At 44.1% G+C, this 120,691-nt stretch overlaps 2 protein-coding genes across 5 annotated transcripts; one reads left to right on the plus strand and one right to left on the minus strand.

Moving 5' to 3' along the window:
* Nucleotides 1–31,862: 31,862 nt before the first annotated feature.
* Nucleotides 31,863–87,566, plus strand: NRDE2 (NRDE-2, necessary for RNA interference, domain containing). Of its 3 annotated transcripts, XM_032287657.1 has the most exons (14): nt 31,863–32,156; nt 48,693–48,801; nt 50,306–50,539; nt 54,577–54,726; nt 63,176–63,623; nt 64,443–64,848; nt 66,189–66,322; nt 69,460–69,580; nt 75,521–75,696; nt 77,744–78,130; nt 78,875–79,815; nt 81,517–81,655; nt 86,502–86,573; nt 87,161–87,566. In XM_032287657.1, exons 1-14 carry the CDS (start codon nt 32,093–32,095, stop codon nt 87,284–87,286), a joined length of 3,507 nt encoding a protein of 1,168 aa, XP_032143548.1. In that variant the 5' UTR covers nt 31,863–32,092; the 3' UTR covers nt 87,287–87,566. The 3 variants fall into 3 exon arrangements, 2 of the variants coding, with proteins under 2 accessions (XP_032143548.1, XP_032143549.1); XR_004271746.1 differs by lacking the exon at nt 87,161–87,566 and having other exon boundaries at nt 78,875–79,444; nt 86,502–86,518; XM_032287658.1 differs by lacking the exon at nt 48,693–48,801 and having other exon boundaries at nt 32,031–32,156.
* Nucleotides 87,567–91,464: 3,898 nt separating this feature from the next.
* Nucleotides 91,465–105,880, minus strand: PSMC1 (proteasome 26S subunit, ATPase 1). 2 transcript variants are annotated; one of them, XM_032287659.1, is made up of 11 exons: nt 105,780–105,880; nt 103,106–103,159; nt 102,434–102,530; nt 100,578–100,702; nt 100,120–100,305; nt 99,805–99,933; nt 98,810–98,906; nt 96,394–96,583; nt 95,268–95,419; nt 94,461–94,615; nt 91,465–91,811 (listed from the first exon to the last, which is right to left on the minus strand). In XM_032287659.1, exons 1-11 carry the CDS (start codon nt 105,780–105,782, stop codon nt 91,677–91,679), a joined length of 1,323 nt encoding a protein of 440 aa, XP_032143550.1. In that variant the 5' UTR covers nt 105,783–105,880; the 3' UTR covers nt 91,465–91,676. The 2 variants fall into 2 exon arrangements, with proteins under 2 accessions (XP_032143550.1, XP_032143551.1); XM_032287660.1 differs by lacking the exon at nt 105,780–105,880 and adding an exon at nt 104,405–104,423.
* Between the last annotated feature and the right edge of the window lie 14,811 nt (nt 105,881–120,691).

Below are 120,691 nucleotides of genomic sequence, written 5' to 3' on the forward strand. Positions count from 1 at the left end.
TTTCTTTTTCTTTCTTTCTTTCTTTCTTTCTTTGTTTCTTTCTTTCTTTTTCTTTCTTTCTTTCTTTCTTTCTTTCTTTCTTTCTTTCTTTCTTTCTTTCTTTCTTTCTTTCTCTTTCCTTCTTTCCTTCCTTCCTTCCTTTCTCTCTCTCTTTCTTTCTTTCTTTCCTTTCTCTCTCTCTCTCTTTCTTTTTCTTTCTTTCTCTCTTTCTTTCCTTCCTTTCCTTTTTTTTTTTAGACAGGATCTGACTCTGTCACCCAGGCTAAAGTGCAGTGGTGCAATCACAGCTTGCTGCAGCCTCGACCTCCCAGGTTCAGGCCCATCCTCTTACCTCAGCCTCCTGAGTAGCTGGGACTACAGATGCAAACCACCATGTCTGGCTAATTTTCCTACTTTTGTAGAGATAGAGTTTCACCATGTTGCCCAGGCTGGTCTCAAACTCCTGGGCTCAAGTGCTCCTCCCACTTTAGCCTCCCAAAGTGCTAGGATTACAGGTGTGAGCCACCACATTAAGCCTAGATTTTTTTTTTTTAACTTCCCCTCAGAAATGGGTGGTACAGAGGGAGGAGTAACCATGAGATACCATAACTGGGAAAGTGATTTTCTCTGCTATTGCCAAAAAGATTGGTTGGTTGATATAATCTAATGCCAACTCCTGGAACAGTTGAAAATTTTAGAATAATCATATGCAAGCCCATGAAATATCACCAGACACAGTTTGCTCAGGTCCCATTTACAATCAAAGGAGCATGGAACAAAAATGGCCCTGCAGTGCCAAAGTGCCTCCATCCAGGAATCCACACCTTGCCTGTCATAAGTCGCCACAGAGGAAGGCATTTGCCCTGCGTGGAAAGTTCACTGAACACGCTGTGCTGACTATTTGAAAATGGCTTGTTCCAAAAGCCCTTCAAAAACCAGTAATCCTATTAGCTTGGAACAGTTGCCTACCTGCAGTAAAAAGTAATTACAAGTGTCAGCCCACAAATAATTGCTTCAGTGTCTAAATGAATGGGGACTCTTCTCTGGGAGGAATTACTGTTCGTAAATGAGTCAGCTCAGCCCATTGTCTCTGCCTTGGTTGCTGATGAATTGTGCCATCTGTCTACACCAATGGGGAAGGGTGAAAAAGGTGAGGGAGCAGGGAAGGACAGGGCCTGGCCATCAGCGGAAGGGCTCATCAGTGGAAGGGCTCATCAGCAGAAGGGCTCTCCTGGGCCATGCCAGCGTTGAGGCGAGTGCGCTGCCCAGCCACCTTCAAGCCTTTCCTGAAAACATGGGCACCCCTGGCAAGTTTCCCATCCCAGACCTTGACCACTGGTTGCATCATAAAACCTCTGAAGGTCTGGTCCTTTCCTTCCATTCTTTGCCAGTACTCACTGAGCTTGACAAAGAGGTCTAGTAGACTGGCATCTCTGAGTACACAACTGGGTAACAGTGCAGGGGCATTAAGGTAGACTGTTTCCAAAGGAAATGAATGGGAAGGGTTTGGCAAGGGTAGAGGATCAGTTTGTATAAGGAAAAAAATCCAGCATATTGGGGTCATATATTTCCAGGAATACTAAAAAACTCAGGTGTTCAGACCTCCTAAAGCAGGGGTTCCCAACCCCCTGGGCTGTAGACCCATACCTGTCCATGGCCTGACAGGAACGGAGCCACAGAGCCGGCCAGTGAGCGGCAGGCAGGCGAGCACTACCGCCTGAGCTCCCCTCCTGTCAAATCGATAGCAGCATTCGATTCTCAAAGGAGAGCAAACCCTTTGGGGAACTGTGTATACTGGGGATCTAGGTTGCACGCTCCTTATGAGACTCCATCGCCTGATAAAAAGTGCAACAGTTTCATTCCCAAACTATCCCTTCCCCTCAATCCCCCCACATCCCCTCTTCCTCTCCTCCCCAAACCCCCCTCCCCTCTTCCCCTCCCCAGCCCCTGCTCCTCCCTTCCCCTCCCCAGCCCCCGCTCCCCTCTTCCCCTCCCCGTCCATGGAAAAATTGTCTTCTCTTGTTTGAGCCAGCTCTCTTGTTTGGTGTTTCCACCATTACCAGTAGCTGGAAGGACTGGGATCCCGTGGAGCCCACTCCGGACTAGGCTACGAGCCAGCTGCCTGGTCTGTGGCTCAGATCTCAGGTTTTCCAGCCTCCTTGTCACCTCCTATAACATTTTACACAGGAGAGTGGTTGTTGTGAGCTCTCCTGTTTTGAAATTCTCCTCTGTGTTTGGGGCGCAGCTGGGCTGTGCCATCTGAGCACTGGTGGAATGCAGTGGCCAGCCAGCTTTGAGGATGAGGGTTTTTGGTAGAGGGCTACAGTGATTTTATTAATTAATTAATTAATTAATTAATTTATTTATTGAGACAGAGTCTCACTCTGTTGCCCAGGCTGGACTGCAGTGACACTGCCTCAGCTCACTGCAACCTCTGCCTTCCAGCTTCAAGTGATTCTCCTGCCTCAGCCTCCTGAGTAGCTGGGATTACAGGCATGTGCCACTATGCCCAGCTAATTTTTGTATTATTAGTAGTGACGGGGTTTCGCTATGTTGGCCAGGCTGGTCTTGAACCCCTGACCTCAAGTGATCTGCCCGCCTCAGCCTCCCAAAGTGCTGGGATTACAGGCGTGAGCTACCACGTCCAGCCTCCCGTGCTTTCTTTCTGGAGCTCTCAGGAGCTTAGTGGAAAGGTTTTTAGCAGGCCCTCTATGTGTAGAGGCCAAGGGGCCTGCTTAAGTCCAGAAGAAAACTCTTTAGAGATACAGAACTGCTGCAGATTGGGGAAGGCATAGATGGTCAGGTAGAGGCCTGGTCTAGCATAGCTATGTGCCTGGAGTCTGGGACCTATGCAAGTGACTGCACTTTCCTGGCCTTGATATTAGCCATTATCTTCTTCAAATGAAGATAAGCACTTGCCCGAACCTTCTACTGGTAAGCACGTGGACGTGAAGAACGAGCCCATCTGCTGAGCCACCAGCTTCCTGCTTGGTCTTCCATTTCAGTAACACCTAATATAGCTGGGTGCAGTGGCTCACATCTGTAATCCCAGCAATTTGGTAGGCCAAGGCGGGTGGATCACTTGAAGTTAGGAGTGCAAGACCAGCCTGGCCAACATGGTGAAACCCCGTCCCTAATTAAAAAACAAAAATTAGCCAGGCGTGGAGGTGCGCACCTGTAATCCCAGCTACTCAGGAGGCTGAGGCAGGAGAATCTCTTGAACCCAGGAGGCAGAGGTTCCAGTGAGCCGAGATCATGCCACTGCACTCCAGCCTGGGCGACAGAGTGAGACTCTGAAAAAAAAAAATAGGCAACTTGGAGTTGCCTGCTTAAGTAACAGACGAGAGAATGGTTATGTGGCTGTACACTAGCCTCTGTTTTTTTGTTCTCTCTCCAACTCAAGTTTAAAATTAATATTGATTCATAATATTGAACACCTAATTTAACTGTGAACACATTTACTCCTTAGAGACCAACAATATCAGTTTAGAATGTGTTCTAATGTGTTCTAAGAAGACCTGAGTTCTCTTCTAAATAATTATGCCTGGGGTTAGTTACATTTGTAACAGTAATTAAGCAAATGCCTGAAGTGATTATTTATTAATTATTAATTCAAAGTATATTTTCTTTCTCTCCACTCTAAATTGCCATTATATCTATGACAAATGTTACTAGAAAGGTGTGTATTTGCTATGTACCTATTAAGGATGTCATTTGACATGTAGTGCGCTGCTTTAAGTTGCTTAGCAACTACCATGCTTTTGCAAATAACCATTTTCGATGCAAGGACTAGGGCAACAATTCATCTATTTTTTACAGAGTACTTTGTTTGGCATATTTTGCTGGCAAATTTTGACCATGTGAAACTTCCAACCCCCTTTAGTTAGCAAGGGGTTTTATTTTATTTTTTTAGAGATGAGGTCTTGCTATCTTTTTGAAGGGGGGTTGTACGTCCTTATGAGTGGAATTTGTGGGTCATAGATGCACATATGTTTAGCTTTATTAAGGGCCGCCATACAGTTTCTACAGTAGTTATACCAATTTACATCCCCATCTTACAGTGCATGAGTGTAGGTTACTCCTTATCTTTATCACTCTGGGCATTTTCTTTCTTTCTTTTTTTTTTGTGACGGAGTTTTTCTCTGTTGCCAGGCTGGAGTGCAATGGTGTGATCTTGGCTCACTGCAACCTCCACCACCCAGGTTTAAGTGATTCTCCCACCTCAGTCTCCCCGGTAGCTGGGACTATGGGCATGTGCCACCTTGCCCAGCTGGTTTTTGTGTTTTGTGGTGGAGGCAGGGTTTCACCATGTTGGTCAGGCTGGTTTTGAACTCCTGACCTCAGGTAATCTACTCATCTCAGCCTCCCAAAGTGCTGGGATTCCAGGCGTGAGGCACCGCGCCAAGCCTGGCATTTTCTTTTCTTTTCTTTTTAGCTATTCTGATGGTTAGGTTATGGTATTGTATTAATTAAATTTGAATTTTCAGGATAGCTAATGAAGTTGAGCACCTCTCAAAAGTTTATTAGGCATTTTTTAGATTCATGGTTTTTTAGGTTCAAGGTCTATGTTGCTATGTTGCCCAGGCTGAACTTGAACTCCTGGGCTCAAGCCATTTTCTCACCTTGGCCTCCTGAGTAGCTGGGACTATAGGCGTGCCCAGCTCCATATATATATATATAATTATTTTTAAGACGAAGTTTCGCTCTTGTCGCCCAGACTGGAGTGCAATGGCACAATCTTGGCTCACTGCAAACTCTGCCTCCTGGGTTCAAGTGACCTGCCTCAGCCTCCTAAGTAGCTGGGATTACAGGCCTGTGCCACCAAGCCTTACTAATTTTTGTATTGTTAGTAGAGATGGGGTTTCACCATATTGGCCAGGCTGGTCTCAAACTCCTGACCTCAGGTGATCCACCTGCCTCAGACTCCCAAAGCGCTGGGATTACAGGCAGGAGCCACCATATCTGGCCTCCATATATTTTATTTTCAATGTAACATTCCACATTTATTCTGTAAATGTCAAGTGCTACTCTCTCCTGAGCACTGGGCTAGGTGCCTAAGTGAGGTAGAAATTGAGAATAAGCACTTGACTGCTTTCTGCTTTTATTTACCTTGGAGAGCTCATCTTTTTACAAAGCTTTAAGTTCTGTGTAGATATTTCTGAATGTTTATTATATATTAACATTTATTCTAATAATATTATTATATATATTATGATATATATCATATTGACATTTCCAAATGTTTATACTCCAGAGCCACATGCCCACATGCCCACTCAGTTATTCTGTCATCTGAAACCAAACTGTCTCTGCCCTGGTCTTGGTCTATGAGGCATGTTTTGGGCCTTGAAGTGTGGATAGGAGTGGGGAAATGGGTATGCAAGGGCTTCTCGGGAAGAAAACAGCAAATGAATTAGGAATAGAGGTGAAGTGGTGGCGCCAGGTGAGTAGACTGGCCTGACTCCTGCAGACCTTTCACACGAGGTGGGCGTGTTCAGGGTGGTATGGCCGTAGACTCCTGCAGACCTTTCACACGAGGTGGGCGTGTTCAGGGTGGTATGGACGTAGACTCCTGCAGACCTTTCACACGAGGTGGGCATGTTCAGGGTGGTATGGCCGTAGACTCCTGCAGAACTTTCAGGCAGACAGGAGTGGGAGCGGTTAGCCCCTGTATTCTACTGATTGAAGCAGTGGTGCGGCATCCTCGTGAGGAATGGGGCTGGAAGGAGGAGACGGGAGGGACCTAGTCTGGATGTTTTTTTTTTCTTTTGAGATGGAGTTTCGCTCTGTCACCCAGGCTGGAGTACAGTGACGTCATCTAGACTCACTGCAACCTCTGCCTAGAGTGATTCTTGTGCCTCAGTCTCCCACATAGTTGGGATTACAATTGCACACCACCATGCCTGGCAAATTTCTTTTGTATTTTTAGTAGAGACAGGGTTTCTCCATGTTGGCTAGGCTGGTCTCTAACTCCTGACCTCAAGGGATCCGCCTGCCTTGGCCTCCCAAAATGCTGAGATTACAGGCGTGAGCCACTGCACCCCGCCAGTTTTAATAGCACTAGTATCATGTGATGATGGCATGGATTAAAATGGCAGATCATTATGATCCTTTCAGAGGAGGAGAGACCCATGGTCTCCTTGAGAATAGAATGAAAGCGATGGGTCTTCTCCCCAGAAAAAGATGCACACATGTACTAAGTATTATGTATAATTTGGGGAGGTTCGTGAGTCCCAGCAGGTGAGAAAATAAAAGAATTTGGGAAAGAGGTATATTTGTATGGGGCAACTGATGGAAATCAATAGGGAAACTTGGAAGAGGAAGTAGTTTGGGAAATAATTTAACAAGTTTATTTTCATGCAACAGGACATGTGATTTCCACTGCATGGAGGTGGGGGACAGAGATCTGAGTCATTTGGTTAAATCGCAAGAGTTTCCATTTTGAGAATGAATGAGCTCCCTGAATTAACACAAAAGCAGAAAGCAATCAAGTATTTCCCAAAATGAATATTGGGGGCAATATTAGTGCAGGTAATATTCATAGAAGAGTTTGGAATCACTGTGATTAAAACCATACAAAAAAATAGGCATCAGGTGAATTCCTAAGTAAATTATTCCACTAATATTCATTATAAAGCTTACAAGTTAAGTTGTAAGAGTCAAGATCAGAATAGAGGCAGATAATTTAAAATTATAGTTATAATAAGCTTGGCTGGGCACAGTGGCTCATATCTGTAATCCTAGCACTTTGAGAGGCTGAGGCAGGTGGATCACTTGAGGCTAGGAGTTCAAGATCAGTCTGGCCAACATGGCGAAAACTTGTCTCCACAAAAAATAGCCGGACATGATGGCACACACCCATAATCCCAGCTACTCAGAAGGCTGAGGCATGAGAATTGTTTGAGCCCAGGAACTGGGGGCTCAGTGAGCTGAGATCACACCACTGCACTCCAGCCCAGACGACAGAGTGAGACCCTGTCTCAAAAATAAAAATCAAAATTAAATTATAGGTATAATAAGCTTAAGATGGCTGGGCGTGGTGGCTCACATCTGTAATCCCAGCACTTTGGGAGACCAAGGCAGGCGGATCACGAGGTCAGGAGTTTGAGACCAGCCTGGCCAACATAGTGAAACTCCATCTCTACTAAAAATACAAAAAATTAGTCAAGCATGGTGGCTGGCACCTGTAATCCCAGCTACTCCAGAGGCTGAGGCAGGAGAATTGCTTGAACCCGGGAGGCGGAGGTTGCAGTGAGCCAAGATCAAGCATTGCACTCCAGCCTGGGTAACAGTGTGAGACTCCATCTCAAAATGATAATAATAATAATAAGCTTAAGATGAACAGACATGTCCAGATCGCTGAACTATTCCAAACCACTTTCCCAGCACCCTCTTTGCTTCATGGAAGCAATGTGAGTTGAAATAGCACGCCTATTTACTGTTCTAGGTTCTCTGCCTACATCACTCCCTTGGTATCTGGGGCATCAGTGTCTTTTGACCCTATAACCTGCACTCAGATGGGAATTCTTTGGTTACTACTCTCCTAAGAGAGGTAAAGGAAAACAATATGGTTAGTTCCTAAAATATATGGGGCTGTCATCCACCCTGTACAAGACCTCATTACCGTGACATCTGGATTTGGGGAATTCATCAGTCTGACTAGAAGAAAAGTGACACACCTATTCCAGACACTGAGGTGGGAGGTCTCTCTGAATCTTCCCTCAGTCTCCCTCCCAGGCCGATGCCACCTTCCCAAAGGGTCTGGTGGTCCTTGAACAGGCCACACAGAGCACCGCGTGGGGCTAGGCTGGGACTGACCATGCCATCTCCACCCCAGATATGAACGCCAGTCATTACTCTCGGAACCTACAGCCTCTGTTCACTATAACCTGCACTTGATCTCTTCATTCAGGTTCTTCAGATAACCCGCAAGCAGACACGTTAGAATGCATTATTTGGGTATTTCTGGGCAGAGAGGTTTATTTGCTAAAATAATTTTCTGTATCAGTTTCAGAGGCCAAAAGTAATCTTTACTTCCCAGGGGCTACATAGCCTTTGGGTCCTATTAGGATGGTTATGGCATAATCAGCCTAAAAGTCGGTCATTCTCCAGAACTTGCAAAAACTGGAATTATTTTATTTACTTATCTCGTAGATGGGGTCTCACTTTGATGCCGAGCCTAGAGTATAGCGGCACAGTCATATGCTGCAGCCTTGAACTCCTGGCATCAAGGAATCCCCCCTCTTTGGCCTCCCAAAGTCATTCATTCATTCATTCATTTATCTGAGAACAGTCTCCCTCTGTCTGGAGTGCAGTGGCCTATAGCTCACTGCAATCTCCGCCTCCTGGTTCAAGTGATTCTCCTGCCTCAGCCTCTTAAGTAGCTGGGATTACAGGCATGCACCACCATGTCCAGCTAATTTTTGTATATTTTAGTAGAGACAGGGTTTCACCATGTTGGCCAGGCTGATCTTGAACTCCTGACTTCAAGGGATCTGCGCACCTCAGCCTCCCAAAGTGCTGGGATTATAGTCATGAGCCACCATGCCTGACCGGATCCATATCTGATTACCTCCTTTGTAAAGGCTAATCAGAATCTCAGAAGAATGCAGCCATTTGTGTCTCACCTATCTGTGACCTGGAAGCCCCCTCCCTGCTTCCTGCCTTTGCTTTAAGTTGTCCTGCCTTTCCAGATTTAGCCAATATACTTCTTACGTATATTGATTGATGTCTCATGTCTCCCTAAAACGTATAAAGCCAAGCTGTGCCCTGACCCCCTTGGGCACGTGTCATCAGGGCTTCCTGAGGCTGTGTCATGGGCACATCCTCAACTTTTGCAAAATAAACTTTCAAAATTAACTGAGACCTGTCTGTTTTCCTGGGTCCACAACAATAAGACTTAAAGCAAAAGATTTTTCTCCTTGGCCCAAAAAAGCAAATGATCCAGACCTGCCTGTTTCTGCTCAGCTGGAGGAACCAGGGTCAGCTTGGTGGGCACCTGTCCTGAGTGAGGAGTTCTTGGAGGATCTTACACAGGCCTCATCAAAGGGAAAGGTTTAAGTCGAGGAGGAAGCATCGAAGGAGTTCAAGCCTCAAATTCCCAGATTCAAGCCATTCTCCCACCTCAGCCTCCTGAGTAGTTGGGAATTTTAAACTTTTTGTAGAGAAGGGGGTTTCCACCCCTATTTCTGAGCATGCTGTTATTTTCTTTTCTTCTTTTTTTTTTGAGACAAAGTCTTACTCTGTCACCAGGCTGGTGTGCAGCGGCATGATCTCGGCTCACTGCAACCTCCACCTCTCCGGTTCAAGCGATTTTCCTGTCACAGCCTCCTAAGTAGCTGGGATTATAGGCACCTGCCACCACGCCCCCCTAATTTTTGTATTTTTAATACAGACAGGGTTTCACCATGTTGGCCAGGATGGTCGATCTCCTGACCTCGTGATCTGCCCGCCTCAGCGTCCCAAAGTGCAGGGATTACAGGCGTGAGCCTGGCAGAGCATGCTGTTTTCAGTGTGGACTTCATGAGCAAGAAAATTCATCTGACTGAGAATGGGATAAGGGCGGATATCCACGATCCAATAATCTATCTGGTTAATTAAACTCATGCACATCGGAGATTTATCCTGTTTTCTAGGAATACTACTACTATCGTTGTGTCTACTGATTGGCTATCAGAAGCTTAGGATGGACCTAAATAGATTGATTTCATTTCTAACCATTCAATTCTGCATGTAATCATAATTCTACCCCAAGTCATCTTTGATTCCTGGACCTAATAAATTTTTTTCCCTTTAAAAAAAACAGTCGGCAGGAGGCTGAGGAAGAATTGCCTGAACCCAGGAGGCGGAGGTTGCGGTGAGCCGAGATTGCGCCATTGCACTCCAGCCTGGGTAACAAGAGCGAAACTCCGTCTCAAAAAAAAAAAAAAAAACCAAAACAGTCGGGCATGGTGGCTCATGCATGTAATCCCAGCACTTTGGGAGGCTGAGGCAGGTGAATCACCTGAAGTCAGGTGTTCAAGACCAGCCTGGCCAACATGGTTAAATCCCATCTTTACTAAAAATACAAAATTTAGCTGAGCGTTGTGGCAGGTCCCTGTAATCCCAGCTACTCAGGATGCTGAAGCAGGAGAACCACTTGAACCCGGGAGGCAGAGGTTGCAGTGAGCTGAGATAGCACCACTGCACTCCAGCCTGGGCAACAAGAGTGAAACTCTGTCTCAAAAGAAAAAAAAAAAAGAGAGAGAGAAGGGGGTTTCACTATGTTGCCCAGGCCGGTCTTGAACCCCTGGGCTCAAGCTCTTTTTCCACCTTTTCTTCCCCAAATGCTGTGATTATAGGCATGAGCCGCCACACTCCTCCTGAAATGCTTCCCTTTCAATTGGCACATTTTTTTCTTTTGTTTTTTATTGGCACATTTTAAATACCTGCAGATCTAGGAGCACCAGGCAGAGTGGGCTGAACAGGCTGGAAGAAACCTTCGCTCCAGGAGCGACTTGGAATCCCTGTGGCTGTGTGTTTACCACAGTCAGGCCAGCCAGGCCTGCAGGTGCTGAATTTGGACTTCCACTGAGTCCATTTGCGACTTCTGTCGCCTTGCCAGCGGCTCCTTCTCACTCCCCACTGCTCTAGAAGTGATTATGGAAGCAGCCCAGCGAGGCCTCCTCTAACCTTGCCTTGCCTCAGCCTCACCTCCCTGTGAGTTTTACAGCAGGCGCCATGTTCCAGTGGCGCGCCCCTCCTGGCAATGACACTGGGTTTCCAGGAGATTAAAACCTCCCTGTGGGCGTGTCATCTCGGTGTTATATGATCTCGATCTCTATAGTCCAGGACAGTGCTAGGAATCTTGTCAGGGCTTTATAATGTAAATAGGAAAAGAAATCAAATGTGTGGACTCATTGGGGTCTTAGTGCATAGCATAGCAATATAGCTGGCATGTCTAAAGGTTTGTCGGATGATATGACACCATGTCAGTTCTTTCAAAATCTCAGCTTCCTCTTGCTAATACACTGGATCCTAGAGATTCTTGCTCTTGAGCTCTGTGGATAACGATGGCTTGCTATGACTCGTACATCGACTGAAAGGCAGAAGACCAGGATTTCCCATGCATTCTGATTGCGAAAGATTCACTTCTGGAAGGTTATTCACAAGCTCACAAATATGGAAACCAATGTCGCTTTCTGGCACATAGGAGACACTAATTTAGTCTTTTGTCTTTATTATGTGATCCCATTTAAAAGAAAATCTTTCCAGCACTGCTTTTTTTCTGGTTTCTGAGAGTCTCATGCTGTGATGTATAAAGTTTTACAGTAATTGAAAAAGTAATGACTAACACCCAAGGCAGTAAATAAATCACCAAGTTCATTCATTCAAAGCACTGAACGTCCATTTGTAGAACACTACAGCATGACGTAAAATGATATTACTTGACAGTATAAAAATGGGAAAGTGGAAATTAATTTTATTTTAATTTTTAACACACTTTGGCTTATCAAAAAAGATATTCAACATGAACAGAATTTAATGTTTATGCTGGCATTTATTAAACCACTGATATGCAAGCAAAATAAGCGACATGCATTTTTAAAGCATTAAAAATTCCCTGGTGATAATTAGCCTGACGGTCAAGGAGGAAATCATTATCAGCATATTCTGCAGATAAAAGCGGATTTGTCTGCAGAATTCCATTTGACTGGTATTGAAACTGCACATAGATATACAGGTTGCATATATAATCCCTGTAGATTATATAACCCATATGCTTAAGGAACGTGAAAAGTTGCAATCAGCTGCTTGATACTCTAGAGAGATGTTGAAAGACATGCTTTCACTAGTTTTGATGAATCCGTTAGCTAAATATTTGAGGATAGTGAAAAGTAAGGAGGTGAATTTCCATCCTCGATGCTACCTTTCAGTCTAACACGGAAAGATCTGTGTCTTCTGCTTAAGCCAATCAAGCTGCATTGCGGAGGTTCTGTCCATGACATAAGCATATCTAATGAGGCGAGGTGGGGAGCTGCACTAGGAATGTTGCTTCACCTAAATGACTGTCACCACCATGCGACATTTCATTGCTGAGATCTTTGAATTTAAGGGCCCTGACTTGAATTTTGATTCTTTAAATACAAAAACTCCTTCAAAACAAAAAGCAAATAGGGATGGTTTCTCACTAGGGAAAGAGATGTCATGCCTGGGACTGAATTAGTTGATAAACCAATCAGGTCCACTATCGATATGTGCTGATGTGTTGATTTCTTGTCCCTAGTTGTAAAAGTGGATTTATCTACAGAATTCCATTTGACTGGTATTGAAACTGCACATAGAATTCCAAGCTGTTGATAAAAGAACATGCTATCTTTGTTTTTTTGTTGTTGGTTGCTTGTTTTTTTTCAGATGGAGCCTTGCTCTGTTGCCCAAGCTGGAGTTCAGTGGCTCGATCTCAGCTCACTGCAACTTCTGCCTCCCCGGTTCAAGCGATTCTCCTGCCTCAGCCTCCATGTAGCTGGGATTACAGGTACCCACCACTATGCTCAGCTAATTTGTGTAGTTTAATAGAGGCAGGGTTCACCATGTTGGCCAGGCTGGTCTTGAACTCCTGACCTCAAGAGATCCACCTGCTTCAGCCTCCCAGAGTTCTGGAATTACAGGCGTGAACCACCTCACCCGGCCAGACATCCTGTCTTTGAAGTGTGGTCGATGCATTTGTCTACTCTAACAGGGCCTTTTGGCTCAATTTATCTAGCTTCGCAGGCTACAATGATCAAATTAACTAAATGATTGCCAAGTATCCACCAAGTACACCACAGATTGTATTAAAATTAATTAGAGTACTAATTTTAATTAATATTTATTGAGGTCCATGATTTTTCTGCAAATAAATCACTTCCACTCTAGATTATAATCTGCTTCACATGTGTGGCCACATTGCCAATGCATTTTGTAGAGCCACCTTGGCTCACAGTTTGCAATTATTTATGCAAAACACTAGCAATCAGAAATGGACATTTATTTAAATAATCTTGGAGGAAATAAATTTAAGACTAAACTGTCCTTTGGAAAATAACTTGTATCTCCTGTATTATAAAGGCAAAAATATTCATTATATATTATTCATAAAAGCAGCAACCTGAATATGCACAGTACCAGGACTCTACTATCTAGATGTTCCTTTGTTTACTCTGGGGTGCATAAACTATATTTTTCAAATCTACAAGTATATTTTTCCCCAAAGTGTGATCACACTATTTTGCTTGTTGTTTTAAAACCTTTTAAGAAACACGTCCTATATCATGTCAGTTTTCCACATTTTTACATATAAACTGACTTCATCACTTTTAAGGCTGCATAATATTTTACTGTATGGACCCTTAGGTTGTTAACAATTTTTCACTGTGATAAACACAATTGATGCATATTTAAGATAAACTCAGGCCAGGCGCAGTGGCTCATGCCTGTCATCCCAGCACTTTGAGAGGCCTAGGTGGGAAGATGGCTTGAGCCCAGGAGTTTGAGACCAGCCTGGGTAACATTGCAAAACCCTATCTGTATACAAAAAAAAAAAGGAAAAATAAAATATAAACATCTAAAAAAGGACTTGCTAGTTCAAAAATATTGCCTTTACCTTATTCTCTTCCCTTCAGCCTAGCTTTTTTTTTTTTAATTGCTTTTGTGATTTTTAAAATATATATTACCACATTTGTCCAGGCATGGTGGCTCACACCTGTAATTCCAGTACTTTGGGAGGCCGAGGAGGGTGGACCACCTGAGGTCAGGAGTTTGAGACCAGCCTGGCCAACATGGTGAAACACTGTCTCTACTAAAAATACAAATACAAATACATGCATGGTGGTGTATGCCTGTAGTCCCAGCTACTCAGGAGGCTGAGGCAGGAGAGTTGCTTGAACCCGGGAGGTGGAGGTTGCAGTGAGCTAAGATTGCGCCACTGCACTTCAGCTTGGCAACAGAGCAAGACTCCATCTCAACAAAAACCAAAACAAAACAAAACAAAAACAAAAAACCAAATTCCCGTGCAGAAGATTTCTATCTAGTTATCTCCTCACCATCAGTCCATAATCATGCCTGCTTTCCCCAGTATTTTCAGTTTTTTAATCTTTGCTATCATTTATTTGTGATGAAATTTGCACATCTTTGATTATTAATAAGAACAATATCTTTTGACATGATTATTTTCATATCTTCTTTTGTGAAGTGCATTTTTTTTTAAGACAGAGTCCCGCTCTGTCACCAGGCTGGAGTGCAGTGGTACAATCATCTCAGCTCACTGTGACCACCACTTCCAGGGCTCAAGTGATTCTCATGTCTCAGCCTCCAGAGTAGGAGGGATTAGAGATGCGCCACCATGTCCGGCTAATTTTTGTATTTTTAGTGGAGACAGGGTTTTGCCATATTGGCCAGGCTGGTCTAGAACACCTGGCCTCAAGCAATCCACTGCCTTGACCTCCTAAAGTGCTGGGATTACAGGAGTAAGCCATCACACGCAGCCTGTGAATTGCATTTTTATTTCATTTAACAATTTTATGGGAGAGACTCACATTTTTCTTGTGTTTTATAAGAACTCTATGTATCTTTAAAATATTAGTCCTAGTTAGTGTAAATAGTGTTTTTAAAAATTTTGTTGCTTAGCTGTTTATATTTGTTTTTGACACTTTTCTGTAGTTCAGAAGTTTTAAATTTTAATTGAGTAAGATCTATCAACATGTGCTTGTTAAAATGTCTAGCTTTGGTGTCATATTTGGAAGATCTTATTTGCCCCAAGATTTTAAAAATACGTGTATTTTCTTCTAGTTTTTGCATATTTTGAAAAATACTTGATCCAACTAGAATTTATTTGGTATTAGAGAGAATAGGAATACAATATAGCTTTCCTCAATAATTAAAATTTATTTGAAGATCATCAATTGAATAATTTATACTGTGTTCACTGATTTGAAGTACCATACTTATGATAAACGAAATTCTGTTTCTGTATTCTCTATTCTGTTGTGTTGTGTTTTGTTTTGTTTTGTTTTTGTTTTTGTTTTTGAGACAGGATCTTGCTCTGTCACCCAGGCTGGAGTGTGGTGGCACCATCTTGGCTCACTATAACCTCTGTTCCTGGATTCAAGTGATTCTCGTGCCTCAGCCCCGAATAGCTGGGACTACAGGCATGAGTCACCACACCCAGCTAATTATTGTATTTTCAGCAGAGACAGGTTTTGCCATGTTGGCTAGGGTGGTCCGAAACTTCTGAGCTCCAGCAATCCATCCACCTCCGACTCCCAAAGTGCTGACATTACAGGAGTGAGCCATTACGCCAGGTCTTTATTCTGTTTTATGTCTACCTAGTGTAACACTGGTGCCATGCCATTTAAATTACTATAGAATACTAAACAATGCATTTAAAACCTGGTTGGGCAGGTTGACATGACTATTTTAATTTAAAAGATGTTCTCAGCTCTTATTACAAGGTTATAAACAGTAGTTTGGGCATGATGAAGAAGGATGTTACTATTAAATTGTTTTTAATTTGTTTTTTTTTATTTGTGATGAAATGAATAATCAAAGATGTGCAAATTTCATCACAAAAAAATTGAGTTTTTAATTTTTCTTTTCTTTTGTTTTGAGACACAGTCTCACCCTGTCACCCAGGCTAGAGTGCAGTGGCACAATCTAGGCTTACTGCAATCTCCACCTCCAGGGTTCAAGTGATTCTCATGCCTCAGCCTCCCAAGTAGCTGGGATTACAGGCGTGTGCCACCACGCCCAGCTAATTTTTGTATTTTTAGTAGAGATGCGGTTTCATCATGTTGGCAAGGCTGGTCTCGAATTCTTGACCTCAGATGATTCGCCTGCCTCAGCCTCACAAAGTGCTGGGCCAAGTCGTTGATTTCATCTCTGCTGCAGTTATAATGAAAAAGCATCCCTTTCGTTGTCCATTCAAATAATGTTCATAAGATGATAGGATGTCAATCACATCATCCATCACATCATCTTATGAACATTATTTGCTAATGAATGTGTCTCTTTTTGTAGACGATGATAGCCTTAGAGGCATCCCTCACCTGGAGATGATATTTGATCACCAGCGTAGAGTACAGTACTTAACATACAGTTGGAAGATATTTATGCTTTTTTTAAAAAATAAAAATATAGGAAGCTATGTTTTGTGATTTTTTTCATTTTAATTATTATGATTTTTTGGCACTGAAGTATCATTTCAATATTAACCCTAAATTCTTGTTTTTGGTCTTTCAGATCACAAACATCTGTTTATAAGTTGTTTGTAAAACTGTGATTTGCATTAGATCATCTTTGCTTAATAAGCCTACCTTTGGTGACCCTGTTCCAGTTGATGTTAGTAAACTCACAGTCTGTTCTGTAGAAGAGTCAACCACATGATGTTGTAGGATGGACTCCTGGCAGCAGCGTCCATGAAGGAGGCTTGATGAAGGCGGGAATACTTGTTACCTTTTGGTCAGGGCCGAAAGATATCTGGCCCTGTGTCTAATCTCATTCCTGGTGATTATACCATAGTAAATAAAGGAGAGATCTATCTTTCTTTCCTTTCTTCCTGCCCTCCTTCCTTCCTTCCTTCCCTCCTTCCTTCCTTCCTTCCTTCCTTTCTTTCTTTCTTTCTCTTTCTTTCTTTTTCTTCTTTCTCTTTCCTCTTTCTTTCTCTTTCTTTCTTTCTTTCTCTCTTTCTCTCTTTCGTCTTTCTTTCTTTTTCTTTCCTTCCGTCTCTCTCTCTTTCTCTCTCTCTCTTTCTTTCTTTTTCACACAGAGTCTCACTCTGTCACCAGGCTGGAGTGCAGTGGTGCGATCTCAGCTCACTGCAATCTCTGTCTCCCGGATTCAAGTGATTCTCCCGCCTCAGCCTCCTGAGTAGCTGGGATTATAGGCATGCGCCACCACACCCAGCTAATTTTTGTATTTTGTTAGTACAGACAGGGTTTCACCACGTTGGCCAGGATGGTCTCAGTCTGTTGACCTCGTGATCCACCGTCTCGGCCTCCCAAAGTGCTGGAATTATAGGCGTGAGCTGGAATTACAGGCATGGGCCACAGAGTCTGGCTCGCTCTTTCTTTTTTTTTTTTTTGAGACAGAGTTTGCTCTGCCGCCCAGGCTGAGTGAAATTGTGCAAACTTAGCTCAAGCAATCCTCTCATCTCTGCCTCCCTCCTGAGTAGCTGGGACTACAGGTAGGTGTCACTATGCCTGGCTAATTTTTGTGTTTTGTAGAGATAGTGCTTCACCGTGTTGCTCAGGCTGATCTTGAACTCCTGGACTCAAGCGATCCATCCGCTTCAGCCTCCTGAAGTGCTGAGATTACAGGCCTGAGCCACTGTGCCCGGCCTTCTCCTCTCCCATTCTTGGGAGCACAACCCAGTCTGGCTTGAGAAAGCAGTCAGTGGAGGCTAACAGTGGTTACCGGATGGCTCTGCCTGTGTGTGTATGTTTGGGGTGTGTGTATGTTTGGGGTGTGTGTGTGTTTGGGGTGTTGTGTGTGTTTGGGGTATGTGTGTGTGTGTGTGTGTAGAAAGGCAGCACCTTTATAATTATACTTTTGTGACGATGACAGTGACATCTTTGTTGCTGTAGGGGAGAAAAAGTAATCTTTTCCTCATCCATCATGAGGTTCATGGCTGGCACTGCTATACCAGGAGACTAATTGACAAGAGCAAAGCATGACAAATTTATTTAGCCAATGTTTTCTGTGACACAGGAGCCTTCAGAAATGAGGACTCAAAGACCCAGGGAAAACCCTGCATTTTTATGGACAGCTGTGCCAAGGTGTGATTAGAGAAAAGTAGGGGATGACCTCAAGGTGATAAACTGGGGGAGCTTAGCAAGGTCTGTTTGTTCAGGCTCTTCATCTTCTTCTTCTTTTTTTTTTGAGACAGAGTTTCGCTCTTGTTGCCCAGGCTGGAGTGCAGTAGTGCTATCTCAGCTCACTGCAACCTCTACCTCCTGGGTTCAAGTGATCCTCATGCTTCAGCCTCCCGAGTAGCTGGGATTACAAGTGTGCACCACCACGCCCAGCTAAAAATACAAAAGTATTCTTAGGAGAGACAGGTTTCACCATGTTTACCAGGCTGGTCTTGAACTCCTGACCTCAGATAATCTGCCTGCCTCAGCCTCCCAAAGTGCTGGGATTACAGGCATGAGCCACTGCACCAGGAAGATTCTTCTTGACATCTCTGTGACTTCATTCCTTTCCACTGGGAACAGGACAGGACACTGATCACACGAGGGTCTTATGACCTGCTTTGTGGGAGGTAGGTCAGAACATTTTCCTATGGCCATGTTTCAGGCGAGAAGGTCAGAGAGTGACCTTTCTGTTCTTTGAATTTTCTTGACTTCCTTCAGCTTAAAATTCTTAGGATGCTAAGGCATCCTATTTTGGGGTGTCATGTTCTGAGAGATGACTTTGGGTACTTCCAGTCCTGTAGAAGAAACGGAGTTAACTAAGCATTTCAAAAGGTTGAACCCAAGGAATTCAGCAGAAAAATAAATTTCAGAAAAACCCAAAAACTAATACACAAAACCCCTCCGTCCTTAGACCTAACTCATGATAATGGTTGTCTTGGGGGAGACGGTGGATGGACAGTGCATTTGGGTTTGGGTTGGAGTTTTTCAGTCTCAGCACTATTGACATTTGGGTCAGATTATTCTTTTCTTTTCTTTCTTTTTTTTTTTCACAGACTTTCACTCTTGTTGCCCAGGCTGGAGTGCAGTGCCACGATCTCAGCTCACTGCAACCTCCACCTCCCAGGTTCAAGTGATTCTCCGACCTCAGCCTCCCAAGTAGTTGGGATTACAGGCATGCACCACCACGCCCAGCTAATTTTGTATTTTTAGTAGAGACAGGGTTTCTCCATGTTGGTCAGGCTGGTCTCAAGCTCCCGAACTCAGGTGATCTGCCTTCCTTGGCCTCCCAAAGTGCTGGGATTACAGGCATGAGACACCGTGCCCGGCTGAGACCAGATAATTTTTTGTGGTGGGGACTGTCCTGGGCTGCATCCCTGGCCTTTCCCCTCTAGATGCTAATAGCACCCCAAATTGTGACAACCAGTAGTATCTCTGGCCTTTGTCAAATGTCCCCTGGGAAATAAAATTGCTTCCCCTACACTGCCCCCACTCCCCACATCACCATGTTGAGAGCCATTGATTTAAATAAAAAGCCAATAAGCACAAATAGAACAAGTGAAGAAAATGTTAGCATGTGCTAAACTGGGGGTGGGAGAGAGCACATGATCATTTGTGGTATTATTATTATTTATTAATTTATTTTTTGAGAGAGGGTCTCACTCTGTTGCCCAGGCTGGAGTGCGGTGGTGTGATCTTGGCTCACTGCAACCTCAAACCTCTAGGGCTCAATCCTCCCAAATAGCTGGGACCACAGGGGTGCATCGCTACGCCTGGCTAACTTTTGTATTTTTTGTAGAGACAGAGTTTCTCCATGTTGCTCAGGCTGGTCTTGAACTCCTGTGCTCAAGCGATCTGCCCACCTTGGCCTCCCAAAGTGCTGGGATTATGGGCCTGAGCCACTGCACAGGGCCTGTTTTATTATTTTGTATCTTTAAATTCTTCCCAAACACTCAAAAGGAAAATATATCTTTAAAAGACCCAAATCCTTTAGATCGCCAATAATTGAAAGTGATACAATCAAAAGTGCCAATAAACTGCTATCTTCCTCCTGTCCCGGGCCAGGCTGGTCACATGCAGAACTAACCCCTGGGGGTGCTTGCTCTTTCATCTGCCTGTTCGCACACATATTTCACAGAGATATTTGTAATTCATTCTTTTAAACATACTGTTGTCCTAAAAGTTAACTCAAAAAACAGTCTCACTCCTGATCACTGTATGTTGGCCTGGTTTGTTGATCATCCTGATTCCTGGCCATCTGCCACACACCCTCCTTCATATTCTACTGTCTAATCCATTCTTTATGCTGCTGCAGACTGGTTTTTCTAAGACACAAGTATTTGATATTTCTGTACTTAAAATGCTTCGAAATAAGATCTATGAATGATGCAATACTGCAATGCAATTCTTTTTTTTTTTTTTTTTTTTTGAGATGGAGTCTAATTTGTTGCCCAGGCTGGAGTACCTGATCTTGGCTCACTGCCACCTCTGCCTCCTGGACTCAAGTGATTCTCCTGTCTCAGCCTCCCTAGTAGCTGGGATTACAGGAGTGCGCTACCACACCTGGCTAATTTTTGTATTTTTAGTAGAGACAGGGTTTTGACATGTTTGCCAGGCTGGTCTCAAACTCCTGACTTCAAGTGATCCACCCACTTCAGCCTCCCAAAGTGCTGAGATTACCAGTGTGAGCTACTGCACCCGGCCAGCAATGCAATTCTTATGTGAGGCACCCAGAATAAGCACAGAGTCCACAGGCTCAAGGGCACAGTTCCCGACTAGACTGTCCTGACTTCAGATGCAAGCTGCAAGCTCCAGAGGTCCCCAGGCCATGCATTCTTTCTTTTTTTCTTTCTCTCTTCCTCCCTCCCTCCTTCCCTTCCCCTTCCCTCCTCCCTCCCTTCCTCCCTTCCTCCCTCCCTTCCCTCCTTCCTTCCTTTTTCTTTTTTTTGAGGCATGGTCTTGCTCTGTCACCCAGACTGGAATGCAGTGGGACAATCTCAGCTCACTGCAGTCTCCACCTCCTGGGCTCATCCTGATTATCACCTCACTCTCCCAAGTAGTTGGGACTACAGGCATGTGCCATGACACGTGGGTAATTTTTTGGTATTTTTTGTGGAGATGAGGATTCACCATATTTCTCAGGCTGGTCTTGAATTCCTGAACTCAAGAGATCCTCCTGCCTCAGCCTCCCAAAGTGCTGAGATTACAGGTGTGAGCCATCGCACCCAGTGGCTCAAGTGGCAACAAATTTGGAGTTTCCATGACACCCTCAGGCTCAATAATTCCCTAGAATGACTCACAGAACTCAGGAGAATGCTGTATTTACTACTACAGTTTTATTATAAAGGACACAAATCAGGGCCAGGCGCAGTGGCTCATGTCTGTAATCCCAACACTTTGGGAGGCCAAGGCAGGTCAATCACTTGAGGCTAGGAGTTCGAGACCAGCCTGGCCAACATGGCAAAACCCATCTCTACTAAAAATACAAACAATAGCTAGGCATAGTGGCACACACTTGTAATCCCGGCTACTTGGGAGGCTGAGGCACAAGAATCCCTTGAGCCTGGGAGGCAGAGGTTGCAGTGAGCAGAGATTGGGCCACATCCTGGGTAACAGAGACTCTGTTCAAAAAAAAAAGAACAACAAAAAAAAGGATATCCATCAAGACTAGCCAAACGACAGTTCTGGGAGAGTCTTGAAGGTAGAATTTTTGTGCCCTCTGAGAATCAGGATGTATGCTGATGTGTTTACTGACCAGGAACCTTGCTCAGCCTGTGTCTAGAGTTTTATTGGGGTTTCATGACATAGGAATGCTGGACTGAATTATTACCTCGTTATTCAGTATGATCAAATTCAGTCTCTAGCCACCTTTACCCCCTGGAGGTCACTCCCTGGGAGCACCTACTCTCTAATCACAGAGTTGCTCTTTCCAGGCATCTGCCATGGGAGTCATCTTGTTAGCATAAACTCAGGTGTGGTCAGGGGCCCACCATGAATAACAAAGACACTCCTATTCTATCACCTGGAAATTCCAAAGATTTAGAGTTTAACGCAGGGAAGAACCAGGGACAAAGACTAGACAAATGATGAAACAACCCATGACATCAGGATTCTTCATGACCTGATCCTAGTCGTCAGAGGCTCCCAGCCTCTCCCATTACACTGCAGCCGGAGAACCCATGAGGATCCTTGAACACACCTTACTGTTTTGTAACCTGGGACTTCTGCGTGTGCTGCTTTCTCTGCCTATGCTTGTTTTCTCCTTTGACTACTTCTCATTTGTAAGACTCAGGTAAGGAGCTCCGCCTCCTTGGAGCCTTCCAAAGGGACAGAGTTAATCTCCACCTCTGCGGTGCTGCTAGTATCTTTGCACTTAACTCTTCAGGCAGACTTATTTGTTGAGATGTCCGTAGGCACTGCTGGAATGTAGTGGATGGCCTTTGCTGAATAGGCATTGAGTAGAACCATGCCTTTATTACCTGAAGTATATTTGTCTTTTTTTTAAGACAGGGTTTCACCATGTTGGTCAGGCTGGTCTTGAACTCCCGACCTCAGGTGATCCACCCACCTTGGCCTCCAAAGTGCTTGGATTACAGGCGTGAGCCACCATGCCCGGCCTTCATCTTTTTTTTTTTTGAGATGGAGTTTCGTTTATGTTGCCCAGGCTGGAGTGTGATGGCGCTATCTTGGCTCACCGCAACCTCTACCTCTCGGGTTCAAGCAATTCTCCTGCCTCAGCCTCCGAGTAGCTGGGATTACAAGTATGTGCCAGCACACCAGACTAATTTTGTATTTTTAGGAGAGAAAGGATTGCTCCATGTTGGTCAGATTGGTCTTGAACTCCTCACTTCTGGTGACCCGCCCGCTTTGGCCTCCCAAAGTGCTGGGATTACAGGTGTGAGCACTTGGCTGTACTTGTTTTAGAAAGTGTCATTGTGGGCTGGGCGCGGTGGCTCAAGCCTGTAATCCCAGTGCTTTGGGAGGCTGAGGCAGGTGGATAACGAGGTCAGGAGATCAAGACCATCCTGGCTAACACAATGAAACCCTGTCTCTCCAAAAAAAAAAGAAAAAAAATTAGCCAGGCGTGTTGGCATGTGCCTGTAGTCCCAGCTACTTGGGAGGCTGAGGTGGGAGAATCACTTGAACCCGGGAGGCAGAGGCTGCAGTGAGCCAAGATCTCAGCAGTGCACTCCAGCCTGGGTGGCAGAGTGTGACTCTCTGTCTCAAAAAAAAAAAAAAAAAAGTGTCATTGTGCCCCTCCTGGTTGCACTTTTCCTATCTCTATCTCATTCCCCATTCTCCAGTGAAGTGGCTGTCCATTATCACCAGTGTCTCTCTTGGCTGCTGGTGGACAAGCTACAACTTAAGATGCTATGGTTGGCAGGGCACAGTGGGTCCCGCCTGTAATCCCAGCACTTTGGGAGGCAGGGGTGGGGTGGGTGGATCACTTGAGGTCAGGAGTTCAAGACCAGCCTGATCAACATGATGAAACCTCGTCTTTACTAAAAATACAAAAATTGGTCTGGCATGGTGGTAGGCGTCTGTAATCCCAGCTACTCGGGAGGCTGAGGCAGGAGAATCACTTAAACCCGGGAAGCAGAGGTTGCAGTTAGCTGAAATCACGCTACTGCACTCCAGCCTGAGTGACAGAGCGAGATTCCGACTCAAAAAATAATAAAATAAAATACGATGGTTGATAATCCTGACCAGCCAGTTCACAGTTTGGAGAACTCAAAGATAACATTGATGAAGTGACATAAGAGGTGAGGTTTGCTAAATATCTGACTACAGGGAGTGGTTAAGTATGTTGTAATTCCATCCATCGAATGAAATATTACTTTCATTGCCATTTCTCATTGAAAGGAATGGCAAAAAGCTTACCAAGGAATGCCAAAAACTGCATTTACTTTTGCACCAACCTAATAATACATGTTTATGAGGTTTGTAGTAAAACAGAAATGCTATGTATAACATTAAGAGGAAGAGCACTCACAACTATGATGAAAAAATGTATCCATAATCTAAGACACTGGGAAACCCTAAAAGAAAGAAAGACCTGTAATCCCAGCTACTCAGGAGGCTGAAGCAGGAGGATTGCTTGAGCCCAGGGGTTTGAGGCTGCAATGGCCTATGATTGTACCATTGCACTCCAGATTGGGCAACAGAGCAAGACTCCATCTCTAAACAAACAAAACAAAGCCTGGGCAACAAAATGAGACCCCATCTCTACAAAAATTTAAAAATTAGCTGGTGTGATGATGTGCACCTGTGGTCCCAGCTACACAGGAGGCTGAGGCAGGAAGATCCCTTGAGCCTAGGAGGTTGAGGCTGCAGTGAGCTGTGATCTCACCATTGCTCTCCAGCCTGGGTGACAGATGGAGACTGTCTGAATAATAAAAAATAATAATAAAATAAAATATAAAACAAAAGAAAGTCCAAAATAATATTTGTCTTTGGGTAATGGAAACATGGGTGATCATTTCCCATCTTTTTTATACTTTTCTGTATTGAAAACTTTTCTTTTATATGCAAAATGGTAGGAGAGAATAGTTCCTCTCTGCATTCCTAAATAAGGTGAAAACAAGTTTACTTTGGATACTTTCCCCGTAACTGGCAATTTACAGGTGAAAAAATTCACACTTTCCCTCTTTTTGGCAATGAGAGGAGGCAAGGAAGAAAGGTACAGAGGGGAATACGAGGGGGAAGACAGAAACCAGCCCATTCTCTGGCCAGGAGAATTGCCAGAGAGACAAAAGTCAACAAAATAAAGGAGGTTTTAAATGGAGACTGGAGGCCGGGCGCGGTGGCTCAAGCCTGTAATCCCAGCACTTTGGGAGGCCAAGGCGGGTGGATCACGAGGTCAAGAGATCGAGACCATCCTGGTCAACATGGTGAAACCCCGTCTCTACTAAAAATACAAAACATTAGCTGGGCATGGTGGCGCGTGCCTGTAATCCCAGCTACTCAGGAGGCTGAGGCAGGAGAATTGCCTGAACCCAGGAGGCGGAGGTTGCGGTGAGCCGAGATCGCGCCATTGCACTCCAGCCTGGGTAACAAGAGCGAAACTCCGTCTCAAAAAAAATAAATAAATAAATAAAAATAAATGGAGACTGGGACTAAACCAGCTCTTAAAATGTCGTTTTTCTAGTCCAAGAAAAGCAGCCTGAACAGGAGGGATTTAACTATTTGCCGATTTTTTAATTATTTTTTAAAAAGAGGTTTGTGTTGTTTCATTGCTCTCTTTCACTATCAATGTAACATGTTTTACTTATCACCTTCTGGAAGAGCTATAATCACAAAAGCTGAAAATTGCTTCAGAGCATTTTGGGAAGAAGTGCTAGTTTAAGAGTAAGCTACCCGAGAAGATTTACCTAACCTTTTAAAACTGGTTAAAATCACTCTTATCGAAGGCTCTTAAAAATGTCCTCATCCAGAATACACCAGCCTCCATATAGGACAGCAAACCTAAGCAGGGTTCTCTTAATGATTATTCTAGATGGCAGTACACTTATTAAGTTATCGATGTCATTCTTCTCTAATTTCTGCATAACTTTTCAAAACCTTACATATTTTAGCAGGTTCTAGAGTGTGCGAATTGTGAGTTAGGCATAAATAGGTGGGTTCAGCTATGACTGAAGATCTGTTCCTTGGGGGGATTGTGTCCACATCTTAAGACATTTCCAGCCTGAGACCTCCATCACCCCTAAACAAAACAAAATAAAATAAAACAGAAAAAAGATCACACCAATGAAGCGGCTCAGGCTCTTTTATTTCCTTGCTGATATTTCTGATTTCCAAAGGGTACATTTTCTTTCATTTGACTTCATGGGAACTATCAGAAAATTCCTTAAGATGGTTGGAGCTGATAGACCCGTTTCTCCAGTTTTCTTGATTAGTCAGTGAGGATTCTTTCCCTCTCAAAATGAATGGAGTTTGTTTATACATGTTCTGAGTAGATCCTTTTAAAAATGTCATTTGTCATTCAAACTATTAATAATTGGAGTACCCTCAGGTTCTGGGATTGTGACTTTGAGTGATGAAACAGTATCATTTATTTATTCATTCACTTGTTCATTCTGTAGCATTTAGGACTCTTGGTTGCAAGTGACAGAAATCAACTTGAATTTGTTTACTGAAATCTGAGATGTAATATAAGGATGCTGGGCTGTTTCCTAGAACCCAAGCACAGGAATGAGGCTGAGCTCCAGGCTGAATTAGAATTAGAGTTCCAAAACCCCGGGGACCCTCCTGTCCAGCTCACTTCTGGTTTTATCCTTCTCTTTCCACAGGCAGTTTACTCTGGATCTCCCCCAGCTCCTGGACTATTATATCTTGCAGTCTAGATATACAAAGAGAGGCAACTTTTCCCTTTCAGCTCTAGTTCCAAAATTCATGGAAAAGAACTTTGCTTGGTCTGGCTTGGGTTAGAGCTGGGTTGAACACTTATCAACTTAGGACATGACGGAGCTGGGTCTCGCACTTACCCTGACCTGTCAGATGGGGCTGGGACAGCCAGACCACATTGTACTGATAAGACTTCTTGTGGATTCAGAAAGGAGCCTGCCAATTAAACAAAACAAAACATGTTCACTACCTATTTCTTTTTCTTTCTTTAGTTTTATTTTAAAAATGATAGAGACGGGGTTTCACTATGTTTCCCAGGCTGGTCTCGAACTCCTTGGCTCAAGCAATCCACCCACCTCAGCCTCCCGAAGTGCTAGGATTGTAGGCATAAGCCACCATGCCCAGCCCCTTATTCCTTTTTCTATAATATCCTTCTCCAAAACTGAGTGGGAAGGCTGGGCGTAGTGGTTCACGCCTATAATCCCAGCACTTTGGGAGGCCGAGGCAGGTGGATCACAAGGTCAAGAGATGGAGACCATCCTGGTCAACATGGTGAAACCTCATCTCTACTAAAAATACAAAAGTTAGCTGGGCATGGTGGTGCACACCTGTAGTCCCAGCTACTCGGGAGGCTGAGGCAGGAGAATTGCCTGAACCCAGGAGGCAGAGGTTTTGGTGAGCCAAGATCGTGCCATTGCACTCCAGCCTGGGTAACAAGAGCGAAACTCTGTCTCAAAAAAAAAAAAAAAAAAAAATACTGAGTGGGAATTATGTATGCGGAATTTTGCCAACAATCAAGTACTGAGTACCTGGCTAGTTTGTATCTAAGTGCCTCTTGCCTTCCTTTTGTTCATATCATGTCTCCTGGAAAGACCTAACAGCTGTTTTCTATAGTCTTTAGCTCTCACTCATACTCACCATTTTTCCATTCTTTTTTTTTTTTTTTTGAGACAGGGTCTCGCTTTGTTGCCCAGGCTGGAGTGGTGCCACCATGGCTCACTGCAGCCTTGATCTCCTGTGCTCAAGCAATCCTCCTGCCTCAGCCTCCCAGGTAGCTGGGACCAAAGGATTGTGCCATTATGCCTGGGTGTGGGAAGTAGAAAAGTTCATCTTCGAAGTTTTTCTTGTTAAAGAATAAATCCTTACAAATCACAGTGCTTCCATTATGTTGTGGGAAAAAAAATAATAAATCCTTCTTGCTTTTTACTAATAACTCTTTGTTAAGCCCCATCCTAGGTAGCTGTTAGACAGGCTGACAGGCACATAGTATACTCTATGTCCTTGTGCTTTAACCAAGATATCTATGCTGGACGTGCTCACAGGCATGTCCCAGTTCACAGCCTATGCCCCTTCCTTATTTGGACTTCCTTTTTGTTCTCCACTGCTTGTAAACTGTTTAGAAGAGTTTTTTTTTTTTTTAAGACAGAGTCTTGCTCTGTCACCCAGGCTGGAGTGTAGTGGTGTGATCTCGGCTCACTGCAACCTCCGCCTCCCAGGTTCAAGCGATTCTCCTGCCTCAGCCTTCTGAGCAGCTGGGACTACAGGTGCTCACCATGCCCGGGTAATTTTTTGTATTTTTAGTAGAGACGGGGTTTCACCATGTTAGCCAGGATGGTCTCAATCTTCTGACCTCGTGATCCGCCGACTTGGCCTCCCAAAGTGCTGGTATTTCAGGCGTGAGCCACCATGCCCAGCTGGAAAACTTTTAAGTTGTTAGCCAATCAAGTTTTAATTAGATTGTGAGGTCTGACCGCAACCAATGGAGATCAGATGCAGTAGTAAAGACAATCCCAAACGCATAAAGGATAAATATGTTTGCTTTTTCTTTGTTTGTTGTACTCTCGTGGCAAGATGGGTGGTAGAAGTATCCTTCCTGCAGGAAGTAAAAAATTGCCTTGCGGCCGGGCGTGGTGGCTCACGCCTGTAATCCAAACACTTTGGAGGCCAAGGCGGGCAGATCACCTGTTTGAATCAGAATCCAAATTAGATCTGTATAATACTATGTAGGGTCAATATGTCTCTCAAGCCTCTGAACTTATAAGTCCCTTAGTCTGTAGGTGCTGCTATAACAAAATATCTGATACTGGGAAATTTATACATAACATAAATTTATTTCTCACAGTTGTGGAGGCTGGGAAGTCCAAGATGAAGGTGCAGGCAGGTTTGGCATCTGGGGATGGCCTCTCTGAGTTTTTAAGATGTCACCAATGTTGTCATGTCCTCACGTGGAAGAAGGTGGAAGGGCAAAAAGGGAACAACACTAGTCACCTCCAGCTCTTTGAGAGCTCTGTCCTCATGACTTAATCACTTCCTAAAGGCTCCACTTCTATTTATTTATTTATTTGGAGACAGAGTCTCACTCTGTTGCCCAGGCTGGAGTGCAGTGGCACGATCTTGGCTCACCACATCCTCCACCTCCCTGGTTCAAAGGATTCTCCTGCCTCAGCCTCCCAGGTCCCATTTCTTAATAGTATTATACTGGTGATTAGGTTTCACCGTGAATTTTGGAGGGGACAAATCTTGAAACCATAACCTCCCACTTTGGCTCTCTCGCATTATTTTTTTCCCTTGTACTTCATTTATTGAAGAAACCCGGTAGTTTGATTAACACAGTTTCCCACAATCAGGGTTTTGTTGATTGCATCCCCTGGTGGTATTCAACCTGTTCCTCTGCCCTGTTCATTTCCTGAGCAGTTGTTGGATATAAAGAAATAAATGTTTTAGGCTGAGTGCGGTGGCTCATGTCTGTAATCCCAGTACTTTGGGAGGCCCAGGAAGGTGGATCACCTGAGGTCAGGAGTTCGAGACCAGCCTGGCCAATATGGTGAAACCCCATTTCTACTAAAAATACAAAAATTAGTCAGGCGTGGTGGTGCATGCCTGTAATTCCAGCTACTTAGGAGGCTGAGGCAGGAGAATTGCTTGGGAGGTGGAGGTTGCAGTGACCTGAGATTGTGCCATTGCACTCCAGCCTGGGCAACAAAAGCAGAAAAAAAAAAAAAAAAGGAATAAATGTTTTAATTGAATAGTAATACTCTTAAATATTCAAGTTCAGCTTACAAATGTTATTTCATTTATAAGTCTAATAAGTTTTAGCAATAATTTTTAAGGGGTCTTGAGTTTCATAGTGTGTTTCAGTTTATAAAGGTGGTTAAACACTGTCCAATATATTATATGACTCTTTGGGGTTGGCCTGTGGCCACTGCCTTTTTCTATAAATAAAGTTAATTGGAACACAGCCATGCCCATTCACTTATGTAGTTCTTGTCTGTGACTGCTTTCCAATATAATGACCTGGCTGCGTGCAGTGGCTCACGCCTGTAATCCCCGCACTTTGGGAGGCCAAGGCAGGCGGATCCTTGAGGTCAGGAGTTCAAGACCAGCCTGGCCAATGGTGAAACCCAGTCTCTACTAAAAACACAAAAATTAGCCGGGAGTAGTGGCAGGTGCCTGTAATCCCAGCTACTGGGGAGGCTTAAGCACAAGAATCACTTGAGCCTGGGAGGTGGAGGTTGCAGTGAGCCAAGGTCGTACCACTGCACTCCAGCCTGGGCAACGGAGTGAGACTCCATCTCGCACACACACACACACGCACACAAAAAAAAAAACAGAAAGAAAGTACATGACCTGATTTTTATATCATAGTAAAAACAGGCCCTCTGGAGAGGGGACACGGACTTCTCTGTTGAACAGCCATTATTTATACTCATTCCAAGGCTTCTAACTTCTTGTCCATAGTTTTTTTCAACTAGGGAAGGTGAGCTTTGCTCATGGTGTCTATTCTGCGAGCTCAGAGCTGCCTTGAAATGGAATCTGCAGCCTCCCTCATGCTCCTGCGATAGGACCCTATTATTCTTATAAAACTAATCAATTACACTTACAAAGATGGTGAGCTTTAGATTCTCTTGGATATCTTGAAACTGCTTAAACCTCATTAAGATTTCAATTTACTGCTGGTCACAGTGGCTCACACCTGTAATCCCAGCACTTTGGGATGCTGAGGCAGATGGTCAAGACTGGAGTGAGCCATGATCACACCATTGCACTCCAGCCTGGGTGAGAAAGTGAGACCTTGTCTCAAAACCAAAACAAACACAAAAAGATTTTAACTTAAAATCAGGAATCTATATCAGTTACTTGATTATCCTCTTTCAGTTGTTCTTATGAGGAGGGTCTCTCGAGCCACATTCTCTTATACATTTGTAAGTACACAATATACCTAATATACCCAGATTTATTCATATTACAGAAACATTATTATGGTTTTAATTTCTTAAAACTTCCATATTAATTCTTACTTTTCTGGGGTGGAAGGATAGGAGTCATTGGGATAGACTATTTCCATCCCAGTTACCTGAAGTGATCTGCTAAGAAAGACAAATGCTGCCCCAATTAATTGATGTAACTTAGAGTCAAAGATTTTGGCAGAGCCTGAGATTTAAAGTTGCAGACATACAGGAATTACTGCCCCTATTGTCATACTAAGCTCATTTTTGTAAGTACTCTGCCAGGGACTTCAAAGCTTTAAGGGCATCTATTTTGGACTCAGAAACTAATTCTCATGCAGGTCTGCAGCCTTCATCAGAGTCCATCCAACCCTTGATTAGATGATTACATTTGCACCTCTGGTTTCTAATGGATTTCCTATCTAACTAAAAGATCTTTAACTCCCTGGGATCCCAATAAATATATCTTCATTTATCTATCTATTTTCACTTGCAAAAACTTCAGTATATATCTCTAATATATAAGAACTTTAAAAAGTCATCTCAGGCTGGGGGTGGTGGCTCATGCTTGTAATCCCAGCACTTTGGGAGGCCGAGGGGGGTGGATTGCTTGAGCTCAGGAATTCAAGACCAGCCTGGGCAACATGGTGAAACCCTGTCCCTATTAAAAAAAAAAATTAGCCAGACATGGTGGTGTATGCCTGTGGTCTCAGCTACTTGGGAGGCTGAGGTGAGAGGATTGCTTGAATCAAGGAGTTTGAGGGTGAGCAGAAATCACACCGCTGCTCTCCAGCCTGGGCGACAGAGGGAGACCTTGTCTCAAAATAAATAAATAAATAAATAAATAAAGGTCACCTGGGTGACGTTAGTACCTTAGTACATCTAACAGAATTCACAAGGATTACTTGTGAATTGCTTGTACTCTGCCCACCTTCTTATTTCTCCATCTATCTTAAAAAGGTCTTTTTACAATTTGTCCAATCAGAATCATCATGAGGCCACATATTGCATTTGCTTGATGTATCTGTAAGATCTTCGAATCTATTAGTCTCCTGCCCTCTTAAAGCCATCGATGTGTTAAGGAAACACGGTTGTTTTCTGTAATTTCCCACATTCTAGATTTGGCTAATTGTTTCTTGATGGTACAGAGTCTTCTAAGTTGTTCCTTTATTCTCTATTTCTGGTAGCAGGTGTAATTAGATTTTTTTTTGGGGGGTTGGGGACAGGAGTCAAGAATACTTCATAGATATTTTCTAACTATCAAAAGACTCTTGAACTTGATGGGACTTTCCATTTTTCCGTGTTCTGGGGCATTTAATATGGCAACCTGATTGAAGTTTGGATATCTTACATGATTTTGAACCGAACTAGCAATCATAACTCACATAACAGCTAACATATATTAAGTGCTTTTCATGGGCCGGACTCAATGCTAGGCCCTTTATAAATATGTTCGTTTAATCTTCTCAACATTTTGTAGATAAGGAAACTAATGCTTAGAGCATTTAAGTTGACCCGGTTAGCAAAGGATGGTCTAAATTTACGGGTCGAATTAGAATCCCAATTTCCTCAATCCCTTTCCGCGGTGAACAATTCCCTTCCCGGGTTTTCGCAGCTCGGGTTCTCGCAGTGCCCCAGGCACTAGGAAGCCTTCCTTCCTTGCCACGCCCCCCTTGGCCCCGCCCTGTCCTGCTTTGCCCTGCCTCCCTGCCCCGCCTTGTCCCCGTGCCATGACGCCCCTCCCCTCTGGGCCCCGCCCCTCCCGCTTCGGGGTCAGGCCCTAGAAATCGCCGGGAAAACCACACTTCCCAGAGTGCACCGCGATGGCGGGGTCCTCGGACCGGCGCTTGCTCGTCGGCGCCATTTCTGTAGAGAGGAACGGCGGTGCGGCCTGTGGTCATGGCGCTGTTCCCGGCCTTTGCGGGGGTTAGTGAGGCCCCCGATAGTGGGAGCTCCAGGAAAGGTAAGCACACAAATGAGCCGAAGAAGGTATTTGGCGGGCATAAGAGGTTGTTTCTCGGGCCCAGGTCTAGACTTTTACCTTGGATTTGTGTATCCATTTATATCCCAGGGTTCTCCGCGGCACTGCAAAGCCTTCTGGGAAGGGCTCAGGACCTCTTCGAGGTCTGGGGCCCAAAGGACTCTTCTGGGCCGAGGTTCTAGTTATGGAGGGGTGGAGAAAGACGGGTACATGTACATGCCCTGGAACTGGGACTTCTGTATTAGGATGTTGTTAGGTCCTGTTCTTTTTTCGAGCTTCAGTTACTTCATCTTTAAAATGGCAATAATGATACTTAACATCTCAAAGAATCCCTTGATACAAATGCAGAATGCTTTTATTACATATTCCTTCCTTTCCTGTTACACTTATTTCTGAAATGCTTATTAGGTTGGTATTACGTAGCAGGCCTAGAGCTAGGGGACTCGTATCCAAATCCTAATCAGTTTCTCTCTGGATGGGCACATCACCCAGTGATGTGGGCCTACTGTGTTATCAAGGGATAGCTTTACACATTTTTCTTAAGCCCCAGACCTTTCCGACAGAGCTGCATTGTTAAAAATTGGGGTACATAGTGAGTTCATTTAAAAAGTAATTAATCCTGGCCAGGAGCAGTGGCTCACGCCTGTAGGTGGAAGGATGGTTTGAGCCCAGGAGTTCATGACCATCATGGGCAACAAAGGGAGACTCCCATCTCTTAAAAAAAACAATTAGCCGAGCTTGGTGGTGCACACCTGTAGTACCAGCTGCTCAGGAGGGTGAGGTGGGAGGATCGCTTCCCAGAAGTTTGAGACTGCAGTGAGCCATGATCGTGCCACTGCATCCTACCCTGGGGGGGGGGACGTCCCCTTGTCTCTAAACAACAAAAAAAAGTAATTTTAAATTATGTGCCACATGTGACATAATTCTAAATTATGTGCCCAATTGAGTGTTACACCTCTGTTATATCCTCTCATGTAGTTTCTACACTTTTTGTAACGTGTCTCATAATTTTTTTGATTTTTTTGAAACAGGATCTCACTCTGTTGCTCAGGCTGGATTGCAGTGGCACTGTCATAACTCACTGCAGTCTCAAACTCCTGGGCTCGACTTCCTGCCTCAGCCTCCCAAGTAGCTGGAACTACAGGTGTGCACCATCAGGCCCAGCTAATTTTTAAAAATTTTTATTAGAGAACAGGTCTCACTGTGTTGACCAGGCTTGTCTCAAACTCTTGAGCTCAAGCAATCCTCTGCCTCGGCGTCTCAAAGTGCTAGGATTGCAGGCATGGGCCACCGCACTCATCCTATTTCTCATAATTGAGAGTAATTTCTTGTGTAATATTGTGGTCTTCCTTTACTAGACTGTAATATCCATCAGGTTGGGCAGTGTTTGTCTATTCATTGTAGCATAGTGAGCCCCTAGCACAGGTCCAAAATGTGATAGGTATTCAATAAATATTTGTTGGATGTACAGATCAGTAGTAGGTACTTAATAATTATGTGTTGTATGAATGCATGAGTGCACCTAAAAAAAGTGTATATGACAAGGTAGGATGTTATAGATATCATAGGTGAACTACAGGAATAATTACTTCTTCTTTTCCTTTTTTTTTTTTTTTTTTTTTTTTTGTGACCAAGTCTTTCTCTGTTGCCCATCTGGAAACCAGTGGTGCGATCTTGGCTCATTACAACCTCTGCCTCCTGGGTTCAAGTGATTCTCTGCCTCAGCCTTTCAAGTAGCTGGGACTACAGGCACTCGCCACCATGCTTGGCTAATTTTTGTATTTTTAGTAGAGACGGGTTTCACCATTTTGGCCAGGCTGGCCTTGAACTACTGATCTTGTGATCTGCCTGCCTCAGCCTCCCAAAGTGCAGGGATTACACTGGTGAGCCACTGTACCCGGCCCAGGAATAGTTACTTCTGATAGAAGGTTCAAAGAAGGCTTTATCTAGGAGCTAATATTGTTTTCTTTTGCTTTTTTAAAAAAATTTTGAGTCAGAGTCTCACCCTGTCACCCAGGCTGGAGTGCAGTGGTGCAATCTCAGCTCACTGCAACCTCTGCCTCCCAGGTTCAAGTGATTCTTGTGCCTCAGTCTCCTGAGTAGCTTGGATTACAGGCATGCACCACCATACTTGGCTAATTTTTTGTATTTTTAGTAGATAGGGGTTTCACCATCATGGCCAGGCTGATCTCGAACTGCTGACCTTAGATGATCCACCCACCTCAGCCTCCCAGAGTGCTGAGATTACAGGTGTGAGCCACTGTGCCTGGTCTACTTTTTTTTTTTCTTAAATAGAGACAGGTTTTTGCTATGTTGCCCAGGCTGGTCTCAAACTGCTGGGCTCAAGTGATCCTCCGGGCTCAACCTCCTAAAGTGCTGGGATTACAGGCATGAGCCACTGTGCCTGGTGGGGAGCTAAGTTTTGGATGGATCTTCAAGAGGGTAGAATTTGGACAAATAAAGATGGTGGAAGGGTATACCAGGGCCTTTAAGGCCTGCAGAAGGCAAGTATGAGAACTGCAAATCGTCTAGTTTGTCTGGAGATACAGTGGTGTAAAGAGGAGCCTTGGGAAATACGGTTGGGCTGATGATGATGGAGGATAATGATCTTTAATAACACGTCAAAGCTTTATCTTTTTATTTTGAGAGGGGGAAATCGAAATTTTGCAGAGGAGTCTTACACTTAATTAGTATTTGACATTCTCTGAATATCCACCATCAGGAAAATGTGTGTAAAAGTATGTTTTATAAAGTATTGTCTTTTAAAAAAATTTAAACAACATTATCTCTGGTAATGAAAAAAGCATAATTCTTTTCTGGTCATTTTCACTTAGCAGTGTTCAAATTTCACAAGATGTCTCAAAAATGGAATTTTTTTTTTTTTTTGAAAGAGAGAAAGGGGGAGAGAGAACAGGAGTCTTGCTCTATTGCCCAGGCTGGAATGCAGTCTGAAAATAGGTATTAACCTCTTTTATGCCGATAATTATGCTTAAATAGGTATTAAAAACCTCTTTTATGCCGATAATTGTGTCGATAATTGAGACAGGAAGGAATAGAAGAAAATAACAAACAGCCAACCAATATTTCATTTAAGTCTGTGAAATGCTATGCAAATGCTGAAGAGTGATTTACTTCCAATTATGTGGTCACTTTCAAAATAGGTGTAATATGATACTGAGAAAAATGTATGTTCTGTGGACCTGGGGTGAAGAATTCTATAAATATTCACTGAGTTTACTTGTTCCAGGTCTGAGTTCAAATCTTAGATGTCCCTGTTAATTTTCTGTCTCGTTGATCCGTCGAATATTAACAATGTGGTATCAAAGTCTCCCACTATTATTGTGCGGGAGTCCAAGTCTCTTCATAAGTCATTAAGAACTTATGTATCTGGGTATTCCTATATTGGGTGCATATACATTTATGATCATTGACTCCTGTTGTTGTACTGATCCTTTTACCATTATGTAATGTCCTTCTTTGTTTCTTTTAGTCTTTGTTACTATTTTGTCAGAGACAAAAGTTACAACTCCTGTTTTCTTTTTTTTGCTCTCCTTTTGATTGGTAAGTCTTCCACCAACCCTTTGTTTTGAGTTTTTGTGTGTCCTTGCTTATGAGATGGATCTGGATACAGCGAACCGATGGGTTTTGACTTTTTATTCAATTTGCCTGTCTGTGTCTTTGATTGGGGCATTTAATCCATTTAAATTTAGGATTAATATTGATATTTGTGAGTTTAATATTGTTGTTTAATGCTAGCTGGCTATTTTGCCCATTAGTTGTTATAGATTCTTCATTATGGAGGTACTCTTTACCTTTTGGTAAGTTTTGGGATGACTGATACTGGTTGTTCCTTTCTGTGTATAGTGCTTCTTTCAGAAGCTCTTGTAAAGCAGGCCTGGTGGTGATGAAATCTCTGAGTGCTTGCTTGTTCGCGAAAAATTTTATTTTTCCTTCATTTATGAAGCTTAATTTGGCTGGATATGAGATTCTGGGTTGAAAATTATTTTCTTTCAGGATATTGAATGTTGACCCCTACGCTCTTCTAGTTTGTAGGGTTTCAGCTGAGAGATCTGCTGTGAGTCTGATAGGCTTCCCTTTATGGGTAACCTGACCTTTCTCTCTGGCTGCCCTTAGAATTTTCTCCTTTATTTCAACCCTGGTGACTCTAACGATTATGTGTCTTGGGGTTGCTCTACTTGAGGAATATCTTTGTGGTGTTCTCTGTATTACCTTAAATTGAGTATTTTCCTGCCTTACTAGGTTAGGAAAGTTTTCCTGAATAATATCCTGAAGAATATTTTCCAGCGTGGATTCATTTTCTTCATGACATTCAGGTACACCTATCAAACGTAAATTAGGTCTTTTCACATAGTCCCATATTTCTTGTAGACTTTGCTCATTGCTTTTTACTCTTTCTTCTCTAATCTTGTCTTCTTGTTTCATTTCATTAAGTTGTTCTTCGACCTCTGATATTCTTTCTTCTGCTTGCTCAATTCGACTGTTAAAACCTGTGCCTACGGCCGGGCACGGTGGCTCACGCCTGTAATCCCAGCACTTTGGGAGGCCGAGGCTAGTGGATCATGAGGTCAAGAGATCAAGACCATCTTGGTCAACACGGTGAAACTCCGTCTCTACTAAAAATACAAAAAATTAGCTGGGCATGGTGGCGCATGCCTGTAATCCCAGCTACTCAGGAGGCTGAGGCAGGAGAATTGCCTGAACCCAGGAGGCGGAGGTTGCGGTAAGCCAAGATCGCGCCATTGCACTCCAGCCTGGGTAACAAGAGCAAAACTCCGTCTCAAAAAAAAAAAAACCTGTGCATACTTCGTGGAGTTCTCGTATTGTATTCTTCAGTTCCATTAATTCACTTATATTCCTCTCTAGATTGTTCTCATTAGGATTTTGTCAAACCTTTTTTCAAGGTTCTTAGTTTCTTTACATTGGGCTAGAACATGTTCTTTTAATTCACAGAAGTTTCTTATTATCCACCTTCTGAAGCCTAAATCTGTTAATGGAATGCACTCGTTCTCCATCAGGCCTTGTTCCCTTGTTGATGAGGAACTGTGATTCCCTGTAGAGGGAGAGGCATTCTGATTTTGGGTATTCTCGGCCTTTTTACGCTGGTTTCTTCCCATCATTGTAAATTTATCCACTTGTCTTTGTAATTACCGACTTTCAAATTAGGTCTCTGAGTGGACGTCCAACTTGTTGATTCCCAGCGCCGGAATCTGAGCAACCCACTGCTCCGGCCAAAACAGCTGCGTTAAGGTTCATGGTGCTTTTCTGCCCGGGAATCTCCGGTCTGGCTTCCTTCTTGAGTCCCTTTTTCAATTAGCTGAATAGGCAATTCTGCCTTCCCAGAGCTGCAAACTTCGACCAAAAGGGGACCCAGTCCTGTTTACTCTGCACCAAGAACCGCTGTGCCAGGGCGCCGGCAAAACCGCCGCACCGGCCACAAGAGTCGCGCTGGCGACCAGTCGGGCTCCTCCGCTGGGAATCTCCTGGTCTGTGAGCAACAAAAATTGGTCTGAAAGTGTGGTGTCCTGTCGTTCTCTGTGCTTTCAGTGGGAGCTACAATCCTGAGCTGCTAGTAATCAGCCATCTTGGATCTCTCTCCACAAATGGAATTTTACAGTTGGATTATTCAAGTCAATTTCCAAAATAAAGCCAACATTGCATTTTGTGGCTATATGCCTTAGGTCTCTTTCAATATAAAACAGTTTCTCTTCATTTTCCTATGTCATGGATTTGTTGAGGAAACTGTGTCATTTGTCCTGTAGACGTTTCCCACCAAATCCTCATAGTGTCACTTAACATGCTTCTGTATCCCAGTATTTCCTGTAAACTGGTATTTAGATCTAATCAATTCGTTAGATTCAGGTTTAATCTTTTCATTGAAAGTACCTTGCTGGGCTCGGCTTACATCTGTAATCCAAGCACTTTGGGAAGGCAGAGGTGGGCATATTGCTTGAGGTCAGGAGTTTGAGACCAGCCTGACCAACATGGTGAAACCCTGTCTCAAAAAAATAAATAAAAAGGAGGGATCAGTGCACTTGCTGTCGAGTCAAATCAGGAGGATGCCCTGTCTAATGTTCCCTCTTTCAATGATGTTAAGATTGACCAGTGGATTCATGTGTTTGCAACCAGATTCATCCGACGTGAAGCAGCCCATCAACCTTACACCTAATGATTTTTGCAGCCATTTAGATTATTGCTTAGGTCCATTATTATTTCATTGAGGTTGCAAAATGGTTATTTTCTAATTGTATTATTCCTCCTATACACACACACACGTATATTTATTTATTAATATTATTTTTTTGATATGGAGTTGTGATCTTGTTGCCCAGGCTGGAGTGCAATGGCATGGTCTCAGCTCACCGCAGCCTCCGCCCCTCCCCGCCCCAGGTTCAGGCAATTCTCCTACCTCAGCCTCCTGAGTCGCTAGGATTACAGGCCTGTGCTGTCACGCCCAGCTAATTTTTTGTATTTTTAGTATTTTAGTTTCTCCCTGTTGGTCAGGCTTGTCTCGAACTCCCGACATCCAGGTAATCTGCCTACCTCAGCCTCCCAAAGTGCTGGGATTATAGGCGTGAGCCACTGCACCTGGCCTCTCAGATATTTATTAATATCAGTTATTCTGTGAAGAACTATTAGAATACCCTGAATATAGTTTAGGCAGGAAAGACAGGATACATACTTTTTTTGTTTTGGTTTTTTTTGAGACGGTCTAGCTGTCGCCCAGGCTGGAGTGCAGTGGTGAGATCTGGCTCACTGCAACCTTCGCCTCTCGGGTTCAAGTGATTTTCCTGCCTCAGCCTCCCGATTAGCTGGGACTATAGGGGTGCGCCACCATGCCGGGCTAATTTTTGTATTTTTAGTAGAGAGAGCGTTTCAGCATGTTGGTAAGGCTGGTCTTGAATTCCTGACGTCAAGCAATTCACCTGCCTTGGCCTCTCAAAGTGCATGAGCCACCTCACTCAGCCTAGGATAAATATTTGATTTATTTCTTTTGTTAGTCTCAGAATAATGAGTTGGGGTCCCAGTAGCTTCTAGAGGTGAACAATGAGGTGTGAGGTTTTTTTGTTTTCATGAATTTTTAACATTTATATTTCAGTCCATTGCAGGTAGGTTGATTTTTTTAAGAGATGGGGTTCACTCTGTTGCCCAGGTTGGAGTGTAGTGGGGTGATCATAGCTCACTATAATATATGTATATTATATATATATATTATAACATATATATTATATATATATATATTATATATTATATACATATTATAATATATATAGTTCCTGGGCTCAAGCAGTCCTCCTGGCTCAGCCTCCTGAGTAGCTAGGACTCCTAGTGTACACCACCACACTCGGCTGACTTATTTATTTATTCATTTATTTATTTGATTTTCTGTTACCCAGGCTAGAATGCAGTGGCACGATCTTGGCTCACTGCAACCTCTGCCTCCCGGGTTCAAGTGATTCTCCTGCCTCAGCCTCCCAAGTAGCTGGCACTACATGCATGTGCCGCCACCACGCCCAGCTAATTTTTATCTTTTTAGTAGAGATGGAGTTTTACCACGTTGGCCAGGCTGGTCTCAAACTCCTGACCCTATGATCTACCCGCCTTGGCTTCCCAAAGTGCTGGGATTACAGGCGTGAGCCACTGCACCTGATGACTTAACTATTTTTTTTACAGATAGGGTCTCGCTACGTTGTTCAGGTTGATCTTGAATCCTGGCCTTAGGCAGTGCTCCCGCCACGGCCTCTGAGACTGCTGGGATTACAGGCATGAGCCATCATGCTGGGCCTGACCTAGTCGTCTTTATTTAATAGCTTTCTTGCTTTCTGTCCTAAGAGATGTCCAGGGATCATCACTTACATTTTCTGCTGTGGCCTGGAGTTGGCCATTTCTCCAGGAAATCCTGGTTTCTTTTAGTGGAAAATGGTGTGGATATATAAAAACCACATGCTGGGTTCTTAGGGGTATCATCACCACGGTGTGGTCATTACTTCTAGACTTTTTCAGTGGATGGAACCAGGAAGAGAAAAATACATCAGGAATTCATATTAGTGTTTTCAGTCCAAATTTAAGATTATGAAGTTTTTACTACTTTGATTTAATTTTTAAACTTCTTTATATGTTCAAAATGACAGTGTTAATGTTTTAGATTTCTTTATGGGTGTGTTTGTTTTAAGGACATATCCCACAGTGGATATGTGGTCAAATTACTGAGTTTGAAAATCACTTGAAACAATTCCCTGTGTGATTTTACCACCAGTTTGATATTTAGATATATTTGTTCCATTTGTTTTCCATTTTTAGGGATTGTTTTCTTCTTTTGAATTTGATTTTGTTTTATAATGACGTAAAATACCGAGTCTAACGTTGAGAGTGTAAACCAGGTATATTCAGAGAAGAGAAAGCTTCCATTTCTGTTCCTCCAGCCTTCCCCTGCAGGTTACCATCGTCATTAGCCAATGGTATCCTCCCATTTTTTTCCTCCTTTCTATAAGCAACTATATTTCCCCTCTCTTTCTTCAATGTATACTGTTCTGCATTTCACCTTGGATCCTGGAGATCGCTCTACACTCTATGGAGATATTCCTCATTTCTTTTTTTTTTTTTTTTTTTTTTGAGACAGAGTTTCGCTCTTGTTACCCAGGCTGGAGTGCAATGGCACGGTCTCGGCTCACCGCAACCTCCGCCTCCTGGGTTCAGGCAATTCTCCTGCCTCAGCCTCCTGAGTAGCTGGGATTACAGGCACGCACCACCATGCCCAGCTAATTTTTTGTATTTTTAGTAGAGACGGGGTTTCACCGTGTTGACCAGGATGGTCTTGATCTCTTGACCTCGTGATCCACCCGCCTCGGCCTCCCAAAGTGCTGGGATTACAGGCTTGAGCCACCGCGCCCGGCTGCTTATTTCTTTTTACTAGTGCACAGAACTCCATCGTGTGGCTGTCACATGCTTTATTCAACCAGTCCCCTATTAAGGACATTTGGACTGTTTCCAGTCTTTTGCTGTTATAAATAGAAGCAGTGTACTTTTTGCCTTACACTATAAAAAATGTTATAAAAATGTAAAGTAGTGTTAGCAAGTGAGTGCAGTGTTTCAATTAAAAAAAACATTAAACTCCTGGATAGGAAAGACACCCAATACTGAAATGAGTGAAAGAGGCACTACTTTCCTCTTTCTGGCTACCATTAAAAGTTAGGCCAAGGTCCGGGCACAGTGATTTACACCTGAAATCCCAGCACTTTGGGAGGCCAAGGTGGGCAGATCACTTGAGCTTAGGAGTGTGAGACCAGCCTGGGCAACATGACAAAACCCCATCTCTAACAACAACAAAAACTAGCCGGGTGTGGCGGCATGTGCCTGTGGTTCCAGCTACTCGGAAGGCTGAGGTGGGAGGATTGCTTGAGCCTGGGAGGTGGAGGTTGCAGTGAACTGAGGTCTCACCACTGCACTCTAGCCTGGGTGACAGTGAGATTCCATCTAAGAAAAAAAACAAAGAGGCTAGGAATTAACTAGGTATCACATTCAGGAAGGAGTCTGTTGGGGCTGTGTTTAGCAAAGTTCATTCTTTCAACAAACAGGAATAGGAGCATCCGTTGTGTCAGGAGCGGCAGAGAGCCCCCATCATCTGACCCCTTTAATTCTGGAGCTTTTCTTCCTACCCTCAGATTGTTGACAAGGATTGTGTACCCTAAAACATTGTTGCTTGGGAATCACATATTTGACAGATTTGGAATGGAAGATGGTGTATTAGTTTATTTAATCTTCATATTATATGAAGCAGACATAATATCCATATTTGGGGAGGAAACCAACCACATTATCTTTTTCCGCACAAATGTTTTTCTTCCTGTATCCACAAATCAGAAAATGACACTACCATTCACCCAAAACAAAACTTAGACACATACCTTGATTCCCCGCTTCTACCCATTCAGTTCATTAGTGCTTCCAAACAACTCTGAAAGTCCTTAGTTTCTCTGTAATCTCACCACCACTACCTAACTTTTGCCATCATCGTACCCTGGATTACTACAGCAGCCTCCTAAAGTAGCGTCCCCACCGTTAGTCCTACCTTTGCTCTCTGAACCACTCTCCACAATGTTGCAAGAATTTTAAAATGTCTTTATTTAGAAATATTATGGCTGGTCATGGTGGCTCACACCTGTAATCCCAGCACTTTGGGAGGCTGAGGGGGGCAGATCACGAGGTCAGGAGATTGAGACCATCCTGGCTAACACGATGAAACCCCATCTCTACTAAAAATATAAAAAATTAGCCGGGTGTGGTGGCACGTGCCTGTAGTCCCAGCTACTTGGGAGGCTGAGGCAGGAGAATTGCTTGAACCCGGGAAGCGGAGGTTGCAGTGAGCCAAGATCATGTCACTGCACTCCAGCCTAGGTGACAGAGTGAGACTCCATCTCCCCCCTCAAAAAATTATGTGCCATTCACTGGTTTAAATGCCTTACAAATACCAACTTAGTGAATTCTCATAACAGCCCTGTGAAGTTAGTACTGTTCAATTGTATGTGCAGAGGGAGCCAGTAAGTAACTTTTGAAGGTCGTGTGATTAGTAAGTCACAGAGTCAGGATTGGAACTCAGCAATTAAGCTTCAAAGTGTGTGCTCTTATTTTTTTGGAGACAGAGTCTCACTGTCGCCCAGGCTAGAGTGCAGTGGCATCTCCGCTCACTACAACCTCCACTTCCAGGGCTCAAACGATTCTCCTCCCTCAGCCTCCTGAGTAGCTGAGATTACAGGTGTGCACCACCATGCCTGGCTTAATTTTTGTATTTCTAGTAGAGGTGGGGTTTCACCATGTTGGGCAGACTGGTCTCGAACTCCTGACCTGAAATGATCCGACCGCCTCGGCCTCCCAAAGTGCTAGGATTATGGGCGTGAGCCACTGCGCCCAGCCTAAAACATGTGCTTTTAAACAGTATCTTTCATATGGTGTATCTGATTTTGTCACTCTCATTCAAAATGTGACTATCTACCCATTGCTCTTAGGGTAATGCCAAGCTCTCAAACATGTTTTTTAAGGTCCTACCTCTCCTGCTTCATTTTGCCCCTATTTCCCCTCAGTCCCAATGGCCAAGCCACAATCCCTTATGCTGTTTCTCAGTGTCTGTTTCCCAGGCACGTTCTAGGAGCCTATTTCCTTCACTCCTCCTCCTCCTTTAGATCTTAGCTGAGATATTTTCTCAGGCAGCTTTCTCTGATCCAGACCTTGTTTGAATTAGGGGACGTGCTGTCATTATTCCCTGTATATTTTCTCTCTCTCTGAATTTGTCACATTGTGTATAAGTGACGGTTAGTAGGACAGCACCATGAGGGTAGTGTTGGGTTTGTCTTATTCATCTTGCATTCCTAGCACCTAGAGCAGTACCTGGCTGTTAGTTAAAAAATTACCCAATAAAAAAAAGAGACTCAGAGAAATTATTTCATTCAGAGTTGCACAGCTAAGAAACAACCAGTTTGAGCACAGATCCTTCCAACTACAGAGCTTGTGTTACAAACCGTGCTGTGATATTAGAACATTGGGGTTTTGGTCCTTTATATAATACCTTTGGAATTACTGGGCCTCTTCAAATGGTAGGTTAACTGCCTTGGGAGAGCTGGCTTTGCTCAGGTTCTCTGGAACAATCATCTTAAATGCAGTTCTCAGCCATGTTTGCTGGTGCTTTTGTATAAATAAGTTTGTGCTCCCAGATCCTTTGTCAGAAAATGAGAGTTCCAATCAAAACTAAGAGCTTGGCTTATTCATTTTAAAGGAACAAATCTCTTCCATAATATATACAGTACTTTATTCATACAGTTGGCCCTAAAAATGCTTTTGAATTGCCATCTCTGGAGGAGCACTTACCTCTGAGTTCACCTAAACAAACTAGTAATCAGTGCTATTTTGTTATAATAAAAGGGAAATGGATGTAGAACTTGGGTATTCTGTCCAATTATAATTTAAAATCTATTTTAAAGTTCAAATCTTTTCATGGCAATTTTTTCCTCCCTTTGTGTAATATAATTGAATTAAAGCGTTTTCACTAGTGATGGAGAAATAGGGTTACATAATAAATGTTCATAAAAAGTATTTCAGCTTAAATTATTCAGTGATGATTCATTATGTTATTTTCTGTTAAATTACCCTGAAAATTTATACATGCTACATTTCTACCAGATACCGGCAGTAGTTCTAAAGTGGTTTTTCTGCCTGATGTTTCCACATTTCTTGGTGTGTATGCATAATAAAATGTATGGCAGAGTGTTAATTTCTAGGCGCATTCCAACTTGTAATTTACTAACCTGAGAAGACAAAAGATTTGTCAGCCAGTGGGATTCTCTTTCTTAAACCATAGGCATTTGGTGTGCTGCTGGTCTTCTTTATAAATGTTACATCTTGCTTAGTATTGGCATAATTACCTATGTACATATTTTATATCCATCAAGGATGTAAATTGTGTGAAGATGTAATTATTGAAAAGGACTTTGCAATCTGATTAATAAAGCATCTTTTCATCTCAGATAACTTTCTCCAGAATTCTGTCGAATTAACTTTGAATTTAACAATCCAAGTGTATTTGTTTTTTTGTTTGTTTGTTTGTTTGTTTGATGGAGTCTTTCTCTGTTGCCCAGGCTGAAATGCAGTGGTACGATCTCAGCTCACTGCAACCTCTGCCTCCCAGGTTTAGGTGATTATCCTGCCTCAGTCTCCCAAGTAGGTGGGACTACAGGCGGCCCCCCCCCCCACCATGCTTGGCTAATTTTTGTATTTTAAGTAGAGAAGGGGTTTTACCATGTTGGCCAAGCTGGTCGACCTTGTCATCCTCCTGCCTTGGCCTCCCAAAGTGCTGGGATTACAGGCGTGATCCACCATGCCTGGCTCCAAGTGTATTATTTGACAGTGACGCTTATGATTGTAAGCACCATGTGAGCAGAACCTTTCTTGTTCCCCACTGTACCCCCAATACCTAGACCTGTGCCTGGGCGTGTAGTTGGTATTCAGTATCTTACGTAATATTTAAATATATATTTACAATGAAGAAAGAATTATACTAGTTGTACTTTATGCCCAGATAATGGATTTTTTTTTGAAGATTTCAAATTTCTTCAGTTTGTTCATTTGATTAGGTGTTGGGGATATAAACATGCAAAGATGTGGTCCATATCCTCATTCATTTTATTTATGCAACAGGTATTTATCGAGTCCAGTTGCTTTGTACCAAGGCACTGTGCTAGGAGTTGGGAGTACAGTAGTGAATAGTCATGGCCCCGGCCCTCATGGGGCCTATAGTTTGGGAAGTGACAGGTGGGAGGAGGGGAGGGAGCTGGAAACTTGGATGTAAGAGTTATAAGCCGGTTGGTTATTTGTTTGGCAGAATATTTTTGTTTTTTTTCCTTTTTCTTTTGCCGCTTCTGTAGTATCTCAGTAGTCATTACTAATCTGGTCTCTATAAGGATTTGCGTTGTTGACCCTTGGCTTAGAGTATAGTGGGAAGATAATGAGATTACAATGTGAAGATTTCCATAAAAGCCCCGTATACCAATTGCAGGGAGACTTTAGGAGAACCAGCCTCCCTAGCTGAGGAAGTGAAGAGAAGCTCCATGGTGTGGGGTGGTGGGAACTGGATGAAGAGTCACAGATTCAGGTCCAGATGTGTGCCCTTAGCCACAGCTGGGCCTCCAGCTGTTGGTCTAAAAGTGAGGGGGAGGTGTCCAGGCTTTGCTTTGAAGAGCCGTCTCAGACCCAGCTCCTCCCTCTGAACTCCCAACTAGAGAACATCCCTGCCTTTGCTGTTCTTAATTTTGGACTTCTCTGAAAGATTCTATTTGAAAAGTGAGTTCCTTGCCTAAGAAAAGTTTGAAAGTCCATGGACTAGAGGACTTCCAAAATCTTTCCAGGCCTAGCACACAGTGATTATTACTTCTAATATTCCATGCATGTCCACTGTTAATATGCTATCAAAAAATAAAACACAATTTCTTGTCAGGTGAAAATACCTTTTGCTCTGCAGAAGTTCATTCGATTGGCATGAAGGTCGCAGAGGGTCCATGATGATTCAGGTTCAAAACCCAAGACTTTTCTTTTTTTCTTTTCTTCCTTCCTTCCTTTCTTCCTTTTTTTAAAATAGAGATGGGGTCTTGCTTATGTTTCCCAGGCTGGTCTTAAACTCCTGGGCTCAAGTGATCTTCCCCCTCGGCTTCCCAAAGTGCTAATATAATAGATTTGCTGGCTGAGTTTTATTTCTTCTGAATTTTCCTCTCCACAGTAGTGCCATACGGCAAAGCCTCAATTGCATCTTCAAAAGCCTGGCACAGCTGGGCACGGTGGCTCAAGCCTGTAATCCCAGCACTTTGGGAGGCCGAGGCGGGTGGATCACGAGGTCAAGAGATCAAGACCATCCTGGTCAACATGGTGAAACCCCGTCTCTACTAAAAATACAAAACATTAGCTGGGCATGGTGGCGCGTGCCTGTAGTCCCAGCTACTCAGGAGGTTGAGGCAGGAAAATTGCCTGAACCCAGGAGGTGGAGGTTGCGGTGAGCCGAGATTGTGCCATTGCACTCCAGCCTGGGTAACGAGTGAAACTCTGTCTCAAAAAAAAAAAAAAAAAAAAAAGCCTGGCACAGTGGTGGCGTGCCTGTAGTCCCAGCTGCTTGGGAGGCTGAAGCAGGAGGATTGTTTGAGTGTAGGAGTTTGAGGTCAGCTTGGGTAACACAGCAAGACCCCATCTCTCAAATTTAAAAAGCCTGCCTTTTATCTTCTGAAGAACTTTGAAGAGTCACACACTGTACGTTGTGATGTCTGTATTTCTTTACATTTTCTTCCAGCTGTCATCACTATCTAGAATATTTATGTAGAAATATACTGGAATCGTTTGAGAGCATCTTTTCCTGAATACTGTTTGTTCCGTCTTTTTCCACTTTTTTCGGTTCATGATAGAATCTGATTATTGTGGAAATAATTTTGATCTCAGTGAGCAATAGGAACTAGTTTCACATATCTTTTGCCAAGAAGTAGCCCCAAGTGAAGGGAGCCAACCTCAGAAGGAAAAAGACAGTAGAAGGCTGCATGAGCATTTGTTCAGCATTTGCTAGGTGTGACCTTACTAATTACTTAACCCCTTTGAGTCTTAGTTTTGTCTTCTGTAAAATGGTGATCATAATACCTCCCATAGTGCCCTGTTGTGAGTATTAAAATACGAAAAGGAGGCCGGGCACGGTGGCTCAAGCCTGTAATCCCAGCACTTTGGGAGGCCGAGGCGGGTGGATCACGAGGTCAAGAGATCGAGACCATCCTGGTCAACATGGTGAAACCCCATCTCTACTAAAAATACAAAACATTAGCTGGGCGTGGTGGTGCATGCCTGTAATCCCAGCTACTCAGGAGGCTGAGGCAGGAGAATTGCCTGAACCCAGGAGGCGGAGGTTGCGGTGAGCCGAGATCGTGCCATTGCACTCCAGCCTGGGTAACAAGAGTGAAACTCCGTCTCAAAAAAAAAAAAAAAACGAAAGGATGTAAGTGCTTAGTCTGGTGTTTGGCCTGCCATAGGCATTTAAGTTAGAATCTCTCACTTCTTTTTCTCTTTTATCTGTGCTGTTTAATATGCCTTTCTTTCTTTGGGATTTTCCTTCCTTCGTCTTTCTCACAAGTATTTGTTGCATACCTACTATAAGCCAGGGATTAAAACAGTACGTGTTGTCAAAAAGCATACATTCTGGTGTCTTCTCTTGACTAAGATGCAGTTATTGATAGGCTTGACTCTGTGTGCCCCCCAGTCTTGAATTGTAATCCCTTTAATCCCCATGCATCAAGGGAGGAACCTGGTGGGAGGTGATTGGATCCTGGGGGCAGTTTTCCCCATGCTGTTCTCATGATAATGAGTGAGTCCTCATGAGATCTGATGGTTTTATAAGGGGCTCTTCCCCCTTGGCTCTTCACTCTTTTCTCTCCAGCCACCACGTCAGGGAGGTCCTTGCTTCTCCTTCGCCTTCCACCATGATTGTAAGTTTCCTGAGGCCTCCCAAGCTATGTGGAACTTCAAGTCAATTAAACCTCTTTCCTTTATAAATTACCCAGTCTTGAGTATTGCTTTGTAGCAGTGTGAGAATGGATTAATACAATTAGGAATTGTCTGAATCAAATTTGAGGTCATAAAAGCCTAATGCTTTGGAAGCATTCATACTCATTAGACACTGTGGATGGATGGAATGCATCATGCCTTGTTGCCTTTTAGGCTGTACTTGTTACGTGGCTTTTGCTTAAGCTGCAGCTTGATATCACAGAAGGATTTCTGTCTTGAATATTTTAGAGTGTATTAAAGCCATGCCTTGTGAAATAAAAATTTCATAGATTCTGTTCAGCTCCTGTGGGCTTTGGACTGACTGTTCAAAATGTCTGGCTGACATTGGCTGTGAATTACGATGTCAGCTGATGAGATGGATAGATCTCCTGCTTTAGAATCATATTGAGTTAATTTTATTGATCTTTTCTCCTTTTGCCTGTGCAGAGTTAGACTGGCTGAGCAACCCAAGCTTTTGTGTTGGATCCATAACGTCCCTGAACCAACAAACTGAAGCAGCCACAGCCCATATTTCTGAAGGGTCACCGCTGTCGAGGTAGTTTTTGTTTGACAGATGTGTTTTCGTTTTTGTCAGCTTACTGTCTATAGCTTAGCTGAAATGATGCTCCTTAGAAAACTCTAATAAAAGAGCTATGTCAAACTCTTACTTAAAGTAATTAGGTGATCTTTGACTGTTTTTCCTTACCTCTTGTACTATTTCTTTGCTTTGCTTTGCTTTGCAGTGGCAAGTACGTGACACAGTTAGTGCCTGTAATTAGGCCAAGAGGAAAATGGCATCATTGTGATTCTCAAGTAACTTTACTAACCTCATTAGTAACCTTTAGAATATCATAATTCGGATATTTCTTTAGTTGCATTTTCAACCCTTTTGTAAAAATAGAGGGAGCTTGTATAATATAACATTAAAGGGCCGGGCGCGGTGACTCAAGCCTGTAATCCTAGCACTTTGGGAGGCCGAGGCGGGTGGATCACGAGGTCAAGAGATCGAGACCATCCTGGTCAACATGGTGAAACCCCGTCTCTACTGAAAATACAAAAAATTAGCTGGGCATGGTGGCACGTGCCTGTAGTCCCAGCTACTCAGGAGGCTGAGGCAGGAGAATTGCTTGAACCCAGGAGGCGGAGGTTGCGGTGAGCCGAGATCGTGCCATTGCACTCCAGCCTGGGTAACAAGAGCAAAACTCCGTCTCCCAAAAAAAATATAAGATTAAAAATGGCCTGAAAACGTCAGGGAAAGCAAGATGGCACATCTCTCTCCTCAGCTGTGAAAGAATTTTGTTTTAGATCATTGAACTGAGAAATAAGCTCTCTCACAAATATGGACTAGGTGGTTTCACTAATAAGGTGAATAGGCTGTGAAACCCCATGCTCTAAATGTGTAAGAAGGCTTTGGAGATTGAGAATAGTTGATGCATGAGAGGGAGTTGGTAGATATTAGATATTTCAGTAATGAGGAAGAAGAGCTCGTCGTCATCTCTAAAAACAAGGAACACAATTAAATGTGCTTTTTTTTTTTCCCATTAACCACATGTTGGCTTAATATGTGGCTCTGAAAGTAAACATTTTACAATGATTGTTTTAATCAGTTTATTTTTAAAAAATAAAGATGAGGCCATGCTGTGTTGCCCAGGCTTGTGTCAATCTCCCAAGCACCTTCAGCAGTCCTCCTGCCTTGACCTCCCAAAGTAGTAGGATTGTAGGTATGAGTCACCGCACCCAGCCAACCTTTCATAATGTCTTCAAAATAATATGTTTGATAAGTAGTAGGTTACTTTCATTTAAAGATGTATAAATATGAAAGTATAGGTTTAGAAACTATTAAAATTAGAATTTCTGCACGTGTTTTTATTTGAGGTCCAGTTCCTAAGTCTTGCAGGTGAGGTGTAATGCAGGAAGTTACTGGCTAATATATGGGCAAACAGTAAATCTGTGTGAACATTTATAGAGTTCCCTCTTAAGTATTTGTTGACTTATTTACGGGTTATTATTTTTCCTACGTCTTTTTAGAAAGTAATTCTAAAGTTGGTTTTCCCAAACAGGAGTCCTCCGAAATCAGAGCCTTCAGATGAAAGTGACACTAACAAAAAGTTCAAACAAACAAGCAGAAAAAAGAAGAAAGAGAAAAAGAAAAGAAGGAAGCATCAGCATCATAAGAAAACAAAGAGGAAACATGGACAGTCGAGTAGCAGCAGGTCTGAGACAGACACTGATTCTGAAAAGGACAAACCTTCCAGAGCCATCGGAGGCAGTAAAAAGGAATCTGAGAAACCGAAGTAGGTTGCTGTTCTCGAGTCCCTATGATATTTTAATTCTTGAGTTTTTCTCCCTTAATTGTTGCCGCAAATTAGATATTTGAATAACTGTTTAGTCAGTCAGAAGAGAGCCCTACCATTATATCAGCTTAAAAAAGAAAAGGAACAAATTAGGGACATGATTTTATTTGAGAAATGTTATTTGGACACAGTAATGATTGTGTGAGTCTGGTTCAGACAAAAAGTCTTTGGGATTTTCAAAAGATGACAGATGTGCCGCAGTGGGCCTATGAGTCAGTGTGCCACATAGATAAGGGTTCCCTTTCTGAGGGCCGTGGGTCTCCACACTCAGGGTAAGAGGAACAAAATCTTTCTCTGCCTTGATGTGTCTTTCATCCAGTCACTTCTATCAACTCCTGTGTGTGTACATGATCACACACACTTTAAGATTAACATAGCACTTAAATAATTGTCATGTTTTTCCTTTTCCTTTTCATATTTATTCAGGACCACTATGTTGAAGGTGGTATAAAACAGTTCATGACCACAGTATGTCCATTCCTTGGGGGCTTTATTTCTCCCGTATTTTATTCTGCTTTCTTTCTGTTTGTTTTTTTTAGACGGAGTTTCACTCCTGTTGGCCAGGCTGGAGTGCAGTGGCATGATCTTGGCTCACTGCAACCTCTACCTCCCGGGTTCAAGCAGTTCTCCTGCCTCAGCCTCCCAAGTAGCTGGGATTACAGGCATCTGCCACCAAACTGGCTAAATTTTTGTATTTTTAGTAGAGATGGGGTTTTACCCTGTTGGCCAGGCTGGTCTTGAACTCCTGACCTCAGTTGATCCACCCATCTCGGCCTCCCAAAGTGCTGGGATTACGAGCATGAGATACTGCTCCTGGCCTACTCTGCGTTCTACCTTGAGCGTATTTTTCAATGCATTCTGCAGAACAGCCACGGTATAGGTGCTTAATACAGCTTTTTCTCTGTTCCTAGTTGAACGTCTTCCTAAGTAGAGGGGTATTTACCTGTAGGTGAAGAGGTGGTATATGGTGAAACTACCTGAATTGTTGCTTATTTTACTTTTTCTTTTTTTTGCTCATATGGTCTAGAAGAGAGAAAACTTAGGTACTTGTCTAGAACATCTTTAAAAAAGAAATAGTGCTGTTGATATTTTTGCAACTCTTCAGGAATTTTTTTTCCCCCCTTTTTTTTTTTTTTTTTTAGACGGAGTCTCATGGTGTCACCCAGGCTGGAGTGCAGTGGTGCCATCTCACCTTACCGCAACCTCTGCCTCTCAGGTTCAAGCGATTCTGATGCCTCAGCCTGAGACTATAAGGCATACATCATAGCTGGGACTACAGTGCATGCACTACCACGCCCGGCTAATTTTTGTATTTTTAGTAGAGGTGGGGTTTCGCCATGTTGGCCAAGTCTGGTCTCAAACTCCTGGCCTCAAGCAATCCACCTGCCTTGGTTTCCCAAAGTCCTGGGATTCCAGGCATGAGTCACTGCGCCCGGCCTTCAGGAGTTAGTTACTTCCATTGTGTGCTTAGAAGTCCCATTGATGTCAGTGAGAACTCTACATCAGAGCAAGTCTGGAACCTGGTGGTTAATGCTTCCATCTGAGAGCCAGTCACTGCAGGCTTAGGGGATCCCTCTGTCATCAGATTGTGCTGGAGAGCACTGCAGGCCAGTGTGGCTCAGAGGAGCCACATTGATGTAGCCGTCTGTGTATCTCAGATGCTCTACCTGTAACCCAAGCTTGCTCTTTAAAGGAAAAAATAAAGCAGTCGAGCCAAAAGATTCTGAATTTGACTGAATTTTTGAGTGCAGGAATCAGGCCTGTCTTGCTTACCACTGTATTCCCCCATTACTTGGTGCACAGGGCCTGACACAGAGTAATCACTTAATGCGTTTTTGTTCAACGAATGAATGAATATGTTTTTGGTATCCTTACTTTTTATTGTGTCTTTAAAGCAAGCTACTTTAATTGTTATGTCTTCCCAAAATTCACCTTTTAGCTACTTGTCCTTTTTTATAGCTGAGGAAAATGAGTTTTAAAGGATTTCCCGAAACCGCACAGGAACTATCTTTAGAACTTGAAGGATAGTTAATTTCAGCCTCTGCTGAATCATGTCAGGGGATCTTTACAGCTCAGAGTTTTATGATCCAGATAAAACTGGATAGTTTTATGATTCAGATGGCATTTTTAAGTTTGTTGATATTTTATAGAATATCCTTATTAAGATTGTCTTGTCCTTCCTTTTTACTTTCTTGTTGTTAACTTATGTATTCTCTTCCTGAGAATGTGACTTGGAAGAATTATTTCCACATAGGCAAGGACTACAGTATTAGTGAGTTGTGAGACTCTTTCCATGATGTCAGGAAAGTGGGTTCATGAGGGTAGCAGACCACATGAGACTCTGTTTCAGGGTGATGACGAATGGTTTCCCCAGAAGCCACAGCTGCTAACTTACCTTGGATTTCTGGGATGAGCTTTCCCTCACCCTCAGGTGAAGGCAGCTCCTTCCTCGCACAGAGCCCAGACTACCACATCCTGCTTCCTTAGCTCAGTAGGAGAGGAAAATGCCTGATTACTCCTTAGGAGTGGTCTGCAGCTGGCCTATGCTTTTTTCTCCCAGTTGGCTTTCCATTTCTTTCTCGAATGGATCAATCAGTTTGTAGTAAGCTCTCCATCTTTTCATTGGCCCTTATGGTTTTTGTAGACAGAAAGCCCTCTGCAGTTGTTCTGAAGGGGGATGTGTTAAAATCTCCATACATTAACCTGAGGCTCATCATTCAACAACTATGTATTGAGTAGCTATTTAGTGTTTCTGAAATGTCATTCCCTTGTATTCCCTGCCAAGAATAATTAAGAAGCCTCCAGAATCTTTATTTTTACCTGGGCAGAGCTGAAAAGCAGAGATGGAACAACAGTTAATGGCTGTTTTGACTACTTTGGCAGCTTCTTGTGTCAGCAGCATTATCAACTGATTTTCTCTAGAAGATGTTAGATGCGGAAAAAACCTTCCCTCCCTCTCAACGCCAGGAGTGGTTACTTTTGTATCTGAGCTGAAAGACTGCCAGCTCACACATTGGTTCAGAGAGATAGCTTAGGATCTTGTCTTCTGGGGAGCCTTGTGATTCTGCCCTTTACATACGAGGTCCAGATGTATAAGCAAAACGGTGAATAGAGTCCAGACTGTAAAAATGAGGCTGAGACCAAGCCTAAGTAATAGTGAAGGATGAACAGTTCAGAACCATGGCTTTTTAAAGAAATTTTGAGTTGGAATAAAGTAGTCACTTTCAAGTAAGTTAGGTGAAGTTAGGGCAGTGCACATTAATGTCGGTGGTTGTCATCTTTGGAGGTGTGGTAGTTGCCTCTGCCTAGCCCTCCAAGGTGCCTCAGAGCAGGAGTACTTTTTAGGAAAAGACCTTGTTTATAAATATATAGGAAATTCAAGTTACAGTAATCTAAATGAAATATTTAAAAGAACTCCTGTATACCTGTATTATTCGGGTTAGTTTTTGAGACAGGAAGACTTCTTTTGTTGGTAGAATGTCATTTTGCTTTATTATTATTTACTTAGTTTTTTGAGACAGAGTCTTGCCCTGTCGCCTAGGCTGGAGTGCAGTGGCGCGATCTTGGCTCACTGCAACCTCTGTCTTCTGGGTTCAAGTGATTCCCCTGCCTCAGTTTCCCACATAGCTGGGATTACAGGTGCGTGCCACTGTGCCTGGCTAATTTTTGTATTTTTAGTAGAGATGGGGTTTCACCATGTTGGTCAGGCTGGTCTTGAACGCCTGGCCTCGTGATCCGCCTGCCTCGGCCTCCCAAAGTGCTGGGAGTATAGGCGTGAGCCATCACACCCAGCCTTCCCTTATTTTTTAAAACTCTTTGCCCAGAGCGAGAGTCCTCTTCAATCTCTATGGCACGTGTACATTTTATGTATTTCGATGTGTTTGATGCCATGTGGAATTTGAAGTGTTTAATATTGCTGAAAATGCCAACTGTGTCAGTGGAAGATTTTTAAAGTCCCTTCTTCCTTTGTCCCACAGTGAAGGAAATAATGCTGCAGCTGAATCTGGACATCGCTTTGTTTGGCTTGAGGACATTCAGGCTGTGGCAGGAGAAACCTTCAGAACAGATAAGAAACCAGATCCTGCAAACTGGGAGTACAAGTCTCTCTACCGAGGGGATATAGCAAGGTAGCCACCTTGTTTACCCTGATTTTCGCTGTTGGAAAGTAACTTTTTTCTCCTCAGAGCTCTCTTAGCACTGTCTGTCTGCCTGTTTCTCTCTCTCATCAATTCTGTTGGTTTTTATTACATTGTTCAGGCACATGTCTCATCTCATATTCTAAAATGAAAGCTTAACACTTGAAGTTAAGTCAGATTAAGCTTACTTCTCCATGGTGCTTGGCATAGTGCCTGGCACCGAAGGTGTGCAGTAAATATTTGTCAATAAGTGAATCTAAAAATACGTTCTAATAATTAATTGTGACAGACAATCTAGTAGCCATTCAGTCTAATCTATATGCCATATTTAAAAGTTGCAAAGCTTTTTATTTATCTACCCCCGACATCTGTCATTTAAAAAATGGCATTTAGTGGTAAGGACATTTTCAAAATGTTTCTAGCATACACCGTCAGTTAATCATAAAAATAGGTGATATTTACTTTAGTAATGAGTTTGAACTTATCCCCTCTAATCTGGCAATCAAAAATATTTGAGTACTTACTAAACCCTTTAGGCCAAGCTTGTCCAACCCATGGCCCTTGGGCTGCATGTGGTCTAGGATGGCTTTGAATGAGGCCCAACCCAAATTTGTAAACTTTCTTAAAACATTATGACATTTTTTTTGTGATCTATCTATCTTTCTCTCTCTTTCTTTCTTTCTTTCTTTCTTTCTTTCTTTCTTTCTATCTTTCTTTCTTTTTCTTTCTTTTTCTCTTTCTTTCTTTCTTTCTTCCTTCCTTTCTTTCTTTCTTTCTCTCTTCCTTCTTTTCTTTTCCCCTTCCTTCCTTCCTTCTGTCCTTCCTTCCTTTCTTCCTTCCTTCCTTCCTTCCTTCCTTTCTCTTTTTTTTTCTTTTCTTTTTCTTTTTTTCTCATCAGCTATCAATAGCGTTAGTATATTTTATGTGTGGCCCGAGACAATTCTTCATCCAGTGGGGCCCAGGGAAACCAAAATATTGGATACTGTATTAGTTCATTTTCATACTGTTATGAAGAAATACCTGAGACTGGATAATTTATTAAAAAAAAGAGGTTTAATGGATTCACAGTTCCACGTGGCTGGGAAGGCCTTAAATTATGGCGGAAGGTGAAAAGGGAGTGAAGTCACATCTTATATGGTGGCTGGTAAGAGAGCATGTTCAGGGTAACTGCCCTTTATAAAACCATCAGATCTCGTGACACTTATTCACTATCATGAGAATGGCACAGGGAAGACCCGCCCCCATGATTCAGTTACCTAACGCTGGGCTCCTCCCATGACGTGGGGATTATGGGAGCTACAATTCAAGATGAGATTTGGGTGCAGATACAGCCAAATCATATCTGATACCCCTGCTTTAGATATTTAGTACTTTGTAAGAAACTGTTGGGAACATAAAAAACAGTAACACACAATCTGTTGCCAAACAGTTTACAGATAATGAGAGTTGAAGATAGAGAATCATCAATTGTGGAATAAAAGGCCAAGAGGAGATCTTGGAAATCATTATTCTTTATAGGCCGATGACTCTGTGAAATTAATTTCAGTTTCCATTACTTTGCTGTATCTCTGAATTTTAATCCTGTTGTCACTGATCCTGACATTATACCTCTCCTTGTGAGCAATTCCAACTAAAATTTCCTTCCTGATAAGTTAATAACAGTCGTTTTATTCAGTACATATGTAATCTACCTACTGTCAATGGAAACTTCATGGTTGACTGTAAATGACCATTATATTTTCAATGTATTCATATATTTTTGAGTAATCTTAATGCTTCCTGAGGTATTATTTGGTTTTCCATGCCACTGCAGGGTACTGCCCCAGATGTGGTAGATCCCAATAAAAGATGGGGCAGTCAACAGAGACTGGACATGAGGTAGTGGCCGTGATGCTGTGTACATTGTTTCACTTAAGTTACCCTGTCTGGTCATCACAGCTGCTGTGAAGAGGAGGAGAGCTCTTTCATTTTACGAATGAGGAAGAGGAATCGCAGAGAGGTTAAGTAACTGCACGAGGTCATGCAGCCCGGCAGCAGCATGGTTGGGATTTGAAGCCATGTGTCTCTGCCCACATTTCAAATGTTCTTTCACCGCCCATGCAGAAAGATGAGACAGGGTGTGTGGTAGGACGTTTTCTAGCTTTGGAAACAGAGGACTCTGGTTCTCATCCTGACTTTGCCATTTACTAGCAATATAGTCCCAGGCAAGTCACCTGACCTGTCTGAGCCTCCATTTCTTCATTTGTAAATTGGAAATTGTAACTTCTGCCGTGACTTGCACTTAAATATCAAAATATTTGACACGGAATTGGAAATTGGTGTGCAAATATAAAGGGTTAGTATTTATTAAAAGATGAAAAGAGGAGGATGTACTAAGAAAGAGTGGCTCCTGAGCTTTTGCTAATGAATTGCACAGACCTTAGGAAGAGAGTCATTGGAGACAGCCTGATGAATCTAAACTGCAAGGGTACTACTGCTAGAGGGCTTAGCCCATTGTGATTTCCTAGCAATTCGGTAAAGTTTACACAAGATACATCTTGCCTGGATTAGTAGCTGTATAACTTCTAGTGTCCAGGTCTGGGAAGTTATTGATCTCATGGCACTCTGAGCTGGTAAGAGGACAGTGGGAATACTGTCACTGAGCAATGGGCTCAATGCCCCAAGTGCGTGGAAGTCAATACGATGGCACCAGCTTTCAAGAAAAGAAGCAAATTTATGGCAAGGTCGACAGGAGGTAGCACTTGAGTCTGTCACCCCCAGATGAGGTCTGTGTTTTATAGGAAGAGAGCAACTGTGAGGGAGCTAGGAAAATGTATCGAGGCGTGGTTTGATTGGTTATGCAGACAGGCAGTGTAGGGTTCTTGGCACTTAAGTTCATATTGCAGCAGCTCCCCTCACTTCTTAATTTGGTCCATGCTCCTTGGTTCAGGTATCTTGGTTCCCTATGCAGTTGACATTTTTGTTCCCTGGCTTTGGGGTCACCAGTTGCGCACACTTGATTCATCTGCACACTTGATTCATGTGCTTGTGACTTGCAAGCTGTGAGTCCAGTGCAACTGAAAAAAAACTCATCATTCTCTTGTTGACAAAGCGGAACTAGTTGGTTCTGCAGTTCACAATTTTGTGTCAGGTACTGAATTTTCACACTTTAGGAGGAATGCTGACACACCGAGAGCACTGAAATGAAGGTGAACAGTTAGGATTTGACTAGCACCGTCATGTGAGGACTAGATGGGCATTTGGCCTAGGCAGGGATATGATCATTGTCTTTTTTTGTTTTTTTCCCCCTCCCACCCCCGATCATTGTCTTTTAAGCTTTGTTGGACTGTCCCTTGGAGTCTGGATTGACGCTATTTTGTGTGACTTGTGAAGTCAGAACCAGTACTAATGAGTGGCAGTTCCAGGAAGTCAGAGTTGGCTCAGTGTAGCGTAGCACATCTTCTGCTCGTGTGAGCATCCCGCAGTGACAAGTGTTATGGTAAGCAGGGGTTAGGTTCTAAAGTTAGTGGATAACTTGAAAATTGGAGTCCAAACTATATTTGGAAAATTCCTTAAGACTAATATACTGTTGGATAGTGGAGTTTAGCTCAGTTTTTCTCCATTTTTGGAATAGATAGTTATTTCTTTGGCTATACACCAGATAAAATACTTGGCCTATGTTTAGGAGCCAACTTTGATAAAATAGTAATAATTTAAACTTATCTAACCCTCATTACATGGCAGACACTCTTCTAAGGACTTTACATATATAAACATTTTTGGCCAAGTGCAGTGACCCATACCTGTAGTCCCAGCACTTTGGGAGGCCAACACAGGAGGATGGATTCAGGCCAGGAGTTCAAGACAAGACTGAGCAACATAGTGAGTCTGTATCCCTACAAAAAATTAAAAACTTAGCTGAGTATGGTGGCGTGTGCCTATAGTCCCAACCATTCAGGAGGCTAAGGTGGGAGGACTGCTTGAAGGAGTTTGAGGCTGCAGTGAGCTATGATTGCATCATAGCACTCCAGCCTGGGCAACAGAGGGAGACTGTAAAAAAATTTTTTTTAGTCATCTGCAGTGGCTTATGCTTGTAATCTCCCAGCACTTTGGGAGGCTGAGGTGGGTGAATTGCTTGAGGTCAGGAGTTCGAGACCAGCCTGGCCAATATGGTGAAACCCCATCTCTACTAAAAGTATAAAAATTAGCCAGGTGTGGTGGCGCACACCTGTAATCCCAGCTACTCAAGGGTGTGAGGCATGAGAGAATCGCTTGAACCTGGGAGGTGGAGGTTGCAGTGAGTCAAGATTGAGATCGTGCCACTGCACTCCAGCCTGGGCAACAGAGCGAGACTCTGTCTCAAAAAAAAATTAATAGCAACTGCATGATATAGGCGTGTTATTTGCATTTTACAGATGAGGAAACTGAGGCACAGACAGATTATTTTTTATTTTATTTTATATTTTTAAAATAACTTGATCACAGTCACCCAACTAGTAAATAGTGGGGCTGGGATTTGGACTGAGCAGTTTGGCACTGTGAGGGCATTGAGAATGGAAGCCAAGCAAGGAAAGGCAAGTCAGTGTTGCCAGTCCCACTCCTCCTGGGGTGCAGACCCACTGAGTAGATTCCGGGCAGAATGGTATGCTCCAGTAAAATGCACTTGGTCTTCCTCTGCCCTTCCCTGCTCCCTGTGTTTTTAGTTTTGTTTATGGCCAAGTGCCAGTAGCTGCATTCATTTAAATTAAACATATATACAGCATTCATGGAACCTTGAAACAAAGTGGGCATTCCTACTTCTGGAATTATTCAAGTGAAAGTTAGCTGATTTTGTTTTTGTTTTTTGAGACAGAGCCTTGCTCTGTTGCCCAGGCTGGAGTGCAGTGGTGCAGTCTTGGCTCATAGCAACCTCTGCCTCTTAGGATTGCAGCGATTCCCATGCCTCAGCCTCCCAAGTAGCTGGGACTACAGGCATGTACCACCACACCCAGCTAATTTTTGTATTTTTAGTAGAGACAGGGTTTCACCATGTTGGCTGGTCTCAAATTCTTGGCCTTAACTGATCTACACACCTCAGCCTCCCAAGGTGCTGGGATCACAGATGTGAGCCACCATGCCCAGCCATTAGTTGATTATTTGATAAGGATTTTATAGGAAAAGTGCCTTCATTTGGGAGAATATTGTGTTAAATTATAGCCTAGGTCCTAATTATTAAGATCTTATGCTAAGTAAATTGGATACAACCTAAATGTCTAACAGTAGGGAAGTGGTTAAATAAATTATGGCACATCCATCCAATGGAACAGTTTGAAGTCAATAAAAATTATATTTTCTAAGATTAATGGTATGTGGAAATGCTTATAAGTAGGAAGGATGGCCCGAAACTATGTGACATCAACTGTTTTTAAAAAGGATGTCTGGGTGCGGTGGCTCACGCCTGTAATCCCAGCACTTTGGGAGGCTGAGGTGGGCGGATCACCTGTGGTCATGGAGAAACCCCGTCTCTACTAAAAATACAAAATTAGCTGGCTGTGGTGGCGCATGTATGTAATCCCAGCTACACGGGAGGCTGAGGCAAGAGAATCGCTTGAACCTGGGAGGCGGAGGTTGCAGTGAGCCTGGATCGCACCATTACTCTCCAGCCTGGGCAACAAGAGCAAAACTCTGCCTCAAACAAAACAAAACAAAAACAAAAGGATATATGTGCCCACAGTAAATACATACTGAAACACATGTGGCTCTGAAAGTAGATAGTAATATAGGCCGGTAACATGTTTTTTCCTTCTCTTATCATTTTCATCTAATTTATAAAAATGCAGCTGTTAGTTTAAAGTCAGGAAACAGTAAATATTTTTCAGGAGGTTTCATGAATATCTTAAATACTGTATATTTTTTGTGAGATTAATGAGGAATCAATACTATTAACAGAGAATTAAGGAGAATAAAACTAGCTTTTTAACTTTAAGTTTGTTCCTTAGGGAATGACAGCCGTGTTTAGAACTACGTTAGTGCTGTTTTATCTCATCACACCTTTGTTAAGGTTGTTTTTGACTCATAAATGGAATGGCAAGAGATTATCATGAGAAAATCCAGAAAGAATTGGGAGAGAGACTAAAGGGTTTGAGAGAGAATGTTTATGTCTGTGTGAGAAAATAGTCCCCTACAGTGGAATGTGCTGTGTGTGGTTAGTGAGTGGGGCAAAGGCACTCAGAGAGGGGACCTGTTGGCTGTGCAGAAGCCATAGAGGTGGTGGGAGAGAGCCCGGCCCTGAACCAGGGTGAAGTGGAGCAGAGCGTCCTGGGAGCTGACAGAAGATGAAGGCAGTTCTCCCCTGCCTTTTGCTCCCCACAGCATTTCCAGCTTTATTAGGAAAAAATTTTAATACACAGTAAAAATTGAAAGAATTTTACAGTGAATGCTCATATTCCTGCCCCCACGTCTACCATTAACCTTGTACTGTATTTGCTTACCGTATCTGTCCATCCATTAACCCATCTTTTTTTTTTTTTGAGACGGAGTTTTGCTCTTGTTACCCAGGCTGGAGTGAGTGCAATGGCGTGATCTCGGCTCACCGCAACCTCCGCCTCCTGGGTTCAGGCAATTCTCCTGCCTCAGCCTCCTGAGTAGCTGGGATTACAGGCACGCGCCACCATGCCCAGCTAATTTCTTTTTGTAGTTTTTTGTTAGTAGAGACGGGGTTTCACCGTGTTGACCAGGATGGCCTCGATCTCTTGACCTCGTGATCCGCCAGCCTCGGCCTCCCAAAGTGCTGGGATTACAGGCTTGAGCCACCGCGCCCGGCCCCCATCTTATTTTTTTGATGCATATCAAAGTACACTGAGATCAATAAACAATCCCCCAACAACTTCAGCGTGTATATTATTAACTAGAGGTCAGTATTTATTTAGTTTTATTCTTTTGATTGAAAATTTACATGCAGCGTAATGCACAAGGCTTCATTCTCTTGAGTTTTGACAAACATACATGCCTGTATAACTCAAACCTCTATTAAAATGTGAAATATAACTATAACCCCCAAAAGTTTCCTCGTGCTCTTTCTGGTCTCTGCACCCCATCCTCCCAGAGGCAATAATTTTTCTGATTTTTTTCTACCATCAGTTTTTACCTGTTCTAAAATGCACGTAAGTGGAATTACACAGTGTGTACTCTTTTGTATCTGGCTTCTTTCACTCAGCGTAACGTTTTTGAGATCCATCCATCCGTAAGGCACTTACCAATAGCTTGTTTTTACTGCTGGTAGTGTTCCATTGTATGGCTGTACCTCCATTTACTTTTCTGTCTTTTATTGGTGGACACGTGGACTCTTTCAGTGTTTGGCTGCTGGGAATAAAGCTGCCGAGAACATTTGTGCCCACGTCTCTGTGTAGACATGCGCTTTCCTTTTTCTTGGGTAAATATGTGGGAATAGAATTGCTGGGTCATAGGTCAGGTCTGTGTTTAGTTTTTTAAGAAATGGCCAGATCTTTTCCTGAAGTGATTATACCAGTTTACATTCCTGCTGGCAGCAGGTGAGAGTCCTGATTACTCCCCAGGTTACTCACCAACATTTGGTGTTGTCAGCCTTTTAAATATTAATTAAAAACTGTTCTAGTTGATGTGTGTGGTACCTCATCGTGGTTTTAATTTGCCTGTCGTTGTTGACTAATGATGTTGAGTATTTTTTTTTTTTATGTCCTTATTGGCTATTCATGTCTTCTTTTGTGGAATTTCAGTTCAGATCTTTTGCCCATTTTTTAAATTGAGTTGTTTGCTAACATACATACAGAAAAATGTACAATTTTCCTTAGCTTTTGCCTGTGCAAATATTTAGTAGTCATGTGTTTGTTAACTCTGGGGACGCCTACACGTTCCATAAAAGCATTTTAGAACCCAGCCTCTTTTCCTCTAGAGTAGAAAATAACCAAATGTAATTTCATTTGACATACTTTGTTTCAGGATTAAAAAAAGAATCTTAGGCCTCTATGTTATCTTCTTAAGTAGGGACACAGGAACATATTGAGGAAACAGGACTAGTCTAGGAGACAGATGATCCAGGTTCCCAGGCCTGTGTCCTTATTTAAGAACAGTTAAGAGAGGGGAAGATGATTTTTGCCTTGCCTGTCACATGTGGCTGTGATGATCAAATGCCATAATGTGTATGACAGTTCTCTACAAGGCTGCAGGAAAATAGAAATTACTAAGATCTAGCAGACAGGCATGATCTTAAATTCATGAGATGTTAATGAAGAGTTGAAGTGTTACAGGAAGAAGTCAAGCCAGGCAGAAAGAAAGTTAATTGCTGGTCCTTGTGTTTCTCCAAATAGAAGCACTTTGAATGTAAGGTGAATTTGGCTAGATGCAATTAACTTGCATAACAAGAGTTTAGGTCTAATGAGCCTTCAGTCATTCAGAGGTAGTGCACATATTCCCTCAGTAACTTTTTTTCTTTTCCTAATCTAAGATACAAGAGGAAAGGAGACTCCTGCCTTGGCATTAATCCTGCGAAACAACGCATATCTTGGGAAGGGACTTCCACAGAGAAGAAGCATTCACGCAAGCAGGTTGAACGCTATTTTACTAAGAAGAGTGTGGGGTTAATGAACATCGATGGAGTTGCCATTAGCAGTAAAACTGAACCTCCATCATCCGACCCCGCCTCCTTTATACCAGTGAAGGACTTGGAAGATGCAGCTCCTGTTACAACCTGGTTGAATCCTCTGGGGATTTATGATCAGTCAACCACACAGTGGCTGCAAGGACAGGGTCCTCCAGAGCAGGAATCAAAGCAGCCAGACACACAGCCAGACAGCGAGAGTGCGGCTCTCAAGGCCAGGGTGGAGGAGTTTAACAGGAGGGTGCGGGAGAATCCGCAGGATACGCAGCTGTGGATGGCATTTGTTGCTTTTCAGGTATGTGTTGCCATCCCAATTCTCTTACCTTAGAGGGACATTCGTGATTGTGGGCAAACTGATGGACTCTGCAGCAGTTTTTGAGCTTATGAGGAAGTTTGACACTGGGCATACAGAGATGATAGAAGAGAGCCTTTGCCCTGAGCTTGCTCAAAGTCCAACGAGGAAGATGGACTTGTGAAGAATAGGTGCACCCTGGGGCAGTAAATGCTGTAATGTGTAACTTGGGAGTGGAGTGAGAGGTGACTTGCAGTGAGGGAGGAGAAAGAGCTACCAAGAAGGCACAGGGGAGACTGGAACACAATCGTGAAAGAAGAGATGTTCACCAGATAGGGAGAGGCATTCCTGAAGTACACAGAAAGGGCCGAGCGCACAGAATTGTGAAAGAGAAAGGGCTGCCCAGTGTATTACCCAGTTAGAGCAATGCGCTCCCTTTGGAAAACTTACGGGTTTGTCTGAGTCCCTCGTTTTGAACCAGTCATACAATTACCATATTTTGTCCCACTTTTGGCTGTTTTATTGGTAATGTCTGCTCTTAAGACTTTCAAGACATTGTTCGCTAGTCATTGATACAGAAATCAAAGTTTCAAATGACAGAAAGTGGACAGTTAAGTGATAAACACAAGACCAGATATACCAGGTGACACAAGCACCTTAGGATCCAAGTTTTCTTTAAAAGAAATTGTGGCAAACCAGTGGTTTAAGAAAATCTGAATGACATTTCCCTAGGGGGTGGTAAGAAAGTCACTAAGCATTGTTGAAACTCTCAGGATCCCCCAGGTCCATTTGCATTTGTAAATTGGTGTTTTTGTTGTCGAGGACGAGGTCATGAAAAGTCCTGGCTTGTATGCCATCGACGAAGGAGAGCAAGAAAAGCGAAAGAGGTCCCTGAAGCTCGTTCTGGAGAAGAAGCTGGCCATTCTGGAGCGGGCCATTGAGAGCAACCTGAGCAGTGTGGATCTGAAACTGGCCAAGCTGAAGCTCTGCGCAGAGTTCTGGGAGCCCTCCACTCTGGTCAAAGAGTGGCAGAAACTGATATTTTTACATCCCAATAATACAGCCCTTTGGCAGAAATACCTTTTGTTTTGCCAGAGCCAGTTTAGTACCTTTTCGATATCAAAAATTCACAGTCTTTATGGAAAATGCTTGAGTACCTTGTCTGCTGTTAAGGACGGCAGCATCTTATCTCACCCTGCGTTGCCTGGCACAGAAGAGGCCATGTTTGGTAAGGAGATAACCAGATCCAGTTACTTGGGAGGAGTTAGACTTTCTTTTGGCTTTACTTGAAAATGAAAATCTGTTTTTGGTTCATTCTAGAAAAAGTCTAAATTGTTTGATAGAACTGATTTTTTTAAAAAAGTATTGTGACTCTTCTTGATAACAGATTTGCCCCCAGCTCCCAGGACAGGTGGGGGCAATAGAGCCAGTAGAGGTAAGAAACTATCACTGGACAAGGTTCTGCTTATTAACCAAGTAAACATAGGCCAGTCTCTTAACTGCTTTGGCAGTTGATGGCCTTATCTGTTGAGATGCTTGTACCTGTCTCACCCAATTATAGAGTCCCAGGCAGTAATGTCCGTGAGACGTCCTGACTGAGAACCACTGCGTAAATAGAAGTCGTGGGTATTACTATACTGTTTTGGTGTGTTTGTATAACATTTTTGGTGTGTCCTGAAGGAGCCTGGAGTATAAATTTTGGCAGTAATGAGATGTTGGAGGCTGCATGTTATGCAGAGCCAGAGTAATCACTCTTGACCTTGAATCCTGAAGGCTTTGCCCTTCATTGGCTCTGCTGTGTCCTTGGGCGAGTCCTCTTTGAGCTCTGTTTTCCCTGTGAGCAACAATACTATACACCTGCTTTACAGGACTGTGGTGTGCAGTAAAGGAGATAATCTGTGACGAGCCTAGCTCAGTGTCCGGCACAGAGCGGGCATTGATTTGATCGCGACCCCTGCTATTGCACGTTAACTTCTGTTGGAATCTAAAGATAGAAATGCATTGCTCCCAAAAGATAAGGATGTATCACACTGACACAGAGTCTTGAATTTGTTACTGCTTGTGATCTACTCAAATAGCTGAGTGTTATTTAGTAGCTGGAATTGTACCACAAGTAAGATGAACTGCAGTGTTCAGAAGTGGAATCTTGATTTGTTTACATCTCTGAACATGGGATGGAAGTTGCTGGTGACTCATGCCATCTAGTGATCAATTGAATATAGCTCTTTGCTTTCTGATAAAAATTTGCTACGCCATCCTTTTTCTTGTAATAATGAACTTTGATTATTTGATAGCATTCAGACCAACCTCTTGACTTATTTTTATGTACTATATACAGTTTTTATTGTTAATATTTGTGTTCTGTGAGGGTTTCATACGAGAATTAGAACAAACATACTTGGATTATAATACTGTTTGAGTCACTTTAAATCAGGGCACGTATCACAGCTTTGGAAATTAACAGTGATTGCAGGTAAAAGTGTGTTAATTGCCTGTTTTTGAGAAGTTACGTTCTTTCCCTTTAATGGTATCAACCAGGCTTCTTCCCCTTTGCCCTCCTGTTCGTAGCACTCTTTCTTCAGCAGTGCCACTTACTGCGGCAGGCCGGCCACTCTGAGAAGGCCATCTCATTGTTCCAGGCCATGGTGGACTTCACCTTCTTCAAACCTGACAGCCTGAAAGATATGCCCACCAAAGGACAGGTACCCAGCTCTGCTCGCCTCATCTCTCTTCTTTCTGTCTCCCTCTCTGGAGGGAGAGGGGGAAGGTGTGGGTAATGAGAGGTGGTGGTAGTGTTTTAAAATACCATATCCTCCTTTATATCAGTCTGCTGAGGAGGACTTCTCAGAAATGTCCAGTTATCCAAGCAAAGTTTTGTAATAAAACTAGCGAGATGTGGATAGGTAAAAGAAGCTTCCCCCTCCTTCACAACATAAAGGCTTTCTGAGGACCCACCCTCGAAGCTTGCCTCCCTCCCTCCCTGCCTCCTTCCCTACCTTCTTCCCTCCCTCCCTGCCTCCTTTCCTACCTTCTTCCCTCCCCCCCCTTCCTCCTTTCCCCTCTTCCTCCCTCCCTCCTTTCCCCTCTTCCTCCTTCCCTCCCTCCCTCTTTTCCTTCCTTCTTTCCTTCCCTCCCTCCCTCCTTCCTTCCTTCCTTCCTTCCTTCCTTCCTTCCTTCCTTCCTTCCCTCCCCTCTTCCTTCCTTCCCCTCTTCCCCTCTTCTCTTTCTGCCTTTGTTTCAGTGCTGGTTAGCTCCCCCAGTCAGGGAAACAGTTGTCATGCCATTTTAAACCTTGTATAAAGGTTTACTGTCTCTTCCACCCTTATACATTCTAGTTTGGGTCTTGCATCACTTCCCCTATGAACCTAATAAGTACCCACAATCTTTGCTAGAGTTCAAATGAAATGACACATAGGCACCTTGTCAGCAATGATCCTGCTGGGGAAGGATTCATCTTTTAGATGACAAGCAAGCATTGCCAGTATTTGAGATGCATGAAGTGAAGAAATAAACAATTTTTATAGAGCTGTATAAATAAGAAAACGTATCTTTTACCTTTTTCCACTAAAAACAACTCCGTTTTCTACTCTGTAAAGATGTCTAGTGGAAGATAAATAGAATATCTGAATTTATGGTGAACATTTCAAAAGTGTGTCTTGAGAGGCCAGGGTCTCCATGGTGTGGGAGTTCCATGAATTGCCAGTAGAGACCGTTTTTATCATGCTACCTCAAGAAAAAGTTGGATCAAAGAATTATACTACTTAAATTGCTGTGATTGATCATAATAAGCCATATAATAAAGTAATTTTAAGGCATGCTTTGAGATTTTAAGACTAGGCTGTACTACAGAAGTGCTTCTCAGCTGATTCTAAGGAGCCTTGTGGGTCAGGATCAGAATTTCTCTCACCCCCTCCCCTGCCCCTTTCATAAGTCCCCCTGTGATAAGAACAGAGCGATGGGTGGAGGGCTCTGCCTACGAATGTGACCCATCAAGGACCACCTCTCTCAACCCTGATCCCTGTGCTGCAGCACATGTAATTCCAAAGCATTTACATGACAACCTTGGAATAAAGTTTCTTATTTAATAACATTGCATATTGCTTTTATAACTGAGAGACATTGTTACCATAAACATAGTAGCGTGATTTAACACAGGCAGGTCTGATACTACTGGTCTGTGTTTCTGCGGAATAAACAAATTGATTATACTCATTTATCACACTATTTAAAAAAAAAAACCTTTCTTTTTCTTGAGTAAACTTTCTTTTCTCTTACAAGAGCCAGACCTCTAAAGAGGGTGCGTAGTCTTCCTGGTTCCCCTTCCTGAGGATGACTGACGTGTCAGGATGCTTGCCCTGCCCTGACGTGACTCTCCTGGAGGCCATGCTCTTCCAGGCGTGTGTGGCACTGCCCAGGACTCAGGCTGGATAATCCTGTGGCTCCTGGCCCTTGCTGTGCCCACTGGAAGCCTGCTTGTCCTCTTCAAAAGGTTTCTTACAAAAGCTTTCATTGAGTAGGTTATTGGCTCACCTTTACAGTCCTGTTTCCAGTTGATAACATGATCACGTTTCTATTCATTGCTGTGTTCACGTTCTGTTCCATAGGGAAAGATTTATTGCCAATGAGCTGCTTACCACACACTGCAGATCTAATGCACGAATGAATGAAGGAGGTGCTAATGGGGCCAGGCTTTAAAATGCAGACCTTTAGGCTGAGTACAGTGGCTCACGCCTGTAATCGCAGCACTTTGGAAGGCCGAGGCAGGGGAATCCCTTGAACCCAGGAGGCGGAAGTTGTGGTGAGCTAAGATCACACCATTGCACACTCTAGCCTGGACAACAAGAGCAAAACTCATCTCAAAAAAAAAAAAAAATGCAGGCAGGTGCGGTGGCTCACGCCTATAATCCCAGCACTTTGGAAGGCCGAGGCGGGTGGATCACGAGGTCAAGAGATCGAGACCATCCTGGCCAACATGGTGAAACCCCTTCTCTACTAAAAATACAAAAATTAGCTGGGTGTGGTGGTGTGCGCCTATAGTGCCAGTTACTTGGGAAGCTGAGGCAGAGGAATTGCCTGAACCCGGGAGGCGGAGGTTGCCGTGAGCCGAAGGTTGCCGTGAGCCGAGATTGCGCCACTGCTCTCCAGCCCGACACCTGGCGACAGAGTGAGACTCTCTCAAAAAAAAAAAAAAAAAAAAAAAAGACATTTTTGTTCCCTGGTTGCCTACCTTGTTCGGATCTGTGTCAACAGGTATTTATGGAGTCCCTGCTAGGCATTGAGTATTGTGCCAGGTGTTAGAAATATATAGTTACTTAAGGTATGATGGTGCTCAAGAGCTCATGGTTTGTCTTATTGGAACCTTCCTTAAAATATCTTGAAAGCAGCATGACTTTAGGGACCAGCTTGGGGGTCAGTGGTACTAGGTGAACTGGCAGTGCCACTCTCCCTGGTTAGACTGGCCTGGTAAGATAAGAACTAGGAAACCACTCCCTTCCTACACAGCTGGAGACCCTTCTTGCCGAACCTTTGACTGGTCTTTCTGTAACCTAATCTCAGGAGGGACTTCCCATCACTTCTGCCATATTTTTTGTGTTAGAATCACCAGGTCCAGCTCACATGCCAGTGTGAAAACCACGAGGCAGGGGTCAGGTTGTGGGGGCTATCTTGGAAGCTGCCTGCCATGGTAGATCATTGTTTTTTTCTATCTTGGGGTATGTAGCATGTATCTACTTCAAAGACTGTTGGCAAACGGATTTCAAGGATCATGTGCTTCGTTTTGCCCACTGACTCAGCAGTTTTGTACAAGTGAAGTCTGACATCCATTCTAAAACCTGAACAGGTGGAATTCTTTGAGCCCTTTTGGGACAGTGGAGAGCCCCGGGCTGGGGAGAAGGGAGCCCGAGGCTGGAAGGCGTGGATGCACCAGCAGGAGCGAGGTGGCTGGGTGGTCATCAACCCAGGTAAGTCACCTCCCAGTGAAGACGCGTACTTCGTTTTCTTCTGGAATTTGTTTTTACATCCTCATGATTATTTGTTCATCTGTTTAAGCTATTTATCAGTAGCTTCAGAACATTGCACACACATCAAAATGTCAAAAATGTTACGTAGATGTCATGGGAGAGTGGACTGTTTCTTCCCTCAGAAATTTTAAAGCAGTCCACTTACAGCACATCATGCTTTGAGGGTTTGAAAGTTCTGTAATTTTTCCTTTTATAGGTTGCAACTGAAGAAAGACCCTTGTTAATAACCACCACCCCGACTCCCATTCTTTTTTTTTTTTTTTAAGAGATGGAGTCTCATTCTTTTGCCCCGGCTGGAGTGCAGTGGCGCTGTCTCAGCTAACTGCAACATCTGCCTCGGGGGTTCAAGCAGTTCTCATGTGTTAGACTCTTGAGTAGCTGGGATTACAGGCTCCTGCTACCACACCCAGCTAATTTTTGTATTTTTAGTAGAGATGGAGTTTCACCATGTTGGCCAGGCTGGTCTCTGGTCTCAAACACCTGACTTCCAGTGATCTGCCTGCCTCGGCCTCCCAAAATGCTGGGATACAGGTGTGAGCCACCATACCCCACCCCATTCTTTTTTAGTGTGTATTTCAGACGGTCTTTTTGTTCTCCTGGCAATGTACAGACCAACAGATACTTTGAAAAAACTTACCTTTTTAGGAATATTATAAAGTATTACCTAGCAATTATATAACTGTCATTCTAGATGACCCAAAGTACTTTCCAGATTTATACTCTAACACAGAGCTGTCGAATTTATAAATACAATGCAAGCCTCTTGTGTAATTTCAAATTTTCTAATGGCCACTTTAAAAAAGTAAAAAGGAACAGATGATGTTAATTTTGGTAGTGTATTTTATTTAATCTAATATATCAAAACATTTTAGCATATAATCAATATTTTAAAATTAACCAGATTCAGATGCCAATTGCATGCTTTAAAAAGAAAAAAAATTATTAACTAGGTATTTCGCATCCTTTTTTAGTACTCTTTGAAATCTAGTATGTATTTTACACTTTTGGCACATCTCAGTTTAGACTAGCTACTTTTGTTTTTTTTGTTTGTTTGTTTGAGACAGAGTCTGGGTCTGTCATTCAGGCTGGAGTGCAGTGGCTTGATCTTGGCTCACTGCAACTTCTGCCTCCCGGATTCAGGGGATTCTCATGCCTCAGCCTCCCAACTAGCTGGGATTACAGGTATGCACCACCATGCCCACCTAATTTTATATTTTTTAGTAGAGACAGGGTTTCACCATGTTGGTCCAGGCTGGTCTCGAACTCCTGACCTCAAGTAATTCACCCACCTCAGCCTCCCAAAGTGCTGGGGTTACAGATGGCACCCAGCCCAGAGTAGCTACTTTTCAAGTGCTTGATAGCCATGTATTACTTGCAATGTACTGGACAGCACAACTCTTAGACATTTAGGAACTGCTTCACAAAGGCAGTTCCAGCATAGAGGGAGATCTGCCAAGCAGATGATTTCGTTGAAAGTTCTATAGGGAAAGAGCGATGGACAAGGACTCAGGAGAGTGGCTCCTTGCCTAGGCTCAGTGAGCCTATTCTCACAGGTATGACCTTCTTTGTTTATTCATTTGCACCATGAAAACTTTGGATTAGGAATTGTCTCCATGGCGGTTCAGAGCTCCAGGCTAGCATTTCTGTTACCACTAGGAAGTGAGAGGGGCCCTTCAGGTGTTTTGTGGTAGCTGTCCTCTGGGGAGTGCCATCAGACAGTGATCGTGCCTCACTTGGAGCTGTCAGAGCCTCAGCTGTTTAGATTTCCCTGGAGTATTCCTTTCTGAAAAGAATAAGAACTGCTCATCAGGCTAACCGGTGGTTTTATATATGAAGAAAAACAGCCTGCATGAAACGGAAGTAGGTGTTGCACTCAGCCACTGAGTCTGCAAGACCGCATGAGCAGAGCCAAAAACGGAAGTCTGATTAGTAACTCTTCTGAGTGACTGACTTAGCAAAGGGCTGTGTTTTTAGGTTTAGTTTTTTCGGTTTTGTTTGGTTTTTGTTAGAGAGCGAGCCCATTACAAGCATAGTATCTGTTACACAGTTGGCTGTGTTCCATTTCTGTGAAGATAAAGTTTTCATAATAGTATCCACAGAATAATTTTACTTCTGATAAGTTTCCAGATGTCTAATGGTCACTTAAAAAATACATACATATATATTTTAAAAATTTTATATATATATATATATATATATATATATATTCTTTCCTGTAGTCCCAGCTACTTGGAAGGCGGGTTCGTGTGTTTCTCTTGAACCCAGGGGTGGGGTACAGTGGCATGATCTTGGCTCACTGCAACCTCTGCCTCCTGGGTTCAAGTGATTCTTCTGCATCAGCCTTCCAAGTAGCTGGGACTACAGGCGCGTGGCATCACGCCCAGCTAAGTTTTTGTGTTTTTATTAGATACAGGTTCTCGCTGTGTTAACCAGGATGGTCTCGATCTCCTAACTTCATGATCCACCTGCCTCGGCCTCCCAAAGTGCTGGGATTATAGGTGTGAGCCACCGAGCCTGGCTGCAAATTAAGCCGCAAATTAATATTAAAACCTTGACTCCTAGCATCAAGTTAGAGACTTGTGTTGGTACTTACATTCTCTGCAAACTTCTCACACATTTCCATTATGGGTAAACTTTTGCTGTTGATGAATTTCTTTCTAATGAATTTAATGGAAGTCCTCCAAAACACTAGGAGGGTCAAAAGAAAGGCTGAAAATTTTATTGATTCCAGCAAACCTAGTTAATCACAGTTTTTGTTTTTATTTTTAATTTCTCTTATTTATCCTGACAAGGTTAGCGTTTAGAGGATAGTTGATTTCATCACATATTTGAGCATTTCTCATAGCATGTTTCTTCTCTCTTGTCCTCACTTTCTGTTAGTGTGTAATTGTTATACGTGAATGTCTGTCCAAAGCCATGTAATCTTTTGAGTCCTTAATGTATTAGATTCAGGTGTCTAAGTCTGATGTATGGCTCACAAAGGTAATTTTTCTTTTAAGAGTTTTTCAGGCCGGACACGGTGGCTCATGCCTGTAATCCCAGCACGTTGGGAGGCTGAGGTGGGCGGATCATGAGGTTAGAAAATCAAGACCATCCTGGCTAATATGGTGAAACCCCATCTCTACTAAAAATACAAAAATTAGCTGGGCATGGTGGTGGGCGCCTGTAGTCTCAGCTACTCTGGAGGCTGAGGCAGGAGAATTGCTTGAACCTGGGAAGCAGAGGTTGCAGTGAGGCCAGCCTGGGTGACAGAGTGAAGCTCCGTCTCAAAAAAAAATAATAATTATTATATATATATATATATATGTATAAAGAGTTTTTCAGAGTAATTAAAGGATTACTTTAAACATAGATCTTTAGAAGAAGGTGATAAATAGTTAAATTTTAGTTTCTTTTTTGAGAAACTCAGAAGAGCATTTAGACAGAATATTGGTAGAATAATAGGATGCTGATATGTACATTATGTGTTTATTTGGGTTTTAAAAATATTTTATTTTGAAATAATATGGAGTCACAAGAAGTAGAAAAAATGTACTCGGAGGTTTTATGCATGCTTCGTCCAGTTCCTTCCAGGGGTAATGCTACAGCACAGTGTCAGAACCGGGGAACTGGCATGGGTACAATCTGCAGAGTTTATTCACATTTCACCATTTGACATGCACTCATTTGTGTGTGTGTGTCTCTGTAGCACTAGGCAGTTCCTATCATGTGTGTAGCTTTGTATAATCACTACCACATCAAGATACAGAACTGTTTGATCACCGCAAGGCTCCCTCACGCTGTCCCTTCTTAGCCACGTCTGCCCCTTCCCCCTCCCTAACTCCTGGGAAACGTTATTCTCTCTCTCTTATCCTGTTATCTCATGAAAGTTATATAAATGGAATCATATGGTATATAACTTACTAACACAATTTTTTTTTGTAAAACATGTATAACATAAAATTGATCGTTTTTAGGTATACAGTTCACTGACAGTAAGTGCATTCACACTGTCATGCAGCCATCACCTCCATCCACCTCCGGGACTTTTTCATCCTCCCCAATTCTGTACCCATTAAAGACAAACTCCTCATTTCTCCCTCCCCCCAGGCCCTAGCTGTCACCATTCTACTGTCTGTCTCTATGAATTTGATGGCTTTAGGAGCCTGGAATATGTGGAATCATACAGCAGTTGACCTTCTGTTATTGGCTGATTCCACTTGGCATAGTGTCTTCAGGCTTCATCCATGTCGCACCAGGATTTCCTTCCTTTTTAAAGCTGAACACTTCTCCACTGTATGTATCTGCCACATTTTGTCTGTCCATTCATCAGTGAATACTTTGGTTGCGTCCACCTCTGGGCCATTATGAATAATGCTGCTGTGAACGTCTTAGTTCTTCTGGCAGATTCTCAGCAGTGGAATTGCCTCATCATATGGGAATCCCGTGTCTAGTATGCCATGCTGTTTTCCACATGGCTTACGGCAGCTGCACCATTTTACATTCCTACCAGCAGTACACAAGGGTTCCGGTTTTTCCACATCCCTGGCAACAGTTTTGTGTGTAACTTTCTGAGACTGGCTTTTTAAATGTAGCATAATTTCCCTGCGATACATCCATATTGTTGCATATATCAGTAGTTTGCTCATGTTTATTGCTGAGTAGTATTCCATTGTGTAAACAGACCACAGCTTAACAGTTCTACTTACTGAAGGATGTTTGGATTGTTTCCAGGTGTTGGCAATTATGAATAAAGCTGCTCCTGAGCATTAGCATATAGGTTTTTGTGTAAGCATAGGCTTTCATTTATCTGGGATCAGTGCCCAAGAGTGCAGTTATGCTAAGTGCATGTTTAGCTTTGTAAGAAACTGCCGCGGTGGCTTCCTGTGTGGCTCTACCATTTTATATGCCTTATTTATTTTTAACATTGAACTTTACGATAACTCTGGCTTTTCTCTTCTTCCATTCTGCATGTTTAGAGTTAGGAAACAAAGTATTAGATATCCTGATTTGGCTTTTTAAAAGGCAAGTTCTAAGGAGCATAGGTCATAATTAATTATAAGGTCCCTGGCTAAAAATAATAGTGACAAGAAAATCTAAACTAATGCTGTCATTAAATGTCATTTAGCATTCTAAAACTATGCTGTCCAATACCGTAACCTCCAACCACATGTGGCTATTTAAAATTAAATAAAATTAAGAATTCAGTCCAGGCATGGTGACTCATGCCTGTAATCCCAGCATTTTGGGAGGCCGAGGCAGGTGGATCACCTGACGTCAGGAGTTCGAAACCAGCCTGACCAACATGGCAAAACCCCGTCTCTGCTAAATACAAAAAATCAGCCAGACGTAGTGGTGGCACATGCCTGTAACCCCGGCTACTCGGGAGGGTAGGGCAGGAGCATTGCTTGAACCTGGGAGATGGGGGTTGCAGTGAGCCGAGATTGCACCACTGCACTCCAGCCTGGGCAACAAGAGCGAGACTCCATCTCAGAAAAAAAAAAAAGAAAAAAAAAGAATTCAGTTCCTTTACTAGCTACATCTCACGTGCCCAGTGGCTACATGTAGTCACATGTGGCTACCTGTTAATGCAGATATGTAGAGCATTTGTATCATCGCAGTGAGTTCTGTGGGACAGTACTGTTCTAGAATATGTGTCATTTCCATTTTAATCACTGTAATATTTAAAATAATATGATTTCATCATCTTGTCCTCCTTTGTTTCCTGAGGACTTGACTGATTACAATAGAGTTCCTAGATCCCACTGAGTATCCGAGGAGGCTGGCATGGCTCTTACACATCTTGGCATTGCGGGTGCCCAGCATTCCCTGACATAGCTGATTGAGTGGCGATGGTGGTTTTATATGCTGATGAGGTAAAGAAGTCTCATTCTTGTCTAGATGAGGATGACGATGAACCAGAAGAGGACGACCAGGAAATAAAAGATAAGACTCTGCCCAGGTGGCAGATCTGGCTTGCTGCTGAGCGTTCCCGAGACCAGAGGCACTGGCGGCCCTGGCGCCCTGATAAGACCAAGAAGCAAACCGAGGAAGACTGTGAGGATCCTGAGAGACAGGCACGTACCCTCCGCCCAGGTGGAAGCTGACCAGGGGCCTCTGCCTGCTTTCCATCCCAGTGCACTTTGGTTATCTGAAAGGAGGCCCCTGGAGCTTTCTGAGCACTTGGCTGGCTTAGGAGATGCTAACCTGCCCCTTTTCGTCTGTGGAAACTTCCTTCCTGCCGGGTATCAGTGTAGAATTTCCTTGGTGATGGGGGAGCATATAGGCACTTGACCAGAGAGCACCTGTCCCCTAGTAGGTGGTGGGCCCTTGTGGTCACCCCTGAGATTGTCTTGCAGGTCATTCGGTTAATTTTTCACATGGAAGGAACCCTGTGGGATACATACAGATTGTTTACAAAACTCGGAATCCCTGTCCTAGATTCTTCCCTTGTGTCCGCTCTCCCGACCCCACCCTTGAGTTCGTGAAGCTGTAGCAGGTAGACTGGACTCTAGAAGACGAGAGGGGCTGGCTGTAGGGTCCGTGTTGGACAGTTGGCATCAGCGTGTCTTGTGGAAGAAGAAACTAGCGTTTACTGAATGCCTTTGGCGTGCCAGGCACTTCACCTGTGTTATCTCATTTATGTTACCATGTGACTTGGTACATGCTGCCCTGTGTTTAGTGGCCAGCAGCTCTGGAGGTTTTAAATTAAAATGAAGAAATGCTACCTTGATACCTGGAATTGATCCATTTTCACAAGATACCAATTTTGTATCTTGGAGTTCTGTGAACTTTTCTACAAATGAGGTGCCCTGAAGGCAAGGAGTTTGCCCCTTTTGTTCACTGCTGTGACATCAGTGCCTAGAACAGCGTTTGTGCTGTGGTGAGCGCTCAGTGAGTCTTCTTGGATGTTGAAGGAATATTTGCTTGATGATGGAGCATCTGCTTTGGGCAGAGGGATCAGCACAAGTGAAGGCCCCGGAGTGCCAGGAGTGTTTGGAGGAGTAGGGAATGGGGTGGCCAGACTGGAGCGGGGACACAGAGAAGTGGGGATAGAGACAGAGGTGATCTCTGGAGGAAGGAGGGGCCAGCTTCTAGGGAAGTCTCAGCTTGCTGGAAGGCTTAGGGGACTGCCCATGAGGCCCCTTGCCTCACTGAAACTGAATATCTGCAGAAGAGTGGAATCTTTCTTTGGTTTCTGAGGATTTCGTGGAGTTCACACCCTTCTGGAAGTCATTTTTCAAGGCTCCGAGTCCCAGCAGCCTCCTGGAAGCAGATTTCTGGAGCAGACTGCTGCTGCGAGCAATTTCTTCCATTTAGCTTTTTCTGTAATCAAAGCCTGGGGAAGAAAAGCTTTCTAATTTATTTTTAACACAAAGAAGCAGCTTTCTGATTAATTGATGGTTTTGATTGAGTCCCACATACTCTAGTTGATTGTGCTTGTGTTGTGATGTCCTCTTTGCTGAGAGCCACAAAGACCAGTCAGATAAGCAGCACGAGGACACAAAGGTGGCCTCCTTGGCCTTATGTTTTTAAATTGTTACATGAACTAAGCTATAGACATTCACAGTTAGTATTAGGCTCTTATAATTGCTTTTAACATGCTCCATTGCTCCTGTAGGTTCCCTCCTATCTTGCACCTGTTTATCTAGTTTTGAGCATATTTTTCATTTCTTGGGCAGTTTTGTACAAGCAAACCACAAATAGTAAAGTTCTTATCTTACATCTTACAATAAAAAATTTTTCACAATCATGCGTTATCAGAGTACAAAAGCAATTACATATGCTTTCAGACGTGAACATGTTTCCAGATTTTCTACAGATCCATCAGGATACTTTGAAAGCTCCTGCCTTAAACCCGTTCCTGTCTTCTCTCCCTCCCAGGCCTCCCCACGTGTGGAAATGTTAATGGCACCACAGGGCCATTAAACAGTTACCCTCCCGCTGTCCAGGTTGTCTTGCAAGGCCTCTGGCTTTTGCTAACAAAGAGCTGAGCTCCTCTATTTAAAATGTATTTAATTTGAATAATGTTGAATCATTAGTGCATGCATATAAAGAGAGTGGTGAAAAGCGCGCAGGTTTTGTTTGTTACATGGGTCGCTTTTTTTTTTGTCTTGGTTGCAGGTGTTGTTTGATGATATTGGGCAGTCTTTGGTCAGACTTTCCAGCCCAGATCTGCAGTTCCAGCTGGTGCAGGCCTTTCTGCAGTTCCTGGGTGTGCCTTCCGGCTTCACTCCTCCAGCCTCCTGTCTTTATCTGGCCATGGATGAGAACAGCCTCTTTGATAATGGACTTTATGATGAAAAGCCCTTGACTTTTTTCAACCCTTTGTTTTCCGGGGCCAGCTGTGTGGGCCGCATGGACCGGCTGGGCTGTCCTCGCTGGACCAGGGGGCAGAACCGAGAGGGCGAGGAGTTTATCCGCAATGTCTTCCACCTAGTCATGCCTTTGTTTTCAGGCAAAGAGAAGTCTCAGCTCTGCTTCTCCTGGTTACAGTATGAGATTGGAAAGGTAATTCCAGACTCTTTCCGTGTCTGGGGACTTTTCATTTCATGTCGTGTTTATAAACGGGATTGTAAGCCTCCAGGTGCTCTCCCTGGAACTATGCCCCAGCGCGGCCTCCTCCAGTGACCCTGAAGTCGCCTTGTATACGTATGTTTGCCCTTCTGAGGGGCTGCAGCGAAGACAGGAGCAAGTCAGGCTATCCCAGTTTATTGTATTGTCTTGCCTTACCAGCCCGTCCTTATATGAACAGTGAGTGCTCAAAACAGTTTTAAAGCAGCGTCAGAGCATTCAGGAGCTTATTAAAATAGATAAGCTACTTATAATACTTACCCTCCTTCTATTTGCTAGAAATGAGTCTGGATCAGCTGTTCTGCCCTCCGCTGGCCACAGTTAATATTGCCTCTCAGCACCCAAGTTCTGAAGCCTTGACTATAGATAACACAAACCAGATTGTGTTAAATAGTGTGATAAAATGTGGCCACATCTCTATGGAGAAGAACATTTGTAGATATCAGCCTTGTTTATAGAGATTTTAGCTGGAACCCTGGATTGTTAACTTGGGGGCACCTGTGGCCCTGGTTAAAGTTCTTATTTCTTTTCCAGCTCAGAGAGCCTCAGTGTTTACCAGACCCGAGTTAAAGGAAGGAAGTGTAGTCACCTTTTGTTACTGCCAGTGCTTTCTAGAGTTGACAGTGTGGAGGGACGCGTTAAAATTACAGAGCACCTAGAGTCATTCTCTTTCTCCTGTAGGTCATGTGGTGTCTGCACACTAAAAACAAGAAGAGATTAAAGTCACAAGGGAAGAACTGCAAAAAACTAGCCAAGAATCTCCTTAAGGAGCCAGAAAACCGCAACAACTTTTGCCTCTGGAAGCAGTATGCCCATCTGGAGTGGTTGCTTGGCAACACAGAGGATGCTAGAAAAGTTTTTGACACAGCACTCGGCACGGCAGGAAGCCAAGGACTGAAGGACTCTGAACTCTGTGAGCTCAGTCTGCTCTATGCCGAGCTGGAGGTGGAGCTGGAGGTGGAGCTGTTGCCAGAAGTGAGAGGGGCCGCCTCCGCCCGAGCTGTTCACATATTAACCAAGCTGACCGAGAGCAGCCCCTACGGGCCCTACACTGGACAGGTGTTGGCTGTTCACATTTTGAAAGCACGAAAGGCTTACGAGCACGCGCTACAGGACTGTTTGGGTGACAGCTGTGTCTCCGATCCAGCTCCCACCGATTCCTGTACCCGCCTAATTAGCTTGGCCAAATGCTTCATGCTCTTCCAGTATTTGACCATCGGAATTGGTGCTGCTGTGGGGATATACGAACAGGTATTTGCCAAACTGCACAGTTCTGTTTTCCCAGAAGGCTCTGGCGAGGGGAACAGTGCCAGCTCCCAGAGTCGGAGCAGTGTTCTCGAAGCCATCACACTGATGCACGCAAGCCTGCTGAAATTCCACACGAAAGTGAGTGTTTACCCGCTGGCCCCTCTGCGAGAGGCACTCTCTCAGGCTTTAAAGCTGTATCCAGGCAACCAGGTTCTTTGGAGGTCCTATGTCCAGATTCAGAATAAGTCCCACAGCGCCAGCAAGACCAGGAGATTTTTTGACACAATCACCAGGTCTGCTAAACTGTTGGAGCCTTGGCTGTTTGCAATTGAAGCTGAGAAAATGAGGAAAAGACTAGTGGAAACTGTTCAGAGGTAATTCCAGACAGACATTTGTTCATGTGCCCCACAGATGTTTATGGAATGCTGGCTGTGTTCCCCTCTCCTTGCCGGGTCTCAGAAATACAGGAATGAACACGGCACGGTGCCCAGAACACCTGTATGGGATGTGAGTGCTGTGGAATAATGGATTGAGGCCAGGCGTGGTGGCTTACACCTGTAATCCCAGCACTTTGGGAGGCTGAGGTGGGTGGATCACAAGGTCAAGAGATCGAGACCATCCTGGCCAACATGGTGAAACCCCGTCTCTACTAAAAATACAAAAATTAGCTGGGTGTGGTGGTACCTGTAGTCCCAGCTACTTGGGAGGCTGAGGCAGGAGAATTGCTTGAACCCAGGAGGCAGAGGTTGCAGTGAGCCGAAATTGTGCCACTGCCCTCCAGCCTGGGTGACAGACAGAGCAAGACTCCATCTCAAAAAAGAACGGATTGAAAGGCAAGCCAGACACAAAGTAGCGGTGCCTCTCAGGAGAGGAGTTGGTCGCTGTCTCCTGGGTGTGCTCAGGGGAGTGTGAATGTTGCTTCTGTGTGCATGGGTGGCGACCATCAGACCATGGGAGTGCTGAAGAGCTGTCACGAAACCATGATGGCTGAGAGCACAGGGGCTGGGCGTCCGCTCTGTGGATTCCAGTGCCAGCTCTTCTCGCCTGGGTGAACTCGAGCAGGCCACTTCCCCTCTCATAGTCCCTCTCTGTCAAATGGGAATGAAGAACCTACCTCATGGGGTCTCTCTGAGGGTCAGTGAGGTAAGTGCTTGGCACAAAGTGTGGAATGACTGGGAGTTTCTGTCAGCATTCCTAGTGACAGCAGTGTCATGTTTCATTACCATCTTTGATACGATATTTTCTTTTTTTTTTTTTTTTGTTCTTGAGATAGGGTCTCACCCTGTTGCTCAGGCTGGAGTGCAGTGGTGCAGTCTCAGCTCGCTGCAGCCTTGACCTCCTGGGCTCAAGTGATCCTCTCACCTCAGCTGGGACTACAGGCACCACCACACCTGGCTAATTTGTTTTTTTTTGTTTGTTTGTTTTGTTTTTTTTTTGTAGAGATGGAGTTTTGCCATGTTGCCCAGGCTGGTCTCCCACTCCTGAGCTTAAGCAATCCTCCCATCTCAGCCTTCCAAAGTGCGGGGATTACAGGAGGGAGCCAGGGCGTCCAGCCTGATCCAGTATTTTCTCTCTGAAGGTTAAATGTGAATCTGGGGACACATTAGCATAGGCATCATTGTTTTCCCAGGATCTTTGCAGTTGCTTCATTTTGACCTTACAAGGCAAAATTGTCTTTGGATAATATTTCACTTGTTTTTTATTCCATTGGGATTTTGTTCACTCCATGCGAGTCTTGCCTTCTCTACTTTAGATCTAAAGGTCTTTTCTTCCTGTAAATTAGAATTTGCATTCTGCTGATTAAAGGGTAGCTTTCTTTAGAAAACAGAGGCTTGGGGGTTTTTGTGTAACTGAGACAGATTCAGTGTGGTGTAGAAACCACAGAACCCTGGTCTGTGCTTTCTCCTGGCCTTGGAGCAGCCCCATACACAGCACCCCACGCCTGAGGGATGGCTCCCTCCTGACTCTCTCTGATCTGGCTGTTGCTAACATTTGTCATCACTAAGGCATCTCGTTGTCCTGTGATGTAGGATGAGAGAACTTATGTCAGAGTCACGTGAGCCTTTGCCTTGCAGGTTAGATGGTAGAGAGATCCACGCCACGATTCCTGAGACCGGCTTAACGCATCGGATCCAAGCCCTGTTTGAAAATGCCATGCGCAGTGACAGTGGCAGCCAGTGCCCCTTGCTGTGGAGGATGTATTTGAACTTTTTGGTAAGAAAATTTTGAGATGTTATGTGTTCACGCGGAGCTCTGTTTCTTCTTCGCAAATAAGAAAGTGCAGGTAGGTGTCCAGTAGCCCCTGCCCGGGAGAGCTGGAGGCCTTACTTCACTCTCATCTTCTTGGCATTGGTGGATTGCTAAGAAATCCTGATGGAATAATGTCACATCTCTCAGGACTTGGCAAGAGCGTGTAAGTGGTCCATCTCCTCTAAATACTTGGTAGAATGAAGTCGAAGACTAGTTACTGGGCTGTTCAGTGCAATGGATTTGATGTGGGTTTCTCTTGAGTTGATTTCAAATCGGCAACTTGCAAAATAGTCTAAGAGCTTTCCTTTTAAAGAAACCTATATTCTTTGCTATTCTGCTCATAAGAATTTCCAGGTCCTGATTGTTTTGTTATTAAAAGATAAGATTCGGGCTGGGTGCAGTGGTTCACACCTGTAGTCCCAGCACTTTTGGAGGCCAGGGTGGGAAAATTGCTTGAGCCCAGGAGTTCGCGAGCAAGATGGTGATACCACGTCTCTACAGAAAATTAAAAAATTAGCAGGGCGTGGTGGTGTAAGCCTTTGGTCCCAGCTACTCTAGAGGTTGAGGTGGGAGGATTTCTCGAGCCCAGGAGTTTGAGGTGGCAGTGAGTTATGTCATGATCACACCACTGCACTCCAGCCTGGATGACAAAGTGAGACCTTGTCTCTTAAAAAAATATATATGCAATCTACAATGTAATTTTAAAAATCAACATTTCCAGTCAGGCACGGTGGCTCATGCTTGTAATCCCAGCACTTTGGGAGGCCGAGGAGGGTGGATCACCTGAGGTCAGGAGTTTGAGACCAGCCTGGCCAACATGGTGAAACCCTAACTCTACTAAAAATACAAAAAGTAGCTGGGCATGGTGGTATGTGCCTGTAATCACAGCCACCTGGGAGGCTGAGGCAGGAGAATTGCTGACCCGGGAGGCGGAGGCTGTAGTGAGCCAAGGTCGTGCCACTGCACTCCAGCTTTGGCGACAGAGTGATACTCCATCTCAAAAAATAAGAATAAAAATAAATCAACATTTTCTTTTTTTATTTGAGACAAGGTCTTACTCTGTTGCCCAGGCTGGAGTGCAGTGGTAGGCTCCGCTCACTGCAACCTCTGCCTCCCAGGTTCAAGCTGTTCTACCTCAGCCTCCTGAGTAGCTGGGATTGCAGGCATGATTCCAGCTAATTTTTGTATTTTTAGTAGAGATGGGTTTTTGCCATGTCGACCAGACTGGTCTCAAACTCCTGACTTCAGGTGATCTGCCTGCCTCGGCCTCCCAAAGTGTGGGATTATAGGTGTGAGCCACTGTGTCTGGCCTAAAATCAACATTTCTAAAGCAGCTTTGTGTTTATTTAAAAGTATCATAGAGATTAAATATAGTGAGACACCATTTAATTTTGTGAATGTGAATGTACACTTTCAGCCAAACTTTTTTTTTTTTTTTTTTTTTTTTTTGAGATAGGGTCTCACTCTATTGCCCAGGCTGCTGGAGTGCAGTGGCACCATCACAGCTCACTGCAGCCTCAGCCTCCTGGGCTCATGCAGTCCTCCCACCTCAGCCTCCCGAGTAGCTGGGAATGCAGGCATGCACGCCCATGCCTGGTTAATTTTTTTATTTTTTGTAAAGATGGGATCTCACCATGTTGCCCAGGCTGGCCTCGGACTTCTAGACTCAAGCAGTTCTTTCACCTCAGCCTCCCAGTGTGTTCAGATTACGGGCATGAGCCACTGCACTTGGCTTGTTTATTGTTTTGTTGTTTTGGCTAAAATTGCAGTTATTTTCAAGATACTTAAAATCCTTTAATTTGGTCATCTACCTACACAGTAAAGAAGGAACTATGAGTTATATAAGTCAGTTAGCTGATTTCATGGGATTGATGATAGAGGTCTTCTTAAATAAAAGGGCACAGTGGCATTTCTAAATTGTGAATCATTGGATTTTCTTTTACCCTCTAGTATAATTTCTTCCATCCTGTTGACAGCTGGCAGGAGTCGGTATATCCTGAAAGCCCATCATTTACAAGAGCTGGTGGGAGGGAAAAGAATCCCCTTGAGTTCTTAACAGATAAACGAATAAACCTTTCAGCAGAGTGTCAATCTTCTCTCAGGAATACGGGGAGGGTGCATTATAGAAATGTATCTTTTTTTGTTTGGGCAAGGTTGGTTATGTTTTGTTATTACCTAAAAAAAATTGTATAAGTTCACAGTTGCTCAGATTTGTTTTTAAGGAGATAAAAGAGAATCAAAATTTGCACAAGCCTGAAGACCTTCAGCTTCCTTGTTTTCTTAGCGATGTTGCTTCCCCCATGGGGAGGCGGCACACGCGGGCTGAGAAGACAGACAAACGCCAGAACAGGTGATGGCGACGCACCAGATAGCTTCTCCACACGGAGCACGCGGACACTTGGGACGCTAGTGACGCAGCCGATGGGCAGCTGCCCGCTGCTGTCACTCGCCTCCCTCGCACTCATGGAGGGGGAATTATTAATGGCTCAGCTCAGGTCTGAGTCATGAGCATTTTTTTTTTTTTTTTTTTTTTTTTTGAGACATGGTCTCGCTTTGTCACCCAGGTTGGAATGCAGTGCTGCAATCTTGGCTCACAGCAGCCTCCAGCTCCTCAGCTCAAGCAATCTGCACACCTTGGCTGGGAGCACAGGCACATACCACCATGTCCAGCTAATATTTATGTTTTTGTAGAGACAGTGTTTTGCCATGTTGCCCAGGCTGGTCCGGAACGACTAAGCTCAAGCAGTCTGCCTGCCTCAGCCTCCCAAAGTGCTGGGATTATAGGCATGAGCACCACGCCCGGCCAGCATCTTGTTGGTTGAGTTCCTCAGATCATTTGGATGAGATTCAGTTCCTGGGTTCGTGTGAGGGAAGAGGGCTGTGTGTGAAGTCTCTGGTCCCACTTCCCTCTGGGAGACTGGCCTTGGCTGAATCACACACTCACCCAGGGACCCATCATGGTAGTTCTGCTCCTCCATTAGCTGTTTTCTTAGGTTCCCAGCAAAGACGCAATTGGTGCCCTGAGATGCTCCCAGTCTGCCTGAAGGGACATTTACCTGGCCACAGTCCCGTGGGGTGGCAGACACAGTACCATGGGAACGCCAGCAAACAAGAGTTGCTCCCTGTGTTGTGTTTCATCCTGACTTAGGAATTTCATGAGGGGGCTCAGTTGTCAGTTTAGGTGAGGGAGGAGGACCAGGAGAGCCAGATAGCGCCCATGAGCTCTTCCCTCCCTCGAGACTCTGCGCCAGTCAGAGGGCAAAGGTACACACAAGGCCACGTCTCAGAATATGGAATCATGGACGGAAGCCACACACGGTCATCACCAAGCTTTCATTTGGCGTCGAGCCCTTCCATACCTCCGTACAGTGAGGGCGTCTCTGGCGCTGAGGGAGATGGATTTGTTGGGTTCCAGGATTAGCTGTGCATGGTTGAGACAGTACAGTCATAAAGTTTTTCTTTTTTCTTTCAAAAAGGACAAAAGGCTTACATTTTGTCAGTATCTTGAGAGAGGACATTGACATATATTGGGATGGGAAGGAAGGGCAGTGCTCAATGGCTCTTTGGTTATAAATTGAGAGGCTCAGCCTCAGAACTGGAGGCTCACACCAGGGAGGATCGCAGGAGTCCTCCGAGCCTCACAACTGGCCCTGTGCGTGGCACTGGCAGAGGCCAGAGGCAGCCTGGGCCTTGCCTGAAGCAAGGTTGTCAAGCTCCGGTTCCTGTGACTGTGGGAGTTAACTGAGAAGCACCGGCCATGGACTTCCAGCTACTTGGGAGACCGGGGTGGGAGGATTGCTTGAGCTCAGGAGTTCAAGGCCAGCCTAGGCAACATAGACCCTGAAAAAAAAATCAAGCAAACAAAAACAAATTGAAAAGGGAGTAAGACCATCCTTGGCAGATGGAGTTCCTGAGAAGTAAATTGGAGTCCCTACATGCCGTTCAGGTTTCAGCAGTCCTCACTGGTCCCAGGCTGGATGCTGCGCCCCGGCCACTTGGCTGGGCAGGGCTGGCATCCCTTAGAATGTTCTTCTGAGGGAGGGGAGTCTGAAGGAGGGGGTCGTTGGAAACACAGAGACTTCAGCTCCACAGCCTGCCTGTGCCCACTCCTGGCTGCACAGCCTGCTGCCAGTGGAACCGCCCGTGTGGGCTGTGATTCCCTGGAGGGGCCTGAGAGGGGCTGTTGGAGGCCTCAAGCTGGGTCTCCTTCCACACTGGGCTGGGAAGGAGATTGTGTGGCTGAATTGGGATGCAGGGTTAATATCTAGAGAGAACACGTGCTGAGTATCCACACGGTGGTACTGAGATTGCCAGTGCAACTTGCCCCATTAGGAAGGTTGCTGATCACAGTCCTCGCTGTCTCGTTTCTCTAAAAGATAGTTTTCAGAAAATGGCAAGTATTAAAGCAGGTATCTTCTGTTTTTTCTAAGTATTGTAGAAGAACTTTTCTCTATTCGAATAAGGTCTTTGGCCTCATCTCACTGACACACTCCTTGGTTTAAGCACTAACGCCAAGACGTGACGACCCACAGCAAAGGAGGAGATACAAGACTTTAAAAAGTCAGATGTGATCAGGATTGACACTCTGGGGCCGTTTGTAGGGGGGGAAGTGACCCCCACACAGCAGTGGCTTTGGAGAGCCCTCCCTGGTACCTGGCCCTGCCCCACGGCCACCATGAGGGTGCCAGCCCTTCCGCACGGGCGGGCTTACTGCAGCCGAGGGCTGGTGCACGCCAGTCCAGGGGTGTTCGTGTAGCCTGGGCCTCTCTGTGCCAGCTAACCATTTTTGTATTTTCTCCCCTCACCTCAGGTTTCCTTAGGAAATAAAGAAAGAAGCAAAGGTGTATTCTACAAAGCACTTCAGAATTGTCCTTGGGTAAAGGTAAGTATTAACGCCATGGTGTCTTCATCTTCCTGAAGACTCCCTGCCAGGTCTCTGCCCAGCTAGTGTCTTCCCGGCCTGCCCCCGTGGCATTGGGGATGCTCGGCTCATGGACGCCATACCCTGTCCCAAGGTACATCCAGAGCCTTTTCCTGGTGACATGTCCCTGTGGAGGCAGAGCCTGGCCCTGCCTGGGGCCAATGCTTTATGCAAGTGTTGCTGTGGGTAGCTGGTTTCCCAGCGTTTGCTTAGAGTTCAGCCCAGATGCCGAAAGAGCTGGGATCATGTCCCAGCCCAGCTGTGAGAGCCCAGGTCAGGTGACACTCAGAAGTCAAACTGAGGGTGATGGCCAGCAAGTCCTGGCCTGCCTTGTGAAAGAGAAGGTCTTGCTTGGAGTTTGCTCGCTTTCTCTGTGGAGTTCAGTGTCCTTCCTGAGCATGCCCAGTGCAGCCTGAGTTAGAAAAGTTTGAGCCGAGGGGAGCGTGGGCTGTGGAGGCCACAGGAGGAACCTGCCCTTTCTTCCCGAGCGCCTCCAGGCTGACAGGAAGCGGCGGGCTGAGCAGGGTGGCCTTCCTGCTTGCCCCTAGGTGTTGTACCTGGACGCTGTGGAGTACTTCCCCGAGGAGATGCAGGAGGTCCTGGATCTGATGACCGAGAAGGAGCTCCGGGTGCGCCTGCCACTGGAGGAGCTGGAGCTGCTGCTGGAAGATTAGAGAGCCGTGGGGAACGGACCGTGACTGTGAGGCCAAGTCGCCCTCCCTGCAGAGCCAGGAGGCACGAGGGGAGAATGTGTGCATTAGAGACCTCAGCTTTTGAAATGTTCTTTCTCAATATTAATAATGTGTCTGGGCTGCCAGCCTCTCGCATCTGACACACTTTTTGGGTGTGAAGATGACACAAAAGCTGTTTACATATTATATATGTGCATGTGTGTATATATGTACATAGGGAGTCATGCCACGTGGTCATTAAACCAATGATGATTGAGGTGTGGCCACGCCCTTGCCCATTCTCTCCCCGTGTGCAGCTGGCAGTGGCCCCCGCAGGGTGATGTGTCCCCTCGGCTGGCGTCATGGTGGCCGTGCCAGGCCCTCTCTGAGATAAAGGTTTGGTTTGTCAGCACTAGGATGTCCTCCCCAGGCTGGTGTGCAGATTTTGCTTGTCTTCAGAGCGGCTGTTAACGTTTGGTGTTCTGGCCTGCATGCAGTGTGTGGAAAGTTCCTCGTCATTCCTAGTTCACTCTGGAGGCGACTCCTGCATCTGGAGCTGGAGGGACAGCATGCCTGGGGCTGCTGAGCAACTCAGGCCTGACCATATGGAGTCAGAACCTGCTCTTCAGCAGGGCCGAGGCCACTGGAGTGTGGAAGGCTGCCTGGGGCAGTGGCAGCCTCTGTGGGAAACCTGCTCCCAAGCTACCTCAGAGCCGAGCATGCTGTCCCGCCAGCCCCGGGCCTGCCTGCAGGAGGGGCCCAGCGTGCTTGTGCGGCAACTCTGCTTATGCTGTGATGGCCGAGGCTGGTTCTGGTGTTACTTTCTGAGGGCTGTGAGCAGAGTGAAATGTCCACGTCCATTTTTCAGACTTGCTCTGCCTCGGAAGAGATTTTTAGTGCTGAATCATTTTCACTATTAACATATGGCTGGGAGGAATGGCTTTCTCATCTTTCCTGAGCTCTGAAGTGGCGAGGGAGGTCAGGAGGCACCTCTGTGCTGTGTCCCCAGGAGGAGGAGGCAGCTGTAAGGCCAGCAGCCCTGGTAGCTACTACCTGTAAGGTACACACGTTATTTTGTATTGGAAAAGTGAAGATGTGCTTGCTGCAGAGGGAGTGATGGGAGAGTTCACCTCAAATGGTTCCACCGAGGAAGAGCTCCATAGAGCCAGTGGGCTTTCCGCAGGCAGACAGGGCAGTCCCCGTCCGGCTCACCAGTGCAGGAAGCCAGGGAAGAAATTGCTCTGGGAATTCCGTTGTTCCACAAGCAGTTCACCCCTGCATTCCCAGTGCTTGGTACCGCAAGCCTCGGTGACCTGCTGCCGAAATAGTCATTTCTGCATGTTGGTCAATAAGCAAACTGGAGAAGCGGCTGGGGTGGGTGTGCAGCCACTGTGCTGACACTTGCTAGGGCCTGGCGTTTGCTTTAGCTTCCTTTGAAGGACTGACATGAGGGAGACTGTCCCTCTAGAGGAAAAGACTCAGCTATTACCAGTGAGGAAAAGGCAGTACTGATGTGCTGGGGTTTGTTTTTAATCTCAAACTTATGGAAAAAGTGCAAGTGCGTTACAAAGAATTTTCTTTCCTGAGCCATTTGAGAGTCAGTTACTGACAGTCTCCTGTCTGCCCATGATCCAGACATGGAACAGGAAGTCAGCATGAACGCAGTCCTCCCAGCTGGTCCTGCGGCCCCGGTCATGTCCCCTAGGAAAAGGCTCCAGTTCAGGATCATGAGCTGCATTTGGTTGTCATCTCTTCGGTCTCCTGACTGGAAGCTTTTTGACTTTCAGGTCGTGGACACTTTTGAAGTGTTCTGAATTTGAAGAATGTTCCTCAGTTTGTGTTTACCTGGTGTTTTTTCATGACTGGATTCAGGCTAAGCATCTTCGGCAGGTGTGACAGCAGTGACACCCTTGGGTGGCACATACTTTCAAGGTGCCCATCACTGATGTGCATTTTGACCACTTGCTGATGATGGTGTCTGCTGTGCTTCTCCCGTGTGACATACAGTGGAAGTGTTTTGTGGGGGACTCTCAAAATCTGTAGATACCCCTTCCTCAGCAAACTTCCAGATCAATTCCTATGTATCGGTATATGTGTAGTTCCCTAAAGGGCTTTACTGTATTCTATTGATAGTTAACTGTTTGGATGCTCAGACTCTTCCAGATTTGGCAGTGGGAGCCCCTTCACACAGGCTTCTGTGTCCTCTAGACATGTCCCTCATTCCTTGAGCATGCCTTTGCTTTCCAGCAAAACAGACTTTGGGTTCATCTTGTCCTTTCCCTGCCTGGTCCTGGAATCAGCCCTCACTCCTTTTAGTGGAGAATACTTGGAAGCAAAGGTCTGGGTCTAGGCGGGTGCACTCCCGGTGGACAGAGGTTGGTCTCATTTTTGTCCTTTCTGTATCTAACTCCTCAGAGAAACCTGTTCCACCGTCCTGTTCACCTCCTAGACTGCCTCCTTACATAAGCAGCCTCCCTCCCGCACCATCCCGCCCCTGCAGATGTCTTCCTCACCCACTTGGGCTCTCATACTGCACATCAGGCTGCCCACACCGACTCCCTGCATCGGACCACCCCAGCCCTGCATGCACGCCCCACACGATGCCAGCCTCACTTTACCCATGCTGAGTCCCCATGCTGTGGCACCCCTCCACACAGACAGCTGCACACCCTGCTCGGACTGACGCGTACCCTGCCCTCACCCTGCACTGGGCCACCCCCATGTGTGATGTCCTCAGTGGTAGGCACAGTGGCCCCCTAAAGATGGCCACACCCTAAGCCCTGGAACCTGTGAATGTTCCATAGCAAAAGGAACTTTGCGGATAAAAATTAAGATAGTAAACTTTAAAATTGGGAGTTAAAATTAAGATAAACTTTAAAATTGGGAGATTACCCTGGATTATTTGCGTGGGTCCAATGTAATCACAAGGGTCTGTAAGAGTAGAAAAGTCAGAAAGAATGACCAGTTGGAGAGAGGGACTGAGCCTGCTGCTGCTGGAAGATGAGGGGCCACGGGCCAGGAGGGAGGGAGCAGGGGAGGGTAGCCTTCACACACTGGCAAAGGCCTCCGCTGGCAGCCAGCAAGGAAATGCTGACTTCGGCCCCACAACTCCAAGAAACTAAATTCTGCCAACAACCCTCAGAAAACGGATTCTCCCTTAGAGCCACCAGAAAGAACAATCCTGCTAACACCTTGACTTTAGTCTGGAGACATTGTGTTGGACTTCTGACCTACAGAACTGAGATAAAATTGTGTTTGTTTTTTTTTTTTTTTAAAGACCGAGTCTGCTCTGTCACCCAGGCTGGAGTGCAGTGGCATAATCTCAGCTCACTCCAACCTCTGACTTCTGGGTTCAAGCGATTCTCCTGCCTCAGCCTCCCGAGTCGCTGGGACCTATAGGTGTGCGTCACCACCCCCAGGTAATTTTTGTTATTTTTAGTAGAGACGATGTTTCACCATGTTGGCCAGGATGGTCTCGATCTCTTGACCTCATGATTTACACTCCTTGGCCTCCCAAAGTGCTGGGATTACAGGAGTGAGCCACCGCGACTGGCCAAATTGTGCTGTTTTTAAACAAGGCCTGCGGTAGCTTGTTAAGGTGTTAACAGAAAATTAATACACCCTCCTGACTCAGTGTGGGCCCCTACAACCCAAGCCAGGCCAGCTGTCAAGGGAATACTTAGCTTGATCTGCCCCACTTAATAGCTTTAGGCCTGATTTGTTCAGAAAGGAAAGAGAAATGAAGGAAACACATGGAGAAAGGGAAGGGGAAGTTCCAACATGTTTCTGAACACCTTGGAAGGGATGAGGTTTCTGAGCCCAAGAACAAGGGCTTTCAGGATAGCTCTAGGAATCCTTAGTCTCTTGGGAACACCAGTAGTTATTATCTGCCCTCAGAGTGCTGAGAACCCGCATGGTCCAGAGAACTTCCGAAAAGGAAAGCTGTTCTTCCGTCTTTTTGGAAGCACCAGACACATTAACTCAGCCTTTATTATTTGAACAGTGAATATCCCTGGCTCTGTGGCTGTGATCAGTTCTCTCCCACCCCGGAATTACTGAACACCGGCTCTGGGGTGTGATGCGGGGAATGCGTAGTGAGGTCCACACTCCTTGTGAACGCAGCCTAAGGTTCCTGCCCGGAGGCTTCCCTGCAGCTGGGTGCACCCACATGCTGCTGCCAGTGTTTGTGAAAGAGCACACTTTATTGAGAAGCAGACTGCTGCACGGTGACTGACAGACGAAGGCCACCCAATGGGCACTTACACATCGTACTCCAAAAGACACAGGATGTTTTGCTAATAAAAACCAATGGGAACAGGGATTCCGTTACCCCGACCTCATCCCTTTCAGGGATGGAGAAATCTCCCATTTTCCTGCTGGCAGCTGTGGTTCACTAGAGATAGAGCCCCTCAGGGGTCCCTTCCTGTTTCTTATAAAGAACATTTTCTTTAGATTTTTTGAAGTCTTCATTTGTTACTTTCATTCTACGTTCTCTTAAGGCCATCAGACCAGCTTCTGTACAGATTGCCTGTAAGAAAGAACAGTGTATTCAGAAAGTGAAATTTTTTTAAGGCAGAGTTTCGCTCTTGTTACCCAGGCTGTCAGGCTGGAGTGCAATGGCGCGATCTCGGCTCACCGCAACCTCCGCCTCCCAGGTTCAGGCAATTCTCCTGCCCCAGCCTCCTGAGTCGCTGGGATTACAGGCACGCGCCACCATGCCCAGCTAATTTTTTGTATTTTTAGTAGAGACGGGGTTTCACCATGTTGACCAGGATGGTCTCGATCTCTTGACCTCGTGATCCACCCGCCTCGGCCTCCCACAGTGCTGGGATTACAGGCTTGAGCCACTGTGCCCAGCAAGTGAAATACTTTTTATTCTAACAAGGAATTCAGGAAAACCTATTCCGGGGCCAGGCACAGTAGCTCACACTTGTAATCCCAGCACTTTGGAAGGCCAAGGTGGACAAATTGCCTGAGGTCAGGAGTTTGAGACCAGCCTGGCCAACATGGTGAAACCCTGTCTCTACTAAAAATACAAAAAATTAGCTGGGTGCAGTGGCAGGAGCCTATAATCCCAGCTACTTGGGAAGCTGAGGCAGGAGAATCACTTGAACTGGGAAGGCAGAGGTTGCAGTGAGCCGAGATCATGCCACTGCACGCCAGCCTGGGCAACAAGAACAAAACTCATCTCAAAAAAGCTATTCTGAAAGAAAGCATGAGACACCCAGAATGAACACAAATTGCTTATTTAGGAAACATTTGATTTTAAAAAAAAAATGTTTTAAGCATCCTATTTTCTGAAAGGATGTGAAGTGGCTTAAACTGGAAGTTACTGTAACTAAGACTGGCCCAAGGATCAGGGCTGTGGGTTCCAGTTTTGGCTCAGGTTCTAACAAGCTACGTGGCTTGGCAGGTCAGGAAATTCTTACAGCACCACTTTCTTTAAAGAAAATAATATTCCTAGGAAATAAATGAAATTATGTCCTGAAACTTAGAGGCAATTGAGAGTGTGTATTTCATTTACCTATAGTCATAAAAGAACATGTATTCTGGTTAGAAACTGTTTAAGTGGCAGTGTCTACACTATAGAATAATACTACAGTGTTTATTCTGGTCTATTAATTTCTCAGTAATTACTTGCCCAATGTAAAAGAAAACAATAACCCATGTTACATGTTTTCGTTTTAGGTCTCATCTGTTTAGAAAGGTAAGAGAAATGAAAGAAATAGAGGACAGCAAATGAACATGTTACATGGGTTATTGTCATTGTTTTCTTTTACTTTTGGAAGTACGTACTGTGGCAAAAACACAATCCTGGCACAAAAGTTTGTTTGGTTATGGGCATCAGGTCATTTACTTAAAATGGTTCGGGTGAAAAGAAAATTTTGTGTATAGAAAGATGAGCAGGCAGCACACGGTGGCTCACGCCTGTAATCCCAGCACTTTGGGAGGCCGAGGTGGGCAGATCATGAGGTCAGGAGTTCGAGACCAGCCTGGCCAACATGGTGAAACCTCGTCTCTACTAAAAGTAAAAAAGTAGCTGGGTGTGGTGGCGTGCACCTGTAGTCCCAGCTACTCAGGAGGCTGAGACAGGAAAATCACTTGAACCTGGGAGGCAGAGGTTGCAGTTAGCCAACATTGTACCACTGCACTCCAGCCTGGTGACAGAGTGAGACTCCGTCTCAAAATGAGAAAGAGAAAGCAAATGGGTAAATGTTAACTACTGGCAAATCACTGTGCTATTATTGCAACTTTTCTGAAGGCTTGAAAATTTTCAAAAGTTTTTCATTAAGTTTTTTTTAATTTATTTTCTATTTTTTTTTTTTTAAAGACGGGGTTTCACCATGTTGACTAGGATGGTCTCGATCTCTTGACCTCGTGATCCACCTGCCTCGGCCTCCCAAAGTGCTGGGATTACAGGCTTGAGCCACCGCGCCTGGCCTTTCATTAAGTTTTTATCTTAAATTTTCAATGTTATCTTAAAAATAAAATTTTAAGATCTTTAAGTTTTCAAAAAAGAAGATAGATTTTATTCACCAACAGAGATATTAACGTAGTTCTCTAGAACTGGCTGCCAGTGATCTGTGGGCTCAGTCAGGGCAGGTGCTGGCTTGGAAAGGCACTGCCTGTGCTGTCCCTACCTAACCATGGCACTCAGGCCCCATGAAAACCCAGCTCTTCTTCAACTCATATTCAACGCTGCCAGGACTTGCTATAAATTCTTGTCAGCTGAGAAGAGATGTCCTAACTCATGTATATTTGTCATAAAACCAAGAAGTATAATCTGGTACAACCTTCCAGAACACAAACTGGGACACAGGTATAGTGGGTGCTGGGTCCCCACTCTGCAGCTCTGGGGAGAGTTCTCCCAGGATACACTCTTCCCCTGACCTGGGGCTGAGTAGCTACATTTGACATACCTTGAGAAAGTTACCTGCGCCTGTGGAGGAGGCAGCTTTATACCAGTGACTCAGCCTTGTGGCTACAGTTAGGGTCATTTACTGCATAAAATAATGCATTAAAAATGACTTCAAATAAGCACATATACCATTTGGATATAATGGTAAACCAATATGATGATTAAAATACAGACACCCACTTGTCCAGGCCAACCACCATCCCAAGAGCAATGATGGCCACATTCCCAGAAATGAGCTGAACACGGTTAGGCTCTTACCTTGATGTCAGCACCAGAGAGGTCATCTTTAGCCATGATCAAGTCGTCCAGGGTTACATCATCAGCTAGCGTCATCCTGCTTGTGTGAATCTGAAAGATGCGCTTCTTAGTCTTTTCATCAGGTAGGGGGAACTCGATCTTCCTGTCAATGCGGCCTGTAGGTACAAAAAGTTTTAAAGTCACACCACCACCCAGACCCAGGCTCTGCCATGGCTCAGAAAGAGGCCTCAGCCCATCTCACATGTGAAGTTTCAGTCAGACTGTATTCTGTGGGAAGGATGCCCAAATTTTAAAAGTGAACATACATTTTTGTAGTTTGTAAATTTCTACATTTGAATTCTCTTCATTTAAAAGAAACCCTCTCTGCTTTGGTACCTTCAGAAATAAATGAAAGGAGCAATTCCTGAATGGCATATTCAGTGAAAAAGGACAGATTTATCTTGTTAAAAACATTACAAAAGATAGCAAACAAATCAGTTTCTTCTGATGCTACCTGAATGTAAAAAGAACAAATCCAACTATCACAAGAATTATTTCTTCCAGAAAAAGCAAATTCTTGAAGCTAAAGAGGGAATATAATGGAAAATAAAAGATCTAGATGTAAGACTGGAATTCAAAGGGCTGAAGTGCACAGACTATATCATGCTTTAACTCTCATCTCAATGAGACCTATTTTTGGTAAATTATCTTAAGTTTCACTGCAGTATTTGTTTTTTCATGTATCATTTTAGAGTCCTCCCAAAGTACACTTAAACACAAATATACAAACACATTAATTCCCCATGATGAAACAAAAGCAAATTTAACCTGGTCTGATAAGTGCTGGATCCAAAGTTTCTATTCGGTTTGTGGCCATGATAACTTTCACATCTCCCCTAGAATCAAATCCATCCAGTTGGTTCAACAGTTCCAACATTGTTCGCTGAATTTCTCTCTCACCACCAGAATTTGAGTCGTATCTTTGGGGAAAAAAGGGAAGGAATGAAGACCAAACTCATTGCCTGCTAAAGAGGAATTACAGCAAAGACCTCATTATATGACAAAACACCTTAACAGACATTCCTGTTTCAACTCACATGGCACTCCCTCAATTATTCTTGGAAAAAAATAAATTCAGCACCCCTTGCCATGGTCTGAATGTATTTCCCCAAATTTGTGTGTTGAAATTTAATCCCTACTGGGTGGTTATTAAGAGATGAGACGACCTGGAAAAGGGGAAAGGCATGAGACAGAGCCTTGGACAGCATGTGTTCCTTATCAAAAGGGATAAAGGCCTTCTTGTAAGGCATGTATTCCTTACAAAAAGGCTGCAGGGAACTAGCATGGGCCCTTTTTGCCCCAAGCATTTGTCCCCTCTGCAGAACAGGTGCCATCTCAGAAGCAGAGAGCAGCCCCCACCAGACATCAATGCCAGTGCCTTGATCTTGGACTTCTTAGCCCCCAGAACTGTGGGAAATAAATTTCTATTCTTTATACAAAATACCAGTCCTAAGGTATTTTGTTACAGCAGCACAAATGGACTAAGACACTCCTCATCAGCCAAGTTACAGATCATACATTTTCATAGCAGTTTCTGTGCCTGAAATTGGATCATGTGTTGTTTCTATGTTTGGCATCTGATCCCTACAACTTGACTGTAAGCTCCTCCAGAGCAGGGACTATTGTGCTGACAACTGTGGCCCTGGGGTCGATGGTCCTGGCTCAGAGTGGGTGCTCAAGACATGATTATTCACAACTGACCAATCTCCAGACATTCACAGTTCCTGGGCAGTTGTTACCTGGCTCCTGGGAGAGCAGAGCCTAAAGCATCCACAGAAGGCCACGCACGGCAAGAACTGTGGCCACAGGGAGGGCCCTGAGATCATTAATTCTCAAGAGAAGAACTAGGCGGTGCTGTCATTCAACAAGGCAAAATAAGTATGAGAAAGTCTACCTTTTTGTCCCAATGGCATCAATTTCATCAATAAACACGATGGACGGTGCATGTTCTTCAGCAACTCGAAACAGTTCCCGCACGAGTTTGGGCCCATCACCTAGGTACTTCTGAATAAGTTCAGAGCCAACCACTCTCAAGAAAGTGGCTGAGGTTTGGTTTGCTACTGCTTTGGCTAATAAGGTTTTGCCTATTTTAGATGAAAAAAAGGAAAAAGACACCTCAAGTGCTGTTTTAACTTAAAAACTCATAGCATTACCACCTTAAATGGACACCAAAAACAGGCGGGGCCCCATGCTGAAAAGGCATGCCATCAATGCAGATGTCATTCCATTCCATTAAGTAGATAAGAGGAAACTTAGAAACATCTACTAACATGTTTGGATTATCCTAAGCTACTTTACTAAACTCATCATGATACATGAGAAAATACTTTTTTTACTTGGTTATTTTCAAACCTTGACCCAGTTTCCCCTGAAGAACTGCGAACTATAATTACTCTACGAAGAATTTCTCTGTACCAGCAATGAAATAAATCTCATTTTTTCCTCTAGGTAAGCCTTTCTTGGGCTCCTTCAAAGTTGTGTACATTAACCTGATCCATCTAACTCAGGGTTGGAGAGCCAAACTAAACTCCTACAAAACCATCAGTGCTGGAAAAAATGTCTGGGAATCCTAGCTTTGGTCCTAAGGAGACACATGATAACAGCTTCCAAGGGAAGTTCCTCCCACTGATCTCAGGGAAGAGGTCAAATATTTCCAATACTGCTCTACTCGCTGATATTTCTCTTTCAGGTCAAAAACAAGAGTCAGCAAAGAGTGTCCAACTTGAGAATTTTTGAGTTGGAAGACCTGGGTCCCTTTGATGGTGAGAGAAAATCTTGGCAAGGGCTGGATAGGTGCCTCAGGATACAGAGGTAGTTAGGGGCAGAACTGGCAGCCTGACGCCAGCACAGGAGGAGTGTAGAATCGGCTAGCTGGTGAGTGACAGGGAACACTTCCCAGAACTGGATGGCTGACACAAAGCTCAGCTTTGCCACATGAGGCAATGATGTTCCTTTTAGTCAGACTGGTAGAGAGTAGCTGATGAGAAGGCTGGACTGCTCCCTGAAAGCATCAGTGAGGGAAGGTGAACAGAAAACAGGACCTTTTCAGTGGATAGGATCTTACAGTACAGAAGCAGCCAAGTCTAGCCACTGGGCTGCTTCTATGGTCAGTGGGATCACTGAACAAACTGCCCACTCCTCTGATGGACCTGTCTGTCCAGTCCTGCCTCCCAGCCCTGTACTGTGACCCCGTTAGTACTGGAGCCCCACAGGAAGCCTGTGTTCCGGCTCCAGCCCTGTTACCAGCTCAACTCCCAGAGGGGCCTTGGGCTAGTCACCGCCTGCTCTGAAACATAATTTCCTAAGCTGTAAGATGAGGGGCTGTAAGAGACAGATCTCTTCTAGCTCTTGGCCTCTGGGTACAGGCATCTCCCCGTCTCTCCATTGTGGGCACCCCTCAGCACGGATCCTCTTAGGAACACTGTCAGTTCTCTCAAATGACTGTGCTTCCTCTGGAATTTGCACAGCAGTGAACTTCCAGGTCCTGAGCTCTACCAAATGAATCTGATACCACAGAAGAGGGCTTTTTTTTGGAGGCAGTCTCACTCTGTCACGCAAGCTGGAGTGCAGTGGCACAATCTCAGCTCACAGCAACCTCCGCCTCTCAGGTTCATGTGGTTTTCGTGCCTCAGTCTGCCGGGTAGCTGGAACTACAGATGTGCACTACCACATCCGGCTAATTTTTGGATTTTTAGTAGAGATGGGGTTTCACCGTTGGCTAGGCTGGTCTCAAACTCCTGGCCTCAAGTCATCCACCCACCTCAACCTCCCAAAGTGCTGGAATTATAGGCATGAGCCACCACACTCAGAATAGAGCTTTTAAAGTAGTATTTCTCCACTATGGCTCCAAGGCTTGACCATACTCCAGATGAAAAGATCAAACTCTATGGGGATGGGGCCAGGTATCAGTTTTTTTCTTTCTTTTTTTTTTTCAGACACGATCTCACTCTGTTGCCCAGGCTGGAATGCAGTGGTGTGATTATGGCTCACTGACGCCTTGACCTCCAGGGCTCAAGTGATCCTCCCACCTCAGCCTCTAGGACAGCTGGGACTACAGGCATGTACCGCTACGCCCAGCTAATTTTTTATAGAGACGGGGTTTCACCAAGCTGCTCAGGTTTTATTTTTATTTTATGTGTGTATTTTTAAAGCTCCCAAGGTGATTCCAATGTGCAGACAAGGTTGAGCAGCCCTGTTTTAAACTGAGGAATTGTGGTGTCCTCACTTAACAGTTCACTAATTATAACTAGCCAATGTTGCTGCTCAAGAGACCAGTTGGGTGCCTGGAAAGTGTCAAAAACAGAGCATACCTGTGCCAGGTGGACCATAGAGAATGACCCCCTTAGGAGGCTTTATACCCATCTCTTCATAATATTCAGGGTGGGTGAGAGGAAGCTCCACAGATTCCTATGAAAAATACTCAGTATAAATGAAAGGCTTTACTGAAATTATTGGCAGACTTATTAATTGGCAACACGAGAATATCTTGCTTTCAACAAAAATAGGTAGAAATCTCGATTACTCTTCTTAGAGGCAATGTGCTTGCTTTCTATGAGCAGCAAAGACAAACTGAAGATGACACCTGCCCTACTTGAGTTCCCTGCACCCACTCTATTTTCCTAATTGCCCCCAATTTCCCTTTTACTTCTTACTAGAAGTCAGTCTTGAGCTCTTCTTGAGCAAGACAGACTAAAGAAAGCTAAAATTCACCCTTTTCAATTAAACTACAGATAGGACTGGGAAAGAATTCCTGATGGCTGTTCCCACCTAGGGACATTATTACTATTTCTCAGCTGCCTCAGAGGTCCCTGGCAGATATCTGTGATGGCTCAGAGTGACTTCCCTATGAAAGAACATGCAGAGAGCCCAGGGCCATCCTCAATGACCATATCCCCTGCAATCCCCAGGGTCACTGAAGGCACTGGGATTATGCTCCAGACCTCACCACTGTCTAAATGGGTGCAAGTACACATGCTGTCTCCACAAAGCACTGGAGGTTTCCAGGTAAACACAACTGAAGTCAACACAGTTAGAAACATTACATATTCACACAGACAATTCATTCACCACTACATATAAAAAGTATGAAGCTGCCGCTGCTGCAGGAGCTATCACACAATTGATTATTTCCATTACCTAACTCAGTATTAACAAATACAAAAATACCACAACAGGCAAGGTCTGACTCAGCTACTGGTTTGATTAATAAGCAAACAAACAAACATATAAAATAACTCCAGAGTACCCTAAATGGGACACCAGAAACCAAAACTCAAAAAAACCCAGAGATGGTTGCCAATCATACCTTAATTTCCTGAATTTGGTTGTCCAGGCCCCCAATATCGGCATAGGTCTCCTGGGGGGCCTTTTCCACCTTCATCACTGTGACCAGGGGATCCGTGTCATCCATCAGCACCCCTATCACGGCATGCACCTAACAGGAAACATCACAGTTTAACACAGGAATGCGAGGTTCACTCGATCTGTTTACAGCAAAACAATGCCAATCACGGCATCTTTCTCCTCAGGAGTGCTTTGGTGATCTACTTCCATGGGACAGGAAGACGGATCTAAGCGAAAAAAGAACGCACTCCTGTGGGCTTTAGAGACATCACCTCACCTTGTGGTTGAGCAGGACTGAGCAGCCAGGTTCCAGCAGATCCTTGTCTACAAATGACAGAATGCTGACGTAGTGTTCTGAGCCCACAGATGTAGACACGATAGCATGATTGTCATCGATGATCTCTTCCAAGGTTCCTACTGACATCGGGGTGCCCCTCAGATCATCCACTTTTGATCTTTCCTCCTATATATGAAAATACCAAGGGAAAAAAGCAGACTACTGTGTAAGGAGAAGACTGAAAGAAAGAAAAAAAAGCACACTAGACCCAAAAGTAGATGACCCTGATAGTTCGCTAGATTTACAAAGCAGTTGATGCTTGTGAAAGGTAGCTAATAATGCTTCCTAAAAGCCTGGACAAGTTCAATTACTTGAATTTCATTTATTTGTTGACAATTTTAGGTTCTAAATAGAATTCAATTTGTAACAAAGAAAATTATAGTAACTTTTCAACTTACCTCTTGCTTTTCTTCTAATGGTTTCATTTGTTCCTGATTTCTAATGAATTCTTCCTCCATGAGAAGGTAGTCTTTAATTCTCTCTAATTTCAGTAATTTTAGCCGGCACTGAGTGTGAGGTGTCACTGAAATTATAAAGTTTTATTATATGTGGAGCCTGAGGTTTGCAAGTAAGGAAAAAATACTAAGATTTTAAAATAAGCTTGTTTTTGTTGGAGAGAACTTCAGAAAAATTCAGTTTGGTAATCCTAAGTAAGCAGGTGCCAAATGGAAAGGGGAGTTTGGCTGTTATATAATCAAGTCTTTGAAAATGCGGATGGGGCTTATAACCAAAGAGCTAGCCCCAAATCACATACACTGAATAGTTTGTATATTTAAAGAAGAAAAGAGATACCCGGGTCTGGTTTATTTTTTCCTATAGGTTCTAATAAAAAGCTACATGTTGCTCAGTCAGTATACACTGTTGCATGCTGGCTGTATACATGTCCATCTATTTGTAGAATTCTGAAATATCAGGAATATTAACCCTCTTTATCGCATATATGGCAAATATTTTTTCCACATATTGTTTCTTTTGGCTTTGTTTCTAAGTCTCAGGCCAATATCATTTTTAGAGACAAATCTGTCAACCTTTTCTCTTATGGTTTCTGGGTTTTTCCACTTCAAAAACATTCTTCTTCCCTAATGTAAATTTCTGAATTTTCAATTTATTTTCACATGTATACCTGTAATCCATTTGGCAAGACCTGAGAATCTAATTTCATTTTCTTTGGACAAAAATTTTTGACATGTCCCTTATATTAAATAACCCATCCTATTCCCCACAGACCTGAAGTGGTACATTCAGTGTGTATTAAATATCCATGTAACATGACTGTTTTTGAACTTCCTACTCTGTTCTGGTGGCCTGTCTCTTTCTGTACCAATACCATACTGATTCATTATGGTGGACTAATGGCTGGTTTTACTATCTGATACCCTTCAATTAACTGAACAACATTTTAAAAAGTGGTTTAAATTACTGCTTTTTCCTTCTAAGCAGGGAGGAGCATATTTAGATGAGGGTTTGGGGAGGTATTTGAGCTGAAGCCTGAGGGATGATGAGAAGCAGGCAGCCATGAGAAGAAAGAATATTTTAAGCAGGGGGATGAGTAAGGGCAAAGGCCCTAATACATACAAAAGTCAAAAAAACATAAGGCAGGCAGTGTGATCAATGAGCAAGGGGGAATGGCAGGGCTCAGGTCAGAGGTGTGCTGGGTCAGGTTACCTGGTTTGAATTTTATTCTATGTTCAGCAGGAAGCCATTGAAAAATTTTATTATAACTTCAGGCATTGCATGATCTGAATTTCAATACAGTGGCATTTCATTTCATGAAATAAATAGGAACCTGAGTTAATAAAGTTCAACCTGGGTTCTGTAATTTAAAACTATACTTTTATTTATTTTTTTTAAATTTATTTATTTTGCGACAGTCCCCCCTGTCACCCAGGCTGGAGGGCAGTGGCACAATCTTGGCCCACTGCAACCTCTGCCTCCTGGGTTCAAGCGATTCTCCCGCCTTAGCCCCCCAGGTTAAAACTATACTTTTAATCCACTAGAACAGCCAGTTAGAGAAAAACAGTGGCATTTCTTAAAGTGAGACACAGTCATATAATACTGTATTTTAAAACAAAAGTTAACCTGCATGCCAACCTAGAGGAATGCCACACTCAAGAGTTAGGTGGAACTGATTCACAAAGCGAGAGCTTCAGTTGCCCCTCTACTTCTTATTTCCCCTTCCATGCTCTAAGCTACATGCGCAGAGATGGTTCCTCCTAAGAACTGGAAAGATGGCAAGGAGGAGCCATGTCATTACCCAGTGGCAATTTGCTGGCAGCATCTGGTCCCTTTGTTTTCTTCTTCTTTTTCCCCACTCTAGTTGGTACAGGAGGTTCATATTTCTTTTTCTTGTCCTTGAGATTTTAGAACAGCAGAAAAAAAAAAATCACATGAAAATCACATTAAAACACAAATTTATTTCTGTACCACCATCATGTATTTTCAGGTGCCACAATTTTCCTCATCTTTTAGGATGTTATTAAAAACCTGACTTGTTTCACATTCCTGGAATTGTAATAAGTAAATATGATTATAATAAGTAAATGTAATCTTTTTACCATACACATTAAGTGACAATGAGTCGTATTATTCCAATAAGGTATAGAGGATTAAGAAGTTGTATTCCAAAAGTTTATGTAACCTGAACTTCACACCTCAGGACACCAAAATTATAGGCAATTTAATACTTCTGTAATGTCATTGCTTTTACATACTTAAATAACTCATAAATATCTATGTGATGGTTAGGTCAATAACCTTTTCTAAGCATGAAAAGCATATTTATTGTTATCTGTACGACAGGCTAGTTTAAAAACAACTGGATCATTCTGCTTTTTAAAATTCATGAATCCCCACAGAAGTTCTCGGCCAAGACCTATGATATTTCCCACACGTAGCTTCCATCACAGTACAAGTGTGGCTTATTTACCTTGTCATCCTTCTTGCCACCTCCAGGACCATGACCACCACTCTGACTTTGACCCTTGGGGAGAAAAATCAGACACAGATGTAAATTCAGAATATGATCACTTCAAAAGAACGCCTTCATACTGTCCTGTGAGTCTATAACATGAACATTTCCCCCTCATTTTAACATTTCTGAACCCAAGATGTAATACTTGCAATCAATATGTGCATTTAGTGTCACAGAATTTCTTTTTCCCTGAAAAGACGTTTAGTAGATTACTGGTGCACCTGGCAATTGATTGCATCTTAGAATCAAGAACAACTCTACTGAGAAGTAGATATAACCAAAGAGGCCGAGAGTCTTAAGATCACCCCCTCTTGAGGGGAAAATAAGGAGCTTCATTCTAGTTACCCAGGCTGGAGTGCCATGGCACGATCTCAGCTCACTACAACCTCCGCCTCCCGGGTTCAAGCAATTCTCCTGCCTCAGCCTCCCGAGTAGCTGGGATTACAGGCAAGCGCCACCACGCCTAATTTTGTATTTTTACTAGAGACAGGGTTTCTCCATGTTGGTCGGGCTGGTCTTGAACTCCCAACCTCAGGCAATCCGTCCACCTCGGCCTCCCAAAGTGCTGGGATTACATGTGTGAGCCACCAAGCCTGGCCGCTTCACATTTTTTGATAGAAAACTACCAGACTGAAGCCATCAAGAATATATTCCATAAAATACATAGCTATAAAAGCTAAGTCATTTTACACACTCAAAAATCATCAACCATTTACCCCTTACTTAGATAACACCAAGATCCAGAAGACTTTCCTTCCAATAGCACTTTAATTCCTACCCCTAAAGCCTGGGGGCTTTCGTGCAGGTCTTCTCAATCTGAAAAGCTGTATCACCTTAAAAGAGGTGCTTCACTCTTGTTGCCCAGGCTGGAGTGCAATGGCGCAATCATTAAGGTGTGAAGAACTTAGTGTATTAATAAACTCAGTAGGATTCCTGATTTTGAGAGACCCTTCAGTTACAGCGCAATGCGTAACACTGCAATGTCTCAGAAATAGTGACATTTCAAATATGAAGATAAGTAAACTTACTAATTAGAAGGGCCCACTTAAGCTTCCTCAAATCAGCTCCACACAGGCACCTCTAAACTAATACACCAACAGTTCATCTATTAGGCATTTTACATGTTTCTCAATCTCAAATAACAAGTACACCAATTACTGAGCCCCTCCTATATGCCAAGCAGTGTCCTAAACGTTCTCCAAGTATTATCCCACTTAATTCTTACAAACACCATGACATTGGTACTATCATTACGCCCTCATTTGCAGATAAGACGACCAAGGTCCAGAGAGGTTAAATGACTGTTGTCTTAAAGGCCTGTTGTCACAAAGCCTGTAAGAGACAGAGCCACGAGTCACACTCAGGTTTGCTGGTTGCCACAACCTGGGCGTTTCTCTACTGCCCTAGAAGAAACTGATGGGGTCTGTGATCCAGCACAGCCACTTACTGTGTTCCCGTTTCTTCCTTATCAAAATGAGGACAATAGTAATTACCTCGAGGGAACTGTTGTAATAAATGAGAAAATGCTGGAAAAATACTTGGCACATGCTTAGAATACTACCCTGAAACCCTTATAACACCTCTATGAGATCTGGCCTTCTTGCTGTTCATGATAACAGGTTGAACATTCCCATCCCAGGTCCTTTGCACTTGCTGTATCTTCCGCCTGGACCACGTTTCCCTCAGACATCTGCAAAGGTTACTCCTTCAATTTCAGTCTGCTCAAATTTCACCTCCTCAGAGCAACCTTCATGGACACTATCAAAAACAGTTACCCCTCCATGCTATCCCTTTCTATACAATAACCATACAACGATGACTACTCAACCCCTGACATCATATTACGTATTTCTGATTATTGTCTGCCTTCTGCTCTAGAATGCAAGCACCATGAAGGCAGGGACTTCATCAATCCTGCTCACTCCCTGTATCCTCAGTGTCTAGAACAGAAGCTAGTCAAAAGTTAAACCAATAACAAAACATCAAGTGCTAAGTAAATGCTTGTTTAGTGAATTGATGAATAAATGCTAGCTGTTTTTATTTTTACTACTGCATCACGGGCCCTTTCTGTCTGTGCTCCGCCTATCATAACAAGCGTCATTAAGGCCTCCTTCAAATGCCCCCAGCTCGAAAGGCCTTCCACGACTCCGCTCTCCCCTCCTCAGGTGGAATGAATCCCATCCTCTTCTCCAGCACCCTTCACCTGCCCGACTTGTCCCGGTGACTCGAGGAAGCGCCCCGGAAATTCGCAGCGCCGATCAGCAAAGCCCTGGTCCGCGGAGCAGCAAAGCCCTGGGTCCGCGGAGCAGCAAAGCCCTGGGTCCGAGGAGCAGCAAAGCCAGCGACCTGACTCGTCCTGCCACCCCACAGGACCACGCGGGGAACCCTCTCTCTGCGCCAAGCCCCGGACCCAGGACCCCCGGGCAAGGCCCGCAGGTCGGCCTCGGCCCGCGGTGGACCTGAGCATCAGGGAGCTCTCTCCGGGAGCATCCACGCGCCGAGAAGACCAGGCCGGCAGAAGAAGAGAGCAGTCCGAGTTTCTCGGACAGCCGCCTAGTTCTCTCGCCTCAGGCCGCTGGGACCCCATCGCACCACGACCACCAGTGGAAAGAAACCCTTAGTCACTCACCATCTTGCCTTGGCCACTGGAGCTGCCGCTGCCGGAAGTTCTTCTACCTTTGTGGCCCGCCGGAAGCGGAAATCGTTAGGGACGCTACGGAAGCCGATAGGAACCAAATTCTGCGATGACCAAATTGCGCTTCAAGGGCTTGTGCAGGCGGACTGGGGGCAACGCAGTAATTTATAAACATGATGTGAACTTTATAAATATTTTACTTGAAAGTAATTTTGAATACCCCTTATGAGGCGGTTGTCAACAACTTAAGACAATGGCCCCGACTGTCAAAGAACTAGGACAATCGTGAAAATATAAAATATTTAATTAGGCAAAATTTACAACTGGGAAGAACTTTATTGTTCTAAAAACTGGGATGACATTTGGAACTGGGAGGTTGACATATACATTTGCACAAATATGTCAGTTATTATTCAGCTTCTGAAATTAACCCTCACAGCTGGGAGTATTTGTGTGTGTAATGAGTCATCTAAACCTGTCTTTTTTGATGACCTGTGAATTGTGATGATACCAAGTGTCTCAAATTCCTCATCTTGAAGCTGGTTGATAAAGTTCATCATTTGTTACATCCTCCAGGACATCAGAAAAATGGCAAGCATCCCTTCTGTTTCTGAAAATTCCATTAACAAGTGCTCAAAATGCTGCATCTTGCTGAACTGGAGAGATGGATTTTTTTCCTGCTCCAGATTAATTTAGGCATTTTAGTTGTGAAATACTAGAAATATTTCCCTTATGAACACACAACAGGTACAATTCTTCCCTTTCATCCTCACTAGAACACAGTAATAGAAAGTCTTAGCACTGTCTGGCAGGGCACGGTGACTCATGCCTGTAATCCCAGCACTTTGGGAGGCCAAGGCAAGTGGATCACCTGAGGTCAGGAGTTTGAAACCAGCCTGGCCAACATGGTGAAACCCCATCTCTACTAAAAATACAAAAAATTAGTCAGGCGTGGTGGCGCTTGCCTGTAATCCCAGCTACTCGGGAGGCTGAGGCAGGAGAATTTCTTGAACCTGGGAGGTGGAGGTTGCAGTGAGCTGAGATCGCACCATGGCACTCCAGCCAGGGCAATAAGAGTGAAACTCCATCTAAAAAAGAAAGGAAGTCTTAACACTGTCGACCTCTATTAACAAATCTGGCATCTAGTGTACATGAGACACGAAGTCACACGATAGGATGGGGCAAGATGACTATCCCTTCACACGTGCTGAAAGCAATGCCAGGCCAGCATTGTGTGGAAGGTTTAGGCAATCTGTGTATAACCTGAGAATGTATGGGGTTCCTGAGATGGTGACATATGCAAAGAAATACAGGCTGATGACTGAAACTTAAGACTTTAGTTCTGGAGGAGGACATGCTAATGGAGGATAATGCACAGCAACTCTGTTCCTCTCTCTCTCTCTCTCTCTCTCTCTCTCTCTCCCCCCCCCCCCCACCTCTCCCTCTCGCTCTTGCGCTCTCTCTCTCTCTCTCTCTCACATAAGACAGAGTCTCATTGCCCAGGCTGGAGTGCAGTGGCATGATCTCAGCTCACTGCAACCTCTGCCTCCTGGGTTCAAGTGATTCTCCTGCCTCAGCCTCTCAAGTACCTGGAATTACAGGCACCCACCACCACACCCGGCTAATTTTTTGTATTTATAGTAGAGATGAGGGTTCACCATGTTGGCTAGGCTGGTCTTGAGCTCTTGACCTCAAGTGACCTGCTGAGCCTCCCAAAGTGCTGGGATTACAGGTATGAGCCACCACGCCCAGCCCGTTCACCTCTTTTGCCCCTATGGCTGACTCTCTCAATCCTCCACCCTTCGTTGACAGCCATCTCTGCAATTCTCCCTCTTTTCCACTTGCAACTTCCAACCTCCCCAAATGCTGAGTGCTCCAAGCAGTCTTTCTAATCCTCTCCCTGCTTTCTCTTAGCTGCCCATTATGTAGATAAACGTAACTTTTCTGCTTACTTTAGTTTTATCTACATTTTGCCTATTTCTTGTATTCCCCTGAGAGAGGGAACATAGGAACTGACAGAATCAGGGAGTATCCTTCTCCCTTAGAAAGGGGAAGTGGGGCTAGAGAGACAGTGGAAGATGAGAGTCACGTTACTTTTGTCTTTCTTATTGTGAAAATAATCATGGATTTTTTTCTCATTTGCATAGCCTTCATTTGGAATATGCAGGAATTTAAACACAGCATCAAATTTCATACTTTGTCAATAATGCATGCATGTGTTTGTAAGTGTATGGAGTTGTGTACATAATAATACATATGCTTGTGTTTGAGTGTGTGTGCATCTGTTTCCCTCTCTGTTCCCCTGCATTCCCACTGTTATGCATAATTTTACATGGTTGTCCTGCAGATATCTAACACTGAACTTAGCATCTTCCTTTAGGTGCACCTTCACATGTGTTCTGTCCTGGTTGAAGACACCATTCTGAAACCCAACGGAGAAGCCTTCCCATCTCCCTCACTCATCCCCAGCCAGCTCAGTAGTCAAGTCTTGTTACTTGATCTCTGCTATATTTCAACATCCATCTCTCCTATTGATGCCTCGTACTTCTTTTTTTTTTTTTTTAGATGAAGTCTTGCTCTTTTCCCCTAGACTGCAGTGCAACGGCACGATCTCAGCTGACTGCAACCTCCGTCTCCCAGATTCAAGCTATTCTCCTGCCTCAGCCTCCCGAGTAGCTGGGATTACAGGTGCGCACCTCCGTGCCTACCTAATTTTTGTATTTTTTAGTAGAGACGGGGTTTCACCATGTTGGTCAGACTGGTCTCGAACTCCTGACTTCAGGTGATCCACTGGCCTCAGCCTCCCAAAGTGCTGGGATTACAGATGTGAGCCACCACACCCAGCTGCCTTGTTCTTCTTTATCCCACATCGAGATTCATTTAGCAAATAATTTCTGGGCACTTAAATGCTCCAGATTTCTTCCCTGGGCCTGGGGACACTGCAGTGAACAATCAGACAAAAATCCTTTCCCAACTAGGCAGGGTGGCTCACGCCTGTAATCCCAGCACTTTGAGAGGCCAAGGCGGGTGGATCACTTGAGGTCAGGAGTTTGACGCCAGCCTGGCCAACATGGTGAAACCCCCATCTCTACTAAAAATACAAAAATTAGCCAGGCATGGTGGCAGGCATCTGTAATCCCAGCTACTTGGGAGGCTGAGGCATGAAAATCTCTTGAACCTGGGAAGCGAAGGTTGCAGTGAGCAAGATCATGCCACTGCACTCCAGCCTGGGTGACAGAACAAGGCTCTGTTAAAAAAAATTAATAAAATTAAAAAAGACAAAATATAAATACTCTTTCCCTAATGCATTTTATAATAAACAAGTAAATAATAAAATATATACTATGATATATTTATAGTATGTCACATAGTGGTAATGTCATAGGGAAATTAATGCTTAGGAAAAATGCCTAGGATTAGCAGCATGCAGCAGTCGTGGGGTGATTTTAACTTTAAATCAGATCATACTTGAGCAAAAGCACGTAAGGCATGAGAAAGTAAGCCATTCAGATGTCTGGTGGAAGAGCTTTCTAGGCAGAGGAAACAGCCAGTGCAGAGGTCCTGCAATAGAGGCTGCAGAGGATGGAGGTTAGAGACCACCACGTAGTGAAGAAGTCAGAAACAGGCATGTAACTCCCAGAGGAAGCTCAGGGGTTAGAGGCGAGTCAGTATAATCCCGTAATGAAGAGAGCAGCCAGCGTTGGCATCAGACTTTCTTACTGTGGCTGTAAGGAGTGACCATAAGGCCAGCGGCAGTGGCTCATGCCTGTAATTCCAGCACTTTCGGAGGCTGAGTCGGGCAGATCACCTGAGGTCAGGAGTTCGAGACCAGCCTGGCTAACACAGCGAAACCCCATTTCTACTCAAAATACAAAAAAATTAGCTGGGCATGGTGGCACATGCCTGTAATCCCAGCTACTCGAGAGGCTGAGGGAGGAGAATCACTTGAACCCGGGAGGCGGAGGTTGCCAGTGAGCCGACGTCACACCATTGCCCTCCAGCTTGGGCAACAAGAGCAAAACTCAGTCTCAAAAAAAAAAAAAAAAAGTGACCATAAAGTAAGCAGAAAAGTTATGTTTATCTACAGAATGAACAACTAAGAGAAAGCGGGGAGAGGATTAGGAAGACTACTTGGAGCGCTCAGCGCTTGGGGAGGTTGGAAGTTGCAAGTGGAAAGAGGGAGAGTTGTCCAGATGACTGTCAAACGGGAGCGGAGGATTGAGAGAGTCGCCATAGGGGCAAGAGAGATCAACAGGGGCTGGCGCAGTGGCTCACACCTGTAATCTCAGCACTCTGGGAGACCGAGACAGGTGGATCACTTGAGATCAGGAGTTTGAGACCAGCCTGACCAATATGATGAAATCTCATCTCTACTAAAAATACAAAAAATTAGCACACATCTGTAGTCCCAGCTACTCCGGAGGCTGCGGCAGGAGAATCACTTGAACCCAGGAGGCAGGGGTTGCGGTGAGCACAGATCGCACCACTGCACTCCAGCCTGGGTGAAAGGAGCAAGACTCTGTCTCAAAAACAAAAAAAAGGTGTTACAGCGCTTCAAAGTGATGTGGGGGCAGAAAGCCGGAGTACGAGAAAGCTAACAGAATAGTGTTTCCAGGAGGTAACCAGGAGGGTGCCCCCTTGCGTCTGGATCTGTTGACTGCAATAACCAATTGGTCTGTGATTGTCACCATGTTCCTGAGTTAATACTCCTGGAGCATTCCCGCTTATTTCACATACAAACAGGGAAAAAGGAAGGCTGTCACTGGGGTGGCCTAGAGCAGGTGCTTGGGTAAGAGTCTGGCTTCTCCGTGGAGGATACCTTTTAGTTTGTAATTAGTGGTAGGTGGGTAACAGCTGCCTACTAGTCTTATGTGTAAATGTAGAGCACCTGTGTATTAATAAGACTCACCTGTCAAAGAGCAAATAAATACGTGGATGACTCTGCTTGAGGCCTTCAGTCTGGATCGCTGTCATCCCCGCAGGCTCTCAGGCTGTTGGTCCCCAGGATAGATCCACTTTGTTGGATCTGGGTGTCTGCCTCTCAAATACCTTCAGTGCAGCCTGGGTAGGGGGCTCCCGACCAAGTTGGTCCTCGGTATCTATGGATTGGTTTCCCCCACTCTTCCCAGTGGATTGGGTCCAGCTGGGTCTGTTTTAGTGTTTTATACAGGGGTTGCACCATGAAGGAGTAGTTTGAAATCCAACTCCTTCAATAGCCTGTTAGCCCTAAGGATCCTCTTAATTGCTTTTTAGTTTTGGGCATGGGAAAGATCATAACAGCAGAGATTCTCCCAGGGTTTATTAATATTGACCTTGGGGAAATCATATGTCCCACATATTTAACTTGGGGAAGGCAAAGTTGTAATTTATCTTTTGATACTTTGTGTCCCTTAAAAGCAAGCTGTTTTAATAGGTGGACAGTACTTTCTCTGCATTTTGGTAGGGAGGGTGGACACAGTGGTAAATCATTCACATACTGAACTAGAGCAGATTCATCTGGAAATTCAGTGCCATCTAAATCAGCCTTGAGGATTTAAGAAAAATAAGTAGGACTTTAGGGAGAGCATTAGGACACATACCTAATGCATGCAGGGCTTAAAACCTAGTTGATGGGTTGATAGGTGCAGCAAAGCACCATGGCATATGTATACCCATGTAACAAACCTGCACGTTCTGCACACTTATCCCAGAACTTAAAGTTAAAAAAAAAAGGAGGCCAGGTATGGTGGCTCATGCCTGTTATCCCAGCATTTCAGGAGGCCAAGGCAGGTGGACCACCTGAGCTCTGGAGTTCAAGACCAGCCTGGCCAACATGGCTAAACCCCGTCTCTTCCAAAAATACAAAAATTAGCTGGGTGTGGTGGCGGGCACCTGTAATCCCAGCTACTCTGGAGACTGAGGCAAGATAATCACTTGAACTTGGGAGGCGGAGGTTGCAGTGAGCCCAGATTGTGCCACTGCACTCCAGCCTGGGTGACAGAGCAAGACTGTCTTGAAAGAAAAAAAAAGAAAAAAGAAAACCTTTAAAAAAAGTAGGACTTTCCCTTGGGGTAAGACTGTCCATATGTATTGGTGATTTTCCCATGTGAAAGCAAACACGTACTGGCTATTCTGCTCTACAAGTACGCTAAAAAATGCACTATCTAAATCAATAACAGAGAACTGGCTAGTGGTGATAGGAATATTGGACAGTAAGGTTTGGGGGTTAGGAACAACAGGGTGTCTGGGAATTGTTATTTTATTTATAGCTCTTAGGTCTTGAACAAACCTCCACCCATTTGTTTTTTTTTGTTTGTTTGTTTGTTTTTTGAGATGGAGTCTCACTCTGTTGCTCAGGCTGGAGTGCAGTGGCATGATCTCAGCTCACTGCAACCTCTGTATCCTAGGTTCAAGCGATTCTCCTGCCTCAGCCTCCCAAATAGCTGGTATTACAAGTGCTCGCCACTACACCTGGCTAATTTTTGTATTTTTCATAGAGACAGTGTTTCGCCATATTGGCCAGGCTGATCTGGAACTCCTGACCTCAGGTGATCCGCCTACCTCGGCCTCCTAAAGTGCTGGGATTACAGGCGTGAGCCACCACGCCCGGCCCCCATTTGGCTTTTTACCTGGGAGGCTTGGTATATTGCAAGGGCTGGTGCAGGGTATTATGAGTCCTTTGTGTAAATAGTCCTAAATGATTGGTTTGATTCCTAGTAAGGCTTCAGGTCTATGGGGATATCGCCTTACATTTGGCAGGGAGATTGATTTATGGTTATCTCTGTAGGAACTGCTGTCTTAATTCTCCCAATATCTGTGGAAGAGCTTGCCCATAAGGAGTCTGGTACCTTAGATAAGAAAGGCTCTAATTCTTCCTGTCCAGAATCTTGATTTACTTTTCCAAGCATAATAGTACATGTGGGCTTTCGTAAGTCTTCTATGCCTCCCAAGTTGAGAATCGTTTCTCCCTTCTGAAAATGAAATGGGCATTATGGGTCTCTAGGAAATCCCATCCCAGCAGGTGTATAGGGGCGCTGTCTACTAGAAGAAAAATGTGATGTCCCACTAGGTTTCCTGATTGAAATGGAAGGGGATTTGATTTGAAGGCTATAATAGGAGACTTAGAAATTCCTACGATTTGGACTTTTTCTTTACTCCAAGGGAGAGGTTTTTAATCAAGGTAGGGTTAAAACAGGCAGTGTGGCGCCAGTGTTGACGAGGCTTTGGTGTTTTCCCTATTTGTGGATATTTCTACTTCTCCTGAAGCATCAGTTAGAAGTAGGGGGGAAACCCTCTCTGTTCCCTCAGAGCATGCCTATTCTGATTTTTTGAGTTGTTCTGGTGCCTTCCTCTCGGGCCCTTTGCCCACTTTGTGCCAGCACCCATTTAAGTTTTTTGCATTCTTTTTAAAAATGTCCTTTCTTTCTGCAATAGTGGCGAATTGCTTCCTCTTGGGGTCGCTTAGATCTCTGGGGACCATGGGACCCTTGCAAACTCCCAACTTGGTTACTAAGTTGTTTTAGTTATAAATTCGGAATTTTAAAGACTGCTTCCTTTTCTTTCTTAATGATTGTTTGTGACAATCGATCAGCTGTGACTAGGTGGCTAGTGGGCAAGGACGTCCAAGCCACATTATTCGTCTTTATTAGGGTTGCTAACTCCTTTTCTAAACCTGGAATAAACCCAGAATTTAATGAGGTGTCACTTCTGCCATGTTCAAAGTTTTTAGGAGATATTCCTGAAAACTGTTTGAGTGTCTTTTCAAACCTGATATAAAAGTCAGGCATGATTTCATTTGGGCATATTTTACACTGTTGCTGCTTTGCCCAATCTATAACCTTGGGGAATATCTGTGGTACAGTTTCACAGAGGTGATTGCAAATCTCTCTGCATTTCTCTCTTCCAGTTGCAGCGATCTTGTCAAAATCCTCTTTTTAAAATTATACTTTAAGTTTTGGGGTACATGTGCAGAAGTGCAGGTTTGTTACATAGGTATACATGTGCCATGGTGGTTTTCCGCGTCCATCAACCTGTCATCTACATTAGCTATTTCTCCTAGTGCTATCCCTCCCCTAGCCCTCCACCTCCCAAAAGGCCCCGGTGTGTGGGTGTGTGATGATCTCCTTCCTGTGCCCATGGGTTCTCATTGTTCAGCTACCACTTATGAGTGAGAACATGCAGTGTTTGGTTTTCTGTTCCTGTGTTAGTTTGCTGAGAATGATGGTTTCCAGCTTCATCTATGTCCCTACAAAGGACACAAACTCATCATTTTTATGGCTGCATAGTATTCCATGGCATATATGTGCCACATTTTCTTTATTCAGTCTATCATTGATGGGCATTTGGGTTGGTTCCAAGTCTTTGTTATTGTGAACAGAGCTGCAATAAACATACTGTGTATATGAATTTATAGTAGAATGATTTATAACCCATTGGGTATATACCCAGTAATTGCTGGGTCAAATGGTATTTCTAGTTCTAGATCCTTGAGGAATCACCACACTGTCTTCCACAATGGTTGAACTAATTTACACTCCCACCAACAGTGTAAAAGGATTCCTATTTCTCCATATCCTCTCCAGCATCTGTTGTTACCTGACATTTTAATAATCACCATTCTAACTGGTGTGAAATGGTATCTCAATGTGGTTTTGATTTGCATTTCTCTAATTACCAGTGATAATGAGCTTTTTTCATATGTTTGTTGTCTGCATAAATGTCTTCTTTTGAGAAGTGTCTGTTCATATCCTTTGCCCACTTTTTCATGGGGTTGTTTTTTTCTTATAAATTTCTTTGTAGCTTCTGGATATTAGCTCTTTGTCAGATGGATAGATTGCAAAAATATTTTCCCATTCTGTAGGTTGCCCGTTCACTCTGATGATAGTTTCTTTTGCTGTGCAGGAGCTCTTTAGTTTAATTAGATCCCATTTGTCTATTTTGGCTTTTGTTGCCATTGCTTTCGATGTTTTAGTCATGAAGTGTTTGCCCATGCCTATGTCCTGAATGATATTGCCTAGGTTTTCTTCTAGGGTTTTTATAGTTATCTTGTCAAAATCTTCTAAAGGCTGTTTCCAATCTGCTCCTGTACACCATTCTTCAGCTTTGTTTTTGGGGACCAGTAACTCAATCAGCTGATATAGGTCAGAGAACCCTGGATCATAAGTCTTAAGCGTTAATTGGAATTCCTTAGCAAATCCAAAGGGAACTTCATTTGGATTGGGAATCCAGATACTAAGGCCTTTAACTCTGATTTGGTCCAGGGGGCATATATTATGTTAGGATTCCCTCTGCCTGTGGGTTTTACTCTAAAAGGAGCAACTGCTATATTATTTTCTCCAGCTACTTCTGGTCCCCCTGTGGCTGGAGGCAAGAGAGTAGCGGAAGGAGGAAGAAAGAGGAAATTGTCCAGACAAGGAAGTTCAGAGAGAAGAGAGTCAGGAGGAGCGGAAGGCGAGGCAGTTTCTGGAGCCTTCCTGATTTCAGAAGTGGCTTCTACTAATTTCTTTAATTCTGAGATGGTTTCAAAAAACTTTTAATTAACTTTCTGGAATGAGGAAAGCTTATTATTCCCTCTTTTTGATGATCAGGTACCAGCTAAAGTACAATTCCCATTCATTTTCTTTGATTTTGGAGCCTAATTTTTCTAATCTGGAGCTCAAGAAAACCAATTCATGAATATCAAAAGTTCTTCATTTTGGAAACTTAGACCTAGGTCAACTTTAGTAAGATATTCCCATTTACATAAAGACTTGCAAGTAAAGAGGCCATAATTATGTAACTTAAACCCAGCTGGGTGACTTTGGGGGCCGCTTTCCTTGCCTTGCCTCTTTTTTGGAGGGGTTATTTCCCATCTTTTTTTTTTTTTTTTTTTTTTTAAGGGAACTTGGCCAGGCCCAGTGGCTCATGTCTTTAATCCTAGCACTTTGGGAGGCTGAGATGGGCAGATCACTTGAGGTCAGGAGTTCAAGAACATCCTAGCCAACCTGGCAAAACCTCACCTCTATAAAAATACAAAAATTCGTATTCAAGTCACAGCACCCAAAAAAAATTTTTAATTAAAAAAAAAAAAAGAAAGAAAAAATTAGTGGAACATGGTGGCACATGCCTGTAATCCCAACTACTTGGGAGATGGAGGAGAACCACTTGAACCTCGAAAGCAGAGGCTGCAGTGAGCCAAGATCATGCCACTGCACTCCCGGCTGGGTGACAGAGTGAGACTCTGTTTCAAAAAAATAAATAAATAAAATAGAAGGGAGCTGACCTGTGGCCTAAGGTTTCGTGTTGTGGGCCAATGGCCGATACATGCGCTTGTGGGCAGGACTCCACAGTGTGTCACCACTGAGTCATTTTCACCCTCTTCTGTGCCTTGGTTTCTCTCTTCAGAGGTCTATCAACTCTGAGAGGGCTTCAAATGCCGGTGATGAGCCCTTATATGCATTTCCTGGATAAGCCTTTTAAAATTAATATTTGTTGGGGAGTTTCCTATATAGCTGTTGCACATTGTGGGGGGTCAACCCCCCAGACACTCCCACAAGGTCCCCAGTCACCCTGAGGTGCCTTTCAGCTGGGAGGAACAAAATGCCCTTTCTCTTCTGAGCTGAGCAACTCGGTCTTTCATTTATTAATGAAAAATCACAGCTCCGTTCCTCACACACAGTGTCCACAGAGTTTAATTTTGAGGGAAAAGGCAATGGATGAAGATACTTTTGAATGCACCTCTGAAACTAAAATTAAGATTTTAACCAATTCCCTAGGAGAAAAGAGAGAGAGAAAGAAAAAAACCAGCTCAGAATAAATCAAAGACCATCAACCAAAACGGGAGGTCTGGGGCTCAGGAGGATTTGTCAGTTCCACCGGAGGAGAAGCTCAAACTCGTGAGGCTTCAGTGGACCCCTGCTGGTACCTTTGCTCCAGTTTCAGGCAAATCCTTCAGGGTCCTTAGTCTTCTCAGAGGCCCCATGTTGGGTGCCAGATTATTGTCAATGAAAAGAGCCAAACTCTGAAAAATATTTGAAGGAAGTTATTCTGAGCCAAATATGAGTGACGTGGCCCATGACACAGCCCTCAGGAGGTCCTGAGAACATGTGCCCAAGGTGGTCAGGGTGCAGCTTAGTTTTATATATTTTAAGAAGGCATGAGACATCAATCAAATACATTTCAAAAATACATTGGTTTGGTCCAGAAAGGCAGGACAACTCAAAGCAGAGTCTTCCAGGCTACAGGTAAATTTAAACATTTTCTGGTTGACAATTGGTTGAGTTTATCTGAAGACCTGGGATTGTAACAATTATGAATAATACTGCTATACAATTTCATATACAAGTTTTGCGGGGGACATGTTTTCAGTTTTCTTGGGTATATATATAGGAGTGGAATTTCTGGCTCATATGGTAACTCTGTTTAACCTTTTGAGAAACTCCTAGACTGTTACCCTCATTATTCTTTTTAAGGTCAGAACATTGAGAAAAAAGAATTTAAAAATAAGAGGGATTTTCTTCCTACCTTCCACCCACCTCCACCCCCCAGCAGTCTGGGGAAGGAGAAACTTCCTGCTTACTACAGGTGGCTTCTGTTGAATCTGCTATGTCCTGAGGTCTCCCTGAAGCTTATGAAAGGCAAGAGCAGAGGCTCCCTGTCCTCATATTGTGTTTCTCACTCCTTGATTGATGGACAGTTGGGTTGTTTGCACTCTTTTGCAATTATGAATAATGCCACTATAAAATTTCACATACAAGATTTGGGGGGACATGCTTTAAATTTTCTAGGGGAAAAGTGTAGGAGTGAAATTTCTGTATAATATGATTTGATTTAAAGGCTATAATAATATTCATATTACGTATGGTATATCCATACATGAGATTATTCAGCATGAAAGGAGTGAGGTATGATGCATACATGACATGAGTGAGCCCTGAAAATATTGCATGAAGTGAAAGAAGTCAGTCCCAAAACATCACATATTATTTGCTCCCATTCATATGAAACGTTCAGATTAAGTGAAGTTATAGACAACAGGAAGTAGATTGGTGGGCCAGGCATGGTAGCTCATGCCCGTAATCCAAGCACTTTGGGAGGCCAAAGCAGGCAAATTCCTTGAGCCCAGAAGTTGGAGACCAGCCTGGGAAACATGGTGAAACCTCATCTCTACAAAATACAAAAATTAGCTGGGCGTTCTGGCGTGTGCCTGTGGACACAGCTACTTGGAAGGCTGAGGTGAGAGGAGCACTTGAGCCTGGGAAGTCCAGGCTGCAGTTAGCCATGGTTGCACCACTGCACTCCAGCCTGGGCAACAGAGAGACACTTTGTGAAAGAAAGAGAGAGAGAGAGAGAAAGGAAGGAAGGGAAGAAGGAAGGAAGAGAGAGGGAGAGAAAGAAAGGAAAGGAAAGAAAAGAAAGAGAAGAGAGGGAAAGAAATAAGGAAGGAAGGAAGAGAAAGAAAGAAAGAAAAAGAAAGTCATAAAGAAAAGGAAGGAAGGAAGGTTGGTTAGTGGTTTTCTGGAGGTAGGAAGGAGAGGGTGGGGAGTGAGTGCAAATGGGAAAGGGGCTTTTTTGGGGAGTGATTAAAATGCTCTAAAATTTACTCTGGTGATGGTTGCACACACCTGTGACCACACTAAAAACCACCGAGTTGTGTGTTTTAAATGGGTGAATTGTACAGTGTGTGAATTATATCTCAATCAAGCTGTTATATCAAAAAGAGAAAAAGAAGAGCAGGTACTGGAATGGTGAAGTGCAGGCACCCTGAGGCCAGGCTTCCTGCCCCCCCGCTTGCCGCTGGCATGGCATGTCAGCATGTGAGCCCTGGCGCCAGTGTCCCCATCTGTAAAATGGGTATACTAATAGACCCTACTCACATAACTTCTTTGAATAAAAAGCTAGGTGGCATTTGTAATGTACTTAAAACAGTGCCTGGCAGGTAAGTTTATTAAAAGAATATTTTTTCAAATAAAGCATTTGGGTAAAATGATCTGAGGCTTGGTAATCTACAACCAAAACTAACCTCAGCTTTAGCGCCCAGGCTGCCTGTGACTGTCTGAGTGCATCCTGTGAAGAAGGAATGAATGAATGATTATGCGATTTTCCCGGGTTATGACAGGTGCATGCAATTCAGACACCCACCAGCAGAGAGCGCCACAAACCAAATACCGCGCAGGTGCGGGTTCCTCCCGGGATAAGTGCTCTATGGAGCACGTGTCTGCCCCTCGGTCTCCAAACGCCCTGGGTGCTCTCGGACCTGACGCGCATTGCCCACCCGCTCTCCGGACTGGCCTACTCTTTCTCACCGTGGCCCTTGAGCTCTTTGGCCGAGAAGCTTGGTATTTGGCCTCTGTCCTGCTGAAAGCCAGGTCTACAGGGCTGCGTCTGTGGGTTCACCCTCCCTCCCTCTGTCCAGGCCCCACCTGGCCACCCGTGCTGGAGAGAGACTGGCACTGCCAGGCTGGAGCCAGACCACTCCATGTCATTGGACCCCAGTCCTCCCACCTCCAGCCTGCCTTGAGCACTTGATCCCAAGAGATGAGCTAAAGCCAGACTTTAGATTCCACTTAAACTTGCTGAATGCCCGCTGTCTGCTCTCTTAGACGGGCTCATCCGACCTCACAACAGTGCTTTGAGGTTGGTGTGTCACTCCCATTTTGCAGATAAGAAATTGGGGCTGAGACATTAAATGGCCTGTCTGGGACCACATAGCTGATGCACAGTCAGGTCTGAGACATTCTGGCTCCAGGTCCAGTGTTGAGCCCAATTTTAATTTTTATCTCCCTTCTGTCTCAAGGAAATCCAAAGGGTTTTAGGACTGGGATGTATCTCTTTTTTTAGATGAAGTCTCGCTTTTGTCACCCATGTTGGAGTGTAATGGTGCAATCTTGGCTCACTGCAACCTCCGCCTCCCAGGTTCAAGCAATTCTCCTGCCTCAGCCTCCTGAGTAGCTGGGATTACAGGTACCTGCCACCACACCTGGCTAATTTTTGTATTTTAGTAGAGATGGGGGTTTCACCATGTTGGCCAGGCTGGTTTCGAACTTCTGACCTCAGGTAATCCACCTGCCTCGGCCTCCCAGAGTGCTGAGATTACAGATGTGAACTACCGCGCCTTGCCGGACTGGGATGTATCTTAAACTCCACTTCCCATCCAGGTACTCAATGCTTTAGCCAGCCCTGGGCAGAGAGGTACAACCTTTGCTTGGAGACTTCTCTGTCTGCCTTCCTCCTGCTTAACTTTCAGGTCTCAGCTTAAACACGGTGACGACTACTCAGAACCCCAGAACTGATATGAAGATTATTTTAATTGATTATGAAGATTATATGAAGACATTTGAGAGTCAACAGATGCAGAAGAAGCCCTTTTGGAACTTCCCTTATCTGACTAAAAGCAGCAACTTCTGGGAAACGAAGCCACCAGAAATTCCTTCTTCACAGGCAGGCCTACTCCCAGGATAGAGACCAAGAGTAAACCTACCAAAAATCTCCACTCTGGGGGAGTTTCATGGCCATGAAGAAAATGAAAAGACCACTCACTCCTGCATAAACGATCACAAACTTTTCTATTTCCCATTTGTTCTCCTGTAGCCCTTTTGTCTTTTCTAAAGAAACCCAATTGTTTTTCCAATAGAAGCTTTTTCTTGGCTGGGCATGATGGCTCATGCCTGTAATCCCAGCACTTTGGGAGGCCGAGGTGGGTGGATCACAAGGTCAGTTCAGGACCAGCCTGGCCAAGATGGTGAAACCCTGTCTCTACTAAGAATAAACAAATGAGCCCCGTGTGGTGTCGAGTGGCTGTAATCCCAGCTACTTGGGAGGCTGAGGCAGAGAACTGTTTGAACTCAGGAGGCGGAGGTTGCAGTGAGCTGAGATTGCTCCACTGCACTCCAGCCTGGGCAACAGAACAAGACTCTGTCTCAAAAAAAAAAAAAAAAAAAAAAAAAAAA

This window comes from Sapajus apella, unplaced genomic scaffold (assembly GCF_009761245.1).
Source record: "Sapajus apella isolate SASKATOON/1434 unplaced genomic scaffold, GSC_monkey_1.0 scaffold20, whole genome shotgun sequence".
In the NCBI taxonomy this organism is placed as follows: domain Eukaryota; kingdom Metazoa; phylum Chordata; class Mammalia; order Primates; family Cebidae; genus Sapajus; species Sapajus apella.

Bases quoted from the DNA above. Each gene is read 5' to 3' on its own strand.
- NRDE2 (XM_032287657.1), top strand. From the start codon at position 32,093: ATGGCGCTGTTCCCGGCCTTTGCGGGGGTTAGTGAGGCCCCCGATAGT. The intron at 64,849-66,188 runs GTAAGGAGATAA...TCCTGTTCGTAG, and splicing joins CACAGAAGAGGCCATGTTTG to CACTCTTTCTTCAGCAGTGC. The intron at 75,697-77,743 runs GCACGTACCCTC...TCTTGGTTGCAG, and splicing joins GTGAGGATCCTGAGAGACAG to GTGTTGTTTGATGATATTGG.
- PSMC1 (XM_032287659.1), bottom strand. The intron at 100,306-100,577 runs GTAAGTTGAAAA...TTTCATATATAG, and splicing joins CATTAGAAGAAAAGCAAGAG to GAGGAAAGATCAAAAGTGGA. The intron at 96,584-98,809 runs GTATGCTCTGTT...CATCTAAAATAG, and splicing joins CTATGGTCCACCTGGCACAG to GCAAAACCTTATTAGCCAAA.